Genomic DNA, 121896 nt, shown 5'->3' with positions numbered 1-121896 from the left:
GTAGTGATAAGTGCGAAAACAGACCCAGGTAGTTAAGACGCAGAAAGACAACTAACTGCTTTAGAGGAATGAGCATGGGTGGGAAAATATCTGTTAGACAAGTGATGGGGGTGGGCAGAAGGGACTTCCCAGGCAGAAGGCACATCTTGTACAAGGACAGGGGAATCCAGGAGAGTCCATCATGTTTGGGGTGCACAGTTCAGTCTGGTTAGGAGAATGCCTAGTGGGACTCATCTGTAGAAGGCGTCATAAACCTGGCTTATCCTATTGGTCTAGGTATTTGGAAGTATCTTAACTCCTTACTTAGATTATATCTCAATTTCTCTCACTTCGGGGCTTTGTTCTTTGTTCAACGTTCCCCTTAAACCCCTTACGCAGCTTATTAAACACTGGCCACTCAGCTCAGGGGAAATCACCTATGTCACCGTGTCCCATTCCCAGCCTGGTTCCCATCCTCTGGCGTCTTGAAGCTGCTGAGTCTTCCCTTTATCATGGCACATCACAGTGCACAGGGCTCCTGCCTCATCATCTTTATACCCTCCATGCTTCACCCATGGCAAATGCCGTCTGTTTCAGGAATGAGTAACCTTCCTTCTGATGAGGTCGCTCACCAGAAAGCTTCTCAAATGGGATAGACCTGTTTTCAGAAAAGGAACACATAATTTGTTTTTTTTTTTAAGGCGAAATTTTAAAATTATACTTCCAGTTTAGATAAGTCACAGGGTATGTAAAAATTAAATGTCATTCAGCATAATCAGTAATCCTAGCCAAGTAAGACTGCATGCAGAGGAAAGAAGATACAGACCTGCGTACTGGGATAAATTTCGACAGATCGGTTTTTTTGGGGTTTTTGTTTTTTTCTTTTTAGCCGGTGATTCAAAAGACCTCTCCAGAGACCACAAAGAAGAGCCTGCTTGAGAATGAAACTAAGCCAGAGGAAAACACAATCAAGAGATAGACAGATTCCTAATCATATCATTGAACACCTGGACTTTTCAGTTACATGAACCAATACACGTTCTATTGTAAGGGAGTTGGAGTAGGGTTTTTGTTACTTGAGCTGGGAATCCTGACAAATCTGCTTACATAGCTGGGGCTACAAGTCTGATGCCCAAGTTCTTACGGCCTTAGTTTCCTCACGGAGACAATGAGAGGATTTAGCCCACATTGATAGCCTTAAGCAGTACGGCGATGCCACTAGGGCTGGCATAGCCAGTTCACTATCCCAAAAGGGGTCAGAGACACTAAGAAACAATATTCAGTGCACATCATTCTGACATCTGTTGCTTTTATTCTCTGCATTAATACCAGAATTTTGACTCTACAGTGGTTTAGAAAACACATTTCCAGTCATGGAATATGGTTCAGAGTAGGGCTCGGCAAATTTTTCCTGTAAAGGGACTGATAGTATATATTTTAGGTTTTGTAGGCCACAGTCTTCATTGTAAGTATTCAACTCTTCTGTTATATAGGGAAAACAGTCACATGTAAATGCTTGGGCATGGCTGTGTTCTAATAGTTACTTTACATACACTGAGATATGAATTTCATGTCATTTTCATGTCACAATATAGTGTGTATATAGACATGTAACTTTTTTTCTCAACCACTTGAAAATGAAAACAAAACAAAACAAAACAACATTCTTAAATTGTAGGCATACGAAATGAGGTGGCAGAGGCGTTTGCTGAACACTGGACTAGATGTTTGCAGGCCTGGGTTCTACCTAAAGCTCCCCCATTAACCATGTGACCCTGGCCAAATCGCTTTGTCTCTCTGGGTTCTCGTTTTTCTCATCTGGACAATGAGGGGGCTATATGAGATAGTCTCTTTAAGGCCCTTCGGCTCTCAAATACCAGAATTCTTGTAGTTCATTCAACAAATATTTATTGAGCATGTATGATGTACAGCCATTGTTTTAAATGCTGAGGGTATAGCAGTGATATAGAGTTCCTGCTTACATGAAACTTACATTCCAATAAAAAGACACAAAAAAATTTAGATATAATGTTGGTTAGGGGTAAGTGCTTTTGAGAAAATGGTGAGGAAAGGATTGAAGAGCGACAGGGTTGTAATTTTAAAAGCGAGGCCAGGGACTGCCTCTTGATCATTAACATTTGAGCAGAGACGAGTCAGGTGAGGGAGTGGGCTCTGCGGCTATCTGGAGAAAGAGCATTCTAAGCTAAGGCAACAGCCAATGTAAATGCCTTCAAGTAGAAGCTCCCTTGTATTCAAAGAATAGCAAGAAGGCCAGTGTGGCTGGAGCACAGTGAGCAAGGGGAGAACAGCAGGCTATCCGGTCAGACACGTAGTGAGGGACATGTCATTAGGGCCTTACAGGTCTTTGAATTTTGGTGATGGAAAGCCACCAAGAAGAGAATCACATTCTTAAAATAACTGTTTAAAAATCGCTTTGGCTACTGTATGGAAAATGGACCCTAAAGAATCAATAGCAAAGGCAGGCAGATAATTAGGAAGGTATTGTAGTAATGCAGGGAAGAGATGATGGTGGCTTTAACAAAAATGTGATAGTGGCTTTAACAAAAATGGTGGTGGTGTTGGAGGTGGTGAGATGGCTGGATTCAAGACGCATTTGGAAGGTAGAGTTGACAGGATTTGTTGACAGACTAGATAAGAGCTGGAGAGAAAAAGAGAAAACAAGGATAAACATGCTGGGACTAAATCATATTTTAGGAACAAATGATTACATACAGGAAATCTTTAACATTTAATTTATAAGGCAAGAATTACTCCTATTCTTTTATATAGTAGTATAAAAGAATCACAGATATATTTGTTGATTCAGGAAACTGTGCATATCTTAATAAATAAGAGACAGAGCTACAGAATACTTGGTTTCATACTACTTGTGCTAATGATTTTTGACATGCTTTGTTTTTGTTTGAGATGGTGTTTCACTCTGTCGCCCAGGTTGGAGTGCAATGGCACAATCTCGGCTCACTGGAACCTCTGCCTCCTGGGTTCAAGCGATTCTTGTGCCTCAGCTGACATGCTTTGAAAAATCTTTCCTCATGTGATACTCCTCCCCAGTACTGAGATATAAATTATAGAAAATCAACTGGTTAGGATTACATTTTGCATTTGATAAAATAGGAATTGAGAAGAAAATAGTTCATACCTCTCTCCTCAATATTTCCTTCAATTCTTCACTCTTGTATATAAACCCAAATTATAAGTGACATAATTTTAGCAAACCAAAATAACTAACCAGTAAACCAAAGAAAAATTTTACCTTAAGTACAGATAACCTCCTAACAGAGTTGACCAAGTTAACACCTGAAATTTAAAAACCTTTCATCAGACTGCTTTCAGCATATTTATGATACATACATTTATTCTTTTGAAATCTCTACTATGAGAGACTAAACATAGTATGATACTTGCAGAAATTTCCATTAACAACTTCTTTTCAAATATTGACATTTGCAATGGAAACAGCTGGTCTCTCTTCTCATCTCTAACAACAGAGGTAGGCAGGCATAAAGGGTAAAGAGAGTTGCCTCTGAGTTTGACTCTAGCCAGAACCCTCTGCAGAGAAGGCACTTACAAGCAGCACCCGACCTGGACATGCTGGCCAGAGTCCTGAGTGGAAACAAGCCTGTCAGAGAACTGCAGTATATGCCATTAAGTGAATGAGAGAAGATATAACCACACAGACACCATCTTACATTTATTCACAGAGGGATAAGAATCAGTACAAATAATAAACAATGCTTTAAATACAAATAAATAGCTCTGGTTTCTAAAGGAAACAACTCTATATATTAAGTTTTTTCTAAGTTCCTATTAAAAATAGAAGACTATTTTGCATTATGTAATTTCTACTCCACCATTACCCTTTGAAGACTTATGGATAAAATGGTGAATTCTATACTCCAAGAAGTCACCAGAAAAATGGGAGATAATGCTCCTACCTCTCTGAACTATCCCCCAAATAGGAGGAGAGTTACTTGCATCATAGACAGACACAGCTAACACATACAGAAAGTATTTGATGTCTAGAGATATTTAAAAAGATTAACCTTGGGAAAAGTAAAAATAATTTCATTGAACCAGTTTTATGAATTCTGAAACCTCCCTCTACTGAAGCTTTGATTCAAATGTCTTAAATTCATTTATACTCATGGGAAGATGTTAAGTTCCTATAACGAAAGCTTCCTCTTGCTAACAATGATAGTGATAAACAGTCTGTAATCACCAAGGATGGCATCTGGAGTAACAAAGTGATACATACCTGGTAAAGGAGCAAAGGTGCTGCCCAATTAAACAGTATGTCAAACTTGGCACCAAAATGACCAAAATGTGCTGAAGAAACACATCCCCAAATCTGTTGGTTGACTTATCTTTCTCTATTGTTATATTTAGGATGCTTAGAGTGAAATATCTAGAGGCAAGTATGTTCTCCAAGTGAAGAATCATTTCCAAGGCATGCAGTCCTTTAAAACTACCTACCACACAAAGTCATCACAGTCTTGGTGCCAGAGTGGCGTCTGTTCCATTGACTTTCTGTACCCACTGCATGTCCTCTCCTCATCCTGCATAAGTTAATCCAATCTCTTCCACTTAGATCGCTACACAATTATTAGAAAATTGTATGTTTGATAGTGACCAATCCAGCAATGTTTAGGTTTTCAAAGAAATTTTGCTTTTTCTATTTAGACTGACCATGATATAATTCCAAACAGAACATTCTCATGCTATAAAAACAATCCCATGCAATAAATGTAATTTTAAAAGTCCCATGAAAATAGCAACATTTGTTATTATAGAAGGCATGGTTATCTAGATTTGAAAAAAATGATTGCTATAGAATAAAAGTTCAATTTCCAAATAGAACTTGTGTTGTGGTATAAAATATTAAATTTGATTCTAGTTTTAACACGAACAACTTTAAGATATACACCATGTTTTCCTAGCTGGGATTTTGAAACAATAAGCATAATTCTTAAACAGATTACCACAATATTTGCTCAAAGAATCAGCTCCTTTTTGCCAAGAACTTTCTCTTTTTCAGTCCAGTTGGAGGGATTGCCATAGTAAATTCTGGAACAACAGTTCTGAACATGATTTAAAATCTGTCTCTCACTTCCCTCCCTGTCTTTTACTTTTTCTTTGTGTTGTAAAGACACATAAGCGTAGAAAAATGCTCAATTTTTTAATAGATGCTAATATATTTAGTTTCCTGATTTAAGTAATAACATTTTGTGTATTTGCCTTTTGCTCTGGCACACTATAGAATGTTTCTGGAGTTACAAATCCAAACAAACCAGCCAATTAGAGCATCCCAGGGTTCCAATCACAATTTGGGATACAATCCTATTTATTCTGGATGATGCTCAATTCCATACATAGTGCAGGGAAGAAACATCCATAAGAACATCCAAAAACATTATGTTACCAAATGCTAACATGTGATTGTGCTCCGTTGAATAGTACCATTCACATCTACAAAGTACAAAGGCAGACGATTTTAGGTGTGGAGACCAATTTGCTTTTGCTGCTACAGTAATTCACAACCATCATCTTCGAGATTTCCACGCTGTTCTAGAATACGGAGTAGTCCTTTTTTTATCTGGTGGTTTAAAGTAGGAATAAACAGGCGCTGCTGGATACTCTGCATCAGGATTTTCCGCCATCATTTTCAGTTTTGCTTCAATGGCTTTTATCTTTGCAGTGACACTGGAAAAAGAACAGCAGAGGATCAGAGTGGGCCTAAATACCTGCAGAAAATACCTGTATAGTTCATCTCTTTGAGCCTCTTGGGAATATTAGAGAAGCAACAAGACACTAAATTACAAACATTTAAACATTTTACATATGTAACTAATTCTCTCATTCTAACAAAGACATCAAGTCTGAGCCATCTATTGGTTTTTTTTTTTTTTGAGATGGAGTCTTGCTCTGTCACCCAGGTTGGAGTGCAGTCGTGCGATCTCGGATCACTGCAAGCTCCACCTTCCGGGTTCACGCCATTCTCCTGCCTCAGCCTCCTGAGTAGCTGGGACTACAGGCGCCTGCCACCTTGCCCGGCTAATTTTTTGTATTTTTAGTAGAGACGGGGTATCACTGTGTTAGCCAGGATGGTCTCCATCTTCTGACCTTGTGATCCGCCAGCCTCGGCCTCCCGAAGTGCTGGGATTACAGGCGTGAGCCACCGCGCCTGGCCATCTATTAAATTTTTAACATAAACCCAGACACTGTTAGGAGTACTTCATATATTTTTACATTTAATCCTCAGACGCAGACACTGTTCAGCACCTTAATGCTTGGCAGAGAGTAGGCACTAAAAATAATTCTTGTAAAATTGAAAACAACATTATAAGACAGGTTATATTCCTTATTTTGCAGATGTTGTAACTGAGGCACAGAAAGGTTCATTTGCCCAATGTTACACAGCGAGTAAATGACAGAGCAGAGATTTGAATACAAACTGACTCAACAGCCCAGGTTTCGCCCGAATCACTGAATAAAAATGGAAAGAAACCATTCTGGAAATCCTATACAGTCTCTTTTTATTGATGAATGTGTGTTAATAAAAACTATCATTTACAAAGTGCTTACAATGAGCCAGGCACAGTGCCCAGCATTTTACTTATACTGTTTTTTGTTTTTGTTTTTGTTTTTTTTAGACAGGGTCTTGTTCTGCCACCAAGGCTGGAGTGCAGTGGTGCCATCACAGCTTACTAAAACCTTGAACTCCTGAGCTCAAACAACCCTACTGCCTCAGCCTCCCGAGTAGCTAGGACTACAGGCACACACCACCACATCCAGCTGATTTTCTAAAACTTTTTTTGTAGAGATGGAGTCTCGCTATGTTGTCCAGGCTGGTCTTGAACTCCTGGCTTCAAGTAATCCTCCTGCCTCAGCCTCCCCAAATGCTGGGATTACAGGCATGAGCCACTGCACTTGACCTACTTATTATGTTTTAATCCTTGCAATGGCTCTACATGGGTTATCATCCATGTTTTACAGATACAGAAACAAATGCAGAGGTAGTAATATGATCAAGGTTCACACAGTTAACAAATTGCAGTGAGAATTCAACTTATCACTAAAGCCCTCATTTTTTCTTCTCTATCAAGTTAAGAGCTGAATAGTCTTATATTACACAGGAAGGGAGAGGAGATCCTAGAGAAGTGGTGAGGAATTTGCTTTTGATTGAGATCATTGCCATCCCTGGACCTGAACGCAGAGCACTCAGGGAGTAGGTATTTTTTGGCCTATGGCTACCTTCATTTTCCATTCTTGATGCTGTTAACGGTCTATAGCCAGTGAGAAAAACTTGGAAGGAGTGTATACGTGGCCTTTTGGAGATCCTCAAAAGGTATACATGGGCAAGAAATTTAAAAACTAAGTTACAATAAAAAGAACACTGATGTATTACCGAGATGCATTCTGGCCCCTCTTCCATTAATGGCACAGCCGGTCACTGATTTTGTATGAGTCACAGGGAAGCAACCTTCTCTCATTAGGCATAGATGTTAATAGAGAGATGTAAGCTGCGGTCCTCTGGATAAAAAAATAGATGGAAAACCCTAGGCTATCTTGTAAACAAGTGGCATATACAAATCATAAGAAACTAAAGACATGTTCATTGTAACATGAAGACCATCCAGCACAAATGCAGTCATCTCTTTCCAATAGGAGTTAGATTTACGAAAACCTTCATGGAGATCAATCTGTGATCAAGGAGGTTCAAATCTCATGAGGAAAATAACACAGTGGATATATGTTCCCAGTGAATCTATAGAAGTCACTTAATTCCCTAGAGCAAAAATAAAAAAAATCATATTAAACTTAAATGAGTAACCATAAAATTAATTTAAATTTACCAATTTACCATTCCTGAAAACATTTCAGGAACACCTTCCCTTAGGTTTAATGAGATGCTTGTAAATCTGTTTTGCTTGGTGCAGGTAATATATAAGAAAGGCATTTATTCCCCCTGCTTGGTGCTCCACCCAAACAGGCATCACTTTCCTGACTTTAGGATTGTTGGTTACTGATCCTTATGTATCACTGATGCTCCTTCACATATTTTCTTCCCCAACCCCGGAAGAGGCTTTAGTCCTGCACTTATGGCCTGGGGCTTCTTTGAAATAGTAACCACAAGACTGAATTTTGAAGTCTAATAGACTTTGGCTTTGAATCCTGACTGTTATTTGCCATCTGTGTGATCTCAGCCATAAGTAAATGACATACTACATGTAACATGTTTAGCACAGTGCCTGCTTCAGAGTAAGCTCAATAAATCTTGGATATTGTTATTGCTAAAATGTCTCCCTAGGCTACAATGCAAAACAAAACAAACAAACAAAAAACCCACCTTCTACTTCTGCTCAACCATCCACTTAATTTCCCCTTCCTCTACCCAACCCTTAGTTCTCCTGTTTTAAACTTCAAAGAAATAACTAATAATTCGTACAAACTAGAACCAAAACTGTCATGGCTGTTGCAATGGTACACAGAATCAAATATCTGCAAACCAAAATTTTGTATAAGGGAACTTAAGATTGGGTAAAAATTAGTATATAATGACAAACGCCCAAGAGACCCAAGGCCTTATTAAAATGCTTGTTTTTAGGGTAATGACTGATCTGTCTTTGTATTTCCAGTGCCAAGCACAAGGGTTCGTGTGTAGTAGCTACACCCAGTCTTTTTCGAAGGAATGATTCTGTAAATGGGGACTACATGACCTTAGGTGGATGGAAGGACAGGAAATGTATACATTCTGGAGACTAACTGAACATATCTCTTGTCAAATTAATAAACTCTAAGAGTCTGAAGACTCACTATTTTATGAAGACATGGAATAATGATATGGCTGAAGCTCCTGAATTACCGTGTCTTTCTATAGTACATCATCTTACCTTAGGTTAGACTGAGTAGGCTCAGTGCTTGAGGATGGCTCAAGACTGATTGGAAGAATCTTATCATTCTTGTTATGATCGTATCTCTGAAAATGAGAAACAGAGAAATTACTTCACTTGGGCAAAAACCAGCCCTTTACTGTAGTGCGTGGGTTCAGAAACTAATACCGTCAGTGCATCATCTTACTTCTAGACAATTTTTGGACTACTTTACATTTAGAATTAATGAAAAACGTCACATAGTTTTGGCCTAAAAGCTGTAAGTTTAGAAAAAGATGCTTCCATCTTGTCATCAGTTCCTCCTTATTTGGTAGGAAAAAAATGTCAACTTTCAATTTCTCAGATGGTACAAACACACAGGAGGGTTGCCTTCTTATATTCTTATTTTAACTGTCACATATCGCCTCTTACAATATTTATTTTATTAAAAATACTTTAAACTGGCCAGGCACGGTGGCTCACGCCTCTAATCCCAGCACTTTGGGAGGCTCAGGTGGGCAGATTGCTTGAGCTCAGGAGTTTGAGACTAGGCTAGGCAACATGGCAAAAACCCTGTCTCTATTGTTAAAAAACCAAAAACCAAAAATTATCTGGGCATGCTGGCACATGCCTGTAGTCCCAACTACTCAGGAGTCTGAGGTGAGAGGATTGCTTGAGCCTGGGAGGCAGAGGTTGCAGTGAGCCAAGATCTTGCCACTGCACTCCAGCCTGGGTGACAGAGCCAGACCCTATCTCAAAAAACAAAAAAACCCTTTAAATTTTGCAAAGTACCAACCAAGCATAACATTCAACTCTTAACAGGCCTGAGTGAAGAATAAAAGTTGTAGCAGCTTTCAGTTGTTGATATAGAAAACATTCTACAGTAAAGTAGTAGTTTAATTTGATGTCAGATAATTACATACTTTTTTTTTTCTTTGAAAATTTTATTAGAAACAATAAAGACAGGGTCTCACTATATTGCACAGGCTGGCCTTGAACTCCTGGGCTGAAGCCATCCTCCTGCCTCAGCCTCCCAAAGTGCTGGGATTACAGGCATGAGCCACCATGCCCTAGTCAGATAACTACATACTTCTTGTAAAAAGTAAATATAATATTGAAGAGCAATCAGGAGCCTCTGGTCAAAAAAGATTTATAGGAGAAGAGAACCGTGAGGCAAAGAGATTTTCAAATGAAAGACAGGAATGGAGGATGATTTCTCTTGCATGCCTTTTCAATGAGATGCAGAACCAGAAAACCGGTTTGGTAAATGAGACTTGATTTTCCCTTGAGTAAAAAAGCATTTGGTAATTCTCCTTGTTGTTTCTATTTTTAAGGCAATGTGTCCTAGAAATTGAGAAGGCTCTGTGATTACCTGGAATACTCAGAAGGATCTAAAGTATATGAACTTAGTTTTTCAGCTTGGATATTGAGTTTAAATGTCTGTTTAGTCTCTGTGACTCTTTACTGGGAAGTTTGTTGGGGCAGGCGGTAGAGAGTCTCTGATCAAAAACCATGCTTAGAGCTAAAGATTTCAGTTCCAACTCAAAACTGTCACAAATCTTTGTGCACGCAGGTTTTTCAAGTCCCCAGTGCAGAAGGAGGCAGATCAACTCTTGGGAACGTTCCAGTCAACACACTTTACCACCTCTGTGCCAGCTGGAACAGAATGCCATTTGTTTTGTTTTTTTTTTAATGGCTGAAGCTCTTCTAGTGCATTCTCCCAAGAGACTAATTACAGAATGCACAGGGCAGCCTACTGCTTCTCGGGACTTAAACACAATACAGGCACTGCAAAGCCCCATGAACCCACACCCTGGTAACTCCCAAGATTTCTGGAGTAAGGAGATGCCAGTGCTTTAAGCACTCATACAAACTACCCATTTCTCAAGCATTTAGAATAAACAAATTCAAACTCTCCAGAGTCAGAGGCTGGGAAGAGTCTAATAATGCCTATGGCAACTGATTTTAAAAATAAATACATTTTTTTCCTCCAAAGAACCCTCCACCTGAAGAAATGACAGAGGTCTGAGCGTAGTAATTATTGGCCACATGAGAAAATCAAAACCAGGATCTGTGGGCATGTGGAGAGAAATAACCAAGGAACTTAATCCCTCCTGAGATGTTCTCAAAAGAAAATCATCTGGTAACACACATGGCAGATACAAGTAGGAGCCTGAAGTATGGCTGTTTCTGGCGTGAAGAGATTGGGACATAAACGGGTAAGTGGATAACTGTCTTTCAGAAGGCTTATTTAGGATGAGGCTTGATGCCTTTTTAGCCTCTCAGACATACCTTTACTTGAGCATGTGCCCATCGCACCACCAACTTCTTAGACAGGGCCAGCTTGCCATTGAGACACTGGATGGCTTGCTCTGCTTCCTGTCCAGGAAAGGGACAGATGTTAGTTAAAAACTGAAGTGCTTAACTAGCTATATGTATTCTCACAGGGCCTCACTAGCTTTGATGGCTCAGTTTCTAACAAATTGTTTTTGGTAAATAACTGGCAAGGGTTTACAATTTTACAAGGCAGAATTTTAAAAAGGGCATTTTTTTTCTTTTGAGACAGAGTCTTGCTCTGTCGCCAGGCTCTGGAGTGCAATGGTGCGATATCAGTTCACTGTAATCTCCGCCTCCAGGGTTCAAGCGATTCCCCTGCCTCAGCCTCCTGAGTAGCTGGGACTACAGGCGTGAACCACCATGCCTGGCTAATTTTTTTTGTATTTTTTAGTAAAGACGGGGTTTCACCATGTTGGCCAGGACTGTCGCAATCTCCCGACTTCACGATCTGCCCGCCTCAGCTTCCCAAAGTGCTGGGATTACAGGCGTGAGCTACTGTGCCTGGCTAAGGGCGTGAATTTTTAAGTCAGTCAGACAAAAATTCAAATCCTGGTCTGTCATTTGTTGGCAGTATGATATTTGGCAGCTCACTTAAGTGTCTCTAGCTTTGTCAACTGTAAAATATAGATAAATAATACATAATTTTTAATAGATAATATGGATACTTATTCCTCAGTGGTTGCTGTGAGGACTCAAAGAATATAAAGCATGAAGTATATGATATGCACCTAACATATGCTAGTAATAGTGCTGTTCCCATTAGGTGATAGCCATATACACACTTCCGTTAGCTAGGGTAGCACCTCCTATGTCAAGAAACTATACTCCCTGCAAGGGCCCTGGAACCATATCCTGGACTAGGGCGTACTCTCTGGATTCATAGTGAGGAATAATTGCTTTAAAGGGCATGGGAGTCAAGGAAACTAGGCCGGAAAAAGCAGGAGTGAGTCAAACAGACCGTTAGCAAGGTATCTGTGTGAGTCAATCTATGCACCTGGTTTTCAGAACCGAAAGTTCCTTGACCCTTTCCCCATCAGACACAGGAGTAATATGGTTGAAAGGAATTCCTGAAGCTGGCTAACAGTCACTCTGGGTCATTCCCAGGAAACCTGGCTGTACTTTCCATCCTGCCAAACCTTCTTTGCCCCATTTGCATCCATGAGACATTCGGCCAAGTGTAACCCATGTTTAGTGAGGGTGAAGAAATGCTTAAGGAACAGAGGAGGAATAGGATGTCCCAGGGAGCAGGGAGAGGCTATAGAAGCCAGTAGGCATTCCAGTCTGGTTTTACTGGTGATTCTCTTGTTCCTACAGAACTTACCAGTATGACATTTAACAAACATTTACTGAGTTCTCACTGTGTAGTAGGCATTGGATATTCACTAATCATCCTTGCCCCACTACAGCACACAAAGCTAGAGTGTCAGGTAAGAAACATTTTATTCTTTTAAGCTTCATTTGGTGAATAAGAACTTATAGGGCACTCTATTAGTTCCAAAGTAGCAGCAGTTGCCAGCAGGGGCATTTTATTTTTAAATATTTTATTTTTAAATGTTTTTAAAAATAATTTTCTACCTGTATACATTATTTCAAATATTTTCATATATTCGAAAATATTAAATGCCCACTATGTTTTCTTATACTTTCATCTATTCTCCCATCTTCCCATAAGTTACGAAGGATATGTATTTTTAATTTCCTTTCTTAGATGGAAAATCAAGGCCAAAAGAAGTTAAGAGACTTGCTCAAAGTTAATAAATAAAAGAGCCAGAAATATAAACTAGGCTTTGTATTCTACTCCAGTGTTTTTAAGCTAACATCTATGCCCAAACATGACCACTGATTTTAGTTGTCTGCAACAATTCCCAGACCGGGCACAGTGGTTCACGCCTGTAATTTCAGCACTTTGGGAGGCCGAAGCAGGCAGGTTGCTTGAGCTCAGGAGTTTGATCAGCCTGACAACATGATGAACCCCTGACTCTACAAAAAATACAAAAATTAGCCGGTGTGGTTGTGTGTGCCTGTGGTCCCAGCTACCTGGGAGGCTGAGATGGGAGGACTGCTTGAATCCAGGAAGTTGAGGTTGCACTAAGCTGTGATCGTGTCACTATACTCCAGCCTGGATGACAGAGAGAGACCGTGTCTCGGGGCAAAAAAAAAAAAAAAAAAAAAGGAATTCTCACCGCACTTCATTTTATCATTAAGAAAGAATAAAATATTTAAAAATGCTGGCCAGGTGTGGTGGCTCACACCTGGAATCCCAGTACTCTGGGAGGCAGAGAAGGGCAGTTTGCTTGAGCCCAGGAGTTTGAAGCCAGACGGGGCAACATGGTGAAATGCCATCTCTACAAAAAATGCAAAAATTAGCCAGGCATGCTGGCATGTGCCTGTAGTCCCAGCTATTGCAGCAGCTGAGGTGGGAGCATCACTTGAACCCAGAGGTCAAGGGTGTAGTGGGTAATGATTGTGTCACTGCACTCTAGCCTAGGTAACAGAGCAAGACCGTACTAAAAAAAAAAAAAAAAAAAGAATGCTAATTATATAGTGCATTATTTCACTTCACTCAAAATACTTGAACAATTAGAGTAACAATGTATTACTTATTGGCTATCATATTTTAAAAAATTAGAGGAAATAAAAAATACCCAGCACTGGCAAGGAGAAATGACACTACCATACAATCTCAGAACATACTGATATATCATTTCTTGAAGACAATCTGGCAGTTGTATTAAGAAAAACTATAGGCTGGGCACAGTGGCTCACACCTGTAATCCTAGCACTTTGGGAGGCTGTAGCGGGCAGATCACCTGAGGTCAGGAGTCTGAGACCAGCCTGATCAACACGGAGAAACCCTGACTCTACTAAAAATACAAAATTAGTGGGGTATGGTGGCACATGCCTGTAATCCCAGCTACTCGGGAGGCTGAGGCAGAAGAATCGCTTGAACTCGGGAGGCAGAGGGTGCGGTGGGCTGAGATCGTGCCATTGCACTCCAGCCTGGGCAACAAGAGTGAAACTCTGTCAAAACAAAAAACAAAAAACAAAAAAAACAAGAAAAGAAAAGAAAAACTATGCATGGACTTTGATGATGCCATTCCATCTCCACAAATGTGGCAAATATACATAATTAGAGCTGTAAAAATACTCACTTTTGTGATATTTATACTAGTGAATCAACCCAAATACCAGTGAAACAACCCAAATAGCTAACAACTGGGGACTAGTCAAATATTATATATTCACATTATGTAGTTATCAAAAATGATTAGTTTTTAAATGCAGTCTAAGTCACATACAATCACAAAATGCCCAAATCTCAGATACAGATCAATGATTTTACCTCCCCACACACACAGGTACATACAAACACCAGTGAAACCACAATATCAAGATACAAAATGGTATCTTGATGTGCTTAAATGGTAGAAAAGTTTTAGTATACTTTGAATGATAAACATGATAATATGATTCTGTTTGTGTGTTACAACACTGCATAATGTGTGTTTATGTGTGTGTGAATGTGAAGAAACAAAAAAAGACTGGAAAGATATATGACTAAATGTTAACAGTGATTATTTCTGTGTATTAGGCCAAGTGATTTACATTTTCTTTCTCAGTTATCTATATTTTCTTTTTTTTTTTTTTGAGATGGAGTCTCACTCTGTTGCCCAGGCTGGAGTGCAGTGGTGCAATCTCGGCTCACTGCAAGCTCCGCCTCCCGGGTTCACACCGTTCTCCTGCCTCAGCCTCCCGAGTATCGGGGACTACAGGCACCCGCCGCCAGGCCCAGCTCATTTGTTTTTATATTTTCAGTAGAGACGAGGTTTCACCATATTAGCCAGGATAGTCTCGATCTCCTGATCCCGTGATCCGCCCGCCTCGGCCTCCCACAGTGCAGGGATTACAGGAGTGAGCCACTGCACCCGGCCAGTTATCTATATTTTCTTTTTTTTTTTTTTTTTTGAGACGGAGTCTCGCTCTGTCGCCCAGGCTGGAGTGCAGTGGCGCGATCTCGGCTCACTGCAAGCTCCGCCTCCCGGGTTCACGCCATTCTCCTGCCTCAGCCTCCCGAGTAGCTGGGACTACAGGCGCCCACAACCGCGCCCGGCTAATTTTTTGTATTTTTAGTAGAGACAGGGTTTCACCGTGGTCTCGATCTCCTGACCTTGTGATCCGCCCGCCTCGGCCTCCCAAAGTGCTGGGATTACAGGCGTGAGCCACCGCGCCCGGCCTATATTTTCATCTATAATATTCACACATTAATTTCAGAATAAAGAAAAACACTCATACAAATTATTGTTATTATTATGAGATGGAGTCTTGCGCTGTTGCCCAGGCTGGATGGAGTATAGTGGTGTGATCATACCTTGCTGCAGCCTTGAATTCCTGGGCTCAAGTGATCCTCTTGCCTCAGTCTCCCAAGTAGCTAGGACTATAGGTGCACCATCATACATAATTAAAAAAATTTTTTTTAGAGACAGGGTCTCACTATGTTGCCCAGGCTGGTCTCAAACAATCTCCCTATCTCAGCCTCCTGGGTAGTTGTGATCACAGGTGTGAGCCAGGCCCAAATTATTAACATAACATTAACTATGCGATGTTCTTACATATGATGAATAAATTTATAAGTACTATGCAGCATCTCTACATTTAGTAACAATCAAATTCAATTTCTTTATCAATGTACTTCCACTTCAAGGACTAAATTTTAATACAAGGAGATCCATGTATATATCATGGTTGAAGGTGAATGCTCTCTTCTACATACATTAAAATTTATATGCATTTGTTCTGAGACCTTGAGAAGAAATAATAAAGAGTCTTTATGGGTGTCTCATCACAGGTAGGTTTCTGTACCACAGGGCAAAACTACTGAAAGAAAAGAAGGCTTTGTCAGTTGGCCAGCCAGTAAAGCAACAAACAAAAGAGAATCGAGAGGGGGATGTACATGTGCTCAATGTGGGCATCCCAATGCATTTGGTCAAAAATGTAGGTCAGTCAGTTGCCTTAAACCTTGGCCAAGGGAGAGTGAATTGTGAAAGTCACTAATTCATTTGTTTACTGAGGATCTCTTTTAGGACTCAATGTAAGGCACACAGATGAATCAGACATGGCTCTTGCCTACAGGGAACTGCTATTCTAGTAGGCAAGAGAGATGCACAAATAATTATGACAGAGTTTGATAAATACTATAAAATGGGGAGAAAGCTTAATTACCTGCTTAGTTTCAAAGTTAACAAAACAGTAGCCTCGAGGCTGTCCCTCCAAAGCACCTGACTTGTGGAAGAGGAAGTCAAACTGCTTTACTTTGCCAAACTTCTGGAGGAGCTTGAGGAGGTGGTATCTGCAGAGAAAGAAGAGTCCATGAGTATGCTCTGGGAATTCTGTTGGCCACTCAGCCTGAAGTGTGAGACAAAAGCAGGAGATAATTTACCCCAGGGATGAAATCTCTCACCCCAGCCCCCTGCCTTCCTCTAAACTGCTATGTTAGTTTATTTGGCAAACAGAGTTGTTTGCCTCTATTTGGAATGGGAACTAGAATTGTCATGGCTATGCATCTGTCCAACACAAAAATACCAAACAAAAAAACCACACCTTACAAACAGCTGTCTGGCCTACAAGCCCTATTAGTTTTTCTTTTGTTGAAAAGCTCAAAAATAGTGTTGATTTATTTATTTGTAATTCCTTGGCAATGAAATAGCATTTGTGAATAACTATAACTCCATTAGAAACACATACCCACCCTCCAAAAGCCAAAGCCTACCCTATCTCAAAAATAAACAAAGTAACAAACACACATGCATTCATGCAAACAAACAAACAAACAAACAAAAAACAGTCCTGGAAGATCTTCCTATTTGATTTTGTAGTTAATTCTTAGACCCAAATTGCACTTGTAAGCAACTCTACCATTAATCAAACCACAGCTAGTGATACTTCCATAGCACTTGAGAGTTTCAACGACTGATATGACTGAACATTAGGACAATGTGGAACAACTATGCGACTGAGGCCGGTTTCACAAAGGGCAGGGGAACCCGGCCAGTCCTACAAATCATCCAGCTATGGGTAACTAACCAACCTCAGTTGCTGTGAAACAGTTTATACTCTAGGGTATAGTCAAGTAAAGAATACAGATGGTCAAGGAAGAAATTTATTCCTGGCAGGATGTTCACTCCAAGCTATTGCTTACCACTCTGCCCCTCATCCTCTTCTTAAATTCCTTACTCCAAAACTTACTTGGTTTCTATAGAGCTTTTAAGTTATTCAAACAGATGTGGCCTTAACAGGTTGCTGTGGCCAATCTCAATTCCGACTTCCTGTCATCTGATGTGGGGGTGAGACAAACCAACAGCTCTCCCGTTTCCTTTCCCTTTGGCCTTCCTCCTGGCATCCTCTGTGCTATTCAAATGGAGTCAAGGTTTTCTCTAAACAATGCTGTCCCTGTGATACTAAAAAGGTATCAGCCCACATGCTAAATCTGTTATTACTGGGAATTCTACCCCACAGGGAGTCAGTAAAGTTGTCGTTATAGCCACATTTATATTCACATTGTTTTCTAAGAGAAACTCATCAAAATTTTATTCTTGAGCAAGAATCTCCTTTGGGAGGCAGAAAGATATGAAATGGACCATACACTACACTAAATTTGATACTAATGCACATCAACAAGCAAGTCCATTATCCTGGATCGAGTGTCTGACACAGTGAAATAAGAAAGACATAATACAGGTTTACTGCGACAAATGCAAGGATCCCAAGGCATATTGTGGATATTAATCTGGTCTATTTTGAAAGGTTAAACAACCATGATTTCCTACTTTCCAACTTCCCAACTCCCATCAGGACACCTCAACCACTAGAGAGAATGTAGGAAGTGACTTCAGGGGAAAGGAAGACACCTTAAGTGCAAATGTGTGGTTTTACTTGACTTTTAAATAGGCTTACAGCAAGGGTGAGTCTCTCACACACAAAGATGGGCGAGAAGAGTCTCCCCCAGGATATTTAATTCACAGCAGATCTTCCAATTACTAAACCCATCCAAATCTTAACGCAGTGCCAGTTGCCACAGAATGGGGAGTCAAACCTATTCTAAAAAATAAAAAAATAAAAAAAATAAATACATCTAGGCCAGGCGCAGTGGCTCACGCCTGTAATCTCAGCACTTTGGGAGGCCAAGGTGGATTGCCTGAGGTCAGGACTTCGAGACCAGTCTGGCTAACATGGGGTGAAACCCTGTCTTTACTAAAAATACAAAAAAATTAGCCGGGCGAGGTGGCACATGCCTGTAGTCCCAGCTACCCAGGAGGTTGAGGCAGGAGAATCGATTGAATCCGGGAGGCGGAGGTTGCAGTGAGCCGAGATAGCACCACTGCACTCCAGCCTGGATGACAGAGCAAGACTCCATCTCAAAAACAAAACAAAACAAAAAAACAACCAAAAAAACAATCTAAGGCTACTGTGGGCTGGTCATCTTTTCATTAGCTCCATTCTACTTAATAGCAGGAAGGTAACACGATTGGCATTTCCTAAGGAATGAATTTTAATTTACTCAGAAAAAAAAAAAAAAAACCACACACTGACAAAAGATTACTCTTTGTAAAGCTAACAAATACATTCTGCCCAAGAAGTGCGACCTTAAGATTCCAGGAACATCTGCTTAGGTCTGTGTCTTTCAACTTCTCCAGGATTTCTTTTCTTGTTTGATAATTTCTTAAAACTATCGGAACACCGAAACAAAAGAAATGAAATGTTTACTATTTTGCTTCCTGGAGATGGGAACTGCAGGCTCTGATAGTGAAAAAAGCCTGAAGGATCTTGCTTTCACATCTGCAAGCACTTTTATCTGCTGCTGAAGTGCGGGAGAGCACACTACTCAGCATAGGCTTGCTTCACTTAATGAAATGTGCGCCCTGCAGCCTTCAGGAGCTAGAAAATTAGCACACCAGCCCCACACGTATATCTGCAACTTAATCAGTGTTTTCTGTAATTGGTCTTTAAGACAGCTTTTCTGCCTAATGGCACAGAAGTAATTAATCTATACAAATGTTAAAATAGATACCTACAATGTGTCTAGAGCCAAGCAGGCATATGGGCTATGCAGATGAATAAAACTAGGTTCCTGCCTTCAAGGACCTCACATTCTAGTTAATAGAGAGAGAGACGTAATCAAACAATTACAAAACAATGTGATGCTTGTACACAGAGGGGATGAATATTGAGTACACAGAATGAAGACCAACGGTGCAGGGAAGGTGGTGGTTAAGGAGAGCTTCGTGAAAGGAATGATATCTGTGACTGGGTTGTGTCAGTGTGAGTGAGTACTAAGCAATGTGCAAAGACAAAGGTGAAAAAGGGTCTGATCCATTGGAATAGAGTGGGGGTAGCCAGTAAGATGGGGCTGAAAGGTAGGCAGAGGACAGGTTGTGAAGGATGTCAGGGGCTGAGGAAATTTTAATTTCATGTTGTAGGCAATTGGAAGCCCATGAAATGACATTTAAGATTATTTTTGGTGCACAATTTGTTGTAGAGAAAATTTTCTTTATAAATATATATAGAAATTACTATGAGATGGGTATTTATGTTTTATGCTAAGTACATTATTAAATGGTCTTGTTGTGTTTCCAATTTAAGTAACCAAACAGTGAAGGCCATTTCATGTAAACCAAGTCATAAAAAGAAGTATGGACAATGAGGAGACATAAGGAACAGGCTGAGAGAGAAACAGGTTTCTTCCGGGGTGAACACACTGTTCTCGCATGCTCATGCGTTTATTTTCCCTTGCATTCCAGCTTACCTAGTTTATCCCTGAAAGTCTGTATCAGGAGGACATTTCCACCTGGATGGCTCGCCACTGCTTTTAAGTTTACTTAACATACCACAAACTGAATTCCTCCCTGCCACAAACTGATGATCCTTCCAGCTATCCCTCGGGTCAGGGGGGACATGATCTTTTTATATTCCTCAGGTAAGAAATCTCAGGATCACCTCAACCTTCCACTCCACTTCAATCACTTTCCTCATCTCAGACTCACTCATCAGTCTCCAAGTTCACTGTCTCTATCTAGGTGATAACTGATGGCAAGACTAGTTCATGGCAATCTCTCTCAGTGAATCTTCATCTTCAGTTTCTGCCCTTCCAATACATCCTACATATTGATGTAAAATTTCTCTACTAACACATCATTGTCTAGCCTGGGCAATATAGTGAGACCTCATCTCTACAAAAAAAATTAGCTGAGTGTGGTGGCACACGCCTGTACAGCCAGCTACTTGGGAGGCTGAGGTGGGAGGATTGCCTGAGGCTGGGAGGTGGAGGTTGCAGTGTGCTAAGATTGAGCCACTGCACCCCAGCCTGGGCAACAGAGTGAGACTCTGTCTCTAAAACAAAACAACAACAACAACAACCAAACCCACATCACTTCATGATGTCAGTCTCCCACTAAATACCCACAATGAGTCTCTTTTTCATGAAATTCAGACTTGTCTGAATGAATTTTAAAGACCCTGTCTTAACCTGAGAGTATTCTATCAATGCAGCCACTATTTTCATTCCCATCCAGTATTCAAACTTTGCTTAAGTCAGAAAGATCTTCCTGATTATCTACTTACACATAACAATCTTTCTTACTCCTACTTATAGGCCTTTATTTACGATTTTCCCTCCACTCAGAATCCTCTTTCTATTAGCATTTCTATGGGCTTTGTTCTCTTTCATACTTCCATATGCATAATACAGTGGCTACAAATTTGGCATTTTACACAGCACATCTAATACTTGAAAAAGAAAGTCAGTATTATCCCTTTTAGAAAGAAAACCGGCCGGGCGCGGTGGCTCACGCCTGTAATCCCAGCACTTTGGGAGGCCGAGGTGGGCGGATCACAAGGTCAGGAGATCGAGACCACGGTGAAACCCCGTCTCTACTAAAAATACAAAAAATTAGCCGGGCGCGGTAGTGGGCCCCTGTAGTCCCAGCTACTCAGGAGGCTGAGGCAGGAGAATGGCATGAACCCAGGAGGCGAAGCTTGCAGTGAGCCGACGTCGCGCCACTGCACTCCAGCCTGGGGGACACAGTGAGACTCCGTCTCCAAAAAAAAAAAAAAAGAAAGAAAACCACAGTGTAGAAAATAGATAATGCCTTAGATCATTAAGTTTTTCAGCTTCTTTGTGGATGGCACTAATAATGATATTCAGAGGTACTGCTTACACTTATAGTTAGATTGGGTCTCATAACAATGAAAAAGAAAACCTTACATTTTAAGATTTAAAATAGGATACTTTTGATTATGACTGTTCAAAAATTAGAATATTTGTGCAAACAACACTAAATTAGGCGGTGGGAAATTATCATTAACTACTTCAGTATACTGAGCCAACTCACTTCACTCTTCATTTCCTATATAACAGGGAAAACAATATCTGTTCCACTTACCTCACAAAGTTTTAAGGGGTTACATAAGAGAGATTCATATGGTATTAGAGCTAGAAGTAATGCTCAGATCATTTAGTTGAACATTCTCATTCTGTAGGTAAGAAATTATTACATATAATATAGTTGACAGGAATCAGAATATAGTGGAAAGAACATAGGTTTGGAATGTACTACCTCCATAAACAAGAATGCATCATCACTCCCTCGAATCCTAATCTCCAAGATCTATTTAGTCATACAAATATTTCTGGCATCTAACATAGCCCTAAAATGGTCAGTAGTACAACCAGAGAGTGAACACAAACAAACAAGAAGAGTAATATTAGAGTGCTAGACAGTCAGAAACGCATATTCTGTTGGGAGGAGGCTGACAGACATCCTAGCGCAACTTGAGCAGGACTCAGATTAATGACCAACAGGCACACACACATAGAATGACTAGAAATAATCACAGAATAAACTAAAAAACTGGGTGGAAAAGTGGTTATTTTAAAAAATTGCCATTGTTTTACATATTCATTCATGACAGTAAGTTTATATTGTCTTCTAACAAGAGGTAAAAGAATATTTGAAAGGGAGAGGTATTCAAATCAGTTTATAAAAGAGATCAGGTAGAGAGTAGGGACACATACAGGAAAGAGACTGGGAAGAAGGGTCTGTTGAATGGGGAAATGGCAGGAACTGGCAGCAATATGTGGACAGAAGGTAGGTTTAAACAGGAAAGCTGGAGGATGCTCTGCAAATTTCTATTAAAGAGTCATTAGAAGTTTAGAGATTTGGATTCAAGCAATACTTTTTGAGACTGCACTCCAAGACAGGTACCATATATTCACATAACTTTCATTATGTAATCCTTCAATGTTTGGGAATGGCTGTATTTTATAGTTCATCCAGGCTCACCATTACATGCCCTGAGAGGAACAAGATCCAGAAGTTTCTGTATTTCAAAAACACGGAAGGAAATCATCTATTCCTACAAGGTAAGATTTACTTTACTAAAATGTCAGGTTCCTTTGCTGTAATTAAGTAAATTAAATGAGGTAATATTAACATTTTATGTTAACCATAAGCTATGACTGGTAGTTCTTTCTTTCTTTTTTTTTTTTTTTTTTTTTGAGATAAAGAGTCGCCAAGGCTGGAGTGCCGTGGCATGATCTCGGCTCACTGCAACCTCCTCCTCCTGGGTTCAAGTGATTCTCCTGCCTCAGCCTCCTGTGTAGTTAGGACTACAAGCACCCACCACCATGCCTGGATAATTTTTGTATTTTTAGTAGAGACAGGGTTTCACCACATTGGCTAGGATGGTCTGGATTTCCTGACCTTGTGATCCACCCACCTCAGCCTCCCAAAGTGCTGGGATTACAGGTGTGAGCCACCACGCTTGGTGGTAGTTTTATCTTTAAGCATAAATTTATTACAATTTAATAAACCAGTCTGTTTGACAGATAAAATGTTTTAAGGTAAAGAATCCATAGGATGGCCAGGCATAGTGGCTCATGCCTGTAATCCCAACACTTTGGGAGGCTGAGGTAGGAGGATCGCTTGAGCCCAGGAGTTTGAGACCAGCCTAAGAGACATACTGAGACCCCTATCTCTATAAAACAAAAGCAAAAAACAAAAAACTAGCCAGGCATGGTGGAGAGCACCTGTAGTCCCAGCTACCCAGGAGTTCCAGGCTGCCATGAGCTATGATTGTGCCACTGTACTCAAGCCTGGGTGACAGAGCTGTGAAACAAACAAACAAACAAACAAAACAAAAAAGAATCCATAGGAAAAAAAATAATAAAAATTGTCTTTGGTGATACAGAAGTGGAGAAACCAGCCACAGGGAAAGCCCAGCACTTCCAGCCAGCACGCTCTGATCTACAGTTTATTACTTGATGTCTACCTCTGGCCTGATGTAAAAAGAGCGGAGATATCAGTGGGAAAGTTCTGATTCAATGTTCCTGCCAGTGTTCTAATTGGAAAAAAACATCCACACACTCCAACTTATGACATAAACTGAGGTGGCAAATGCCCGTTTGAATCTTCCTGTCAAGCAGCAGAACACAATTAGAACAAAAGTCTCATTACAGAGAAGTGCGGCCAACACAACCAGCGTTGTTTCCACACTTTAGATTTCCATTTAGACAGGCAGAGGTGGGAATGGAAAGCACTATGAGCATTCCCTCATAGCTTGGGTTTTGGATGATGGAAAAAACTTCTTTGATGAAAAGACATTAGTTGAGAGGTTGTTCAGATTCATAAAGTCACCCTCAAAAGCCATGAACCATAAAAGAGAACCAAAATAAATGCAATCTACTCGAGGGTCCCTGTGACCAAGATAACATAATATATGGGCAACACATCTTAAATACCATCATAATTTCTAAGAGAATTAAATGTATTTACATTTGGCTGATATGAGCTTGAGTAGGTTTAAGGAACTTTTTGTTATAATCCTGATTTATAAGTTTATATCCTTTTTTTCCTCTTTCCTAATCCTAACTCTCATATATACCTTGTCTCATCTCACACTCAAAGAAGCAGGTTTCCTCATCTCCTCTCTTCACCTTTTTTTTTTTGACACAGGGTCTCCCTCTGTCACCCAGGCTGGAGTGCAGTGGCACAATCTCTGTGCACTGCAACCTCCGCCTCCCAGGTTCAAGCGATTCTTGTGCCTCAGCCTCCCAAGTAGCTGGGACTACAGGCATACACCACCATGCCTGGCTAATTTTTTTATTTTTAGTAGAGACAGGGTTTCACCATGTTGGCCAGACTGGTCTCAAATTCCTGACCTCAGGTGATTCACCTGCCTCGTTCTCCCAAAGTGCTGGGATTATAGGCGTGAGTCACTGTGCCCGGCCTCCCCTTGTCTTTAACACTGTTCCAAAGGGAGTAACTTCTAGGACTGATGATATGCTCAAAACTTGCTTTCGGCCTGGCACGGTGGCTCAAGTCTGTAATCCCAGCACTTTGGGAGGCCAAGGTGGGTGGATCATTTGACGTAAGAAGTTCGAGACCGGCCGGGCGCGGTGGCTCAAGCCTGTAATCCCAGCACTTTGGGAGGCCGAGGCGGGTGGATCACGAGGTCAGGAGATCGAGACTATCCTGGCTAACATGGTGAAACTCCGTCTCTACTAAAAATACAAAAAAAAAACTAGCCGGGCGTGGTGGCGGGCGCCTGTAGTCCCAGCTACTTGGGAGGCTGAGGCGGGAGAATGGCGTGAACCCGGGAGGCGGAGCTTGCAGTGAGCCGAGATCACGCCACTGCACTCCAGCCTGGGAGACACAGCGAGACTCCGTCTCAAAAAAAAAAAAAAAAAAAAAAAAAGAAGTTCGAGACCAGCCTGGTCAACATGGTGAAACCACCTTTCTACTAAAAACACAGAAATTAGCTGGCATGCTGGCGCTTGCCTGTAGTCCCAGCTATCTGGGTGGCTGAGGCACAAGAATCGCTTAAGCCCAGGAGATGGAGGTTGCAGTGAGCCAAGATTGTGCAATTGCACTCCAGCCTGGGCAACAGAGCAAAACTGTCTCAAAAAAAAGAGAAACAAACAAACAAACAAACTGGCTTTCAGCATTGACCTCATACAGGCCAATCCATTCATTCTACTCGGCCACCAACCACCACCCTCCCCCTATCAAACAACTGGCAGAAGGGAAAAACCTTTCAATTTTCTCAGCTAAGAAATTCCTTTTCATCTTAATGGCTGTGATGTAAAAGAGCAGGGAGTCAGGGCAATTCAATCAGTTTCGTGATCTTGGGCAAGGTACTTCTGTCTTTTGGGACTTGGTTTCCTCCACTGTAAGATAAAAAAGCTGGGTCCCATCAGAGGTTGTCAAGTGTGCTCTGTGGAGCCCTAGAAGTTCTACAGAGCCTAAACAGGGATGGCCAAAGAAAGGGTAGTAGTTGACAAAAGATTTTGGCTCCATCTCTTCTCCCTTTTAGTCAGAGCAACTCTGAGCTGTTATTTTATATACAGCTCTGATTATTACTTTTACTTTAAAACAGGGTTCTTCAGATTTAAGAAGTCTGAAAGCTACTTAGCATGGCACTTGGCACTCAAATCATTTAATGAATGAATGAAAACCAAAGGGACATGGATGATTTCTAAGGTTCCTTACAACTCTGACCTTCTATAGTTCTATGGCTGCTTAACATGAACTACAGTCAAGGGGTCTCCTCTGCCTGTTTGCAAAGGTACTGAGACTTCTGCTTGTTCCTTCATTCTGGGTACAAATGTATTCCCAAGGCTGATTCTAAAGAATAATTCCCTAGAGCTACTAGGTACAAGGATTCAAATAGTTGGAAATGGGAGAACGTCTTTGGCAGATAGGAAAAAACAGGTATATGGATTAAAGGATACCCAAGTCTGTGTCCTTGCAGTAGCAGAGTCCAAATGTAAAAAAAGTGACAAGATAACAGGCTAACGACAACATCTTATCTCTTCAAAGATAAGATGTAAGTAAAGGGGTCAAACTATATCCCACACCACTTGAAAATTCTTCTTGACATCACCACCACAAAACATTCCGATATTGTAGGTAAAGAACTAAGGTAATTTAGACTCACTCGGTAATTTTGGGGTCCAGGTTGCCAATCCATAATCGGTGTCCTTCCTGCAGAGAGCCCTCTGAAAGGATGGATGCATTCTCCAGGGGAAGAGTTTTGGTTTCTGCTTCCATCAATGTCTATGAAATACTAAAGGAAATGTGAACATTCAGGCAGGAGGGGAGTAACAAAGTGTGAACACAAGACTTCAAATTCAACTCAACAAACATTTACTCAAGGAGGGCATGCCCTCTGGGCAGTCCTTCAAAGGCCTCAGTGATTCCACAACCAGGGCTCCAGAACCAGTTCCCTTGGGACAACTGCTCTGGCAGCCAGAGCACATAAGCTGCCATTTAAGGTGAAAGGGGCGTGGTTCTGTGTGGAGAAACTAAAGTTTTCCTCCTCTGTAGCCAGAGGCTGACTGGGCAGGAGGCCAAAGTCTCTATTACTACATGATACTTTAGTTCAACAACTGTCACCCAAAATAAGCCTTGGAAACCACCAGGAAGAGTCTTAATGGCATTAAAAGGGATGGGCAGGGAGGAACAGCACTCCATCCCTTTTCCTCAAGGAAGAGACAATATAGCAAAGAGAAGAGGCCATATAAGAAATCTGTGCATAGACAGAACTGGGTTTGAAAGCAGGTTGTGTGACTTGATGAACTACCTGAACTTTCTAGGCCTCAGTTTCCTCATTATCTAAAGAGAGAACAGTGCTTATTCTATAGAGTTGTTGTGAAGATTAAAGACAGTAAAAAATCACTAAATACTGTATCTAACAACAGTAAGTAATCAATAAATACTAGCTATTATCATGTTTGTTCTTTTGGGACAGACCAGGAAGAAGAGACTAATTTCCTCCTTAGTTAGTCAAGTTCCACCATTTGCTAGCTATGTAGCTCTGTGCAAGTTACTTAACCACTGTTGGCCTCAGTTCCCTCATCCGTAAAACGGGAATAATGCCTCATGAAATTAGGGTGCAGATTCACTGGGTTAATATACCTAAAGCATTTAGAACCGTGCATGGCACCTAGGAAGCACTCAATTAATGTTAGCTTAAATTATTACTAGTCTTAGTTCCTGAAATGTCTCATCTCACAGTCAAGGAGAACACAGGATTATGATGGAGACAGCAGTAGAAAGAGCAGAAAGCTTGGCGTCAGAAGACATTGTTTCAAATTGTGGCATTTCTTTCTTTCTTTTGAGACAGACTCTCCTTTGTTGTCCAGGCTCGTGGGTGGTGGCACATTTCGGCTCACTGCAGCTTTCACTTCCCTGGTTAAAGCGATTCCCGTGCCCTAGCCTCCCGAGTAGCTGGGATTACAGGCGCATACCTGCCTGTAATCAAGCCTGGCTAATTTTTGTATTTTCTTGTAGAGACAGGGTTTCACCATGTTGGCCAGGCTGGTCTTGAAGTCCTGACCCCAAGTGATCCGCCCACGTCGGCCTCTCAAAGTGCCGGGATTACAGGTGTGAGCCACCATGCCCAGCACAAATTGTGGTATTTCCACTGGAAGTTACTTCTCTCTGAGCTTCAGTTTCCCCATCTTTAATAAATTTTGCCCTGTTTAAAACTTAAGGCTTCAAGGACCAAAAATGAGATGACAGATGTAAAATAAAGCTTTAGGGGCTGGTAAGAGAGCAGGCTGTGCCAAAATTCAGAAATCCCTGCTAGAGAACACGTGTCCTATACCCAGAAGTGCCTCGGAGGTCAGCACTACAGGAACCGTGAGGTCAGTCACAACAACTGGCATTACCTCTTATTCATCTCAGCACACCCTATAAAGTCTAGCACAGCAGTCCCTAGTTAATTGTTTATTGAATACCCTGCACATGAGGTATTGTTCTTCCTTTCCCATTCACATCTTTAATCTGTTCAGCAATGTAAGCCAAGCAACTAGGAACTGTTAAACTCTGGGCTATGTACTGAAATAGAGAAATGAAAAAGACACAGCTCTTGTTCTAACCTCCTGGGAGAAAGGCAAAATAGATATAAATTTAATCCCAGGGGAGACACATTTTGTCTTCTCTCTGCTTTCCTTTTTCCCTACTTTTTAAACAAATCATTCATTCAAAAAATAAATTCACTGTTTCTATTATCTAGGACTTATCTAGTTACTGGAGTCAGAGCAGTGAACAAGCAAGGTCCTTATCCTCCGGATGCCTATGTTTGGAAGGAGAGCAGGACAAAACAAAAGCAAAATAAATAAAGAAGATATAATTAGTGATACACGCCACAAACACAATTAAGCAGGGTGATGTGACAGGCACTGGACGACTTCAGATTGAGTGGAGGGAAGGCTTCTCTAAAGGAGATGACATTTGAGACTTGAATGACAGGACATTCTGATTTTCTCATGTCTAAAATCAGCAATAATACCAATAGCTATTAGTACTTATTACTACAAAAAGGTACCATGTTTTACTGCTAAGAGTGCAGGATATGTGGGTCTGGATTCAAATCCTGACTTTTGCACCTAGTAACTGTGCCTTTAGCAAGTCACATGATCTTTAAGTATCCTCTCCATAGAAAAGCCTTCCTTAACAGAGTCCCTTGTTATTCTATATCATAGCCACCTTTCCACATTTTTCCTCCTATATAATGCTAACTCAATGTATTATTTAACGTTTCCCTTTCTGTTTCCTTCACTAGAACATAAGCTCCCACAGGACAGGACCTTGCCAATCTTGATCATGGTTCTATTTCCAGCACTTAAGTACACTGCCTGGTTCACGGCTGGTGCTCAATATTTACTAAATGAAGCAAGTCATTTCTCCACTCGGAGCCTTAGTTTCTTTTTCCTTCCTAGAATGGGTACAATTATTTCTGTCTCATGAGGTCGTTGTGAGTCTTAAATGAGACAATTTTGGTGACAGCTCAGTATATGGCTTTTTGAGGAAAGGTAAAGGGTAATAAAAGATCAAGACGGCATGGGACTACCAAAATGCTTTGCTTTTGCAATAGCAACAAGCCTTTAGACTACCAGAGTTCACAAAACGCGGTTACATTCATCCTTCCAGCTGAGCTGCAAACAACCCTGGAAGCCAGAAATAGTCATCTGGGGAAAGTGCAATCCAGAGAAGAGGAGACATTTGATTCTAAAAGCAAGCGGTTGGCCAAGCCTGGAACCCTGGCTTCCCGATTTCTGGCTGCGAATTCACACAGGCGAGGGGTCATTGCTCGGATTGTTATTTCCGGGCCAGCGACAGGACAATCCGGGGCGGGGCCTGAGATGCAGTCCCGGGAGGGCGGCCTCCTGTAAGACCTCTTCGCGGGCCCAGCGCTGAGGTGCAGGGACATGTCGCGGCCGAACTCACCTCGTGGCCTCGGCGTGGTGCTCTCAGCTCATGCCCGGAAACCAAGTCCCGACGCCGCGGTCAGACGGACCTCTAGCCGCGTCTGCCTCAATGCCGCCAGCTGCCAGGCCGCCCGTGACGCGTTACGCCTGCGCCGCCTCCTCGCCTCGTGACGTCACGACGCCCGCGCAGCTGCGGTCGCCGCCGTCGCACGAGTCTTTCCTTAGTAACCTGGGCGATAGCTGGTGAGTGTCCTTGACAGGGCCTCGAGGTGCGCGTGTGGTCTGAGTGCCAGAGACCCTTACTCAGGGACCTCTGGGGGACCTCAGGGGACCAGACTACCGTGCCCGACCCGTTCGAGTCCAGCTTGACCTTTAAGGTTGAGGGCGGGACCTGTAGCATTGGAGCGAGTCTCATGGGGTGGGGGCGGGGTTCCTTTTACCCGCTAGGAATTTAGGGGCTGCCGGAGGAACTTACTAAAGAGTAGCCTCACACTTGACGGGAACGTTTGAGGTTCAGAACAATCCCGTAGGAGTAGATATTATTACCTCCCGAAACGGAAGCTCAAATAGGTAATTTTACCAGGGTCACGCGGTCAGAAAGTGAGGGCGCTTAAATTCAGACCTAGGTCTATCCGACTCTTAAGCCTGAACTTTTAACTACTACTCTGTGCCACCCAGTGGCAAAGCAACTGTCATTTCAGTAGCCCTTCTCCATTTACATAACCCTGACTAATAGTATGGTTATTTACGTTTTACAGATGAGACGGAGGTCCTGAGAGTTTGACCGATTTAAGGTCACGTGTCTAGGAAGTGCTGGAACCAAGACTTCTTTCAGAGTTTTCTCTAAGTTTAGTGCCTTTTTTTGTTTCAAACCACACTATTGCATTTCCCCCAATTTTGGAAAGCTTTATAGTTGGAAAGAATGAAAACCTGATCTGACCCCTTCATTTTATGGTTGAAACAAAATCTAGGAGAAATCACTTGGTACAAGTCACAAGTCACTGGTAGAGCTGCCGCAAATGCTTTTTGAATACGTGTGATTATGAATCTAAATGACAGATGGCAGGGAGTGATAAGGTAGGCATATTGGAATCCAGATGTCTTAACTCTTAGGCAAAAGCCCTTTCTGCACCTGTCTCATTCTTTGGCCGTGCCAGGTGCATGATGATTCTGTGTATAGTCAGGTACTACAAGTACCTTTCTTTACCTGGCACTGCATTTAGAGAAGAACATGCTCTACTATCTCTAAGCAAAAGTATGGCAAACCAAGAGACAGTGAAGGCAACGCTGGGAAGCCCAGAACCTACCATAGTAAGGGTAGATTCCAATCCTATTCTGGTTGACCCTAGACAAGGAATTAATCTTTCTGGACTTTCACTGATGTATTCATCACATTCACAGTGTCTTCTGTGTTCTGGCAATGTACTAGGTACTGGGGATACAGCAGTGAACAAGAAAATCATAGATTAGTCCTTGTAGTGCTTATAGTCATATGGAGGGAATTAATCAAGTAATTACATAAATACTGGCTTTTGGTTAAAAATTAAGTGCTATGATGAAGTTAAGGGTGTTGTGAAAGCAGACTACAGGACACTTGACCTAGTTGGGCTGTAGGAGATGGCCAAGGAAGCCGTCCTCTGAGGAAGTGATGGTTAAGCTGAAATCTGAAATAAAAGCGGAGACAAACAGTTAAAGAAGTGAGGGAAGATCGTCAAGGAGATTCAATGGCATGTTTGAAGACTCTGGAGCAGGGGGAGCGCTGGAGAAGTGAAAGATCACTTTTCTTATTTTGTAAAATACTGGTGGTGATTAACACTGTTTAGTTATTATGAGAACCAAATAAGATGATACATGTGAAAGTATTTTATATACAAGGGCTTGTGTATATGCACACTCATAAAAGTGCTTATGTTATAAGCTAGTATACAGCTGGATTGAAAGGAGTTGCTGGGACTGGATAAGCCACGACTTTGGGTTGGTCATCTAGCCAAAATTAAAATGAACCTTCTGTGAAGAACAGGGAAATCTTTTGAGATCCTCAACTTTGGAAAAAGAATGTGTGCTTCAAGTAGTTAACAGAAATGTTTCAGTCTGTAATCTCAGCACATTGGGAGGCCCAGGCAGGTGGGTCACGAGGTCAGGGGATCGAGACCATCCTGGCTAACATGGTGAATCCCCGTCTCCACTAAAAATACAAAAATTAGCTGGGTGTCGCGGCAGGCGGCTGTAATCCCAGCTGCTTGGGAGGCTGAGTCAGGAGAATCGCTTGAACCCTGGAGGCAGAGGTGGCAGTGAGCCGAGATCACACCACTGCACTCCAGCCTGGGCGACAGAGTGAGACTGTGTCTCAAAAAAAAAAAAAAAAAAAAAAAAAAAATTCAGGCCAGGCGTGGTGACTCATGCCTATAATCCCAGCACTTTTAGAGGCCGAGGCGGGCAGATCACCTGAGGTTGGAAGTTCGAGAGCATCCTGGCCAACAAGGTGAAACCGCATCTCTACTTAAAAAATACAAAAGTTAACTGGACGTGGTGGCGGGTGCCTGTAGTCCTACCTACTCAGGAGGTTGAGGCAGGAGAATTGCCTGAACCCGCAAGGCATAGGTTGCAGTGAGCAGAGATCGCACCACTGCTCTCCAGCCTGGGTGACAGAGCGCGAGACTCTGTCTCAAAAAAAAAAAAAAAAAAATTAATAGTCGGAATGCTGTTATAATAGCTACAATTTATTGTGTACCTACCGGATGCCAGGCATTGTACTGTGTGTATGTGTTTTGTTGCTGGTGTTTTTTGTTTGTTTTTTGTTTTCTCAGACGGAGTCTCGCTCTGTCACCCAGGCTGGAGTGCAGTGGCACGGTCTCGGCTCACTGCAAGCTCCACCTCCCGGGTTCACGCCATTCTCCTGCCTCAGCCCCCCAAGTAGCTGGGACTACAGGCACCCGTCACCATGCCTGGCTAATTTTTTTTTTTTTTTTTTTGTATTTTTAGTAGAGACGGGGTTTCACTGTGTCAGCCAGGATGGTCTTGATCCCCTGACCTCGTGATCTGCCCACCTCGGCCTCCCAAAGTGCTGGGATTACAGGTGTGAGCCACCGCGCCCGGCTTGTTGCTGTTTTTAAGGGATTAGGTCTCACTATGTTGCCAAGGCTGGCCTTGGACTCCTGGTCTCAAGTGATCTTCCTTAGCATCCCAAATAACTCGGACTATGGGCACCCACCACTGTTCCCAGCCATGCTGAGTGTTTTATATGCATAGTATAGCAGTTAACAACATAGACTCTGAAGCTGGATTGCCTGAATTCAAATCTTAGGCAGATTTTTGCTTCTGTTTTCTTATCTGTAAAGTGGGAATAATCATAGTACTTCAGGGTTATCATGAGGCTCAAATGAGTTAACGTGTGTAAGCCACTTAGAATAGTTTCTGTCACGTAGTCATTGTTATATAAATGTTAGGTATTGTTGTCATTATTGTTATCTTTTTAAAGCCTCATTAATATCACTATGATGATGATGTGGAAGCTGTAGCTCAGAGAGGCTAAATGACCTCCCCAAGGTCACACAGCTAGTAAGTGGAGGAATTGAGATTCCAGTTCCAGACTGCGTCCAAAGCTCAGACACTTCCCCACATTGCTTCTATGTATAGCTTAATTTTGTTGGCGAATACTTGGGATCTCAACAAATTTTTCTTCAACTTTAATTCTTTTATCTGTGCTGAACAGAATGTTAATTTGTACACCCTTAAGGTAAAGGACCTAAAGGACTGCCTTTATTGAACTTCCACTTTGAAATTTTCTGACTTCTGCGCAATTAAAATCTACGCCTTACGCGTTTCAGCAATGTGGTTTATTTATAGAGTTGTCTTCCGGTTCACGTGTACTGGGTCTGCTTTTGGGTGCTGCGTTTTCTGTCAAAGGTTGTTTATTTCTAACCCATTTTGATTTCCTGTTGCTTTGTGAGTTGGTATTATGACCTGCAACAGGAACACCAGGAAACCTATCTTAAATGGAGCAGCCAGATTGAGATCCTGTAGACTGAAATAAAAAACTACTCATTATTCTACAGCCATATTTGGTTGTAAGTATGAATTAGGCATTGGTTTTATTAGGGAAAAACCTAGATATAGAAACTTCACTCTGAGCCAAACCTCTGTGAACAGTTCTGCTAAAATAGAGCTTGGCTATTAGCTCCATGTCCTTGGACAGTGACTTAATCTCTCTGAACCTCAGTTTCAACGTCTGTAAAATGGGGATTATTATATGTTCTTTGTGGCATTATTGAGAGAATTAAATGAAATAATATGGGTAAAGCAAACAGTCCAAACTTGACCTCAATTAATAGTAGCTATTGATACTAATAAAGAAGAAAAATATTCCTTTTTTCATCAAATCTGTTTTTATAGACTTCATACACTGATCACTAACTTCTAGTATCCCTTACTATTAAAAATTCCATCAAGAGAAGTTATTTGTCTTTGTGCTACTCATTTGCTTTAAAAATAATAGCCATCATTTATTAAGCTGCTATATTCCTGGCACTATGTTAGTTGTTTACATGTATTCATTATTTCATTTTATTTTAAGTTCAAAGTTATTTTTATCATTGATGAGGAAAGTGATGCTCAGAAGAGTAAATTGCCTAAAGTTGAAATTTACATCCAGGTCTAATTGTAGGCTATTTTGTACATCATTATTAACATACAAGGTTTCTTTATTGTGTCTGACCCTGACATAATAGTTTTTGAGACCCGGCATAGTGGCTCACGCCTGTAATCCTAGCACTTTGGGAGGCCAAGGCGGGTGGATTTCCTGAGCTCAGGAGTTCACGACCAGCCTGGGTAACATGGTGAAACCCCGTCTCTACTAAAAATACAAAAAAATTAGCTGGGCATGGTGGTGTGTGCCTGTAATCCCAGCTACTTGGGAGGCTGAGGCATGAGAATTGCTTGAACCCGGGAGGTGGAGGTTGCTGGGAGCCAAGATTGCGCCACTGCACTCCATCCTGGGCAACAGAGTGAGACTCGGTCTCAAAAGATAATAAAGATAATATTTTTTAAAAAGTTTGAAAGAAAAGGTGATAGCTTTCAACAGGTATTATTTTGGGGGGCTTCTGCTGTTTGCTAGGTACTGTGTCAAGGGCTTTACTTGCATAACCTCATTAATTATTCCCAACCCTAAGAAATGAGTACAATTATTCCCATTTTACAGTTGAAGAAATCAACGATTAGAAATATTCAGGAGTATTTAGTCAGTAATGGAGCTAGGATTGGCTTCCAGGTCTTCCTGACAGCAAAGCCCATGTTATTCATTCCATTATGTTGGATCAAAATTTTAGGATGGGATTTTTTAAAAAACATAAGATGTGGGACTGTTACTCAAAGGAAGCAGCTTCCAGGTATTTGATACTAATTGTTCTTAATTTTTAGCTGAGCCATAGCAACATTACTGGCAGAAGCTATTAATGATATATTTGTCAGTTAGCTAGGGCTGTGTTATATCCTGAGGTAGTTGTAGGCAATGGCATCTTTCCATGGTCAAAGACCTCAGATGTAGAATGCGTAACTTGTGTTAACACAGTAGAGAGTGGCATTTTCCAGAGCTCTAGTTTTATACCATGGAAGACCTCAAACCTCAATCATGCTTTAGACTCACATTAAAGGGCATCCTAATTGGTAATCAGTGCGTAAGGAACCAAAGAAAATTTTAATTAAATGCTGTCGTGTGAATTTTTCCAGTCATTTTATGCCTGTTGAGATGGTTTTCTTATTTAAAGTCCTCTTCTAGTGCTCTGCCTTCTCTCTTTAAACTTTATCAAGATTTTGTGCTTTTCTCATATAAGGGTTTAATTAGAATCATTAAAATTTTAGTCTGCTGCATATTTGCTTAATTGGCATTTTGGTGCAGTGGAAAGAACTTGGGGTTTGGAGTCCAAAGTGGGGAAGTTACTTAAATCTCTGTAAGCCTTAGTTTCTTCATTCTGTAAAATGAGGCAAATAATACTTTCTTCTAGGGCAGTTGGGAAAAGGATTAGAGATAATGTATTTAAATTGTCTAGTACTTAGCTCAGTTTATAGGAATTGCTTGATAATTAGTACGAATTATCTGAAGTTGCAATACGGTCTCTTTTACTTAGATCTGCTTTTTGTCTTATTCTTTTTAGTGGATGTTTCCAAGGATCGTCTTCAGTCATGGCCTTGGGATTAAAGTGCTTCCGCATGTTCCACCCTGCCTTTCGCAATTATCTTGCAGCCTCTATCAAACCAGTTTCAGAAGTTACACTGAAGACAGTGCATGAAAGACAGCATGGCCATAGGCAGTACGTGGCCTATTCAGCTGTGCCAGTCCGCCATTTCGCTACCAAGAAAGCCAAAGGTAGAGACATGTGATGTTCTCTCCTACTTCGCCCCTTTCTTAAATTTGGCCCTTGAATTATAGCTGGCAGGTATCTCAGATGTACTGAATTTCTCCCCTTGCTAACATGAGGAAAGGGGCCTCAGCTATTTCATTTGATTAACTTAAAAGGTTACAGTGGCAGAGATGGTGTTACAACCCAGTGCCTGTTTTCTTATTACCATGCTGCCTCATTTGTTTTCTTAGTAGCTCAGAAAATGCCTAATTTCTTTCTTTTAGATTTAGAGTTAGAGGTATAAGTGCCAAGCGAGCCAGAATGCTTGTAGCAGGGATCAATATATTGTCTCCATATAGGAAGATACATGTTGGAAGTATAATTAAGACCAGAAGGTTGTTGGGTGAAGTGGGTATTAGAGTCATGGATTTAGATGGATGATCTTAATGGCTTGTGTCATCCAAGAATGAGACTTTGATGTACTGCAGGTCTCAGCTTAAATGCTACTTCCTCTGGGAAGCCTTCCCTGACCTCTAAGACTAGGTCAAGTCCCCTGTTAACTGCACTCGTGCATTCTGTTATTTTACCTTTGATGCACTTAAAACAGCAGTGATTAATTAATTAAATGTAAGATTGATTATCATTTTTCTGCCTTCTATGCTGGACCTGATGAAGGTAGGTTCTATATTGTTCTTATTTAACACCTAACAGGGCCTGGATATAGTATTTTTGACAAATTTTGTTGAATGAAAGAATGAGTGATAGAAAATTGTCAGTCACACCAGCAATTTGCAGTTGCGGATTAGGGAGTCCTCCCCCAAGAATGGCGCTAGATATATGCTGCTGAATATTTTCCCACTGACTCTTCTTTTCTGATTTCATGCAGATCTTCCCCTTTCTGTAATAGGAAAATTAACAAATTGCTGAAAGAACGGTAATGCTTAGAAGACTTATATTCTGTTAATAGTAATAACCTTTGATCTGGATGTTACATTATATTTTTTAAAGTTTCCATACATTTACTAATTTTATCCTTATAATTATCCATTGAAGAAGTAATTTTCCATTGAAGAAATCCTTATAATTATCTAGTTAATCCAGATCTCACCATTTTATAAACGAAGAAACTGAGATAATTAGTGAGAAATTTGCCCATGGTCCTATATAATTAATGGCAGAACCAGAAACTTTAGTTCTTGATGCCTACAGTATTGCAGTCTTCTAGTACACTAGACAGTGACTACAGTGCATAAGCAGCATTTTTTCATATTTTGTGGGCTATTCAGTTTTGTCTTCTTTGCTTGCCTCTATAAAAGTTGGTTAAACTAAGTGCTGTGGCTCACACCTGTAATCCCAGCTACTCAGGAGGCTGAGGCGTGGGAATTGCTTGAGGCCAGGAGTTTGAGATTAGTCTGGGCAACATAATGAGACCTTGCCTCTTAAAAAAAAAAAAAAAAAAAAAAGCTGGGCCTGGTGGCCTGTACCTGTAGTCCCAGCTACTCAGGAGGCTGCGGTGGAAGGATCGCTTGAGGTGAGGCGTTAGAGGCTGCAGAAGTTGGTTGTTTGACTTTTTCTTTTAGATTTATTCGATTCTTTCTTTTATATTAGGGATGTTCATTCTTTGTCAATAATATGTGTTACAAGTATCTTCTTTGCTTTTTACTTTGTTTATGATGTTTTTGTTGAAATGGGTTTTAATGTCATATTTTTCAGTCCTTTATTAATTGTGTCTTCTTTAAGAAATACCCCTCTGTTGCAAGGTAATTTATTTCTGAATATAATGTGAGGTAATTTTTGAAGTTTCCTTTTCAGATGGATAACAAGTTGTATCAAAATCATTTATTGATTAGCCTACTCTTTACTCCCAGATTTGTAATGTCCCCCCGTTGTGTGAGTTTCTTTATATATATGGTATTGTTTCTGAGCTCTTGATTTCATTGAACTGCTTATCTCTCCCTGCAATAAATTTCATACTGCCTGACTTACTGTCATAAAGTTCAATTTAGTGATACAAATCTTTCCCCTCACCACACATATGCTTTTTCTTCTTGACTTTCTCCTCTTCTATATGAAATTTATGATCATAGTGTCAAGTTTTCTCCAGACAGATCTTGCACAAGGCTAGGAGTGGTGGCCCACACCTATAATCCCAGCACTTTGGGAGGCCAAGGGGGTTGGATTACTTGAGCTCAGGAGTTCCGACCAGCCTGGGCAGCATGGGGAAACCCTGTCTCTACAAAAATTAGCCAGATGTGGTGGTGCATCCCTGTGGTCCCAGCTACTCGGGAGGCTGAAATGGGAGCATTGCTTGAGCCCAGTAGGTCAAGGCTGCAGTGAGCCATGATCATGCTGCTGCCACTCCAGCTTGGGGGACAGAATGAGACCCTGTCTCAAAAAAAAACAAAAAACAAAAAAAAATCTTGTGTAGTTCTTTAATCAGGTTTATTGCTGGGGGAATCCTATCTTTTTTTTTTTTTTTGGTCACTTTTATATATGTTAGTGTTTTGAGTTATATATAAAGAAAAATGTGTACATAAATCATAAGTTTGTGCTTCAGTGAATTTTCGCAAAGTGAAAACAATCATGTAGTCATCACCCAAATCAATAAATAGATTGTCACTTGTATTTTGGAAACTTACCACATGTCCCTTTAAGTTGTTACTCTCCCACTGTAAGGATACATAACCCACTATATTGACTTTAACACCACAGATTAGTTTTGTCCTTTGTTAAGTCAGTATGGATTTTGTGTCTGACTTCTATTGGTAGTAATCTATTTGTGACATATGTCTATGTTGTGCACATAATGGTTGTTTGTGCATTTTTATTTTTTTAATGATATTCTACTGAAAGTATATACCGCAATTTAATATCCATTCCACAGTTGACAGACTTTTGGGTTGCTTCCAGTTTTGAGCTAAAAAAAAAAAAAATGCTAGTATAAGCATTCTTGTACATGTGTTGTGTTGCACATATGTCCCTTTCCATTCTTCTCCCCTCCTGTCCTGTTGTCCTCCCTTCTCTCCCCCCCACTTTCATTGGATTGGCTAGGAACTTTAGTATAATTTGAATAAATGTGACTGGTGATAATAGGCATCTTTGTTTTATTCCTGACTTTATAGGAAATACTTCTTATATGTTAATGTTAAGAATTATGTTTGTGGAGAAATCATATTACCTGACTTCAAATTATACCACAGAGCTATAGTAACCAAAGCAGCATGATATGGGCATAAAAACAGATACGTAGACCGTGTTAGTCCATTCTCACGCTGCTATGAAGAAATACCCGAGACTGGGTAATTTATAAAGGAAAAAGGTTTAGGCCAGGCACGGTGGCTCATGTCTGTAATCCCAGCACTTTGGTAGGTCAAGGTGGGTGGATCACTTGAGGTCAGGAGTTTGAGACCAGCCTGGCTAATGTGGCAAAACCCTGTCTCTACTAAAAATACAAAAGTTAGCTGGGCATGGTGGCGCATGCCTGTCATCCCAGCTACTTGGGAGGCTGAGGCAGGAGAATTGCTTGAACCCAGGAGGCGGAGGTTGCATTGAGCTAAGATTGTGCCACTGCACTCCAGCCTGAGTGACAAAGCAAGACTCTCACAAAAAAAAAGAAAAAAAAAATTAAAAAAATAAAAAGGAAAGAAGTTTAATTGACTTGCAGTTCTGCATGGCTGGGGAGGCCTCAGGAACTTACAATCATGGCAGAAGGCACCTCTTCAGGGGGGCAGGAGAGAGAATAAGTGCCCACTGAAGGGATTAGCCCCTTATAAAACCATCAGATCTCTTGAGAACTAACTCACTATCAAAAAAACAGGATGGGGAAAACCGCCCTCATGATTCACTTATCTCCACCTCCCCCATGAGAGGTGGGGAACTATAATTCAGGATGAGATTTGGGTGGGGACACAGCCAAACCATATCATTCCACCCCTGGCCCCTCCCAAATCTCGTGTCCTTATAATTCAAAACATGATCATGCCCTTCCAGCAGTCTCCCAAAGTCTTAACTCATTCCAGCATTAACTCAAAAGTTAAAGTCCATAGTCTCATATGAGACAAGGCAAATCCCTTCTACCTAACCAGTAAAATCAAAAACAAGTTAGTTACATCCTAGCAACAATGGGGGTATAGACATTGGGTAAATACAACCATTCCAAATGGGAGACATTGGCCAAAACAAAGGGGCTACAGGCTCCATGCAAGTCTAAAATCCAGTAGGGCAGTCATTAAACCTTAAAGTTCCAAAATGATCTTCTTTGACTCCATGTCTCACATCCAGGTCATGCTGGTGCAAGAGGTGGGCTCCCATGGCCTTGGGCAGCTCTGCCCCTGCGACTTTGTAGGCTACAGTGCCCCTCCTGGCTGCTTTCACAGGCTAGCAATGAGTGTCTACGGCTTTTCCTGGCACACAGTGCAAGCTGTTGATAGACCTATCAAGTTCTGGGTTGGAGGATGGTTGCCCTCTTCTCACAGCTCCACTAGGCAGTGCCCCAGTGGGGACTCTGTGTGGGGGTTCCAACCTCACATTTCTCTTCTGCACTGCCTTAGCAGATGTTCTCCATGCAGCAGACTTCTGCCCAGACATGCAGGTGTTTCCATACATCCTCTGAAATCTAGGCGGAGGTTCCCAAACTTTGATTCTTGTCTTTTGCGCACCTGCAGGACCAACACCATGTGGAAGCTGCCAAGGCTGGGGGGCTTGTACCCTCTGAAGCAATGTCCTGAACTGTACCTTGGCCCCTTTTAGCCGTGGCTGGAGCAGCTGGCATGCAGTCCCAAGGCTGTACACAGCAGTGGGGGGCCCTGCACCTGGCCCAAGAAACCATTTTTCCCTCCTAGGCCTCCAGGCCTGTGATTGAAGGGACTGGTAGAAGGTGTCTGACATAACATTTGCCCCCATTGTCTTGGTGATTAACATTCAGCTCCTTGTTAAATTATGCAGATTTCTGCAGGCGGCTTGAATTTATCTCTAAAAAATGGGTTTTTCTTTTCTTTTGCATTGTCAGGCTGCAATTTTTCCAACTTTTATTTTTTTTTTTGAGACGCAGTCTCATTCTGTTGCCAAGCTGGAGTGCAGTGGCATGATCTCAGCTCACTGCAACCTCCGACTTCCTGGTTCAAGTGATTCTCCTGCCCCAGCCTCCTGAATGGTTGGGATTACAGGCATGTGCCACCACACCCAGCTAATTTTTGTATTTTTAGTCAAGATGGGATTTCACCATGTTGGTCAGGATGGTCTTGATCTCCTGACCTCGTGATCCATCCACTTCAGCCTCCCAAAGTGCTGGAATTATAGGGGTAAGCCAGCGTGCCTGGCCAAATTTTTCAAACTTTTATGCTCTCCTTCCTCTTGAATGCTTTGTCGCTTAGAAATTTATTCTGCCAGATACTCCAAATCATCTCTCTCAAGTTCAAAGTTCCACAGATCTCTAGGACATGGGCAAAAACCCACCAGTCTCTTTGCTAAAGCACAACAAGAGTCACCTTTGCTCCAGTTCCCAACAAATTCCTTATCTTCATCTGAGACTACCTCAGCCTGTACTTCATCGTTTATATCACTGTCAGCATTTTGATCAAAGCCATTCAACAAGTCTCTAGGAAGTTCCTAACTTTCCCACATCTTCCTGTCTTCTGAGCCCTCCAAGTCTCTAGGAAGTTCCAAGCTTTCCCACATTTTCCTGTCTTCTTCTGAGTCCTCTGAACTGTTCTAGCCTCTGCGTGTTACCCAGTTCCAAAGTTGCTTCCACATTTTCAGGTATCCTTACAGCAGCACACCACTCTTCCAGTAGTGTGTTAGTATTTACTGTATTAGTTTGTTCTCAAACACTGCTAATAAAAACGTACCTGAGACCGAGTAATTTAGAAAGGAAAGAAGTTTAATTGACTCACAGTTCTGCATGGCTGGTGAGGCCTCAGGAAACTTACAATCATGGTGGAAGGCACCTATTCACATGAGGGCGAGAGAGAATGAGTGCCCAGCGAAGGCGGAAGCTGCTTATAAAACCATCAGATCTCTTGAGAACTCACTGTCACAAGAACAGGATGGGGGAAACCACCCCATGATTCAATTATCTCTACCTGGTCCCTCCTACGACACGTGGAATTATGGAAACTACAATTCAAGATGAGATTTGGGTGAGGACACAGCCGAACCACATCAAAAACCAGTGGAACTGAATAGAGAACCCATAAACAAATTCATACACCTACAGTGAACTCTTTTTTTGACAAAGGTGCCAAGAACATACATTGGGGAAAGGACAATCTCTTCAATAAATGTTGCTGAGAAAACTGGATATCCATATGCAGAAGAATGAAACTTGATTTCTGTCTCTCGTCATATACAAAAATCAAAATGGATTAAAGACTTAAATCTAAGACCTCAAACTATCAAACTATTACAGGAAACCATTGGGGAAACTCTCCAGTACATTGTAGTGGGCAAGGATTTCTTGAGTAGTACCGCACAAGCACACGCAACCAAAGCAAAAATGGAGATTTTTTGTTTGAGATCTCATCAAGTGAGAGATCTTTTTAACAAGTGAGATCACATCAAGTTAAAAAGCTTCTGCACAGCAAAGGAAAAAATCAACAAAGTGAAAAAACAACCCACAGAATGGGAGAGAATATTTACAAACTACTCATCTGATAAAGGATTAATAACCACACTGTATATGTAAGGAGCTCAAACAACTCTAGGAAAAAAAATCTAATAATCTGATTTAAAAATGGGCAAAATATTTGAATAGACATTTCTCGAAATAAGACATACAAATGGCAAACACACACATAAAAAGGTGCCTGGCATCATTGATCATCAGAGAAATGCAAATCACAACTATAATGAGATATCATCTCACCCCAGTTAAAATGACTTTTATCCAAAAGTCAGTCAATAACAAATACTGGCGAGATGTGGAGAAAAGGAAACCCATGTACACTGTTGTTGGAAATGTAAATTAGTACAACCACTGTGGAGAACAGTTTGGAGGTTCCTCAAAAAACTAAGAATAGAGCTACTATATGATCCAGCAATCTTACTGCTGGGTATATACCCAAAAGAAAGGAAATCAGTATACTGAAGAAATATCTGTATTCTCGTGTTTGTTGCAGCACTGTTCAGAATAGCCAAGATTTGGAAGTAACCTAAGTTTCCATCAACAGATGACTGGATAAAGAAAATGTGGTACATATACATAATGGCATACTATGTAACCATAAAAAAAGAATGAGATCCTGTCATTTGCAACAACATGGATGGAACTGGAGGTCATTCCGTTAAGTGAAATGAGGCACAGAAAGACAAACTTTACTTGTTCTCTAAGTGAGAGCTAATAATCAAAACAATTCTGTGGATCTAAAAATCAAAACATTTGAACTCACGGAGATAGAGAGTAGAAGGATGGTTATCAGAGGCTGGGAATGGTAGTGGAGGGGTGGGAAGGAGTTGGGGGTTGTTAACGGATACAAAAATTATATACAGTTAGAAAGAATGGGCCGGGCGCGGTGGCTCAAGCCTGTAATCCCAGCACTTTGGGAGGCCGAGACGGGCGGATCACTAGGTCAGGAGATCGAGACCATCCTGGCTAACACGGTGAAACCCCGTCTCTACTAAAAAATACAAAAAACTAGCCGGGCGAGGTGGCGGGCGCCTGTAGTCCCAGCTACTCAGGAGGCTGAGACAGGAGAATGGCCCGAACCCGGGAGGCGGAGCTTGCAGTGAGCTGAGATCCGGCCACTGCACTCCAGCCTGGGCGACAGAGCGAGACTCCGTCTCAAAAAAAAAAAAAAAAAAAAAAAAAATGAAGAAGACCTAGTAATTAATAGCACAACAGGGTGAATAAAGTCAGTGATAATTTAATTGTACATTTAAAATTAACTAAAAGCGTATAATTGAATTGTCTGTTACACAAAGGATAAATACTTGAGGGGATGGATATTCTATTTTCTATGATGTGATTATTATTGCATGCATATATCAAAGTATCTCATGTAACCCATAAATATGTATACTATGTACCCACAAAAATTAAAAAATTTTTAAACAGAAAAACATTATGTTTGCTTTGCTGTTGGTATTCTCTTTTAAGCAAATATCTTTTATCCCTATTTTGCTAGGAGTTTGTTTCATATGGATATTAAACTTTAATCAAATGTTCTTACTGCATTTACTGAGATAATCATATTTTTCTCTGTTAATCTATTAATGTGACTCAATATCAGTAGGTTTTTATGATGTTAAACCACTTTTGCATTCTTGGTATGAGCCCTACTTGTTCTTGATACATAATCTGTGTTATACATTGTTGGATTTGGCTTGCTAGTATTAATTTAGGATTTTTTTAGATTATATTGGTATGTGACATTAGCCGTAATGTAACTTTCTAGTTTTCATGAGCATAGTTTTCTAGTATTATCCTTCTCTGGCTTTTGTATTAAGAATATCTGAGCCTCATGGTATAAGTTGGGGAATGCATCTCTTTTTCCTAATGGGATGGTCTGTAAAAAACCAGGATTATCAGTTCCTTGTGTGTTTGATAGAACTTGCCTGTAAAGTAATACGGATCTGGTATTTGTGTGTGTGTGTGCGTGCGTTTGTGTGTGTGTGTGTGTGTGTGTAGGTAGACTTTAAATCCTAGAATTGGTTTCTTTAATGATTATGAGACTACTTAGATTTTTCTCATTAAGATTTATACTGTTTTTATAATCATGTCCATTTTTTCTTTCTTAATATTATTTATCTGCATCTACTTTCTTCTTAATTGTTCTTGACAGTAGTTATAAACATTTTAAGAGTCTTTAATTTTTTGATCTCTCTTTTTTGCGATTTTATGATTTCCGTTCTTTGTTATTTACTTTCTCCTATGTACTTGTTCTCTTTCCATCCTCTGAGTTGGACAATTAGTTCATTAATTTTTAGCCTTTCCTGTTTTCTTTTTTTCTTTGAAAAATTCTATTATAAACACGATGCTTTCATATACATACAGTGATATGGTTACTTACATGCAAGTTAACATACCCATTATCTTACATAGTTACTCCCTTTTTTCTTTGCAAAAGCACATAAAATCTGTCTTAGCAAAAACTCCAGAGTATAATACAATATTTCTAACTATAGTCCTCATACTGTACATTAGATCTCCAGACTTGTTCATCCTACATATCTACTACTTTGTATCCTTTGACTTATATCTCTCCATTTGCTCACCACCACCACCACCCCACCCTGCCGATCCCTGGTAAGTATTATTTTATTCTCTGTGTGTATTCAGCTTTTTTGTAGATTCCACCTGTGGTTAGGCATGGTCGCTCACGCTCATAATTCCAGCACTTTGGGAGGCTGAGGCGGGCGGGTCACTTAAGCCCAGGAGTTCGAGACCAGTCTGGGCAATGTGGTGAAACCTCTTCTCTACAAAAGAAAAAAAATACAAAAATTAGCCAGGCATGGTGGCATGCGCCTGTAGTCCCAGCTATTCAGGATGCTGAAGTGAGAGAATCACCTGAGCCCAGGGAGGTTGAGGCCTGTAGTGAGCTGAGATCCCACTACTGCACTCCAGTCTGGGTGAGGCCCTGTCTGAAAAACAAACAAGCAAACCCCCACCCCGAGATTCCGCATACAAGTATAATCATGCAGTATTTTTCTGTGTGTGGCTTATTTTGCTTAGTGTAATGTCCTCTGGGTTCATCCATGGCAAATGGCAAGCTCTCCTTTTTTAAGGTTGAATAATATGCCACTTTATACACACACACCCCCACATACATGCACCCACATTATTTCTCTATCCACAGACACTTTGGTTGTTTTCATATCTTACCACTGTGAATAATACTTTCTTCTTTATTTTTATTTTTTATTGTTTTTTGAGTTGCAGTCTCCCTCTGTCACCCAGGCTGGAGTGCAATGGCATGATCTTGGCTCACTGCAGCCTCGTCCTCCTGGGTTCAAGCGATTCTCCTGCGTCAGCCTTCCGAGTAGCTGGGACTATAGGCACCCGCCACCACGCCCAGCTAATTTTTGAAATTTTCTTTTTTTTAGTAGAGATGGGGTTTCACCATGTTGGCCAGGCTGGTCTCAAACTTTTGACCTTGGGTGATCCGCTTGCTTTGGCTCCCAAAGTGCTTTAATTATAGGCATGAATCACCACGCCCAGCCTGTTTTGTTTTGTTTTGTTTTTCAAGTATTAAGGTTAGAAGTTTCTGTCTAAATACAACTTTAAATGCTTCCTATGATGTTATTTACTTATTTATTTTAGAGACAAGATCTTGCTTTGTTGCCTAGGCTGGAGTGCAGTGGCACAGTCATAGCTCACTGTAACCTTGAACTCCTGGGCTCAAGTGATCCTCTCGCCTTGGCCTTCCGGAGTGCTGGGATCACAGGTGTCAGCCATCGTGCCTGACTTGAGTTTTTGATATTCAGTATTTTTATTATGGTCATTTCTCAATATTTAAACATTTCCATTATGCATTTCTGTATAGTCCATGAGTGTTTATTAAGAAGTGTTTAAAATTGTTCAAACAAATGGTTGTTTTGGGGTTAGCTTAATTCTACTCTGTTGAGAGAACATATTCTATATGATATAGATTATTTTGTCTTTGTTGAGATTTGATTTGTGTGTAAAACATGGTTGTTTCATAGAAGGTCCAAGTGTGCTTGAGAATACTGTATATTCTCTTATTGTTGGGTGTATTGTATTAGATCAAATTGACTAATTTTGTTGATGAACTTTTCTGTTTTTTTATTTGCTCAATTATCAGTTATCAAGGAAGGTATATTGAACTCTCCTGGTATGCTTGTAGATTGATCATTTTCTCCTTTTTTGTTTTTTATTTTGAGACAGGGTCTTGCCCAGGCTGGAGTGCAGTGGTATAATCACAGCCCACTGCAACCTCAATCTTCTGGGCTCAACTGATTCTCCCACCTCAGCCTCCCAAGTAGCTGGGACTACAGGCACACACTGCCATGCCTGGGCAATTTTGGTATTTTTTGTAGGGACTGGATTTTGCAATGTTTCCCAGCCTGGTCTTGAACTGCTGGGATCAAGCAATCTGCCCACCTCAGCCCCACAAAGTGCTGGGATTACAAGTGTAAGCTACTGCACCCAGCCAGTTTCTTCTTTTAATTCTATTAATTTTGAGGCTATCTAATTGATATATTTAATCTTAGATATGTTATATATCTTTGGGGTGAATTTTTTCTGTTATCATTTTGAAGTTGTCCTCATGATTTCCAGTAGTGAATTTTGTCTTAAAATCTTTTTTGTTAGATGAAAATGTGGCTACACCAGCCTTCTTTTGCTTAATGTTTGCCAGGCTTAGAATTTTTCCATCCCTATCCATCAAACTTTCTGTGATCTTGTATAATTTTTTAAAACTGTCGTGTTATATTCAACTAGATTTTTAAAAATCTTACTGATCTCTCACTTTTAACTGGTCATTTTGATCCATTTATATTTATTGTCGTCACTGCATATTTGTGTTATTTTATTTTGTACTTTCTTTTTTTTTTGAGACAGTCTCACTCTGTCGCCCAGGCTGGAATGCAGTGGTGCAGTCTCGGCCCACCGCAACCTCTGCCTCTCAGTTGCAGGTGATGCTTGTGCCTCAGCCTCCCAAGTAGCTGAGACTACAGGCATGTGCCACCATGCCCAGCTAATTTTTTGTATTTTTAGTAGAGATGGTGTTTCACCTTGTTGGCTAGGCTGATCTCGAACTCCTGGCCTCAGGTGATCCTCCCACCTTGGCCTCCCAAAGTGCTAGGATTACAGGCATGAGCCACCATGCCCGGCCTTATTTTGTACTTTCCTTATATGTTTTTTCCTTTTTTTTCTTTTTTCTTTTTTTTTTTAAATGCATATTTAAACAATTTTTTATTGATACGTATTTGTATATACTTATGGGGTATATGTGATATTTTGTTACATGCATAAATGATTAAGTTAGCGTATATGGGGTATCCAGCATCTCAGGCTTTTATCATTTTTATGTATTGGGAACATTTAAGTTCTTTTAGCTATTTTGAAATACACCTTTTTAAATCATTTTTTCTTCTTTTCCTATTAGATTAAATTTCTCTATTCCTCTCTCTCTCTTTTTTAAATTCTGCTGATTTGGAAGATATACTTTTAATTCTTGTTTTGATGGGTACCCTTAACTGATTTCTTTTTTTTTTTTTTTGAGACAGAGTCTTGCTCTGTCACCCAGGCTGGAGTGCAGTGGCCGGATCTCAGCTCACTACAAGCTCTGCTTCCCAGGTTTACGCCATTGTCCTGCCTCAGCCTCCTGAGTAGCTGGGACTACAGGCGCCCGCCACCTCGCCCGGCTAGTTTTTTGTATTTTTAGTAGAGACGGGGTTTCACCGTGTTAGCCAGGCTGGTCTCGATCTCCTGACCTTGTGATCCGCCCGTCTCGGCCTCCCAAAGTGCTGGGATTACAGGCTTGAGCCACCGTGCCCGGCCAACTGATTTCTTTAACCTTTTTATGGAAATAAAAAAGCACTCTAGGAAAGTGCAGCTATCATAAATTTCACAAGCTGAAATTACTTATGTACCAGCATCCAGATCAAAAAACAGAACATTCCTAGCATGTCAGAAGTCCCCTTTGTGCTTCTTTCTAGTAAGTACTACCCTCGACCCTTTGCAGATAACTGTTATTCTGACTTCTAGTAGCATGAATTATTTTTCTCTGTTTTTTTACTGTTCAGTTTATATTCTCATATCTGGCCTTTGTACTGTACAGTTTTGTATTCTTGTGTCTGGCCTCTGTGTTCAACATCAGATTTGTGAGACTCATTTAAATTTTTGTGTGTAGTTCATTCTTTCTCATGGTTGCATAGTATTTCATTCATAAATATTACTATTCATTCCAATATTGACAGACATATATTTAAATTTTTAATGTACATATTTAGTTCTAAAAGTTTAAAGTTGGCTGGGCGTGGTGGCTCACACCTACAATCACAGGACTTTGGGAGGCCTAGGCGGGCGGATCACGAGGTCAGGAGATCGAGACTATCCTGGCTAACACAGTGAAACTCCTTCTCTACTAAAAAATTAGCCGGGTGTGGTGGCCATCGCCTGTAGTCCCACCTACTCCGGAAGCTGGGGGTGGGGGGAGAATGACGTGAACCCAGGAGGCGGAGCTTGCAGTGAGCCGAGATTGCGCCACTGCGCTCCAGCCTGGGGGACAGAGCGTGACTCCGTCTCAAAAAAAAAAAAAAAAAAAAGACTTTAAAGTTGAAGATATTATTTCCATTGTTTCTGGCTTCTGTTGTTGCTCTTGGAAAGTATTCTAAATTTTAATCCTTCATGGATAATTTGTCTTTTCTCTTGGGCTTTTATAAAGATCTCTTTGTCCTTTGTTTTCTGCAGTCACAACATGTCTAGGTGTGAATTTACTTTTATTGTCCCATTTGAAACTTGTGTTTCTCAATCTGAAGATCCACATCTTTTTTTTTTTTTTTTTTTTTTAATCTGCTGCCCAGGCCGAAGTACAGTGGTGCGATCTCGGCTCACTGCAACCTCTACCTCCCAAGTTCAAGCGATTCTCCTGCCTCAGCCTCCTGAGTAGCTGGGATTACAGGCACATGCCACCACGCCCGGCTAATTTTTGTATTTTTAGTAAAGATGGGGTTTCACCATGTTGGTCAGGCTTGTCTTGAACTCCTGACCTCGTGATCCGCCCGCCTCGGCCCCGCAAAGTGCTGGATTATAGGCGTGAGCCACCGTGCCAAGCCCCACATCTTCTATCAGTTCTGAAAAAAAAAAAAAAAAAAAAAACCTAAGCCATTGGTTTCAAATCATAATGGTAACATGGGCAAATAAATGTTTTAAAAAATCACTCTGTTGCTTACCAGTTGTTTACTTTGGGCAAAACATTCAAATGACTTGTGCCTCAGATTTCTCATCTGTGCAATGAGGGCAATACTAATCTCTATTCTTCCTACCTCAGAGAGCAATCTTGGATAGCAAGGAGGAGAATGTACTTGAAATTGCATTGCAAGTTATAATATGCTACACAAATAGTGCAGGATTGAGCTCACTGTAGATGTTCAACAGAATTTATTGAATGAATCTCAATAAATGTTTGTTGAATGTTTAATGAATAAACTGTAAATATTATTTAAAATTTTATGTTTCTCCTTCCCCATCCCCTATAAAAGAAATGCGAGAATATTTGCATCATTCACAGAAATTACCTATGTATACACATAGAATGTATATGAAAAATCACCATGATGATTTAGACATAAAATGAAATTATATTCAGCTCCCAATGCTGTTGATTTTCTAAAATATAAGCCATTGTCTCTACCATTGGTAGTGTTTAATGTCTGTAAACTACTGTTGTTCCTTTTGTCTGTACTCTGTACCAGCCATCAGATATGTGCGTATTCTTGTCTTAGTGTTCATTTTTTAATGAATTAATGTATTTCCTGCCTCTCTAATTAGATTTTGTGGAGATGGGCTAGTAGAAAGTTCATGGGTTTAAAATTAGGCAGATCTGGAACCAGATCTTGACTTTTCCATTTCATGACCTGTGACATTAGGCAAGTAGCTTTGGTTTTCTCATCTTCTGTTTACTTTTCTGAAAAGTAAGAGATTAATTTAGTTATGGATTCCCTGCCATGTGAATAGTGTTCTTTTAGGAGTTTGAATGACTTAATTTGTATCCTTGTAGCAACCTTGCAATATAGATGTTATTATTCTTTTATAGGTAGGGAACTTGATACTCAGAAAGGTAACTTGCCCAAGGTCATAAAGCTAGTATGCATTATAACCAGACTTTTAACCTGGGGTGTCTGATTATAAAGTCTGTCTCCTCACTAATATCTGAGAAGGTGTTTGGCACAGTTGACACTCAGTTAATATAGGCTCTTTTTTAGTGGAGTGATAATGTTTTATAATTTTCTAACACTTGACATTTTTCCCTGTACATAGGAGGCACTTCTTCACCAATTGCTTATTGGCTCTGTTTATGCTGCTGTTGTTTTATTCACTGAATGTTCACTTTTTAGCCAAAGGGAAAGGACACTCCCAAACCAGAGTGAATATTAATGCTGCCTTGGTTGAGGATATAATCAACTTGGAAGAGGTGAATGAAGAAATGAAGTCTGTGATAGAAGCACTCAAGGATAATTTCAATAAGACTCTCAATATAAGGACCTCACCAGGTTAGTGACTGAACCAGTGTTCTGGGGAGGGATGTAATGGAAAGAGCATGAGTTTGGCAGAGTTGAGTTTTAGTCCCAGCTTTACCACTTACTAACTGGTGGCCATGGGCAGTTACTTTAGTTTCCTGGTCCTCTGTTTTCTTGTTTGATTCTTAACTTACAGCTTTGGGGTGAGAGTTAAAATAAATGAGGTAACATATATTATGGTTCTAGCACAGTGCCTGGTGCGTAGTTAACACTACGTTTATTTATCCATGCAGCAAATTTTTGTCTACTGTGGAACTAGGCATTGTGCTAGTGCATAGTAGTGAACAAAAATAGGTATTGTCTTTGCTATCATGGAATTATACTCTCAAAAAAATGAGATTTTTATTTTGAATGTACTGTAAACACATCTAGGTAGTATCATAGTAACTGACGTTTTTGGTCCGATTTTTCCAATTTGTCCTGTTTGGCAGTTCTTATCCCTTACTGGGAACCAAATGGATACAGACCTGCCCACGTGAGGCATTTCTGTACCCCTGAGCTTGACCAGGAATATTCCGTTTGGGTTAATAACTTCCTGAAAGGGGCTTTTCTAAGTGGGAAATGTCAGAACTGTCTAGGCGAACTGTTTGCAGATGTGATGGAGAAGTGAGTTGTCAGCTGATGGTTCAAGCAGGCAGGAAAAATCCAATTGCTGTTAAATTAGCCTTTTGCAAATTGTCATCATCCTAAAGTCAAACCTGGGACCCCCCTCTGAAGGTACCTGTGGGAGCTTGGGCTGCTTGTACTCACGTCTTGATTAGGGTAGTTCATAAGAAAACTAGAAATAGTTCGCTCTTAAGAAAACCAAGTGAAAAATACAGCTCCACTTATAAACACTATCAGAAACATACCGAGTTCAGAGATGAGATCCAGTGTGAAACTAGAAGACCATTCCCGTCATTTGTCAACCTTTGGGCTGGGGCATTTCTGCCTTTGCTGACAGTAGAGCGTGCCATTCAATCTCTCTCAACTGTTTATTTTAAACTTGCTTATTATTTTAGGTATGAAACTGATAAAGTGCTCTGTCTCCCCTGTGCTTTCTGGCCTGTTAACATTCTGCAGCCGAAACCAGAGAGCGGTTTGAGAGGAGCTCAGGGAGAAATGTGATACTTAAAATTAGCCAGCAAGCTCCACTCTTGTTGAACTTAAAAAGATGATGGGCCTGGAAAGAGGTTGGGAGTGTAATTTGTTAAATGTTAACCTCTGAGAAAATGAGGGGCAGGAATGAGGCTGAGGGAGATTCTCGCTGGGGACAGATTGAGGGAAAAGGATTTGATGCATTATGTCGATATGGATTTAGGAATGGTAACCACCACAATTGCATTCTGAAAAGTCTGTGTGGGGACTTCTGTGGCAAAGGATCTTACGGCAAATCAGGAAGACTGAATTAAGATCCATTTCAAAAGGCCTCCTGTTGGTATTTCCTCTTTCCTTTCTCTTCAGGATTATGTTTGTATAATGTTCTATATAGAACTTTGGGCCATGAAGAGACTGGATGAAACAGACTAAATTTAGCTAGTCTCTTTTGCCAGATTCTTCCATTTTATCTTTCATTACTGTTTGAACCAACGGGTACCCCCCTACATTTTCCTCTTTCTCACAGCAATTTCTATCTCTCAGATAACTGACACCTTTTAACAGTTGTCCAGATACAGGTTTATTTGTTTATTCATTGTTGTCCTCTTCCCTTTCATCCATCCATGCATACATTCATTTATCATCAAAGCATTATTGAACACGTTTTCTGTGCTGATTAATATGTGCTGTTGATACAGAGAGAAAATATATTGTCCCCACCTTCCAGGAGCCTAGAACCGGATGTGAAGGGTCAAACAAGTAAACCAGTATGTATAAAACCATACAGCAAAGCTGAGTGGTGAAGACCAAATGACTTTGGAGTTGGTCAGACCCGGGTTTGAATTCAGGCTCCATTAAGAGCTGTTGTCATCTTGGGCAAGTTACTCTGTATGCCTCAAGTTTTCTTGTCTGTGAGATAGAAATAATAACTATCTCATAGAGTTAATATGATATTAACAGCAAATACATTATAGAAAGCATTTATCATGATGTCTTGCTCATAGGAAGTTTTCAGTAAATATAGAGAATTGTCATTATTATGGAAATGTGCTCGGATGCTGGGGGCTTATAAAAGGGGTTTGTAATCCAGCCTAGGAGGTGAGACAAGATTGCTGAGATTAGATGCCACTGTATCTGACTGTTAAGGAATGAGCAGAATTTATCTGAACAGAGAAGAGTGTTTGCAGTAGAAGGAAAAATATATGCAAGGGTCCTGAAGCAATTCAGAACAGAGTTTAATTAGAGAATATTAGAGTATATTAGAGAAATTAAAACACAGAATGTCAAGAAGTAATAATAGCATTTACTGGGACACAGTTTAAGTGCTTTTCCTACGTTCTGTCATTTAATCTTCATAAAAACCCTATGAAATGTAAGTACAGTTTTTTTTTTTTTTTGAATCAGAGTCTCGTACTGTCTCCTGGGCTGGAGTGCAATGGCGTGATCTCTGCTCACTGCAACCTTCTTCTCCCGGGTTCAAGTGATTCTCCTGCCTCATCCTCCCAACTAGCTGGGATTTCAGGCGCCTGCCACCATGCCCAGCTAATTTTTTGTATTTTTAGTAGAGACGGGGTTTCACTGAGTTGGCCAGGCTGGTCTCAAACTCCTGACCTCGTGATCCGCCCACCTCAGCCTCCCAAAGTGCTGGGATTATAGGCGTTAGCCACTGTGCCCGGCGTGATATAAGTACAGTTTTTATGTCCCATTTAGAAATCAGGAAACAGAGGCCAAGAAGGCTGAAGGAATCTACCCATGGTCACACAATCAGAAAGTGGCAGAGTTGGTATTTGAACTCAGGTCATTGGTCTTCAGAGTAACAAAGACTTTTACCATTATACCTCCTGGACTTTTCCAGGTTGAAGCCACTGGTGTCAGCAACCTTCTCTCTCATGATGACATTGAATCTGGTTGAGTATCTCAAATCAGATCTTTGGGCCACAGTATGGTACTGCATTATTCTAACAACATATTGCCAGGACAACTCCAATTTGTTTATAAGACTCCTTTTCCCCACTTTTCTCTTTGTGTCTCAGAATGAGCCATCCTTGAGTGGTTCCTACTGTGAATGGTAAGGTTTTTCTTCTAGTTCTCATTTGCATAGGAAATAAGGGAGTTTGAATAATGCCTCTTTTCCATCTGTAACTGTAGCTTTATTGCTTGCCTTCTTGCCATTTTTGAAAATTTTTCCCAGGGTTTTCCAGAATTTAAATGCAGACAAAGATTATATCCAGGATAACAGGAAAATGTTAATAGTTTTGTTGTTGTTGTTGTTTTGTTTAATGAGCTAGTTTCTAAAGGGGATCTAAGTACCACAGTGAAGGGTCGTATAAGCAAATGGTTCCAAATCTGGCTGTGTCAGAATCATGTGGTGAACCTAAAAAAAAAATTACAGGCTTCCCCAAATCACAGGCTCTGAAGCCTCTACAGAATCAGGATCTCTTTGGGGTGGGGCCCAGGAATCTTAATTTTCAAAGCTCCCTGGTGATTCTGATGTACAGCCGGGTTTGAGTTCCATTTGTAAGGGAAAGAGCCTTGATTGAAATCAGAATTAAGCATACCTGAGTTTGGGTCTTGGCGCTTGTTTTTCCTTTTGTCACCCCTGTGATCTTGGCTTGTTTATTCTTCCCAAGTCTTATTTTCTTATCTGTAAAGTGGGGGTAATAATGCAGTGTTACAGGGTCGTTGTAAGGACTAAAAGGGATAATAAGAGGTACCAACTTTAATGCATATTTTTTGGTGTTTATTGTATACTCCATTGTTTATATTTAGTTAGACTCCTTTAGCTGCAGTCCTCACTCGAATCCTCTAAGGTAGTTATTTTTTTTTTTTTTTTTTTTTTTTTTTTTTTTTTTTGAGACGGAGTCTCGCTCTGTCGCCGGGGCTGGAGCGCAGTGGCCGGATCTCAGCTCACTGCAAGCTCCGCCTCCCGGGTTTACGCCATTCTCCTGCCTCAGCCTCCTGTGTAGCTGGGACTACAGGCGCCCGCCACCTCGCCCGGCTAGTTTTTTGTATTTTTTTAGTAGAGACGGGGTTTCACCGTGTTCGCCAGGATGGTCTCGATCTCCTGACCTCGTGATCCGCCCGTCTCGGCCTCCCAAAGTGCTGGGATTACAGGCTTGAGCCACCGCGCCCGGCCAGGTAGTTATTTTTTGACTGAGTTGGAAACCAAGGCACAGAGAAGATAAGTAACTCACCCGAGGTTTCATAGCAAGTAAATGGCAGAGTTGCTTGTGAGGGTGATCAGCTGTTTCCAGTTTTAGTTCAAAAAGCCCTGTCACAGAAAATTCTTCAGCTCCAGGCAAACAGGATGGTTGGCCACCCTAGTTGCTGGTGAGGAATTCCAACCTAGTTCTGTCAACATTTCAAGCTTTTTCTATCACAGAATACTGCTGTTCCTGTGAAAGCCCCTTGTACACTCTTGTCACAATGGTAAGAATCCCTAAATGTTTGTTGAATCTGAATTATTATTATTGTTTTGAGACAAGATCTCACTCTGTTGCTCACGGTAGAGTGCAGTAGCCAGTACAGCTCACTGTAACCTCTACCTCTTGGGTTCAAGTAGTCCTCCCACCTCAGCCTCATTGCTGAGTAGCTCGTCTTCCAGGCACACGCCACCATGCCTGCTAATTAAAAAAATATTTTTGTAGAGATGTGGTCTTGCTGTTTTGCCCAGGTTGGTCTCAAACTACTGCCCTCAAGCATTCCTCCCACTTCACCCACCCAAAGCTCTGGGATAATAGGCATGAGCCACTGCATCCAGCCTGAATCTGAATTAGATAGAGACTTAGATTTGGGGCTACTAAGGTTCTTTGGAATTCTAAAACTGTATAATTTTTCTTCTAGGATCCCTTGACAAGATTGCTGTGGTAACTGCTGATGGGAAACTTGCTTTAAACCAGATTGGCCAGATCTCCATGAAGTCGCCACAGCTGATTTTGGTGAATATGGCCAGCTTCCCAGAGGTAAGGTGGCCTTGCTAAAATCTCTCTCCATGGTCTCTTTTGGAATGGAGGAGACTGGGTCATATCAGGAGGAAGTAAGTGTTCCTTCAGCTTAGAATGAAACAAGAGAGAAGACATAATAAAGAGAACTTAAGGATAAGGCAAAGCTCTTTTCCCGTTGCCAGATTCCTTTTCTGTTAAACATAAATGCTACAGAGGCTAGGTAAGTTGTTTGAATACCCAAACGGGTCCCATCTAAGAAAAACAATACTGGAGATGCAGTGATTGGTGTTTGGCCAGCGTGGAAAGGTTCTGGTGACCTGGAGAGCCTGTGCCTTGTCTGAGTGGAATGCCTCTGCCCAGCTCCTGCTGATCATTGCCAGGCAGAATGTAGGCCTGGTAATCAGTGTTACCTGATACTACGATTTTTGTTTCTAGAAGAAGCTAGTAACACACATTTTAATGTCACATCTTTATTCTTTAAATATTGATGACTAATTCCATTTTTTTTTAAGACTATGAGGCAAATAAAACCATATTTTAATGGGCCAAATGTGGCCTGAGGGCCACCAATTTGTGACTTCTGCATTAGTATTTGGAGTAGACCCTCCAGGAAGTCCTTTTATACTAGACTGACCATTGCAGAATATTGCATGGAACACTCTGCTTCCATAACTGGAAGGTGGGTTGTATTAGGTCATTGGATTGTTGAGGCTTTATGATTTTAAGTATAGTTGAGGAAGGTAATTGGCCTTTTTGTTATTGGTCCACTAGGAATTGGCCTGGATTAGGAGTCCTAGAGTACCTGGAATCGGGTGCCATCTCTACCACCAACTGGCTGTTTGACCTTGGGCAAGTTGCTTCACTCTCTGGGCCTCCATTTCCTCATCTGCTAATATGAGGTGAAGGAATCCTCCTGTTCTTATTGTCTGTTTCAGTAGTTGTATTCCAAAGTCATAGACCAACGTTGGACCTGTTGGATTTGACAAACTAGGCTAGAGGTAGGAGACAGGGAACGCCCTTACTGTGAACACACAGTTTCAAATCAAGGGGCTCTGATAGCTAATGGGCCAGGCACACCTGTGAGGGTGCTGTTACCACTCCCCTACTCCATTCTCCAATACTACAACCAGAATGAGTTTTTGAAAAATATATATTGTGCCAGGCATGGTGGCTCACACCTGTAATCCCAGCACTTCGGAAGGCTAAGGTTAGAGGATCACTTGAAGCCAGGAGTTCAAGACCAGCCTGGGCAACATAGTGAAACCCTGGCTCTACAAAAATTTCAAAAATAAAAAAATTAGTGAGGTGGGTTGGCCTGTAGTCCTAGCTACTCAGGAGGCTGCAGTTGGGGGATCACTTGAGTCCAGGAGTTTGAGGCTGCAGTGAGCTATGATCATGCCACTGCACTGCAGCCTGGGTGACAGAGCAAGATCTTGTATATTAAATAAATAAGTAAAAATATGTACATATAAAAGATTTTGTCATTTGTCATTCCCATGCTTTGCATTTATTGGTGGCTCCCAGCAATCTTTAAGAAAAAGTCCAGAATCCTCACTGTGGTCTAGATGGCTTTGCTTGATCTGGCCTCTGTCTTTTCAGTTTTGCCAGTCTTGTGCCACTGTCATCCTTGTGCAGTGCTTTAGCCACACTGGTCTTTCAGTTCCTCAAACACACCAAACCCTTTACATCCTTAGAGCCTTTGCATATCCTGTTCCCATTGCATGGAACGCTGTTGCATGACTAATTGCTACTTATATTTTGGATCATGGCTTAAATGTCACTTCTTAGAGAAGCCTTTCCTGACCTCTCCAATTGGAATTATTCTTCCACACTAGGTTCTCCTATACAGCACAATTCTTTTTCTTTATTGTACTTATTACTAGTATACATTTGTGTACGCATTTATTTGTCATCTCACTTTTACTAGAGTGTAAACTTGGAATGTAGGAATGTCTAATTTGCTCATGTGTCCAACACCAAGCACAGTGCCTGGCACATGGAATCATTTGGTAAATTTTCCTTGAATGGATGAATACCTGTTATTAGGTTGATAAAAGGGAGGCACTCATTCCTGGTGTTACTGAGGAACAGAGAAATTGATGAAAAGGGAGCTGTCAACTCTTTCTCTTTCTGGCCCCCTCTGAACCACTGAGGCCTCTCCTCCTTGTTCATCTAATCCCATAGGCACTGCGGGCCAATTTAGGGAATAGCCTCCTAATTACACAGCTTGAAGACCTCATCAGGCAGATTGCTTTTTCAGAGCCAGCCACTTCTTTTATTAAATAGAAAATGGCATTCACAGAAGAAGCACCTGATTGGCCACCAGAGAGCATCTTACGAAGCAGGAGGAGATATTAACAGCTTAATTTTTTCTTAGGAAGTTGGAGTATATCTTCATTTTTCAACTCAAGACATCTTTGCCATTTGTTCAAGTTAGAATTCCATGGGTTTTGGAAAAATCCTTACAAGTATATCAGTAGAGAGGTTCATTTACAGGGACAGAATGAGGAAGTGTGAGTTACATTGTCTTTTGAATTCCTTTATCTCATCTGTTGTACATACTAAACAAATAGCTCTAACTAAAAATTTCCTTCCTCCAGCTTAGAAGCTGACCATAGAGTACCCAGGTTCATGGCTTTAAAATGCTGAGCTAATCCTCTAAGTGTTTATGTAATTTCTTTCTGTTTCACATACAGTTGGCTTTCTTTCCAAACCCGAGCATTTCCGTGTCACGCTGTAGTGACACGATGCAGATTTACATGCATAATTGTTTTGAATGCATTAAAGACAGAAAACTGTGTTGCATTTGTTTAACATGTGTCCTGCTTGATAAATGATACACATAGTTGCTGCCTTCCATAAACTTGCCTGCAGCTAGAGTTAATGATGGGAAAGAAAAGAAGGGAATAAAAACCACAGCATGATTTGAATAAAACAAGGCAAATGAAAAAAATAAAAAATTTAAAAAAACCACACACAACTCTGCAGGCTCCATTATTGCTCTTGTGGAAGGAAGAAAATGAATGTGTATTGATTGTCTCCTTTGTCACTAGTCTCTTTCTCATATTTTGTTCCATATGATCAGTACAGGTACTCTGTAAAATTAGGCATTATTTATTCATTTTATCGATGAGGAAACTGAGACTCAAAGAAGTAAAATATCTCCACTAGATTCACACTGTTGTGACAGAGCCAGGATTTGAACATATCTCTGTTGGACATGAAAAAGCCTATGCTCCTTTCACCATTCATTCATTAATTCAGCACATATTTTTTGAGTCCTTACAAGTGATTGGTTTCTATTTGAGGTGCTGGGAATTCACTGATTATTAAGACAGACTATGTGTCTACTTTCATAGACTTGACTTTACATTGGGATAGGAAGAAAATGGAAGGTCAGTAATTGATACGGCACTAGCAGAGTTGACTTGAATCCAAATTCTCAAGGACTTGTTCACCTGTCTACAAAAGTCCTATTTTGTTGTTGTTGTTGTTGTTACTTAGCACAGATTAGCTTAGAATAACAAAGGCAGACACTACTGATTGATCACGTCACTCTTCTCTGCCTGACCCCAGATGAGATTTGTGATCTTTCTCAATACACTACTGCAAGCAGCCACAACCAGTTTGTTATGTCATCATTTGAGAGCAACCTGTTTGCCCTATGATACTGTGGAGCATCCTTTCCTTGAAGGGATGACACATAAGAGATGGAAAGTCTATAGGAACGTATGCCTCTTAGTCTGAACTAAAGAGTTTTTCAGATGTCATAGGAGAACATGACTAATTCCCTGAGGTTCTGTGTCGTACCATGTCAAAGGAAAAAATATGTAGAATTCAATAGTTTTCTTTGTAAAATAAAACTTTGAATCACGATTTTTCTGAATATGAAAAGACACAGAAAAGTTGAAGTATAAAATAAGATTTTGAGCCGTTATATAGATGAGGTAAAGGAAATGAGTTTTTCTAATAGATCTGAACCAAATCACTAATATATTCAATCAACAAGCTTTTACTGAGCACTTACCATGTACTTGGCACTCTAACTTTTACTGGGAAGATGTAAATATTGAGGCATAATTCCTGCCCAGCTTGGTGTCAGTAGTCGGTGCCCTCGTGCCTATAGGGGAAGGTTGTATGGAAATACTTGGGTCAGCTTGTGCAAGGCAGGTAGTGGTGATGGGGTATTATAGTAATGATTATCAGTCATTCATGAGAAGCTATAGTAGAGGATTGAAAGACTTGAGATTGGATTACCCCTTCATAGTGGAGATTCTCTCTTTATTGTTAGCTTTAGACTGTGTGGTTTTTTTTGTTTTTTCTTTTTTAAGGAAGATGGCATTTATTTTGCAGAGAAAAATTAATTTTATTTCTTTATTCAGCTCTTTTATTACCTTGATTATAACCTTTATACCGCAAACGTAATTCCAAATTAAATTTGGCTGTTTAAGAAAAAATCAGGCCAGGCATGGTGGGTCATGCTTATAATGCCAGCACTCTGGGAGGCTGAGGTGGGCAGATCGCTTGAGCCCAGGAGTTTGAGACCAGCTTGGGCAACATGGTGAGACCCCATCTCTATAAAAAATACAAAAACTAGCCAGGTGTGGTGGTGTGGACCTGTAGTCCCAGCTCTTCTTTCTTTTTTCCCTCCTGCAGCTACTTGGGAGGCTGAGGTGGAGGGTCACCTGAGCCTGGGAGGTCAAGGCTGCAGTGAGCCGTGATTATGCCACTGCACTCCAGCCTGAGTGCCAGTGTGAGACCCTGTCTCAAAAAAAAAAAAAGAAAAAAAAGAGAAGAAAAATCACATCCTTAATGTTATAATTATTGAATGCGTTGAACTTGGGATCTAGAAAAAAGTAAAGGCAGAGCAGCATCATTGGATTAAATCCCTATTCAATCTCCTCTTAAGTCTGCCAGTAACTGGAAGTTTGATGGATGGGGGTCCTCAAACCATCTCTCTTGGGCTGTCAGGGAAGACCATGTCTACTCTTGGGGGTATGACCCTATTCTACAAGTTCCTGTTCACATAATGAAGAGACTTGGTTACGTCAGAGATCCCTTCCAGCTCTGATAATCTGTGGCCAGAGGTACTATTTTAAGAATGTACTGCCGGGCGCGGTGGCTCACGCCTGTAATCCCGGCACTTTGGGAGGCCAAGGCGGGTGGATCACGAGGTCAGGAGATCGAGACCATCCTGGCTAACACGGTGAAACCCCGTCTCTACTAAAAATAAAAAAAATTAGCCAGGCGTGGTGGTGTGCACCTGTAGTCCCAGCTACTCGGGGGCTGAGGCAGGAGAATGGCGTGAACCTGGGAGGTGGAGCTTGCAGTGAGCCGAGATCGCGCCACTGCACTCCAGCCTGGGCAACAAAGCGAGACTCCGTCTCAGAAAAAAAAAAAAAAAAAGAATGTACTATTTTAGGTAGTGGCCACAATATGTTACATTCTGTGTACAGCCTCCCAAGAGGATTCTGCATGTGTATGTGGAAGTTCTGGTTTGTCTTTGTGACCTTATAGTAATACCTCAGGTAGCTGTAGCAATAAGGTTATATAAAAATGAAATGAATGAGTTTTATGGGCAGAGAACCTAGAAAAGTAAAATAGGTGTGTATCAACCCCCATTCATTTAAATTAGAAAGTCTAGGAGGAGCTCAAGTGCAGGAATTGGCCTTTGAATCCAAGTGATGTGGATTGGCTCTGGTCAAGCCTAAAATTCTTTTGAAAATATCAGAGGCTTTATTTTCATGAATTCCACATTGTCATGCCAATGAAAGGATCTCTCTTACACACTGCTTTCTTGTTATTCTTTAGGATTACATACCAGGTGTAGTTATAATGTTGCTTGAGTGTGAGGTGAGGCACTTTGGGAAATGAGTGTGCCAGTGTGCCAGTTGGCCCATTAGTGAGCAAACTTTCAGAGAAGCCCCTGAAGGATGTTGGGCAGGATAGCAGTACCTCAGCTACATGAGGACATCAACTCCACCTTGTTTGGGGGTTTTATGCATTCTTACCTTTGTATAATAAATGTATATAATATGTTTATATAACTGCTCTTGCCTGAGTATTACTATGTGCCAGGCACAGAGCAAGATGCATCGCTCATGTTATTTCACTACCTCTCTGAGGTTTAGGTGCTACATGGTCTCAGATGACAAAATATAGGTACAGAGAGGTTAACCATGTGCCCAGGGTCACATGGTTACCAGCACTGGGATTTGAACTGAGATCTTTCTGACTCCAAAGCCCACGCTTTAAGCTAGTATATCACACTACCTTTGCGGGAGCATATACCAGCAGAGATTCATTTTGCATTCCAAAATATGAGTGAGTTTGGTGTGAGTGCAGATGTGAATGAGTTAAATTTATTTACTCATTCCAAATCGGCACTGGTATATTTTGAGTGTAAAATGTCAACTGGATTTTTTTACGTATGAAATCTTTCATCTGTCTTTACACCAATCTTTGCAGAGACCAGCCCCCCTCCCTTGAGGATTTATTGTGGTTTTGATCTGTGTTGCCTCAAACCATTGAAATCTTTTCAAAGAAGCAGAGCTGTTTTCTTTTTATTTTTTCTTCTTTCTTTTTGTTCCTCCTGCAGTACAGTGGTACCAGGAGTGGACATAGTTTGCTATTCAGCTTGATCAAAGCACTCTACACCAATGTAACTTCCTGATCTTGCTGGTAACAGAACTAAATGTTTCCATGTTCTGCCAAGATGGGTTGCCAGTTATCGACAGAGGGCTTGCATCTGGTAATAATTATTTACTAATTCTGTTTACCTTTTGATCTGGTTTTCAGTGTACAGCTGCAGCTATCAAGGCTATAAGAGAAAGTGGAATGAATCTGAACCCAGAAGTGGAAGGGATGCTAATTCGGGTGCCCATTCCTCAGTAAGTTTGGCTGAAATTCACATATTTTAATGAAATGGAGTGGTTGTCCTTGGAAGGAAACCAGCAAACACCCTACTATACCATTAGGCCAATAACATACCTTGCCTGCACCTTTCACCCTGGCAAACATCTTTTGAGATCACTTTACTAATTCAGAAATACTTATTGAGTGTCTGTTATGTACTAGATGTGAGGTTTGCAACAGTAAGCTTGAGAATTTGTTGTCCTTACATACTTTACATTCTGGTTGGGAAGGTAGGACAAATAAATAAAGTCATTCCAGATAATAACATGCCATGAGGCAAGAAAAGGCAGTGGGAGCCAATAGGGAGTGACTTGGTAAGGATGATGGTGGCAGGGGCACCTTTAGCCTGAGAAGACTGTTTATAGAGGTAACATTTTTGCTGAGAGCTAAATGATGAGAAAGAACCAGCCTAGGGGAGAGCATTTTGGGCAGAGTGAACAGCAAGCACAAAGGCCGCAAGTCTGAAAAGACCTTGACACTGGTAGTCTCTAACTTATATTCTTTGAAGAGCTATTTTTTTTACATTAGTCCTTGCTAGTTGAAGAATTTTAGGCATGAGAACAGAATATTGTTAGTTATATAAATATATAGAACTTAAAGTTTTTTTTTTTTTGAGACGGAGTCTCACTCTGTCACCCAGGCTGGAGTGCAGTGGCGTGATCTTGGCTTACTGCAAGCTCCACCTCCCAGATTCACACCATTCTCCTGCCTCAGCCTCCTGAGTAGCTGGTACTACAGGCGCCTGCCACCACACCCGGCTAATTTTTTTAGAATTTAAAAGTTTTAGGTGAATAAAAATAAAATGTTCATTTTTAAATTAAAAAAAGAAGAGAAAATACAAGACCTTGGCCTTTTTGAGAAAGAAAAAAGTCAGTGTGTGCGAAATGCAGGGAGAGGGTGGTAGGAGAGGAGGTTGGACTAGTCACTAGAGGCTGATGGTTTAGTCTTTGTAAGTCCTGGTGAGTGTTTGGGCTTTATTCTCATTGTGATGCGAAGTCAGTGGAGGGATTTAAGCAGGGGAGTGACCTGATCTGATGTTGACTATGTGAGGGTCTCTCTGGCTGCTGATTTAACAAATGGACTGTAGGGGGACAAAGTGGACACAAGGAAAACAGTCAGGAGGCTCCTGCAGCAGTCCAAGTGAGACACATCTTCTCAGATTCCATAGCAAAATATTTAAATCCCTATTCCTACACAGTGCCTCATATATAACAAGGCCCAAATAAGTGTTGAATTAACTTGTTCAGTCTTTCAGCAAGTATTTATTAAGCACTAATGGCATACCAGATACTTTCTTAGCTGTTGGAATATAGCAGTAAACAAAAGAAACAACAAAAAGTCCCTCTCTTCCTTGGGCTTCCCTAATAGTTGCATAGGCACAGTAAATAAGTACGTAATGGAATGTCAAGTGATAGTAAGGACAATGAAGTAAAAAAAGCAAAGTAAGGGGATAGAGAGATTTGGGGCTTTTATTATGGGTAGGGAGGGTCATGAAGAAAGGGACATTTGAACAAAGACCTAATGAATGAAGCTTCCAGATAACTAAAAGGGAAATGGAGTTGAACACTAGTTGAGTGTCTTTTTGTGCCACGCATTATCCTGTATTCCTTTACGTATATTGCCTCATTTGTCTTTAATCCCTGTAAAGTAGGTTTTTTCCTAGGCATGGAAGTTTAGGCTCGGAGAGGTAAAGTCATACCTTTGAGGCCACACAGCTTGTGTGGAAGCCACACAACTTATGCCGCAGCTTGGACCCAAACCCAGTTTTGGATGATTCCAAAGCCTCATGATGTACCTATACCCATTCAAACAACAAGAATCAATCCCAACATGGAGAGTTCAGAAACTTCCCACACTGAACTTTTTCCTGCCTCATGGCCAGAAAATAGCTGTCTTGTTCCGTTGTGCTCTCAGTACTCTGTGAGGCTGAATTAACACTCTGCTTTGAAATCATGTGAATTGGGAACAATATAACTTAATGTTTAAGAAGCAGATGGACCTGGGTTCAAGTCTTCCTGCTTGAACCGGATAGTTCGAGTTTGTTTGGCAAGTTCATTGATTTGCTCAGTGAATGTTCCGAGAATGTATATGTGCCAGGCTCTGTGCTGGGGATGTATAGACGTGATGTATGCCTTCATGGAGCTCACAGGCTGTGTGCCAGGTCTCTTGTTTGTATTGCATCAAGCTTGTGGAAATTACTAGGACCCACATTTATAGATGAAAAACGTGAAGTTCAGAGAAATTAAGGGACTTGCCTGAGATCATCTGACAAGTAAATGGCAGTCAGGATTTGAAGCCTGAGTTTTTCTGTTAACTTTCTCCTGTATTTTCTGTATAGATGCGTAATTCTGGAAAGTGCTAAAGGTACGCATGGACATTAGAAGCAAGATTTACAAGGGTAATAGGTAGTAGTACTCAGTGGGTTTATTTTCTAGTTTTTGCTGTCCTGTTTGTGAAACCTCGGACAGCCACTTAACTGCCCTGAGCCTTGGTTTCCTCACATATCAGATGAAGGGATTATTCTTAGTGGCCTGCCAGGTCCTTTCTGAAGCTCCAAAATTCTGTGGGGCTATGAATTTGTGCTACTAAATGCTCATTGCTGATTTAGATTCTTCTTAAGGTGACCCAGTTGTGTATCACATTTTTCTTTCAAAGATCTGGTTGACAACATGCATTTCTGCAGCCCCACAGGAGTAAATGATCACTGTTGGTGCATTGTATGTAAGTTTGAAAGATCAGTGAGTTTAACTCGAATTTCCAAAGATATGAGGATCTGTTACATTTTTTTTTACATTATTTTATTTTGGTTAATGGGTGTAATCCAAGAGAAAGTTGATGGACCAAAACCGTCTGCTCCTGCAAACCTCATTTTTTATATACTTTCTTCCCTTTGACAAGGTAGTGGGGTCATGAGGCCCCTTACTGAATTATAACGTTTGGTAGTTTTCCAGATAAAAAAAATGAATGATCTGTTCTTTATTATGGAGGCTGTGTCATGTGAGAGGATAAAGGTTGATTTATAAGTAAGAGGATCAAGGTTTTTATTTGGTTTTAGCAGTGACTTCCATATGACTCTGGGCACATTGCCCTAGCTGTTTGCTGCCTTCTAGTTCCTTATTTGTAAAATAGGTTAGTGCATAATGATAAGCAGAGATGTGGTGAGGTTAATAGAGAAAATAAATTAAGTGGTATGATTTCCTTAAACTATATAAACATACTTCAGTACACTTTTAATTTTCTACATGTTATATAATTTTAGGAGAAAAGGAAGGAGGGAGGAAGGGAACTAATAGGTTGAGCACCTACTATGTGCCAGGAATGGTTAGGTGCCTTACATATTCGGGAAAGCAGAAAAGTTTAATGGTTAAATTTTGCGTTTAAATTTTGCATTGGTGTCACATAAGCATGAAATTGAGTTCCAGCACTTCCTGCTCTTTGGCTGTGTGACAGTGGCACCTGTCTCTGCCTCTCTGAATCTCGGGCAGCTTGTCTGTGAAATGATAATTTGCAGGACTTGCCATATATGCTTATTGGGAGATTTCAGTGAGATAATGTACATGAAGCTTTTGATGCTTAGTAAGCACTCAATTAATGCTAGCAAATATGCTATTTCCATCATCCCCTTTCACAAATAGGAGCATCTTTCCTTTTTAGGGATGAAGAAAATGAGATTCAGAGAGGTGAGGCATTGGTTCTGGGTCACACAGCTGGTAGTTGACAAAGCTGTGAGGAGGAAAACAACACATCAAATCTTAAGTTGGAACTTTGATGGGTAGGGGAAATAGGAAGCATACATTCTTAGGATCAGTTTCTTTTTTCTTTTTTTTTTGAGATGGAGTCTCACTCTGTCGCCCAGGCTGGAGTGTAGTGGTGCGATCCTGGCTCACTGCAGCCTCTGCCTGCTGGGTTCAAGCATTTCTCCTGCCTCAGCCTCCCAAGTAGCTGCAATTACAGGCACCCGCCACCATGCCTGGCTAATTTTTATATTTTTAGTAGAAACGGGGTTTCACCATGTTAGCCAGGCTGGTCTTGAACTTCTGACCTCAAGTGACCCACCCACTTTGGCCACCCAAAGTGCTGGGATTACAGGTGTGAGCCACCGTGCCCAGCCTCTAAGATCAGTTTCTGATGATGAAAGTTTGAGTTTAGTTCTAGGAAAATTTGCCTCCTCTGATTGATCCTGATTCTTCCACTGCCTAATGATAGTCTGTAGGTTTGCTTTTTTGACTTAACTCTGGATACCCAGAACTAAATTTTATTTTCAATGGAAACAGATCTCACCTATTACCTCACCCTCATTACATTCCTCTGATTCTCATATTCTTATTTAAATGAGTCTACTGAGTATGTGACTCTTAACTATAATCTGCCTCTGATCTTTTGGGGAAGTAGGTAGAAGATAAGTCCTAAATCAGTAACAGTCAGGCTTGGAGCCTGAGTGGTCCTTATCACCAAGTCCTCTTTTTACAGCCTCTGAGACTCAGCTCTACGTGGCTGTATGTGAGGTTTTTTTTTTGTTTTTGTTTTTGTTTTTTTTTTTAATCATGGCTATCTCCTCAGGTAAAGAACCATTGAGTCTTAGGGGCTCTGGATTATATCTTTTCCCACTGACAATGTGGATAGCTTTTGTTTGCTTCTCTGGCAGTGATTTTTATGTAGATAAGTTAGTCAACTGGATTGGTTTTTTTTGAAACATTCCTGTTAATGGAGATATACTGAAATAGTTTCTTCTATTTTTCCAATTCAGGCAATTACATTTTAGGTACAATTTATCAACCACCTAAACTAGAGGTATAATGCCTAGAAGTGCTGAGCTGAACACGTCACAATTTCTCCCCAAATTCTTATAACATTATGTGGTGAAGAGACTATTTTAGGCTCATTTGACTGATGAGAGTCCTGAAGCTCACAGAAGTTGATGCCCAATATCAGATAGCTAGTAGGTGGCAGAAGTAGGATTAGAATTGGGGTCTTTGTTACTGCCTTTCTTACTGTTCCTGTCTCCTGATAGAAGATTTATCTGGAATATCCATCTTTTCACTCCTTAATCAGGGGCCCTGAAAAGTTTTGATCAGGGGTTCATTTTGTTCAGGCCAAGTTTCTGCCTCCACCTTATTCACATCATCATTATGCCCCTAAACAAATAAACAAATAAGAATACACTCCCTTACTCATTGTTTTACCAAATATCTATGGGAAAACCACACTAAGTAGAATAGTGGTTCTTTGGTTTGAGATTGCTGAGTTCATGCCTGGCTTTAAATAAATGCTATAAGGAAACTATGAATTCAGCCAGGAAACAAAACTACATATGATTGACTCATTCCTCACCAAGGTTACGTCTTTCCTTGATTGTCTTCCAGTTCCTTCATCAGTGTCTCTGTTGGTTTTATTTTAAATAAAATTACATAAAATATTTAAATGAGGCTAAGCACGGTGACTCACACCTGTAATCCAAGGACTTTGGGAGGCTGAGGCAGGCAGATCACAAGGTCAAAAGTTCGAGACCAGCCTGACCAACACGATGAATCTGCATGTCTACTAAAAATACAAAAATTAGCTGGGCGTGGTAGGGCGCGCCTGTAATCCCAGCTACTCAGGAGGCTGAGGCAAATCACTTGAACCTGGGAGGTGGAGGTTGCAGTGAGCTGAGATCGTGCCTTTGCACTCCAACCTGGGCGACTGAGCGAGGCTCCGTCTCAAAAAAAAAAAAAAGAGAAAATGTCTCCATCCTTTTCTCCTTCGGGAACCACTTTTAGTACCTTGATTTTCTAGATTTTTTTCCAATGCAAAGTCAAGCATATGTCTGGTATCTCCTTCATTTTTCTTCTAATGATATGGGATTGTACTATACATAGTGTTCTGTACCTAAAAAAAAACAAAAACTTAAGCCGGGCGCGGTGGCTCACGCCTGTAATCCCAGCACTTTGGGAGGCCGAGGCGGGCGGATCATGAGGTCAGGAGATCGAGACCACGGTGAAACCCCATCTCTACTAAAAATACAAAAAATTAGCCGGGCGCGGTGGTGGGTGCCTGTAGTCCCAGCTACTCAGGAGGCTGAGGCAGGAGAACGGCGTGAACCCGGAAGGAGGAGCTTACAGTGAGCTGGAGATCGCGCCACTGAGATCGCGCCACTGCACTCCAGCCTGGGGGACAGAGTGAGACTCCATCTCAAAAAACAAAACAAAACAAAAAAAACAGTGTACCATTGCTCTCCGTTGTGAGACTTCTTCCTCACTCTTTTTCTAAAGGTGTACTGTTGGCATTTTACACTTAACCAGTTCCCAAATGTCAAGTATCTTAGTTTAAACTTTTTCTCTTTTACTATTTCTGAATGATTTTCTAAGGCCTACTTCCTGTTCTTCTGCTGGGAGTGGGAAGTGGTGGCGTGGAGACTGTGCTTGGGAAAGAAGTGAATGCAGAATGTGGGGGATGCTGTGGCTGTTGCCCTTGATTGAGTGCTTATTTGCAACATCACTGCATAGTACTGTGCTTCTTAGAGACATGAACATTTCAGGGCCAGAAAACCATCTGCAACACACCCAAGTGACCCCTCTGTTGGTACTTAGACCCAGACTTGATGTGGCTCTTTTAGGAAACCCGATTGGTATTTTAATGCCTTCCCTGGCTCACTGTAGGGCAATAATAATATTAAGGAAAGTGACTGTTTACTGAGTGCATACTGCATTCTAGGCTCTATACTCTATTATTGAACTCATTCTGTTCCCTATTTTTTATGCATGAGCGAAGTCAACCTGAGTTGTTAGATAACTTGCTTGGGTTCATTTAGCTAGTAAAGGTAGAGTTGAGCAGGATTCAAACTTGGGTTTGTTTTACTTGTAAGTCTGTATTCTTGCATCCGTGGACTTCTGAGAGTACTTTCTGTTTTTATTTTGCGTTTGCTCCTTCGTTTTTGTAGCAAAGGATAGCAATTGATGTTTTTAAATTTAATTATATAATAACCCAAACTATGTGGAACATAATTTACAAAACTCACATCAGGATGCCTAATCTCACAGTGAACTTGTCTGTACTTTTTGGTTCAAGGGGCAGTCTGGGATATAGTGTATTTATTTAGTTTTATTCAACTTTATCAAAGTATAACTTACATACAATAAAATGAGTCCATTTCAAGTATATGTGATGATGGCTTTTGACAGATATATGTGTCCCTGTAACTACTACCCCAATCAACATACAGAGCAGTTCAGTCACCCCAAAAAGTTATCCTCTGCCCCTTTGCATGTCAGTCTTCAGTCCTCTTCCTCTGTCCCAGATAACCACTTGTCTGCTTTTATGAAGAGTTTTTATGCTGAAATGTAAAACTTGTAGGACATTCATAAATTTACTCAACAGACATTTATTGAGTACCTATTATATGCCAAGCATAGTGTTAGACACTGATGATAAAGTAGTTGAATAAGCCAGACAAAGCCTTTGTCCTTAATGGAGCATCTACTGGGAAGATGGTTAACAACACACACATATAGTTTGTGTGTGTCAGATGGTCATATTTTTCTCTCTGTAGAGAAAAATAAGGCAGTAAAAGGAAATAAAGGATGCTGTGAAGGTGGGGATGGTGGTGGTTCAATATTAAGTAGATGTTCATGAAGTGTTCAGAGGAAGGTGATACTTGCAGAGAATTGAAGGATGTACAAGAACAAACCATGCCTGTATCCAGCACTGAGGCAGAGGAAGCAGAAAGTGCAAAGGCCCTGAGGTAGGAGTCTACCTGGGATGTTCAAGGAACAGCAAGAGGGCTCATGTGCCTGTAGCAGAGTGAGTGAGGAAAAAGAAATAGAAGATGAGGGCCAGGTGCGAGCTCACACCCGTAATCCCAGCACTTTGAGAGGCCAAAGTGGGTGGATTACTGAAGGTCAAGAGTTTGAGACCAGCCTGGCCAACATGGTGAAACCCTGTCTCTACTAAAAATACAAAAGTTACCCAGGCGTGGTGGCACGCGCCTGTAATCCCAGCTACTCGGAAGGCTGGGATTTTTAGTAGAGATGAGGTTTCACCATGTTGGCCAGACTGGTCTCGAACTCCTGACCTCAAGTGATCCGCCCACTTCGGCCTCCCAAAGTGCTGGGATTACAGGCATGAGCACTGCACCTGGCGGAAGAGAAGATTTTGTCCATATTTATTTTCAGGTGCTACTGGACATCTAATTGGAGAGGTCAAGTAGGCTGTTGAATATATGGACCTGAAGTTCAGAGGACAGATGTGGGCTAGAGAGATAAATTTGGGAATCATGAACTTGTAAAGGAGGCCACGAAATTAGATGAGATTACTTTAGAGAGTAAATGTAGGTAATGAAAAGAAGAGGTTTGGGGACTAAGCCTTGGACACTTCACTTCAAGGTTTGGGGGTCAGGGAGATGAGGAGGAACCAGCAAAGAAGACTGAGAACAGGTGTCCAGTGAGGTAGGAGGAGAACTAGGAAAGTGTAGGGTCCTGGAAACCAAGTGAAGAAAGTATCTCAAAGAGGGGAGGGAGTGATGGGGTCACAGAAGGTAAGATCTGAGATTGTTGGACTTAGCAACATAATTTATTGATCAATTAATCTGTCTCTGTGGTTAGACAGAGATTGATGGGCTTTGGGGTTAGACAGACCTGGGTTCAAATCCCTATTCTGTCACTGTGGGTATGTCAGTTTGGGTCCTCTGAGAAGCAGATGCCAGGATGGAATTAGATGTGCAGGAAATGTCTGTGAAGGACAAAGGGGAGAGGGAGCAGGAGTAGACCTAGTGCAGGTGTGATACTGGTGGAGAAGGGGAAGGAAGAGGGTTGTGGGGAGGGAGACTCACACTGCAGTGCAGCCAGGCTGATGGGGCATTCCTGAGCAAAGATTGCCCCTACAGCAGCCCCATTTAGGCATAAGAACCTGGCTCTGGTACCTCTGCCATGCATGGTCATTGACTGGGAGAAGCACAGTGGATGTGGCCTTGATGTGATCTCAGCAGGAATGTCACAGTGGATCTGAAGGTGTGGGGCCTGGAAGTTGTCAGGCATCTGTGCCCCTCACAGCAGGTTCTACTGGAGGGTGATCTGAGCAGCATACCTTCATGCCCACTGCAGTGAACTTGGGCAAGTTGCTCAATTTTTTGAAGCTTCAGCCTCCTTATCTGTAAAATGGGAATGGTATCTATGGTTTTGAAGAGTAATAGGATATTTTATATGAAGCTCATAGTGTGAGGCTTGGCATATCATAGGTACTTAAATTTTAATTCCTTTATCTTAGAGTATTTGTTATTATATAATCCTTCTGGTTAAGGAGTTCTTGGAAATGTCCTTTTCCTGATTTTTTTGGGAGTAAAACCAATAAGTAATAATTTATTTCTGTTTGCTGATTTCTCTTTTAGTCCTTAATGCCCTCCTTTCTTCTCTTCCTCACTAACCACCTTCCTGAAGCCCCATGTTCTTTTTTCCCCCTGTCTTTTCCTCCATTTTTACAGACGGGAGGAGTTGAGTCATTATGTTGGAAGTATCTTGGAATTTAAGTTGCTCGGACATACTGTAGTTTGATTGTTAATAAGCACTTGGTTTGTTCTTTGAATATGAGTTATGTGTGAGCAAGACCTCCTGGAAGGTATATCCCAAATAAGAAAATCTAGTGACTAGTCCTGCTTATGGCATGAGAATTTCTTCATGTTCCTGATAAAGGCAAGAAGCCTTGACTCTCCTTGGCACTCTCAGACCACTGAACTGCTTCCTAAAGCTTCAAGATCATTAGATAATTGCCATTGTCATTTTCCTCTGGGCATTGTTGGGGATGATAAACTTTATGGCTAGACTAGGCTCTTTCCCCTAGACTTTGTTCCAAGTTGATAGGAAGGAGAATGCCACTGAGACCAGGGAGTGTCCTAGATAACAGTAAAAAAACCCTGAGTTATAGTTCCTCAGCCTAAATTCTTTCTCAGGTGTTTATTCCCCCCCCCCTCCCGCCCCTCATACGCTGATGTGCAGTTTCTCATGAATGATGACCAGGTTTTTCCAGGGAGAGCAAGCTGGGTGAGGCAGGGCAGAATGGTCCCTAGGTGGAGGTAAATGCAGAGGGGAAGCTGTGTAGCTAGGAAGAGGTGCAGTTGACAGCTACAAGAGCCAAGGTGACAGTCACTAAAACTCTAAAAAGAAAACCAGGAGAAAGAGCTTTGTGCTTTTAGGATACTTATTTCAACTCTCTGATCCTTGGTTTCCTCACCTGAAAATGGGATCATAGAATATTTACTTTTGTGAAGATTTGTTGGGAGAAACTCCTGTGAAGGATAGAGGGGAGAAGAGAACAGGAGTAGACAGGGAGAACCTTTAGACAGCAGTATAGATTTGATGCCAGTGAAGAAAGGAAAGAAATTCAATAAATCAGAGTTAATATTATTTTTTAAATTGTCATGATCAGGCTAGCCATTGTTACTGAGTATTCTATGACTTCTCTGCATGGTGATTTTTTTTTTTTCTTTTTGAGATACAGTCTCTGTCTGTTGCCCAGGCTAGAGTGCAGTGGCATGATCTCGTCTCACTGCAGCCTCCACCTCCCAGGTTCAAGCGATCCTCTTGCCTCAGCCTCCTGAGTAGCTGGGAGTACAGACATGCGCCACCTCACCCGGCTAATTTTTTTTTTTTTTGTATTTTTAGTAGAGACGTGGTTTCGCCATGTTGCCCAGGCTGCTCTTGATCTCCTGGCCTCATGTGATCCACCCGCTTCGGCCTCCCAAAATGTTGGGATTACAGGCATAAGACTACGTCTGGCCTGCATGGTGATTATTAACTGTTGTGGGGGAGTATTGTCTGTCTCTACTGCCATGAGGCGTGCTGCCTGTCATCAGGCTTTCTACCTAGGATACAAGTATTGTTCAATGGTGAGAACTAGATAGGCATATGGCATTTTTGTCACCTTCACTGAAATATAATTCACCCATTGAAAGTGTACAACTTAATGGTTTTTAGTAGTATATATTCATAGAGGTGTGCAACCAGTTGTAACCACAATCGGTTTTAGGAAATTTTCATCATCACTCCAAAAAGACGCTCTACCCATCAGCAGGCACTCCTTACTTTCCCCCCAGAACCTTCTCCTAGGGATTGCTCTGGGCTATTAATAATCCACTTTTCTATCACTGTGGGTTTCCTAGTTCTAAACATTTTATGTAAATGAAGTCACACAATATGTGGTCTTTTGTGACTGGCTTCTTTCTATTTGCATAATGTTTTCAAGGTTCTTCCACGTGTCAGTACTTCATTCTTTTTTATTGCCAAATAGTATTCTATTGTATGGCTATACCACATTTTATATATTAGTTCCTCAGTTGATGGACATTTGAGTTTTCTCTACTTTGGGGCTGTTAAGTGAATACCACCGCTATGGACATTTGTGTGAACATGCTTTTAATTCTCTTGGATATAAACCTAGGAGTGGTTTATGACCAGTTAATTGCTGGGTCTTATGGCAACTCCATGTTTAACTTTTTGAGGAACTTCCAAACTTTTCCACAAGGACTGCACATTTTAAATTCCCACCAGCAATATACGAGGATTTCAGTTTCTCCATTCCTTTGCCAACACTTGTTATGATTATCATCCTAGAGGCTGTGGAGTGGTATCTTATTATGGTTTTGATTTGCATTTTCCTGATGACTGATGGTGCTAAGCATCTTTTCATGTGCTTTTGGCCATTTGTATGTCTTCTTTAGAAAAATGTCTATTCAAGTCCTTTGCCCATTTTATAATTGGATTGTTTGTTCTTGTGTTACAAGATTTCTTTATATATTCTGGATATTAGACTCTTATCAGATATATGGCTTTCATCTTTTTTAATTGCAAAAATAACATACGTTTATCATAAAAATTCAAATCCTACAGAAGTATAATGAAAAGTTCATTTATTGTTCCCCAGTTGTTCTTCCCAGAAGTAACCATTGTTAGTGTATCCTTCCAGATTTCAAAGGATGAATATGCAAACCTATATATATATATATTTAGTTTACATAAGTGGGATAAAATGTCTACAATACCACAACTTGCTTTGTTTCCCCCTTTGACTTAATATCTTGTATACTTTTTAATTTGTTTTTTTTGAGACAGGCTTTTTGCCACTCAGGCTCGAGTACAGTGGCACAGTCACAATCAGTGGCCCTGACCTCCTGGGCTCAAGCGATCCTCCCACTCGGCCTCCTAAGTAGCTGGGACTACAGGCACAAGCCAAGTCTGGCTAATTTTAAAATTTTTTGTAGAGAGGAGGTCCCACAGTGTATCCCAGGCTCCTCTTGAGCCCCTGGTCTCAAGCAATCCTCACCTCGGCCTCCGAAAGTTGTGTACGTATTTTCATGGTGATCGCATTGCTGCCCAGAAATGCCCTTTTGAGATGGATTTAATACAGAGGAGGAAACTAGGGATCAGAAAGTTTAAGTAACTTGCTCATGGTCACAGATTAGTAATTGAAGGAGCCATTATTCAAACTTGAATCTGTCTGTTTCCAAAGCCTGGGCTGTTACCATGTTATCACATTTGCTCCTTGGGCTGCCGACGTGAAACCTACTTCCTTTCAGTTCTGTGGCCTGCCTGTGCTAGCTGCTATATTGCCTTGTGGATCTTGTTACAGAGTAGTGTCTATAGTTTGCACATTCCAGGAAATACTGGTAATACCCTTTTCTACATCACACACACACACACACACACACACCCCTTTAGGGATATTGAAAGAACCCCCCCCACACACACACACACAGCCCTTTAGGGATATTGAAAGAAAAACACACACACACACACACATACACACACACACCCCTTTAGGGATATTGAAAGAAAAAAACCCTCAAAGATTAATGCCTCATGACCTGAATTGGGCTGGGGCAGACACAAACTGCATTTGAGCAACTGCAGCTGCTGCTTTAGCCCTTTTATTCCCACTGCCTGCTTGCCATTGCTGCGTTTGCAGGGCCATTCATTCTCTTGGTTTGTTCCAGTACACTGTTTCTTTCTACTTTCCAGGCCTGGGTAAGCCTTCATGCAGTTTTTGAACACCTGTCTTGTGTTCAGTGTTGCTTCTCACCTGGCCTGTGGCTTTTTAGTAGTGCATCTTGCTGTTGCAGGTCCCAAGTGTGTGGAATGGGGCTCCTTCCCAGCGTAGATATACCAATTGAAGCACACAAGGACGTTCAGTCAAGAATCAAAAGTGGAGGATAGGCTGAAGAGCAAGTTGCCACCAACACTTATGCAAAAATTGCAAACAAAAGGACAGGTTTCTCTTGTCCCTGCCTGTCCTCTCTTCTCCATGCCTTGTATCATGCACCTATTTATGGTACCTAGCGGTTGACTACCGTAGATCAGATCACTATTCCATTTCTTTCCTCCATAAATTCCCTCTCTTCTTTCTCCCCACTACTCTTGGACGTGTCGGGGAGTAGCATGAACTATATATCTAAGCCGGTCTTAATGTGAGAATAGTACTATTATTACCACCACTGGTAAGAATAGTTGCTAGATTTGTCTAGCACCAACAAGAGAGGAACAGAGCAGAAGGCCTGGAATTCAGGAGTCAGGCTATACTGGGCCCAAATCCCATGTCTGCCAAGAACTTTTTGTGTGACCTTGAGCAGGTTACTTGATCTGTCTGAACCCCTACTTCCCACTTTTTTTTTCCCCGCAGGCAGGGTCTTTCTTTGTTACCCAGGCTGGGGTGCGGTGGCATGATCATAGCTCACTGCCACCTCAAATTCCTGAGCTTAAGGATCTTCTGGTCTCAGCCTTTCAAGTAGTTGAGAATACAGGCATGCCCCACCATGCCCAGCTAATTTAAAAAAAAAAAAAAATTGTAGCTGGGCACTGTCTCACGCCTGTAATCCCAGCATCTTGGGATGCTAAGGCAGGTAGATCACCAGAGGTCAGGAGTTCGAGACCAGTCTGGCCAGCATGGCGAAACCCCATCTCTACTAAAAATGCAAAAATTAACCTTATGTGGTGGCACGTGCCTGTAGTCCCAGCTACTCAGGAGGCTGAGGCAGGAGAATCGCTTGAACCTGGGAGGCAGAGGTTGCAGTGAGCCGAGATTATGCCACTGTACGCCAGCCTGGGAGACAGAGCAAGACTCCATCTCAAAAAAAAAAAAAAAAAAAAACTGTAGAGATGGGGTCTCACCATGTTGCCCAGTCTGTCCACTTTCTAATCTGTAAAACCCAGGTACTCATGCCACTAATGTCACAGGAATGTTATGAAGATTAACTGAGCTAATGCATGGAGAATGCATCAGCTCAGAACTTGACACAGGGAAATGGCTCTGCAACAGTTTTCGTTATTATTAGTATTGAAGGGGAGCAGATGACATTGGGGTCAGGTGGCTGGGCAAATATAAGTGGGCCTTACCATGATAATAATGTGGTCTCTCCTTATGTCCTTCTCTTGCTTTATTTTCTTCATATACTTTGTGTCATTTTATCTGCTTAATTGTTTACTGTGTCTGTCTCGCTTTCACTAGAATGTGAGTGCTTTGAGAGGAGAGAGGAAGAACTTTGTCAATTTTGTTCATTGCTGTATTCCTAGGCCCTCAAACAGAGCCTAGCCTGTAGTAAGTATGCAATAATGTAATCATTGTTTCTGGAACACTGTGCCAACTGTTGTTCCGGCCGCCATTTATGTATTAGCTAATATACTTGTAACATCCTTTTGAGATCAGTATATTATCTCTATCTTACAGATGAAGTAACTAAGTCACAGAGGAATGGGATTTTTTGTGCCCAGTGTCACACAGTTAATAAGTGAAAGAACAGGCTATCTTTCTCCAGAGCCTGGACTTGTAGCCACTATGCTATGTTCTCCCCTAGTAGGAAACATTACAATTACTTTTATTAATAATATTATTGAGAACTTAAAATAGTTTATTACCTATATATGCAAAGTCATTTAGCTATCTTCTCTCATTTGCTCATAACACTGGAAAAATCCTGTACGGCCTCCCTCATCCCTCTGCACTTGACGGTTGAGGAAATAACAGATAATGTTTATTGAGTACATCACATGTACCAGCACATTTATTAACTTGTTTAATTCTCACAATAATTGAGTTGTTGTAAGAGGGACTGAATGGGGACAGAGGAGAACCGTTAAGTAAATAGTATTATACACATTTGACAGATGGAAAAACTGATGCAGAGGTAAAATAACTTGCCCAGGGCCACAAAGCTGAAAAATGATAGATCTGGACCTCAAGCCCCAACAGTCTGACTTCAGAGACTGTTCTCTTAAGTGCTTCACCTGACAACCTTGCATTCAGAGAGGAAAAATTAAAGTCCACAGGTACTCAACTTGTAAGTGGCAGAGCTGGATTTGGAAATCAAGTTTGCTTTGACCACCAAATTGTGCTTTTTTGCATGTATGATGGAGCTGAGGCAAGAGTTATGTCCACTTACCCCAAAACTGGGGTTTCCATCCTTCTGTGGCGACAGGGAAAGAGAAGACAAGTGACTTAAGACCACTCAGCTGGGAATGTGGAGCTGTGACCCCTGACCGCAACCTCCTTTCTCATTCAGTCAGGCTGGGCTGGGCTGTGTTTCGGGATGGTATGTCTGGTTTAACCAGGCATCAGTCACAGAATAGTCCTTTGAAAGCAGGTGCCCAGTTGTGTCCCCAGAGAGAACTAAAATTACTACTGGTGTTAGAAGTCCTTCCAAAATGTATGATTTCCTTGGGCTAAAAGGATACCTACAGAAGATCTAATGTCTTTATGATACATTAATGTATGTAAAACAGGCTAGTGGGATGAGGCGAAGGGTGGTGTCCTTAGAAGCATAGGAAATCTGGCTAGGCTACACAAACAAAAACATTTCCTTCAGGACCCGCAGCCCCAAGGCATAGGGCAGCTCCCACCAGCAAACAGTGAAGCAGGCACGTGATGCCCCTGATTTCAGGCCCATGCTCCCGTAGAGGGAGTCCCGAAAGCCCAGGGAGGAAGTGGCAAAGTTTCTGTCAGTGGCAGTGTCAGGAATGTATCTTGATATGCCATTCCTTGAAAGTGCAGCTTCCTTCTCCCTTAACCTGCTACCTACAGCTGCTAGAGCAGAATTCATGTCCCCCGCTTTCCCCATTGCCTACTGCTCTCCTCTGTTCACGTTCTGTTTCTGTCTGCTCACTATCCCCTCAGTTGCCTAAGCTCCAAGTGGCAAAATCCTTTGTGACCATTTTCTCTCTCACTGCTCACATTCTATTCTCCCCAAGTCCCAGAGATTCTGTAGTAAGAATAATAACTCAGCTGTCCTTTGTTGAGTTTTTACAGTGCATACATATTGACAGCACGCCAAGTACTTGCCCCCCATTATTTCATTTAATCCTCACTTCCACCCTCTTTGTAATATTCTTACTCCCATTTTGTATAGGAGAAAACTGAGTTTGGAGAGGTTGAATAGCATACTCAAAGTTCTGAAGCTAACAAGTAGCAGAGCTGGAATTTCAGCCTAGGTCTTTTTGGCCCTAAACCATGTCCTTTCTACATTTTAAAGCCCCCTTTAAGTGTCCAAAGAGCCTTCTGAAGTTGCGTGTCTGTTGCATTACAACTTTTTTGCTGTCATTACCTGAGCTGAGCGTGACTTCCTCTGATATACACCTGGTGTATAGCTTTGTACATGTGTCACATTCTCATTGAAACAATAGGAAGTATCATTTCAGTCAGTGGGATTCTCTGTTGTGTGAGTTAGCAGTGGGGCATGCCCTCTGCTTATTGTTCATAGGAACATGCTCAAGGAATTTTTCAGGAAGGCCCCCATCCAGGATGTTACTGGAAGATCTGCCTGGTGGAGCTTGTACAAACAAAGTATGACCCTGCCAGCTCGGCCAAAACCCCTGCCTTGTGCTAGAGGCTCTCTGACCCTAGCGGAAAAGGCTTCCTCACCCAGCCAAGAAACTGCAAAAGGGTGGGTCCTGAGCTCCCCGTCTACCTACCTAGAGGCTCCTGGTCAGACTCTTACATGTATTTAGATCTGGTTTGTATATTGCTGTCTACACAAACTAAAAATCTGATCAAGTTTCTTCTTATTTTAATGTAAAATATAAATTTTTAAAATGTACTGCTTTAGTCTTTTTTTTCTTTTTTTTTTTTAAGATAGGGTCAGGCCAGACATGGTGGCTGACGCCTGTAATCCCAGCACTTTGGGAGGCCTGGACAGGCGGATCACTTAAGATCAGGAGTTCATGACTAGCCTGGCTAACATGGTGAAACCCCGTCTCTACTAAAAATACAAAAATTATCCAGGCATGGTGGCTTGCGACTAATTCCAGCTACTCACGAGGCTGAGGCAGGCGAATCACTTGAACCCAGGAAGCGGGGGTTGCGGTGAGCCGAGATCGCACCACTATACTCCAGCCTGGGTGACAGAGCAAGACTCTATCTCCAGAAAAAAAAAAAAAAAAGATGGGGTCATGCTGTCTCATCCAGGCTAAAGTGCAGTGGCATAATCATGGCTCACTGCAGCCTCAGACTCCTGGGCTCAAGTGATCCTTTTGCCTCAGCCTCTCAAGTAGGTGAGACTTCAGGCACATATGATGATGCCTGGCTAATTTTATTGTGTATCGTAGGGATGGGGTCTTGCTGAGTTGTCCAGGCTTGTATTTTAGTCATTTTTTAAGTGTACAATTCAGTGGCATTAAGTGTATTCACATTGTTGTATAAACAATCTCTAGAATGCTCTTCATCCTGCAAAGCTCTTTACCTATTAAACAACTCCCCACTTCCCTCTTTCCCCAGCCCCTGGTAACCACTATTCTACTTTCCGTCTCTATGAATTTGACAACTCTTAAGAACTTCATGTAAGTGGAATCATACAATATGTGTCTCTGTGAGTCTGGCATATTTCACTTAGCATAATGTTTTTTATGCTAAGTGTTTTTTATGCTAAGGTTCATCCATGTGATAACACATATCACATTCTCATTTCTTTTTAAGGCTGAATAACATTATATGCTTATACCATATTTTGTTGAGCTGTCAGTGGATTTACTAAGACCCACTGTGACATTGAAGGGCTTACAAAGCCTTTCTCTTGCCGGCCTCTCCAGCCTTCTCTTTTGGGATAGTCTTTGCCGCCTTCTTTCAATACTATCACTTTTTTTCATCCTATAAGAGCTATATTCTTTACACATGCCATTCCCTCTGGTGAGAATGATCTTTCACTATCCCCCCAACTCTTACGCAACTTAAATATCACTTAGCCTCAGTATCTCCACATTTAGTTCCTGGGGTCCCACAAAGAAAGGTTGGTCAGACTCCTTTCCCCACTTAATTATTTTTGTAGAACTCTATATGACTTTATGGTGCATATTACCACTGTAATTTATTCATTAATTTGTATGTGTTTGTGTAATGACTGCCTTCCTTGTCAGATGGTAAACTCCTGTGTATTTAATGCTGTCTCCCTTTTTTCTGTCATAGTGAGTAACTTATAGTAGGTACCTAGTAAGTAGTTATTGAATGAAGCTATAGATTGAATGAATGAATATTGAAAAGAGAAAATTTCAGGGCTACATTCTGAGAGCATTTGGATTTTGAAATGTCTGTGAGATATGAAATTACCAGTGAGATCTCAAAAAGTCATCTCGCCAGAGCATAGATCTTTGCTCTGTCATTTCTCTGTTGACTAAAAACTTTCATGAATAGATTCTTCATTATTTGAAGATGCTTCACGGCTTCCAAAACTGTAACCAACAACAACAGCAGAGACAGTTTCCATTTCCTGAGTGTTTATTCTCTATCAGGCTTTGTACTGGATGCTTTCCATGTATTACCTCATCTAAATCTCACAATAACTCTGAAAGGGAGGTTCTGTTTCATTTGTTTGTTTTTGATTTCTGTTTCCAAATGAGAAGATCAAGGCTCAGAGAGTTTAAATAACTTGCATAGGGTCACTCAGCCTGTAAGTGGCAGGTCCAGAAGTGGAGGCGGAGCTGAGTTTTGTGGCCTGGGATAGAGCCCACCCCTCCTCCTCTTCAACTGAAGTAGTCTCTTTTTATCTGCTTTACAAATGGGGTCTCTGCCTCAGTTTTCTTTGGAGCCAAGGTTTGTGGCTAAAGAAGAATTTGAAAACTCCAGGCCTGTAGAATATATTTGACTGGGATGTACCCTTTTCAGCTTCATGCTCTCCCTTCGCTACATCTCCCACTGTGCTTCCCAAAATGCACTTTGCTTTCTTCTGCAGCTAACAAGTTACTGTGCATCCATAAGGCAGTTTCCAGATCTCAAGATAGAAGTGTTGTGTTTTCTGCATGCTCCTCCCACAGGAGATCCATCCTTCCATCCTAGCAGCAGTCATCCTCTTTCTAAGTAGTGGCTGACAAGTTTGTCTCCACCACTAGTCTGAGCCTCTGGAAAAGATGGGCCAGGTCTGCCTCTTCTGAAGCTCCTTGGTCTGGCCCAAGATCTGGCACAGAGCGTAGGAGGCTCAGCCAGTGCTTGATGAGTGAATGCATATCAACTTAAAGTGGGTACTCAGAACTAACCAGCTGAGTTCAGAAGCCTGGAACACAAACTCTAATGTATACTCACAGAACCCCAGGAATGCAAGGTGGAGATGATCAGATATATTAATCACATTCGGAAAAGAATGAAAATATTTCCATAATAAAATATGTTTCTTTTCTAAAACAGATGTGCTGTGATTGTTTCATGAGGAAGTAATTAAACATGTTTGATTAAAACATTCATAAACACTACCATTTATTCAAGGCTACTATATATGCTGCTCTCTTTATTGACACTTTATCTGTTGTGTCTGCTTCTCTTAATCCTCCGGTAAGGTGTCTTTTTAAATCTTCATTTTAGAGATAAGGAAACTGAGGCTCACAGAGATGAAGTAGCTTGCCCAAGGATAGTCAACTTCTGAGCAATAGATAGAGGTATGAACCTAGTCTGTCTGACTTCAGAACCAGTGCCTTGCCATCACCCTAACTGCTTCTGATCTTGTATTTTAGATTCTTTTCAGCTCCGAGCACACACATGCCCTTGTCCCTCTCAGCCCTCCCTGTGCCTAGCATGGTTTGTCTTCCTCCCTCCCTTTCCCCCTTCTCACTGCACTCCTCTCTCCATTTCCTTGTAGTATCTCTTTGATTATTGCCTCTTTGCATCCTGAAATGGAAATATTTTTGATAATGTCAATGATTGGACACTATTACATGTGGAAACTGGTGTTAATAGTGTGGTAATGTCACATTTGCATTAATAAATACAAAATGATACATTTTATTAAGGCCAAATTACCTATATTATGATTTTGTTTTCTTTATGTAGCCTTTAATTCTTAAGGATTTTTTAGTCTCATTTTATATTTTTTAAATGTATGTTTTTTCCTCCATTTAAAATATAACAGTGTAGTGAAAAGAAAAGTTGATCAGATAATTTTTTTTCTTTTATTAAGCATTGTCTAACCAGTGAGATACCTATTTGAAATTATATGAAATACAATACTCAAATACTTCAGTATGTTCTTTCTGGAGAAGTTTATGAGGTTTCTTAAAGGCTTAGATTCATTTATTTTCTGCCTCTCTTAGTATTTCAGCAGGATTAAGTTTTTTGAATCAGTGGATCAAGTTTTAATTTTCCTGTTCCTTCCTTATACTGACATATGCTTTGGCAGAACAAAAAAGAGACCTAAACATGTCAGCATGATTTTTGTTCAATGAATTAAAAACCATAAAAGTAACAAGATCTGATCCAAATCCCTAAACTCCTGACATGGTGGTTTTGTCCTTTTCAGTCCCAAGCTTCATATTACTGACTTTGAAGAGCTTTCTGCCTGGAAGCAGAAGTAATGGCAGCAGTGCATGATTTACTTGAAATAGATTACAAGAGTAAAAAGAATATAGGCCAGAAAGATCAGGATTTGAATCCCAGTTCTCTCACTCATGCTCACGGGCCAGTCACTTAACGTCTGTGAGCCTGTTTCCTCATTTGAAGAGTTGTGAGGATCAATGAAGTAACATACTTAAAGTACTCACGTGGCCCGGGGGGTTTAATAATAGTAGTAATTAGACTCATTGTTATTTTGAGAATACCTTCAAATAGCTGAATCCAAACGGATTCACATAAATATAACTGTTCCCTTCAGAGCTTATTCTTTCTCAAAATTTTTTTTTTCTCAGCAGAGAAAATATAAGGTAGATGTTACTAAATCTTTAACAGCTGCTCATCACTATTCCACACTGAACATGTACCCAGAACTTGGGATTGTCCTTTCTTGAGCAAGAACCGTGTTGATTTGAGGGTCAGGAAGCATAAGCATGTCCATTTTAGGACCCGGGGGGAGCAGAGGAATGTTGTCATACTAAGACCATTGGCTTTTGTGACAGGCCAGCTTGGGTTTGACTGGGTTTGACTTTGTATAAGGTACCAAATTTCTTTGGGCCTCATTTTCTTCATCTGTAAAATGTGGTTTGTGATCTTACAAGACTCTCTGTGATATGGCTTCCCAGCCTCTTTTCTTGTCACTCCTTTCTTTGTTATCAGTGCTTCAGCCAATTCCTTAAATGAAACATGGGCTCTTGGTGGTTTTGTCCTTTTCAGTCCCAAGCTTCATATTACTGACTATGAAGAGCTTTGTGCCTGGAAGCAGAAGTAATGGCAGCAGTGCATGATTCACTTGAAACAGATTACAAGAGTAGCAGAAGGAATACAGGCCAGAAATATTGGGATCTGAATCCCAGTTCTCTCACTGGGAAGTTTGATACCTTATACAAAGTCAAACCCTGTGTGCCCATGTTTGGGCAACTTAAAGCCTTTTTACATGTGTTTTCCTCCTCCTGGAAATTCCAGGAGTTCAGCCCACAGAGAGGAAAGTTACAAACTGCTGAACTGGTTGACAGAGTGATGTTAAATTCTTGGCCAGCAGTTAATGTATAGAATGATTTTGTTGAATGTTTTTTGTTTTTTATCAGAGTAACCAGAGAGCACAGAGAAACGCTGGTGAAACTGGCCAAACAGAACACCAACAAGGCCAAAGACTCTTTACGGAAGGTTCGCACCAACGCAATGAACAAGCTGAAGAAATCCAAGGATACAGTCTCGGAGGACACCATTAGGCTAGTAGAGAAACAGGTACTATTGCCAACAGATGTAGTAGTATCTGTGTATTCAACGCAAGGAATCATTTGTTCATGTTTGAGGTGAGGACAGTTAAAACAGAATACCTCTCATCATTCATTCACATTATCAACATTGACTTGAGTCTCTGTTCTGGGCTTAGCCTAAGGCCAGATTCAGAGGGATCCATAGAGGAGGATAAGACACTTGTATTGTGTGCCAGGTTTTGTGTGGAACACTTTATATTACTTCATTTACCCTCATCACTACAAAACTATGAGGTAGGTAGTAAGGAAACTGAGGTTCCAGTAAGTTTTTTTTTTTTTTTTTTTTTTTTGAGTCGGAGTCTAGCTCTGTCGCCCAGGCTGGAGTGCAGTGGCCAGATCTCAGCTCACTGCAAGCTCCGCCTCCTGGGTTTACGCCATTCTCCTGGCTCAGCCTCCCGAGTAGCTGGGACTACAGGCGCCTGCCACCTCGCCCGGCTAGTTTTTTGTATTTTTTAGTAGAGATGGGGTTTCACCGTGTTAACCAGGATGGTCTCGATCTGCTGACCTTGTGATCCGCCCGTCTCGGCCTCCCAAAGTGCTAGGATTACAGGCTTGAGCCACCGCGACCGGCCACAAGTAAGTTAAATAGCTTGCCCAAAATCACGCTGCTGGAAATTGGTAGAAATCGGATCCATACTCAGGCAGACTGATTTCAGAGCCTTTACACTAATGTTCTCCTGTCTGGTTTTCTGGTTGCTGAGAAGTGAGCACTTAATGTTCTCAGTGTGCTGAGTAGTGGCACTTGAATAAATCTTAAGCTATTGGAGTAAAATAGTGAGTGACGAGGGGGAAAAGTAAAACCATATGTACAAAGGTATGGTGATATAAAAACAATATTCAGTTAGATCATGCGGGTTTGAACATAGGATAAGACTAGGGAATGAATAAAGAAAACAGAGTGGCTAGATAATAGAAGGAAGGTCTTGTACACCAGGTTTAGGGGTTTGAACGTTAACATGTACAGACTTTCTCACATTGTGCGACTATATAAGTCATATGTGGCCATAGTAATGGTACATAACTACCCCAAAACTCAGTGATCGACAATATCAAAGCATTATTTCTTATTCTTATTTCCATGGGCCAGCTGGGGTGTAGCTATTCTAGCCTGGGCTCACTGGGCTTGACTCCAGATCTTGGATTGGGTTCAAATCTGCTTTATATATCTCTTAATCTTCCGGAGCCAACAGGTTTCCTAGGGCCTCTTTTCGTGGTAACAGCAGATGCCACGATCATAAGCCCAACCACTCAAGTACATTTTAAACACCTACTCTTCTCACATTTGATTGGCCAAAGCAAGTCACTTGGGCCAAGCTCAATATCTTTGGTACAAGGAAATACATATATTTATGGAGGTCTGGGGAAAGAAGTGAATATTTGCTGAACAACATCTAATCTACCAAAGTACCATAATCACTTGGGTAGCTTATAAAAATCCAGGTATCTGGGGCCCCATTTCCAGAGATTGAGTCAGTGAATCTGGGATAGAGCCTAGGAATCTGTATTTTAAATCCTTCTCAGGTGATTCTCATACAGAGACACGCTTAAAAGGTTTTTTTTAGATGATGGAGAGAGCACATCTATGTTTATGAAAGATGACTGTAGTGGCCAGGTAAAAAACAGATTGTAGGGGGCAAGACTGAAGGCAGGGAGACCAGGGAAGCTGCTGCAGAAATCCAACCAGGAAGTGATGGTGACTTGAACCTGAGTGGCACCTGTAGAAAGATGTAGAGATAGAATTAGTAATGTTCAATGTAATATAAAGGGTTTGATAGGCCTTAAAGCCTCCTCATCCACGATAAAGCAGCATTTTAGGGAGATTGAACAGGCGTGTGGGCTGGATAGGGAGTGAAGAGAGAAGCGAGAAACAAGGAGAAACCTTAGTGGGACCCCTGAAGAAGTCCATAAATTGACTAGCTGCTCCCCTTCTCCTCCATCAGCAGGTAAAATGCTAGTTTTACTAGCAATTTACTAGTAGGAGAGCCATAACAATCACCTGGCGGGGGGAATTTTAGGTGGCTTCCTGGGCCCTACTCCTGCATTTTCTGATATGTTTTCTGATACAGTAGCTCTGCCTAGAAATGTATATTTTTATTTTACTTAATTTTATTTATTTATTTTTCTTGAGATGGGGGTCTCACTATGTTGCCCAGGCTGGTCTTGTCATCCTGGGCTCAAGTAGTCCTCCTGTAGCTGGGATAACAGGTGCGCCCAGCTAGAATGTATAGTTTTAAAAAGCTCTCAGGTAATTCTGTAAAAGCACGTGTAGAAGATAATGACCTAGAAGATTGTTCTACACTTGTTGTCCTGTGACCTTGGGGAAGTTGCTTGACTCTTTGGAGTCTGTTTTCTGTAAAAAGGGATTGGTCATTTCTGCCTTGAATGGTTTCCTTGGTATGCTAGAAAGCACCATTAGTGTACCTGACACCCACACACTCAGAGCTCCTCTCTTGCCATCTCTCTGCCCTCCTCTTTCCCTATATCAGCTAAAAGAGGAGGTTCAGAGATTAGGCTGGCCTTTCCTGAGCACTGACCAGGCCTCATTAATAGTCTGGGCCCTGGCTCCAGCTGGGCCAGCTCCTGGTCTTTCTCCCAGGGGATTTCTTCACTGCTTTGCCTTGTCATTGCTTCTTGGTGGTAAGCCTATGGACCTCCAGGGCCTGCCAGGCACTCCTCACTCAGCAAGCCAGGACATCTGCCTCAGGGACTAGAGCCCACAGCTCCTTGAAAGAGGAAGAATGATCAGATAGCAAGCATTCTTGATAAAACCCTCTTGACAAAGACCTTGCTGGAAGTCTTCACTCATTAGCACTGGCTTTTTGCCATCCTCTTCAGATAAGAATTTTTCTTTAGTGCTTCTTACTGTTGATTTTTTTTTTTTTTTTTTTTTTTGAGACGAAGTCTCCCTCTATCGCCCAGGCTGGAGTGCAGTGGCTGGATCTCAGCTCAATGCAAGCTCCGCCTCCTGGGTTCACGCCATTCTCCTGCCTCAGCCTCCCCAGTAGCTAGGACTACAGGCGCCCACCACCTTGTCGGGCTAGCTTTTTGTATTTTTTTTTAGTAGAGACGGGGTTTCACTGTGTTAGCCAGGATGGTCTTGATCTCCTGACCTCGTGATCCACCCGTCTCGGCCTCCCAAAGTGCTGGAATTACAGGCTTGAGCCACTGCGCCCAGCCAATTACTGTTGATTTTTGTTAAAGTGAAAATAGCAGTTTTAGTTTTGCTGTTAAAACAATGAAGAAAATAATTGAAATCTCATCACTCAGATGACTATTGTTAACATTTTAGTGTAGAACTTCAAGTTCTCTCTCGAAACAAGAAAAAGAAAAAGTATCATACTATTTATATGACACAATATATCATAGACATCTTTCAAAAAATAATATTATTTAAATGTTTATTCTTTTTTTTTTTTTTCTCACCCAGACTGGAGTGCAGTGGTGCAATCTCGACTCACTGCAACCTCCACCTTCTGGGTTCAAGGGATTCTCCTGCCTCAGCCTCCCGAGTAGCTGGGATTACAGGCATGTGCCACCATGCCCTGCTAATTTTTGTATTTTTGGTAGAGACGGGGTTTCACCATGTTTGCCAGGCTGGTCTTGAACTCTGACCTCAGATGATCCTCCCGCCTCAACCCCCCAAAGTGCTGGGATTATGGGTGTGAGCCCAGCTAAATGTTTATTCTTAACCGGGATAGTTAATAACTTAATTTACTGTCATAGAGTTAAAAGTTTGGAATAAGAGAGAGCCTTATATACACTTCATGGTATTCTTTCTGCTGTCAGAAGGCCCCAAACTGGAATTTTTGGGGTGTGTGCGTGTGTGTGTGTATGCACGCATGCATGTTTTAAAGATATAAAACAAGGCTATGGCTGATTGTTGCTTCATCAGACAGCTTTAAAATTTTGTTTACTTTTGTTCCTTATTATTAAAGTAACATATGTTCATTGGAGAAAATTTAGAGTACAGAAGACTGTTTAAAACAATGGGGGAAAATTCATCCTACCATCCCACATTGGAGGGCAACCGTTCTTAACATTTTGGAATATTTCTTTTTTCCTTTTTTTTCTTAAAAAAAAAAACTACATAATGGTTGAGAAAATATAGTATATATGCAATTTTGTATTCAGCTTTTTATTTTCTGTTTGACCTCAAAGGCATTAGCATTTTTCATGTCTTGAAAAACTCTTTGTAAAACACTTTCTGATGCCTGTTAAATAGTTGGTGTTGTGGTGTTCACTTTCATAAGCCCTCTTTTTGGACATTTTAGTTTGTTTAAACTTTTTTCTTGTAAGGTTGCAGTGAGTATATATATATCTCTGTATCTTTGTTGAGATTTCCTTAGAATAGACTGGAACATCCCAAGTGTGGAATTACTGTACAGAGGGATTGCATATTTTTAATAAGATTCTTGGTACATACTACTGTGTTTTTAAAATATATATGTATTTAGTTTGCCTTTTTAACCCCTAACACTTGAACCTAGAATTTTTTATCTGAGCTGAAAATGTTGCTTATCTGGGAAGTGTTGCTTTTATTTTCACACTCTATAGAAAAGATTGTTATTCTTTGTATAAATCCATATGACCTTTCTAGAGGATAATATACACTAAAATCTATACAATTCTGATTTAGCGACTTAGGAATTTGCCCAAAATAAATAATCAAGAGCCTTATTTATAGAAATGTTCATTGATATATATAATAGTAGAAAACTGGAAACTCTATAAATTTTTGACTGTGGGAAGTAAATTGTTTTACATTCATTAAAATCTACATAGAAAGTTATAAAAATATTTTATAGACGTGGTAAATTTTTTTGGAATTTGTTTTTAAAAGGTACATTATACTGCAGTTTGATTTTATTTTTATAAAGGAAAGTCACATGTACATAGGGTTGGCAGCTTATACATGTCAAAATATTAAAGGTGGTCATTTCAGACGATGGGATTATAAACAATTTGGATTTTATTTTGTGTGAGATTATCTTTTTTAATTTTTCAAAAATCTTTTGAGGTCAGATTTTTTAAAGCTTTATTATAAAAATGCTTCTTTAATCTTTGGTGTATAGGAATGAAATGATAGGCCAGGCGCAGTGGCTCACGCCTATAATCCCAGCACTTTGGGAGGCCCAGGCAGGTGGATCACGAATTCACGAGATTGAGACCATTCTGGTTAACACGGTGAAACTCTGTCTCTACTAAAAATATAAAAAATTAGCCGGGCATGGTGGTGGGCGCCCGTAGTCCCAGCTACTCGGGAGGCTGAGGCAGGAGAATCGCTTGAACCCGAGAGGCAGAGCTTGCAGTGAGCCAGATCGTGCCACTGCATTCCAGCCTGGGCGACAGAGCAAGACTCCATCTCAAAAAAATAAATAAATAAAAATAAGAATGAAATGATTCATTTGTAGGTTCTATCCCTGTAGTCATGTTTGACCCCCAAATTTCCTCAACTGTTCCCCCACCCCCGCTACTTCCCAAGCCCGCTTCCAGGCAAGCTTTGCTGAAGAAGGACCGGGGTCTTCCCGCTCAGGACTCTGACATCTGCCAGCCTGCTGTTTCACCTTGGCTTTGGTTTGCTATAAATGCGCCTGCTGAACATTAAAGTACTTGGCAGAAACCACCAGTAACTCTGGCCAAGATCCTTTCACTGCTGCCTTTCCCTGAGAAACAGTGCTGCTCTGAAATGAGCAAAGCTGGGTGCTAGCAGAGCTAAAGGAGGGAAAGGCTCCTGGCAGACGGGTGGCAGGCAGGGAGCTGGTCCAGGCAAGGCAGTGGGTGTTTTGAGCTAGGCCTCAGGAAGGATGGCTGATAGGCAGGCCTGCCACAGGAGTGTACTCCATGCTCCTGCCATTCCCCTTTTCTGTCCCTGCCTTTCATTTTCCTGAATTTGTAAGTAGCAAATGTGATGATGATAACGATGATGACGATGTTATAATCTCTATGAGGCAGTGCATTATATTGGCAAGGGTTCTTGCTTTGGAGTGGGACAGGCCTAGATTAAAATCCTGGCTGTTTTACTTCTTAGCTGTTAACGTCAGCAAATGGTGTCATCTTTCTGAACCTCTGTTTCTTCATCCACAAAGTGGGAGCACAGGATTGATACGAGGACCAAATGATGCTACATACTTAAAAGTGGCTAGTATGGCGGCTGGTCCTCAGTAATTTTTCGCCCTATTTCTTTATCCTTCTCTTCTCCCCAGTCTTGCGACTTTAAATGTAGAACTTGGATTGACTCTTAATGTCCCTAACACAGCCTGTCTGGAATGAAGAAGGACTCGGCCAGGTGCTATGGGACCCCTCCAAAGGGGAATAAGAGCCTCAAACTGGCCATTAAGATGGGTGAGTTCCCGGCTCAGCCACACCACTGACTTTTTTTTTTTTTTTTTTTTTGAGACAGAGTCTGGCTCTATCCCCCAGGCTGGAGTGCAGTGGCGCAATCTTGGCTCACTGCAAGCTCCGCCTCCCGGGTTCATCCCATTCTCCTGCTTCAGCCTCCCACAATGCCCAGCTAATTTTTTGTATTTTTAGTAGAGACGGGGTTTCACTGTGTTAGCCAGGATGGTCATTGTCAATCTCCTGACCTCATGATCCTCCTGCCTCGGCCTCCCAAAATGCTGGGATTACAACCACTGACTTTTTATATGATCTTGGACTGATCAGTTAACATTCTGTGCCTTGATTTACTCCTCTGTAAAATGGGGATAATACCTATTATACCTACTTTATAGAGGCTATGTGAGGTTGTTGGATTTGAATGAAGTAATAGAAGATAAAACACTTTTGCATTCCTACTATGCAACTGTCAAGTTAAATAATGTTTATTATATGGTAAAGAGAGATAACAGTCTTTCGTATGTTATAGGGATTGTGTGCAATAATGCTCGTAAAGTTTTAACCAAGTGTCTGACATGTGGTAAGTACTCAGTAAGTGGAAGCTGTTTTGGCCTTGTTGCTATTAATCATCATTATTTTAAGACGTCTGATAAAGGTAGAAAAGATGAACTTATAGGCAGGCTGTCCCCAAGAACACCTTATGCTTGTACTGTGGTAAAATGTTAGTAAATATTTTCACTAATTTTTTTTTTTTTTTTTGAGAGAGTCTCTGTTGCCCAGGTTGGAGTGCAGTGGCACCATCTCTACTCAGTGCATCCTCCACCTCCTGGGCTCAAGCTATCCTCCCATCTCAGTTTCCTGAGTAGCTGGGACTACAGACGTATGCCACCATGCCTGGCTAATTTTTTGTGTTTTTTTAAGAGATGGGATTTCCCCATGTTGCCAGGCTGGTCTCAAACTCCTGGGCTCAAGTGATCCTCCCACCTCAGCCTCCCAAAGTGCTGGGATTACACGTGTGAGCCACCAACCACACCTGCCCTATTTTCATTAATTGATTAATTGGAAAGAAGTTAGGAAGTGATAGTAAAAGTTATAGTAACACGAAATAGCAAATAACCAGTTTAAAATGTGCTTTGCATATTCATTTGATAGATGAGGAAACTGAGAGTCAAAGTGGGAAAATGTGACTATACATTTTCACCCCACTAATTTCACCCAGAACCCATGTTATCAAATTGTTACCCTAAGTACTCTCCCTCCTCCCAGTCCCCATCCTTGTCCCCAAACTACCCTCAAAGCCATTTTTCCAGAGGAGGCTTTCAGCCATCATTCCTGGCTGTCCCAGGCTTCCAGCCTGCAGGTGTTGGAGTACTGCTGGGCACCATGCCACACCGCATGCAATGCAGCCACAGGAGGGCAAAAGCATCTCAAGGCTTTGTGGCTAGCTGAGTGAGGAGGGACCAAACTGTCATTCTGAGTCCAGCCACTCTTGCAGTATCTGGCAGCCCCCAGGTGCTTTGCTTTTCCAGCTGAAAAAATGTACAACTGTTGCTATGGTGAGAGCCTGGCCACCTCCCTGCCCGGGACCAATTGCTCTAAATCCTTTTTAGTTTCTACCCTTTTTAGTGCATTTAGTTCTCAATTCCTAGCCAAGGCCTGTGGTCTGCAAATAAAGATATCCAACAGCCGCTATGCTGCTGAGCATGCAGATCCTTGGCACCATGCTGCAGCCCTCAAAGCCTCCTGCCTAAGGCTTCCTGCTTTCAGTCTCTTTTAGACATAGGAAGGAGGCTGCAGCAGCTACTATATTGTATTGCGTTTTGTTTTTCATTCTTGGAGTACATGTTTATTGCAGAAAATTTGGAAAATATAGAAAAGCACAGAAAACTTTAATAATTATTCACTTAGTGTGTTTTTCCTGAGAACTTGATATGTGTTAAGTCCTTGGCTGGATGTGACAGAGATGGACATGAACGATACATTACCTATCTTCCCATCACTAAAATATAACCACTATTAATATTTTGACAAGTTTCCTTGCAGCTTTTAAAAATACACGATTTTTTGTTTATATATTTTAGAGATCATTTCTACTATGTATATACACAATTTTGTGTCCTGCTTTTCTTCAGTTCAAGGATAATGTGAGCATGTTTCCATGATATGTACTGGAATGTTATTCATATTAACACCCTATCCTTAAGAAGTAGAAAATCTTAACCATTTTTAATGACTATATGTATTCAACTACTTCCCCATTCTATAACTTTAGATTTTCTAATTTTTGTATTATTAAATATAAAGCTGGGATAAATATCTTTGTGTATAGAACTTCAGAAAATTTTTTCAGATCCTGTTCATGTGATAATTTCCCAGTTGAGAGATTTTGGGGTTAAATGGTATGAACATTTGCATCAATCTGAATTTCTATCAGTGATATATGAGCTTATCCATTTCATCATAGCTTGCTGGCATTGAATATTGTAATTAAAAACCACAGCATCAAATTTTGCTATGATAGCTGAATTGTATCTTGTTTTAATTTGCATTTCTTTGATGTCTGTTTTCCATGTTTGTTAACCAGATGTACCTCATTTTTTTTTTCAAGGCTTTTTTTTTTTTGCCTAACTATTGGGATCTTAATATTCTTCTTATCAATTTGTATGAGGGCTTTATATACAAAGTATTTGAGGTGTAGGAAATTCTAGAGGCTCATTAGGGAACAGATAAGACTAGCTTCTCTATATTGTAGATTACTAGTTAAGAATTTTGGGCTGTGGAATCTGAATACTGTGGATTAAATTTTGTCATTCTAGCTTTCTAGCTATGTGTCCTGAATAAGTAATCTAAATGCCTCAGTTTTCCTGTCTGCAAAATGGGGATAATAATAGTATCTATCTTACAGGTTTGCTGTTAGGAGTTAAAAAGAATATATATATATATAAAGTTCTGAGTACAGTGCCTGGCTGGTACTTAATGTGAACTTTTGTCACTATTATTATTTCTCACATAACCTTTTCATGTTTCTGGAATATTCATCCCCTACCCTTTTCCAGCCCCATTAATCAGGCTGTCTCATTTTGTGTTCTTGCAGATCAGCCAAATGGCCGATGACACAGTGGCAGAACTGGACAGGCATCTGGCAGTGAAGACCAAAGAACTCCTTGGATGAAAGTCCACTGGGGACCAGCAGTACTCCAGAGCCCAGTTTCTGCTGGATCCCATGGGTGGCACATTGGGACCTCTCTCCCTCCCCCATCCACACAGAAGACTGTCACCACTCTGACAGAAGGCTGTCCTTGTGAGGCCCAGACTTCCAGTGGAACACTCAGACTTGTTCATTCTCTTCCTCCTCCTTCTGCTCTCGGCCTTCTGACATGGGTGACTCTCAGAAAATACTTGCTGCTGGCAAAGGGCCTTTACTCAGGCTTTTGCTTTGACTTGATGTCGCCAAGGGACTGAGGCCATTGGCAGGCTTAGTACCACCTGCTCCTCATCTTAGGAGCCTCCTTTTCAAGTAATTAGGCTCTGTTCCCATTTGAAAATTCTGCTTGGGCTGATATTGGCCTTCACCTGTGACTGGACACTTTACTAGAGGCCCATTTTCACTAAACAATAAAATCTAAATAAATTGGAAGGAATAACAACCACAAAGGAAAGAATAGAGTTGGTCTGGATTGATGATCACTGAGGATCTGTATGTGAAGCACCCAGAACAGTAGTTTTGCTTCGGAGTCATCTTCACACATGCTCTTTTCTCTGCCTGGATCTCTCTTCCCCTCCTTACCTGGCCAGTCCTGTTTATTATCAGGCCTTGTCTTGGATATCACATCCTCTGGGAAGTCTTCCTTTCCCCTCTAACCTAGGCCCTCATTACTGGCTCTCATAGCATAGTCTACTGCTTTGTACGCACTCTTAAGTATCCTTTTTGCATTTAATTAGCCTGTATATCCTCAGAACTTTGTGTAATGCTTGGAGCATAGTAGGCAGCCGTATGTTGTATTGTGAATAAATTGCACATAGTAGCTACCCAGAAAATGCTGACTTCTTTTCTTTCTGGTCTTAACACTGTCCTTCTATCATTTTCCACTCTTGTACTTGTTCTCAACATTTACTTGGCAGTGAGACACCTTTCCCCCAGGGCCTGCCCATTGTTGACAGACAAGTGGTTTATTGTGGCCTATCTTCGGATGCTGGGTTATTAGGTTTTTCCCTCCAATTATTTTTTATTCATTCATTCATTCCTAATATAGCCATTATGAGTTGGGCATTATTTATAATCTTGACAGTAAACTTAAGAGATGTGTATTATCTCCATTTTACAAATAGGAAAACTAAGTCTTGACAGTATTAGGTAACTTGCCCAAAGTAACAAAGCAAAGCTGATAAGTGGTAGAAGGTTTTCATGATTCATTATCAGTGTCATTTACATAGAAGTGAAGTTTCTTGTCCAGGGTTACATAGCTAGCAAGTAGCAGAGCTGGCATTCAAATGGAGGCCTAATGTGCTAATGTAAAAGGAAAAAATCAAACTTTTTTTCCTTTTATACTTTCACACTCAACATGGAACACTTCTGTGACCAGGTGTGTGAGTTTGTTTCCCCCGCACACCAAGCAGTTCTCCAGCAGTCACCAACTGGGTATCCTATAATTCAGTTCATTTCTTTTTTTTTCTTTTTTTTTTTTAATTTATTTTTTATTATTGATTCAGTTCATTTCTGACATTACCTGGAAATAGTGTCAGATCCCATGGGTTGAGGGCTCCATCTCCCAAGACTGCCAACGCTTTCAATGCCAGTCACGAGTCTGGGCCACCCATACTCCTGACTGACCAAATACAAACTAGAGTCCTTGACTTCCTTGGGTTCAGTTAATTTCCTAGGACAGCTCACAGAACTCAGGGAAACACATTCACTGGTTTATTATAAGAGATACAGCTGAACAACCCAATGAAGGAGGTACACAGGGCAAGGTTTAGGGAGAAGGACAGGGTGTGGAGCTTCCATGCCCTCTCTGGGCTCACACTGTCTCACCAATCTAGAAGGAACCACTGTCCTGCTGTCTTCATTAGCATTTAGTGAGCACCAACTGTCAGGTACTGTACTACGTACTGGCAATACAAAAATGGGTAAGATATGGCCCCTGTTTTGAGGGAGTACATAGTGCACTGAACTAAATTGCTATCTATAATAATCTCTCAGGTGGAAAAGTAGGAAGTTCATTCCAATTCTGCAAGGTGTCTGCTTTCAGAATGGAGCCCACTTTGGTGGTGGCAAGGCCTGGCTGAGTTCTTTCGAAGCAGCATCCAACTTCTCATTGCTCTTTGAGTTCCTCCATATTCTGTCCTGTGCTGGAGGCAATAAGGGTTGCACTTTCCCCTTTACTTACACTGGTGAAACATGCAGTGAGGATTCAAGGTCAAAATTGGGTCAAAGTTAAACTAACACAGTCTCCTGCCCCACTTACCTGTTCTCTAACCCCATTCACCAGCCGTAAGTGGTCATCACACGATTAGAAGTCAGCTGGGGGAAGAGCAGGGATAGATACAGCAATTAAGAAGCCTTTATTGGGGTAAGTCACATGACAGGGGCTTTGCAACAGTCTTTCATGAGTGGCCGAAATCCCCCACTTACTGCAAATGTGCTTCTCAAAGATGCAGGATTTTTTAATAAACAGAGGAAATGATAAATTATGTTGTAACTCCACTCCAAAGGCATTTGGTTCTTAACAGCCAAATCCTCTGTAGTCTTTAAATAAACAAAAACTTATTTGGTGAACAGACAGGGAGGAAAATGAAAGATTTTCTGTACTTGGGTTCCACATGTCAACAGTTTCTCTCCTGTGTGTATGTTGGCCAAAGCTGTATCATGATAAATGAATAAAGGAAAACCTCGAGCCCAGGGCAGTCAGACAGCTCAGCAAATGGCTTTCAGCTGATTACTCAATTTCAGTTGACATTTATCAAAGAGTTTCTCTGTTACTCTGTGTGTCAGGGCTGCAGTGGTGACAGGGACAAGAATGAGACTACCTGTTTGGATGTAATGAGTAATGCTGGAGCAATTCATTCTCCATCTCTTGTCTCCTACAGCCTCTCTCAAAAAGAAACGCTGAGTGGAAATTCTCACACTTGCCGGAAGAATTAACTACCTCTTCTATTCAGTTTAATGACTTTCAAAGTCCCATGAAATATTCAGGCTGAAGAGAATTTGATAATTTTTATCCTGTTTATTTTTTTCGTGTGTGTGTTGGAAATTACAAAATAAGTTGGAATGTAGAAAGTTAATACATCTCACCAGTCCCTAATCCTACTCCTTTAAAATTAGGTATATATCCTTCCAGACCTTTCTCTGTGCATATGTGTGTGTGTGTTCGTTTCATTTTGTTTTGCTTTTTGAGGCAGTGTCTCACTCTGTCGCCTGTGGTGAAGTGGCGCAATCAGCTCACTGCAACCTCAAAGTCCTTGGCTCAAGCAATTCTCCCACCTCAGCCTCCTGAGTAGCTGGGACTGCAGCTATGCACCACCACACCTGGCTTTTTCTTTTTCTTTTTTTTTTTTTTTTTTTTTACTTTGTTGCCTAGGCTGGTCTCAAACACCTGGCCTCAAGTGGTCCTTCTGCCTCAGCCTCCCAAAGCGCTGGGATTACAAGTGTGAGCCACTCTGCCTGGCCATAGATCATTTTTTTTTTTTTTTGACACGGAGTCTTGCTGTGTCGCCCAGGCTGAAGTGCAGTGGCGCAGTCTCGGCTTACTGCAACCTCTGCCTCCCTGGTTCAAGCAGTTTTCCCTGCCTCAGCCTCCTGAGTAGCTGGGATTACAGGTGCCCGCCACCATGCCCAGCTAATTTTTGTATTTTATTTTATTTTATTTTTTAATAGAGATGGGGTTTCACAATGTTGGCCAGGCTGGTCTTGAACTCCTGACTTAGGTAATCTGCCTGCCTCAGCCTCCCAAATTGCTGGGATTATAGGTGTGAACCACCGTGCCCAGCCATATAATTTTTTAGAAGGAGAGAGGGGAACTATTCATATTCTGATGTTTGCCTTTTTTTCTTACCCCGTAACAATCATGGTCATCTGTCCATGTTTGTACATGTAGATACAATTTATTCTTTCATTGTGATACAATATTCCGTAATATGGATCTACCATGACTTATTTCACTATTACCCCATGACACTACTTAAAAAATAAATTATTTCACATGCATTGGAGGATATTTGTATTTAAAGATTTTTTTTTTTTTTTTTTTTTTAAGAAAAAAGGCCCCTATTCTAAGATTATCTGATAAGGTCTGTTCTTTCTCCCTCAACCTCAGACCAACATTTATTGAATGCCTACAGTGGACCAGGTTCCATGTGAGACCCTTTACACATGTTACTACATTGAAACTTCTGATCAGTCCTTGTTAATGTAGCTGTTATGATTATCTGTTTTTCTGTGAAAAAAACTGAGGTTCAGAAAGGGTATTTAACTTGCCCAAGGTCACACATGTAGTAAGTGCTAGAATGAAATTTCAAACCACGTCTGACTGAAGTAGGTCCTTAATCAGTGCACTTTGGTTCCCAAGTCTTCGCTGAACACTTACTCAAAGGAGACCTCATGCTGTTCTGGACCTGGACAGTGATATGAGAGAAGCAGAAGTCTTGCTTTCATAAAACAAATAGCAAGTTGTTCCTAATTAATGACTGCGTGTAAAACAGCATAATACCTGGCACATTGTAAACACCAAAGAAATGGTAGCTCTTATGAAGACAGTAAAGATTACATATTATTCCCCCGTCTGTTTGACCATCTGCCCTAGAATATATCAGAGAGGAAACAAAGTGTTCACCAAGCAGTGAATAATGATGATAATAGCAATAACAGTATTGACAGTATCAGTAACTAATATTTGCTTGGTGCTTTTTAGTTTTCAAACTGCTTCTACATTCTTTGTTGCATTGAAACCACTCAGTGAAACTTGGCGGTTAGAAAAAGAGTGATCATAAAAACTTGTATCCTCAAAAGCCAATTTGAGGCTTTCTTTTGCTCAAATAGATGGTCATTTTTCATGATGTGCATTTGAAATGGTATGTTCCCTATTTTAGGGGTACAAATTTTGATATGTATGCAGGAGATGTAGCTTATAGATTATGTTGCTAAGGTTTTCCATTATTTTTTGACCCTTTGATGAGTCTTGGACTGAAAGTGGTGTGTTTCAGACCCCTGCTATTAACACTTCTCTTTCTTCTTGCATTTTCTGCTTTATGAAAATGGATTCTGCTTTGTGAAAGTCCTGCTGTGTTGTTTTATACATAGCGCTCCAGACGCTTACATCTTCTTTATTTCATTCAGTGCTCTTAGTCTGAATTTTGTCTTGTTGTATATCAGGATTATAGCTCTTGCTTGCTTTTTGTTTACATTTGCTTTCCCCATTTCTTGATTTTTAGGCTTTCAGAATCACTATTTTAGGTGTGTTTCTTTTTTTTTGGAATTGGGTTTTGTTTGATGAACCATTCTGAAAATCTTTTTCTTATTTTTATTTTTAATTGTGGTAAAATATACATAACAAAATTTACTCAAGCATTTTTTTTTAGACAGGGTCTTGCTCCGGCACTCAGGCTGGAGTTCAGTGCCATGATCTCGGCTCACTGTAGCCTTGACCACCTGGGCTGAAGCAGTCCTCCCACCTCAGCCTCACGAGTAGCTGGGACTACAGCACCACCACACCTGGCTAATTTTTAAAATTATTATTAGTTGTAGAGACAAGGTCTTGCTATGTTTCCCAGGCTGGTCTTGAACTCCTGAGCTCAGGTGATCCTCCTACCTTGGCCTCCCAGAGTGCTGGGATTACAGGCTTGAGCTTCCATGCCCAACCTTAACCAGTACAGTAGCATTTAGTACATTTACATTGTTGTACAACCATCCTCCAGAACTCTTTACCATGCAGAACTGACTTTCTATACCCATTAAACAACCCCAGTTTCCCCTTCTCAGCACCCAGCAACCACCATTTATGAATTTATAAATTTGATTAGGAACATCATGTAAGTGGAATCATACAGTATTTGTCTTTTTGTGACGAGTTTTTTTCACTCAAGCATGATGTCCTTAAAGTATATGCATATTGTAGCATGTATCAGAATTTCGTTTTTAAGGCTGAGTAATCTATTGTATATATGTATAAGTATATATAAAGCTCCTTTTAACAGACACTTAAATTCATTTACATTTATTTATAATAGTGATATGTTTAGTAGAACCCATTTACTTTTTCTTTATATTCAGTATTAACATAAGTGATTTGGTTTTCTAGCCCTAAGCAGATTAAGGATTAGAGATTAGAATGAGGAAAAGGGTTGCTTCACATAGATGAAGTTCAGTTTTTGTGGAATAAAAATAAGTGATTATCTCTGTCTCTGTCTCTCTCTTTCTCTCTCTCTCTTCTTTCTTTCTCTTTCTTTCTTTCTTTCTTTCTTTCTTTCTTTCTTTCTTTCTTTCTTTCTTTCTTTCTGTCTGTCTGTTTGTCTGTCTGTCTCTCTCTCTCTCTTTCTTTCTTTTTTTTTTTAAGAAATGAGGGGTCTCCCTATGTTGCCCAGGCTGGACTTGAACTCCTGGGCTCAAGTGATATTGGGAGAGCAGATATGCCCGATGAGCATATACAGCTGTGACTGATGAGCCCTTTCTCTTACATTTCTTTCTTCTGATCTGTGTTTCAGTCCATCCTACGCTGTTAAGTTAGAACAACCTGAAACATAGATTTTATCATGTCACTCTTCTCTCAGAAACCTTCAGTGGTTCCCTGTTGCCTGCTGAATTATGTAAACTCTTCACCCTGGCATTCAGTAACTTCTGCAATCTGGATCTGATGTATTCCTTTAATTGTGATGCATCTCTTACAACTACTCTGATACAACCAGTGCTTAAGCTAAACGGAATTCTTACCTTGTCTGAAAGCTAATAATTTTGTGCTGCTTTCTCTCACCTTCAAGCCTTTTAGGCTATTTTCTTTGCCTAGTATGTGCTCCCTTAAACCCCTTCCCCACCAGAAGGCAAAGTCTTATAAGGCCTTCTTGGTCCATGTTCTTCCTTACACTAACTCATTCATTCATTATCCCTCCCGATACTTGCGATTCATTCATTCATTATCCATACCGATGCCTCTCGTGATCCCTAGACCTGCCTATGCCTATTAAGCTCTTGGATTTGCCTCAAGCATCTGACGTTCAGCCACCCACCTGCACTTCCTCTCTCAAGAAAAGCCTCACCATCCACCCAGGTGCCAAGCCAGGACACTGGGAGCCACTTTTGCCTCCCTGTCCCTCACCCAATAAGTCACCAAGTCCTGTTGATTCTTACCTTCAGCATACCTTTCCTTTCCTTGCTGAGTGGTGCTCACCAGGGAAGAGAGGTGGCAAATGTTCCAGGCTGGCCTCACCTGGGTCTCTGGACACTTGACTCAGAGGCAGAACATGGGTAACCCTAGATAAGCCTTGTGTGAGTTCCTGGCAAGAAAGTCCCCTGCTCTCTTAGTCTGTGCATTCTCTGACTAGCACAGTGCTTGGCAAGAGCAGGTGTTGAGGAAATGTTTGTCTGATTCTAAGGGGCCTGCCAGGCCTTGATGCAAGTGGTGTCACATTTGTATTAATAACCCAGAGTTTCTCTAATTACCCTCACCTGCCTGCCCAGGACCTTCAACCTCATCTGCTAAGTCGGCCTCAGGCGTTTCTAGACATCTTAAGGGACCACATGGCATCCAAGGCCACTGGCATCTACTGTACTCCTTTCCCACTGGTGCTTCCCTTTGCTGGCATCTGCAGCCACAAATGCCACTTGAGGGAGCTTTCCCTCCACTCCTGGGAGTGTCAGTGTCTGTGACAAAAGTACTGGTTCCTGGGCTGAGGGCGTCTGAGCATGCTGAGTGGAAGCCCTGAAGAGGAAGGGAGAAGGTCTCTGCCCACATCCCACATTTTCCATGCATCCCTGAGTTCCAAAGCAGCCTCACTGGGCTTCAGAGCCCCTAAATCTCCCTAGACAACAGCTCCACCGCAGGCTGGCTGCTGCCCCTGACAGAGGCTCACAGCTTGCCTAGGGGAGAGCAGGGCAGAAGTCCGTGCTATTCTCTTCCTTTCCTGGCTCAGGCCTGGATCCAGGTAACTCCCTTCTTTCAAGACACCACTCCCCAGGCCCCCTCTTCCTGATAATAATAGTGGCTAACAAGTTTTACTACATTTTAGGCAACTCAAGGAGCTAGCTGTTATTTCGCTCATTCTACAAGTGAGGAAGGAAGCACAGACAGTGGTTAACTTACATGTCCAGAGACACACAGAGGGCCTGGTGCGGTAGCTCATGCCTGGAATCTCAGCACTTTGGGTGGCTGAGGTGGGCGGGTCACTTGAGGTCAGGAGTTCGAGACCAGCCTAGCCAACATGGTGAAACCCCGTCTCTACTAAAAATATAAAATTTAGCCAGGTGTAGTGGCGGGTGCCTGTAGTCCCAGCTACTCAGGAGGCTGAAGCAGGAGAATCACTTGAACCCAGGAGGCAGAGGCTGCAGTGAGCCAAGATTGCACCACTGCACTCCAGCCTAGGCAACAGAGCAGGACTCTGTCTCCACACAGAGGAACACTTGGCATCAGGGAGTCTGCTGTCTGACCCCCAGCTAGGCAGCCTCATATATTATTTTCACGAAGAGACCAGTGGGGCTGGAAAGGGACTTGTGAAGTACTGAGTAGCCAGTGAGAGCTTCTGGGTTCTGTTCCAGTTTTGCCCTTTCTTCCCGCAAAAAAAAAGGTCTCTCCATTTTTCTGTGGGAAAGGCTTGGGCAAGATCTCTGGTTTCCAATGAGGCCAGAGAGCCTGTGCCAATCCCTAACATCTTCACCCATCTAGGGCAAAATAAGTAAAATAAAGGTAATGTAGCAAATGTTTTTATAAAATTGCTTATTTAAGTTAATGGACTATTACCTATTCTTAGAGCTTTCTCTCTTGTTTTTGGCATTAAAATATCCTTTCTAATATAAAATGATAAGTTGGTGATTCTTTAGAAATCCTTATTTAGAAAAAATAATTGGTCACATTCTGTGGGTTCCTTTCATTCTGTTTTTTAACTTCACAGATGTATGAATCCCAAAGTCTCGGAGCTATGGGACATCACGCCTACTCCTAGTTCTGATGTCCTCATGGCTGTCATCAAAGGGAAGCTGGAGCTGTAACTAGGGAGAGAAGTAAGGGAGGGAGGCGGTTTGACCTGTGTGGGTGTTGGGGACCCATGGGTGAGTGAGCAGTGGCAGTGAGGCAGAGGTTGGAAACAGGACAATAGTCAATCAGAAGGGTTCAGAGACCCACAAGAGAGGAAGGACAGGTTGGGGGAGGTGAGTCAGAGAGAGGCGAGAGACAGAGACAGAGAGATGCAGGGACAGAGGGAGGGAGACAGAGGCAGAATCAGAGACAAAAATAGGAACACACACACATGCACACATACAAGCACAGAGATCAGCAGAGGAGACAAAGATACAGAGAGACACCCAGGAAGAGAGATGGAGACAGTCCCAGAGACAGAAAACAGACAGGGACAGTGAGAGAGAGACATTATCATCTGTAGAGATACTCTGAAAGAGATACCCACGAAGACGGAGACTGAGATAGAGACAGACACAGAGGAGGACAGAGAAGTACACAGAGAAGGCAACAGAAACCAGGAAGAGAAACAGTTTAGAAAGAAGGGAGGGGAGGGGATTTCTCTTTGTTCGAATCTGACCACCCCCCCTCCACCCGCCTCTATGCAGGGGAGCTGTTTTCTTCTTCCTTCCTTCTTTCTTGCCTATTAAACTTTTCGCTCCTTAAAACAAAAACAGAAAGAAGGGAGGGGAGCAGAGAGAAGAGAGACGCATATATAGGTGGAGACGGAGTGAGGCAGTTGGAGATGTAGGGGAGAGGGAGGGTGAGCCAGGCCCGGTGGCTTTGGGCAGCCCGAGGTTCTGGCTCAGGGTGTGGGTAAAGGAAGTGTCACATCAGCCCGGCCGGGGCTGCAGGGACTAGATAAGGATGCCTGCCAAAGGAAAGCAGGGGAAGGAAAGACGTTTACAAATGCCTCTAGGGGCAAAGCCAGGGAGGCTGCCCCAGGCCCAGAGAACAATGGGTACTTGACTTCAGTGGGTCATTAATGAGACAATTAATGGAAAGAGTAACATAGGCCTCCCTGGGGAGGACTTGGAAAATGGTTAAGTGGAATTATTGAGGGCTTGCGGTGGCTCTGAGTGGGGGGCCTTTTCCCCCACAACCCAGATGTCCAGTGTGGCAACTGCACCTCCCCTGCTCCTCCAAATATGCCCGGTGCTCCCTCCGCCCTGGACCCGTGCTTTTCTATCCCTATGCATTTGCTTCTGCCACATCCTCTACCTGGAATGTCTTCCCCTGATTACATCCATCTATGGAAACCCCACCCTTCAGCGGGTAAGTAAGCATCCATACGGTGCAGTGGTCAGCCAGGGTCATATGTTTCAACAAGAATAGGGCCCTTAACACATGATGGGCAGTGGAAGAAGCAAGCAGAGTCCTATTACAGCATGATGCTATTTATACGAATTGGAATTACATAGACACAAAGCAATTCCTTTAAAAAATGATGCCTACTTTGCATTATAAAATGTTTAAAAGGGCAGGGGGAATTGTGAGGGATACTTGCTAAATTCGTAATGGTGATTGACACTGGGGAGTGGGGGGAAGACTTAAAGAATACGCTAAAGTCATCGTGTGTGTGTGTGTGTGTGTGTGTGTGTGTGTGTGTGTGTGTGTGGACATGTACTTGAAAACTTGACATAATGTTAATTTGGAGCTGTGAAAATAGGTGTGGTTGTTAACCTCGTTTTCTGTTTTTATTTCCCCTGTACTTTTAATATTTTTTTTTCCCAGGGAGAGAAAGAGAGATTCTAGCTATCCTCCACACCCATCCCAAATACCTCCGACTGCAGGAAGTCTTCCAGGAATGCGTCCGCCAATCAGACACGGTCTCCCTTTTTCACTTGTACCAAACTCTCAGGGCTCTAAGCACTTTCTCCCTCACCTTTCCCCTTGTGATGTTCATGAGCCGCCCCTCAAGGGCAGGGACTCCCAGTACAGGGGTATCTGAGACTGAGCCTAGGTCTTCCACCCTCTTACTGCAGGAAGAAAGCCAAGAAGGTGCTGACTATTTCTCAGCTCCAACATCCACAATCCATTACGGTGTGGGGAGGTGGGAGGGTGGGGCTCCTGAAATTCCAAGCAGGGCTTCTAGAATGAGGATCTACCTCTAGTGGGGAGCTGCTATTCAAAAATGTTCAGGGAGGAAGGAGGAAGTCTTGTTTACTGTGGCCAAGGAATCCTTTGTTGCTTGTTAGCTGGTTGTTTATGGCCACATTGTTAACAAGGCCTCTAGCTAGCAGTGTTCCCCAACCCATCCTAGTGGGCTAGAGATGCATTTAACCCCTTCCACCCAAAGCTACAGATTAAAAAAGAAAACAAACCCAAATTCTAGCAGCCCACAGCGAATCCCAGTTGCTGGTTTAAATGGAGCCATTGTTGGCCAGGCATGGTGGCTCACACCTGTAATCCCAGCACTTTGAGAGGCAGAGGCGGGCAGATCACCTGAGGTCAAGAGTTTGAGACCAGCCTGGCCAACATGGCAAAACCCTGTCTCTACTAAAAATAGAAATCCCTCAGAATTCCTCCTGCCCTTTTAAACATTTTAGGCATTGTTTTTAAAGGAATTGCTTTGTGTCTATGTAATTCCAGTTTGTATAAATAGCATCGTGCTGTAATAGGACTCTGCTTGCTTCTTCCACTGCCCATCATGTGTTGAGGGCCCTATTCTTGTTGAAACATATGGCCCCGGCTGACCACTGCACCGTATAGATGTACCATGTTTATTTACCTGCTGAAGGGTGGGGTTTCCATGGATGGATGTAAAATACGGGCATGGTGGCGGGTGCCTGTAATCCCAGCTACTCGCGAGACTGAGGCAGGAGAGTTGCTTGAACCTGGGAGGTGGAGGTTGCATGCCAGCGCACTTCACCCTGGTCAACAGAGTAAGACTCCATCTCCAAATAAAAAAGAAACAAAAAACAAAAAACGATTCCCCAGCCCCCAGCGAATCCCAGTTGCTGGTTAAAATGGAGCCATTGTAGAGAAGGAAGGAGAAAGGACATCAGCCCCATCTCTCCCATCCAGGCAGCCACTACTTATGGAGCATTTACGTGATGCTCAGCCCCTAAGCCACATTATCTAACTTCATTCCCACAACAGCCCTTTGGGCTTAGATTTTTTTACAGATGAGAAAATGGGTTTAGAAAGGCCAAGTGCCTTGCTCAAGTCACAGGTGGCAGTGAGTGTTGGAACTGGGACCCCCATCTGACCTGTTGGGGGGGTCTCGAGTCTGCTATAGTTCTCCCCACTTCTAGACAGCTCTCTGTTTTACAGGTGGGATACTGAAGCACAGAGAAGGGAAGAACTCATCCACTGGCGACAGTCAGTAAATCGCAGAGCTGGGACTTGAACTCAGATTTCCTGATTCCTCCCTGCTGCTTTGGCTGCTGAGTGGAGTCTAACAGACAGCAGGTCAGACCACACCTTGGGATTTTTGAGCCACCGGGCTTTGAGGCGTCTTTAAGCCTTCATGGGGCAAAAAACTGCAGAGTTTGGGGAGCAGAGAAGGGTATTAGAGATAATCTAGTTTGGCACCCTCTTTGTAATGATGAGGAATTTAAGGCCTAAACAGGGCAAATGACTCACAAGAACACTGATGTCAGAAAGTCCATGCCAAAATAAGCAGCCTCATGATCCACAGAGTCGCTTGGAGTCTCAGAACTGACTGATGCCAGCTTTAGAACCTGTGTTAATAACAGGTAACTTGGTATCAAAACCCAGAGCAGATTGGAAACTATAAATTACAATGCAGAGAAGGGCAGCTTTCACACAGAGATGTCTGTTGAATGAGGAATACACAAATGAATGAATGAATGGACTGCCAGGCTGATTTCTGGCTTCTACCTCACTTCTCTTCCTCCCATCTATCTCTCGCCGTCAGATTAATAACCTTAAAACACAGCCTAGGCCGGGCGTCTGGAATCCCAGCACTTTGGGAGGACGAGGCGGGCCGATCACCTGAGGTCGGGAGTTGGAGACCAGCCTGACCAACATGGAAAAACCCTGTCTCTTCTAAAAATACAAAATTAGCCATGCGTGGTGGCGCATGCCTATAATCCCAGCTACTCAGGAGACTGAGGCATGAGAATCACTTGAACCTGGGAGGCAGAGGTAGCGGTGAGCCGAGATCGCGTCATTGCGCTCCAGCCTGGCAACAAGTGCAAAACTCTGTCTCAAAAAACAAAACAAACAACAGCAAAAAAACACAGCCTTTGCTATAATGTCCTGCTCAAAAACATTCAGTGGCTCCCCCTTGCCTGGATGACTGAATAGCCTCCTAACCAGTCTCTCTGTTCTTCATGCCTGGCCCTCTGATCGGTTTTCTCCAGAGGATAAACTCTTCAAATGCAAATCATGCCACTAGCCTTCAGAGGCTCTCTATTACCCCCAGGAAAAAATCCAAAATTCTTAACCCAAGGTCTTAACTACAAGGTTTGACTATCTCTCTGACCCCATCTCACCCCAGCCTCTCCTTGCCCTGGCTTCTCTCAGCTCCCCACCGGTAAGTGTCACTTCAGGGACTTTGCACATGCTGTTCTCTCTGCCTGGGTCATTCCAGGCCCTACTGGCCTTGCTAACTTTTATACATCCTTTAGCTCTCAACCCAATGTCACTCCCTCCGGGCAGCCTTCCCTGACCTCCCCAGATTGGGTTCAGCAGGTCTGAAAGCCTCTGGTCTTCTCCCACACCGCACTATCCCGTCTGACTATATGTAATGACTTTCATGTCTGTCTCCTGCCCCGACTGTGAGCTCTGAAAAGGCAAGAACTGTCTCATTCACACTGCATGCTCAGTCCCCAGGAGGAAGCCTGACACACACTGTATACTCAACAAGTATTTGCTGAATGCACAAATAAATACATGTGACTGCTTAGTGAAACTGATTTAGCCATTCAACAAATATTTAAGCATCTTGGTAGATGCTTGTTGAGCACCTACTAAGTGCCAGGCATGGTTCTCCACACTCCACAGGGCAAACCAACCATCACAAAGTCCCTGCCTTTGTGGAGCTCACGGTCTACTTGGGAGAGACGGGCATTAAATCCATAGAGAAATGACATAGTGCCAGGCATAGCTGAGTGCTGTGAAGGAAAACAAAGCAGGAGTCAAAAGAATTGGGAGGGCGGTGTCGGGGGTGGGGGTAGGGGGTTGTCACTTTAGATGGGGCAGTCAGGGAATGCCTCACAGAGGAGATGACATTTCAGTGACGAGCCAGGGCTTCTGCGAGACACAGACCCTCCCCTGCCTGGGGCTGGCTGGGCCACAGGTGTGTCTAGGTACGGCAGGCCCAGGTCCCCAAACTCTTCCTGCCTCTTGGTTGGAGGAAGGAACCCAGAAGAGGCCTTAGGTGAGGCTTTGAGGCCGGTGCAGAAGCCTCAAGCTGCTCTTCACAACAGCTGTGATTGGGCTCTTTCTGCATGGCGAGAGGCAGCGATTGCTTTGTGCACCGAGGACTCGGCTGATTGTGGTGGGTGCCGGGCGATTGGCACCCACAGACCGCGGCCACCAGGGTTTACCATACACCCCCAGCGCCATGGCGGGCCGTGCGCAACGCGCCAGCCCAATCTCGCCTCCTATATTCAGAGTTGATTAGACGCTATTTCTGCCTGGATTTTCAGAAGGCTCAAGAGCTTTTTTAATCACTACAGTGGCTCATTACGGTTTTGCAGTGACACTCATGTCCTTCAGTTCTCTTCTCAGATTAGATTCTATAGTCAGATGAATATTGGATGATTTCATTACATACAAATGCAATCAACAGTTTTGCATAAATTTCTTCTCTTTTCTTGAGTTTCAATTGACCCCAGCACCCATGGTGGCAGGCGCGATCCACATGCAAATGAGCTGGGTTTGCAGTGAGGAGAGGGGCCGGGAGGAGGCGGGCACTTGTACCAGCCCAGGGAGGCAGCAGCCTTGATTGCTCAGGCTTTGGGAGAGGGGCCTTGGAGGAGGGGGCACCTGCAGTGGGCAGCCTCTGTGGCCAAGATTGGGCACCCCATTCAGGATAATGTTTTCCAGGTGAACTGAGGCACAGGGATGCTCCGAGTAGGACAGGCTCTCTCTCTGGGCGGAGACTGGAATGTGAAGTTAAGGCCTGGCAGCTGGGCTGGCAGGGGTGGGTGTGCTCAAGATGCTTGGAGCAGTGGCTATTTAACAACTGGTGTGGACATGTTTCAATCTTTTAACAACTGGTGGGGCTATAACAGTGCATTCCTGCTGTGTATTTGCTGCTGTTGTTATGATCATAATCACTGTCATTACTCCCTTTGGAGGGCTTGAGCTGTGACCCTGTGGGCAACCAGTAAGAGACAAAACCCAGCCCGAGGCAGGTGGGAAATTTTGGAGCCTGAGGCAGTTGTCTCCGGCATCATTTTCTGGATTTCTCTATTGCTTTATTGGGTGGAGGGCCAGGATATTCTCAGAATTGGGCCTCAGAAGTATCTTAATCCATCCATTATCTGATGCTTGAATCCTCTCTATAACACCCTTGTCCAATTGTTTGGAAACTTATCCTCCCCAGGAATGAGAAGCTCCTTCCCTGTAAAGACCCTCTTCCGCCTCACATAATTCCACAGTGAGAAGGTGCTTTCTGTGACTCCTGAAGCCACCCTCCCCAGCCCTGACTGTGCGCTCTGGGCCCAGCCCACCTCTGCTCCTTTGCCCTGTTAGAGCCCCTGAGGTCAGCCGCTGGTGACTGCTCTCCTGGGTCACCTTCCTAGGGCTGGTCGTCTCGATTCCTGCAGCTTCCATTCCCAGAAGGCAGCCTCCAGCCTCCTATCTTGGTCTGCCCTCCAAATGCTTCTGGTGGCTGTCACGATTCATAGTCCAGGCCTGGACTTGACACCAGGCCCAAGGCTGGAGGGTGGGTGTGGGGAGGAAGAGGACCCAGGGCTAACAGCTGTATATCCCACACGCTAAGCATTAGAGCTAAGACAGGGGTCTGCACTTTGCAAACCTCACTTCCTTTGTGCAGCTTCTTTATAAAATCTTCAGACATAAACACAGACCTGATGGGACCCAGAGAGAGACATGTGGATGCACAAAAAGTCAGGGACCCAAGCTACTGCCATCACGGACACGATGGAAGCTGGAAGTGGCTAGCCAACCATGGGCAGGAACGAGACACACCTGTGCAGCCGCCGCTCCAGGCTCAGGTTCTTTCCCGTCACTGCCCTCAGCTCCCTAGATTGGGGTTGTAGAGGTGCAGGAATCTGAATTGAGCAGAGGGCTCCCGTGTGGCTGGCAGGACTACTGAAGTCTGGAGCGGGGAGGTCTGGGTAAAAAGTCACACAGCATTGAAGCGAGAGCCTCCTGATGCAGGCTGAGGGCCACTTTCTTGTTCCTCTGGCTGCCCCTGGGGACCATTCCCTCATCATTCTGTCCTTCTGTGTGTAGTCAGGAAGGTGTCTTCTTTCCTGGTTGAATGGACGCCCCCCTCATCCACTCATTGCCTACACCTCTGCCTCTGCTTCTGCTTTCGCTCAGCCTCCCTAGGCTCTTTCTGCTTGCATCTCTGTGTGCATTTCTCTCCTATCTCTCCTTGTCTCCATCTCCCTGTGTGTCTCCTTGTCCCTTCCTCCCCCAGCCCTTCCCTTGCCTCCCTGTCCATCTCCCCATCTCCCTGGGTCTGGCTGTGTGTTCCCTTTCCCAGGCCACATCTGCTCCTTTGCTCTCAGATCACATGTTGCCCAGAGCTGGCCTCTGCCTGGGATTGGCAGAGTTGAGATCCTCAGGACTGCTCCCTCTTAGAGCTGTGGCCCTGGAAGGAGGAGGCAGGGGAGGGGCTCATTTCTGAACTCTGGAGCCTTCCTACAGTGACCTGCACTGGGTCATCTGTCCTTCCCTCCCAGGACAAGGGAAGGACGGCGGGGAAGCAGCCAGCTCTCTTTCATCACAGACCCATTCTCACTCAGGCTGGAAGAGGGGGCTGGAGTTGGGTGGGGAGGGTTCAAGAGGACTCCCACTGATTCTTCAAGCCGACTGGGATCATCCTAGACTAACCTGCTGCTGTCTGTGGCAGACTGCCCCCAAAGAAGCTCCCTTCCTGCCTCCCCTCCCCCAGGTTCTCCTGGCAGAATGAACCTAGCTGGCCTCTCCTTTCCCTACTCCCCTCTCTCCCACCCAGGCACAGAGGGCTGCCTTCCCCTACCATGCCTGCTTTCCAGCCTGCGCATTAGCACATGCAGGATGGAGAGGAAATAGCTGAGCTCTGGAGGCTGATAGGACCATGCCAAATCCCAGCTCTGCCACTTGCTAGCTGTGTCATCTCAGGCAAGTGACTGAACCTCTCTGAGCCCAGTTTCTTCCTCTATAAAATGCAGACAATACTCTTTCCTCTGCAAGGCTGTCATGAAGATTAGCTTATGTGAAAGTAGCTAGTACAGAGCTGGGCGCAAAGTAGACATTCAATAAAACATTTGTTATGAATAAATGGATGAGTAAATAATGAGTGAATCATAGAATTGAGACATGCATAAATGGGGCATGGAGACGGAGTGCCAGGTGTCAAAATGGTACAAGCAGAGGCAGGAGGTAAGAAACCCTGGAGAGGGGACAGGGAACCATGAACATGCGAAGTACAAATGCAGAGTCAGGGGTCGCAAAAGGAAGTCTTAGGACATGAGGAAGAAGTGGCAAGGGCCACATCCTGGCAGTGTGAAGGGCCAGGCTCAGGGGCTTTTTTTCCTTTTCCTTTTTAAAATTGAGCATCCCTTGTAGCAGGGAAAGGAATGATCAGAACTTACTGAGGGTCAAAAATGAATCAGGCAGCTAAGAGTGATTATGGCAGCAGCTACCGCAAGTAGAGGCCTCGTGCTGGAGCATCTGACAAGCATTGCCTCATTTAATCTTCACAACAGCCGGTGAGGGAGATGCTATTACTATTGTTTTCACTTTACAGTTCAGGAAATTGAGATCTAGAGAAGTAAAGTGATATTCCCGAATCACGCTGCTAACAATGATCCCAGCTAGGATTTGAATCCTGGTCTATTCTGGCTCCAGAGCTGGTGCTCAGTCCCTTGGCACCACTTGGCCTTCTGAAGGGAGGACCCCCACATCCCTGGGCAGGTGAGGCCATGTGAGTAAAATGGCTTAAAAACACTTTGAGTTAGTGAAGGGGAGTACGAAGGGCATAAGCAGAGTGCCTGAATATGAGGAAGATAGAAGCTTGGCTTGGAGGAATCAGGGCAGGCTTTCTGGAGGGAGCTGGGCACAGAGGCAGAGGGGCAGCCCAGGAGTGAGGCTGAGGCAGCCCTGATGGGGGTGGAGGTGGGGTGGGGGCTGTCACCTAGGGCCTGGAGTACAGTAGCTGTGCTGCCTGCAGCCTGGGGCTGGGGCTCTTGGCCAAGATCTGCTTTTGACTGGGGTCTACATCCTTAACCCCACCAGGCCCAGCTTGTGTCTCATCTGCTGGTCCCCAGAAAAGCAAGAAGATCAGGGTTCTGGTGACTCCAGACCTGGGCCCCATTCCCAATTCTGCTACCGTACCCTCTTTTTTTTTTTTTTTGAGACAGAGTCTTGCTCTGTCACCCAGGCTGGAGTGCAGTGGCACGCTCTCGGCTCACTGCAACCTCCGCCCCACCGGGTTCAAGCGATTTTCCTGCCTCAGCCTCTGGAGTAGCTGGGATTACAGACATGCACCACCACACCCAGCTAATTTTTGTATTTTTAGAAGAGATGGGGTTTCACCATGTTGGCCAGGCTGGTCTCGAACTCCTGACCTCAAGTGTTCCGCCCACCTCAGCATCCCAAAGTGCTGGGATTACAGGTGTGAGCCACCACGCCTGGCCTGCTACCCTCTTGCTGCAGAACTTTGGCCAAGCTGATGCCCCTTTCTGATCCTTGCTTTCCCCACCTCTGAAATGGGGTAGATATGCCCACAGCTGGGTGCAGAAAGGGCCAGCAGGGTCCATACAGGGCCAGGTTCACAGCAAGTGCTGAGCAGTGCTAGCTCCTTCTCCCATCTCCAGGGGCCTCTGAAACTCTGAGCCGGGCCTGGACACCATCAGAGAGGGTGCGCGCTGCAGAGGTCAGACTCCGAAGCCAGTACAGTCTGGATCTATATTGCCTGAATCTGTATTGCTGTGTGGTCTGGAGTAGGGTACTTAACCCAGCTCTATGACAGTCTCCTCATCTGTAACATAAAGATTCTAAGTCCAGAGTCCCTTCTCTAAAACCTGTAAAGTTTGAGTTTCAGAGTTTTTCTTATTCTAAAGTCTAATGCAAAACATATCCTGTGTGCTGCGTGACCTCCCAGTGGGGTCTACGGCATTTCTTATAATTAAACTCACTCATTTTTTTTCCCCAAAAACTTATAAATATTCATATCGGGTAGTGAAATGAAGACCTAAAATAGCCTCTCCTTAGTCCAGGTCAGATTTGGCGTCAGACCTACGGAAAACCTTTTTGGTCACTGAAGCTTTTTGAATTTCGGTCTCGTGGTTAAGGGATTATGAGCCTGGAGTATTTGCTTGTGGGGCTGATGAGAGGATAAGATGAGTTCCCATACACAAGGCATTCAGAACCATGCCTGGCACATAGTGAGCACTTGAGACAGAAATGGCAGACAATGGGTTCCTCCCTTGCTCAAAGCCTTCCCATGGCTTCCGTGTCCTCGGGATAAAGTACAAACAATTTAGCATGGCATTTGAGACCCTTTATGGTTGGTGTCCTGCAAAGCTTGATTCTCAGGTGTTACCACTGCCCCTCATGCCCTAAACTTTAGATTCATTCTTTTGTCAATTCCTCAGTCACATCAGACCCTCTTTCTTTGGAGGCTGTTTCACTTGCTGTATTTTCTGCCTGAAATGCTTCCCCTCTTCCTAAACTTCCTTTATTCACTCTGTATCATCCTGCAAATCTCACCACCCTCATTTAAGCAAAAGTCACCTGCAATGACTATTGCCTACCTCCCCCTCTAGACTGTGGTCTCCAGGAAGGCAGGGGCCACGTGCATATTCTTCTGTGGCACACAGTTGGTGCTGAATGAATGAACATTCTCACCCATCAGTGGTGTTGCGTTTAGCTCTCGGACTGAATAGCATTCGTTGGATGAATAAATGAAACATAGCTTTGGAAGGAAGATCCCTAAAGGAATCTTCCATCCCTACCTCCACATGCACCCCAGGAGAAAATTCCTGGAATGCTTTCCTCCTGCCCTTTCTAACTCTCATCCCCCTCAGATTCCTTAAGTGATTTTAAAACAGGGGACCCAGTCCATGCAGGGGGCCATTGGGGCCTCCAGAATTGCAGGGCCTGGAGGAGGCAGAATCAGTACATTAGGCAGAAACTACTTGTCCGGGGTTGGTAGAGGCCTCTGGGGCCCGGGGAGCAGTGGGTAGGGCAAAGCGGGCCTCCAACACTCTGCAGCAATTGATATAAAATAAACTCCATAATCAGGTAAATGCATTCGTGCGGGGGATGGTTCCCGTGCAGCTGTGGGCGTCCCCCAGCCGGAGGGGACCTGTCTAATCTCAGGGTAATGAAAACGTGGGTCTAATTACCGCAGAGGGCCGAGGCCTGGGCCGCGGCCGGAGTTGGCGAGTGGGGGCCCTGGCAGCGGAATTAGAACATTTAAGCTGTCACACCAAATCCGGGAGAGGCCTGATTACCTGGCCCTCGAAGAGGCTGCTTTGGTTTGGTGTCGACTATAATTTCCTGGCCACCAGCCGTGAAGCCAAGGGCCACCTTCTCTCCCCTGTGATGGGGGTCCAGGTTCTGCCTCTTTGACCCCCCACCCTCACATCAGACCCACCCGGGGGAGCCCGCCTGGGCCTCCCAAGCTGCCTGTGTGGGGTAGATAGGGGAACAGGTACACCAGTCACACATACTGGCTATGTGTATGCACACAGGTTATAGGTAAATGCCTTAAGGAAAGCGTGTATACTGGCAGAGGGTGAATGAACATGCGCAGATGTGTATATGGTACATATACATTTGTTGTGTGCACACTCTACTTTGGAGTGTATGTGTGGGGTGCAGGTACAAGTGGTATGAATATACTGGGTGTGGGTAAATGATAGGAGATGTGTCTACGTGGATTATGTGCAGGTGATCCAGCTTTTTTTTTTTTTTTTTTTTTTGACTTTTTTCTGAGACAGGGTCTTAGTGTCACCCAGGCTGAAGTGCAGTGGTGCAATCATGGCTCACTGCAGCCTGGACCTCCTGGGCTTAGGCGATCCTCCCATCTCAGCCTCCTGAGTAGCTGGGACTACAGGTGGGCACCACTGTGCCCAGCTAATTCTTTTTATTTTTGTAAAGATGAGGTCTTCCTATGTTGTCCAGGCTGGGCTGATCCATCAAGGGGGCAAGGGAGTGGTTCGTGCAAATGGGCTGTATGTTTATGATGCTACATATGGGAAACGTGCACACAGCAGGGCCACATGTATGCAGGTTACATGTAGTATGTATTCACAGTGGTGTGTGCTGGTAAGTGTCATGAAAGCAAGGAGGAAGTCTATTTTGCTGACTGCTATACCCCAGCACCTAGCCTGGCACATGGTAGATAGCTGTTGATTGTATAGATGCTCAATGACTAGAAGCCGTTATCTTCATCAAACAAACGCAGGAACAGAAAACTAAATACTGCATGTTCTCACTTACAGTGGGAGCTGAATGATGAGAACACATGGACAGATGGGGAGGAACAACATACATTGGGGCCTGTCGGAGGGTGGGAGGAGGGAGAGCATCAGGAAGAATAGCTAATGGATGCTGGGCTTAATACCTAGGTGATGGGATGATCTGTGCAGTAAACCACCATAGAACACGTTTACTTATGTAACAAACCTGCACATCCTGTACATATGCCTCTGAACTTAAAATAAAGGTTGGAAGTCGGGCTGGGCACACTGGCTCATGCCTGTAATTCTAGCACTTTGGGAGGCCGATGTGCGTGGATCACCTTAGGTCAGAAGTTCAAGACCAGCCTGGCCAACATGGCGAAACCCTGTCTCTACTAAAAATACAAAAATTAGCTGAGTGTGGTGGCGGGCACCTGTAGTTTCAGCTACTCGGGAAGCTGAGGCAGGAGAATCACTTGAACCTGGGAGGCAGAGGTTGGAAGTCAAATAAATAAATAAACAAATAAAACTATAGATGCTCAATGAGTTTATGTCTGTGTGATAGGTACAGGGGAACTATGTGAGGCATGGGTTAATGATGTGAGCATTTGCAGTCTACACGGAATGTGCCTGATGTGTGTGTGTGTGTGTGTGTGTGTATTTGTCCCCATTGTGTGATTGGGGTCACGAGCTCGAGACAGTACTATGGAATGCTGAACTGCCTCCTCCACTTACAGGTTGTCTGACCTTAGGCAAGTCATTTAACCCCTCTGAGCCTGACTTCTCATCTGTAACACGGATACTAATAATCAGAGCTAACGTTTACTGAGCACTTAGTCTACGTGTGGCACTGTACTATACGTTTCTCATGCATGATGATCTCATTGATTTCCCAACAACTCGAAAAAGGAGGTACTACTACCTCCTTACAGATGGGGAAACAGAAGCTTGCCACAGGTTAGATAATGGTGAAGCCAGGATTCAAACTCAGGTGATCTGACTGGTGTGAACTTTTGGCTGCCAGGCTAAATGAATAGAACCTGTTGCATAGGCCTGTCCGAAGGATTGAAGGAGGTCATCCACCCAGCACTGCATATGGCATGTAGTAATCACTTGGTAAATGTTATTGCTATTATTTGCATGTAGATATGGGACACATAGAACAGCTACAAGAATGTTTGGGAAATGGGTATGTAGTATATTTGTGAGAGACAGATGTGTAGGTGTGTTTGTGTGGTGTGTATAGACATACATTTACACAAGGTTTATGACACATGTATTTGGGTATATGAATATATGATATATTTTACATGATGAACACAAGGCATGTAAATCCATGTCTTATGATGTCTTTGGATGTACTGTATCGATATGTGGCTTATGAAATTAGACAAGCACATACTTGAGGGGTGTGATACACATATGGTCTACCTGGGGTCTGCATATGTATACATCTAAGCTGCAGGCATGGGCATAAATGTGCACATGGCACACAGTAGGACACCTGTGTGCATAGAAGTGATACATATTATAGATACAGATGCCATAGAGAGAGATCAGATGTAGGCCAGGTGGTGGCTTATGCCTGTAATCCCAGCACTTTGGAAGACTGAGGCAGGTGGATCACTTGAGCCCAGGAGTTCAAGACCAGCCTGGGCAACATGGCGAAACCCTTCTCTACAAAAAATAGAAAAATTAGCTAGGTGCGGTGGTGTGCACCTGTAGTCCCAGCTACTCAGGAGGCTAAGGCAAGAGAATTGCTTGAGCCTGGGAGGTGGAGGTTGCAGTGAGCTGAGATTGTGCCACTGCACTTCAGCCTGGGTGATGGGAGTGAAACCCTGTCTCAAAAAAAAAAAAAAAAAAAAATGCATGTAGCAGATATAGTATGCATGTAACATATTAGACTATGTACATACTGTATACCATGCATTTATATGGTCTAGTATGTGCAGATGTATGTGAGGTGCTTATGCATGGGGTATTTATAGGCATGTGGATGTAAGCAGAGTGTGTTTGTGTAATACATATTCTTGGAGGTATATATTGTATATACTTTTGAGATATATCTGTTTGTGATACGTATTTTGTGCATCTTTGCTCCAGTGTCACCTTAAGTTAAAATATCCATAGCCACCCTGTTTAAAACAGTCCCAATTTCCCACCACAGTCCCTTCTTCCCTTTTCTCCATGAAAGTGTCGATTTTTAATATACCATATAATGCAGTAATTTAGTATGTTCTGTTGTTTCCTCCCTCACTAGAGCATAAACTTCAGAAGTCCAAAGCTCTTAGTTTTTGTTGTATTGGCCACCATCAATTACAGCCCACTGCAGCTTGTAACTCATGGGCTCAAGCGCTCCTCCCTCCTCACCTTCCCGAGTAGCTGGGATTACAGGCGCGCGCTACCACGCCTGGCCAGCTTTTCTGTTTGTTCACGCTGGACCCCCAGTGCCTGGCACAGGGCCTGGCCCCTGGTAGATGCCCACCCACTCAGCCACCACGTGTGGAAGCAACACATGGATGTCGGCGCAGGCAATGCGGCTGTGTGGGGCACGTGAAGCGTGCAGTGGAGACTTAGGTGCATGGCACAGACACGCATGTCACAAGGGGTGCGACCAGCAGAAGGCGTGTGCGCGCGCCTGAGTACATGACGGTCGCCTGCCCGCTGCCGCCTGGCTATCGCTAGGTCACCTCGCACCCTCGCCCGGCAGCCCTCGGTGGGCTGCCCCGGCAATCTCCCGGGGCGCGACCCCCTGTACCCCGGGCTGCCGTCATTTTCCGGCGGCCGCAGGGCGGGGAGTGAGCTGGCCGCGGCCCGGCTGGGCCGGCAGGAAGCGCGCATTGTTTGCGGGCCGCGGCCCAGCAGGGAGTTCCCGGCCCCGCGAAGACATAAAAGGAGAAAGAGCGCCCGCGGTGCGGCCCGGGCGGCCGGGGGAAGCGCGGCCCCGCGCTCCGCTGACCCTGGTGTCCATTCCCGGCTCCGCCCCTTGGCTTCGATGCACGGGTTCGAATCCCGGCTCGCCGCATCCCTGAACCTGGGAAATAAACGTTGTCTGCTGGAAGCCTATCTCAGGGAAGACCCACGTGCTCGCCCCCTCCACTCTCCGCGTCCAGTTTCCTGCCCTGCTAAAAACCCAACAGTCTCCTGAAAAGAGAAGGTGCACAGTGAAACCCAGGATTTCGGAGAACGGTTTCACCAGCTAGGAAACCTACCACTGTAGCTTGAGCCATGCCCCACATCTCTGGCCTAAAACACCCTCTTCTGAGGGGAACGTTATCTGCAGGCACTTTTATGGATGGGAAACTGAGGCCTGGAAGAGGAAAAACTTGCTCAAGGCCTTCAATCACAAAAACCCTATTGTGCAAAATTTTTACCAACTCAGGGACTTTCTCCCATGCTTAGAGGCGTAGCCACTTTCATGGTGGTTGTTGATTGAAAAACTGATGGAAGGATCACTTACTGGGTGAACCGGCGTCACACCTGATGCTTACTGAATCCTCACACCCCTTTTAGAGGTGGACATGAGTAAACTGAGGCCCAGAGAGATAAAGTGTCTTGCCCAAGCTGGTTAAGGAACGGGGCTCGTTGGCCTTGCTCTGGTTTGGGAGATATTACTCCTGACAATGCTGGCACCATAATCTTGGGCGGGGACATATTTGCATAAGGGTTAAGATCTAAACAAGTCAGGAAAAAGTAAGGAGTTAGCAACCCCACCCATTGCAGCCCAGCCCAGCCCATAGTATTAAGCCTGGATTGTCCTCTTGCCTCTTTGGGGGGAAAAGGTAGGAAAGGAAAAGGTTGAATCTTCACAGTTCCCACAGGGGCCCAGAGAGGTTAAGTGAGTGGCACCAGGTCACACAGCAAAATGGCTGTGAAACAGAGGCTCCACCCACACACAGCCAGACCTCTGTTTTTGGGGAGAACCCTCTTCTGCATTCTGAAATTCTGGGGACCTGTCCTGAGGTGTCTTCACCCACTGGGCCAGGAGATTCTGATTATGGAGAAACGGCCTACCCTCCACCCCTGTCCCTGCCCAGTCGGGGAACCCTACACCCGGGGGTAATTGAGATCAGATGCAGCTGTGGCTCACAGAATGCTCCCTAGGAACCTGGAAGCATTTATTGTCTGGAAGAGAATCCAGGGCCGTCCTCCCTCCCTTGCTGTCCCCTCCCCAGGCGGCCCAGCAGAAAGTGGATCGGGCCTGAGGAGCCTCTGGTGCTGCCCCGGGTTAGAGCAGCGGCCTTGATGAATACGACTGCTGAAAGCGTCTTCCTGGCTTCCTCCTTCCTGGGGATATGGTTACAGGGGGTCAGACTTCCTGCCCAGCCTGCCTTCGCCTATGCCTTTCTGGCAAAGTGTGGATCTGCAGGCTCTTCTCCTGCAGGCAGCTCCACACGCCCACCCCCATGCCTTGCAACTGGGGCACCGGCTGGCCCCATTTCATTCAGAGCCCAGCTTGAATGTCACCTCCTCAGGGAGACTCTCCCTGGCCACCCTATATGAACCACCCACCTACCAGCAGTCCTTCCCTCTCACCCTGTTTAATTCTCTTCATATCACTTATCTTTAGTTGGGTGGTTCATTTATTTTCTTTTAATAATGTTTATTTCCTCTCCCCACCGCAAGAATGTGAACCCTGGGAGGAAGGGGACTTTGTCCTGCTCACTGCTGTATCATAAGGCCTGGAACTGTGCTTGGCACACCTGCTCAGTAAATACTGATTGAAAGAACAAGGCAAGGACTGAGCGCCTACTTTTGGCCTCTGAACTTGGAAGTTGACCTTGAATCACATTGCTCTGAGGTGAGGTTTACTGTTTCTGATCTCCACCCTCTGGCTTGTCCTGATTGCATGTCTCTGGTATAAAACCCCACTTTCTTTTTCTTTTTCTTTTTCTTTTTCTTTTCTTTTCTTTTCTTTTCTTTTCTTTTCTTTTCTTTTCTTTTCTTTTCTTTTCTTTTCTTTCTTTCTTTCTTTCTTTCTTTCTTTCTCTCTCTCTCTCTCTCTCTCTCTCTCTCTCTCTCTCTCTCTCTCTCTCCTTCCTTCCTTCCTTCTTTCTTTTCTTTTCTTTTCTTTTCTTTTTTTTTTGAGAAGGAGTCTCACTTTGTCACCCAGGCTGGAATGTGGTGGCATGATCTCGGCTCACTGCAACCTCTGCCTCCCAGGTTCAAGTGATTCTCCTGCCTCAGCCTCCAGAGTAGCTGGGATTATGGGTGCCCGCCACTACATCTGGTCCCTGGTCTCCAATTTCTTGTGTCTGGATTTTGGTTCCCTCTCCTCACTCAGCAAGCCCATTTTACATGGTAGTGCTATGAAGTCTCGGGTGGGGTGACTGCTGGCCAATACCATACCTTTGTCTGACTTGAGAAAAGGTGCTCCCTAATGGGAGGATGCAGTCCTGCTGGTCCCCAGCTTGATCAACAGAAAGTGAACTCACATGAAGAAAACGGACCATCTTTTTTGGCTGACGCAGCCCCACACTTGGGCACAGGTTGGCTGATTTCAGACTCCACAGGTGTGTGACTTGTGCTTGGTTTAATGCTCTACTGCTATTGTCTTGAAAATTTTAATATTTGAACAAGGGATTGCATATTTTTATTTTGCACAGGGCCCCTCAAATTACGTAGGTAGTCCTGATTCTACACACAGTCTTGATTAAATGTTAGCTGTCCCCCTTATACAGATGGGGGAAGGTGAAGCCCAGAAAAGGTGACCATTAATGTGGCTCAGTGAAGCCTGGTGGGGCAGAGGCTGGTCTGCCAGCTCCCAGCTGGGTGAGGCTGGGCACACTCTGTTATGGGGGAAC

The 121896-nt window shown here is 42.5% G+C and overlaps 2 protein-coding genes across 16 annotated transcripts; one reads left to right on the top strand and one right to left on the bottom strand.

Annotated features, from left to right (window-relative positions):
* Positions 1-3666: 3666 nt before the first annotated feature.
* Positions 3667-29620, bottom strand: RBM18 (RNA binding motif protein 18). Of its 5 annotated transcripts, none has more exons than XR_001439891.3 (7): positions 29495-29620; positions 26199-26327; positions 16428-16554; positions 11163-11249; positions 8892-8977; positions 7406-7786; positions 3667-5700 (listed from the first exon to the last, which is right to left on the bottom strand). XR_001439891.3 is itself a non-coding variant. In XM_077965047.1 (6 exons), the coding sequence occupies exons 2-6, from the start codon at positions 26309-26311 to the stop codon at positions 5541-5543; spliced, it is 573 nt and encodes a 190-aa protein (XP_077821173.1). In that variant the 5' UTR covers positions 26312-26317; positions 29495-29620; the 3' UTR covers positions 3667-5540.
* A 41-nt stretch (positions 29621-29661) lies between these two features.
* MRRF (mitochondrial ribosome recycling factor) lies at positions 29662-95412 on the top strand. Of its 11 annotated transcripts, none has more exons than XM_001089220.5 (7): positions 29662-29718; positions 35625-35836; positions 50826-50981; positions 55929-56047; positions 62828-62919; positions 84847-85006; positions 94469-95412. In XM_001089220.5, the coding sequence occupies exons 2-7, from the start codon at positions 35653-35655 to the stop codon at positions 94544-94546; spliced, it is 789 nt and encodes a 262-aa protein (XP_001089220.3). In that variant the 5' UTR covers positions 29662-29718; positions 35625-35652; the 3' UTR covers positions 94547-95412. The 11 variants fall into 11 exon arrangements, with proteins under 11 accessions (XP_001089220.3, XP_014972391.2, XP_077824196.1 ...); XM_015116905.3 differs by having other exon boundaries at positions 29662-30045; XM_077968067.1 differs by lacking the exon at positions 29662-29718 and adding an exon at positions 30229-30552.
* Positions 95413-121896: the final 26484 nt, after the last annotated feature.

Source organism: Macaca mulatta, chromosome 15 (assembly GCF_049350105.2).
Source record: "Macaca mulatta isolate MMU2019108-1 chromosome 15, T2T-MMU8v2.0, whole genome shotgun sequence".
Lineage (NCBI taxonomy): Eukaryota > Metazoa > Chordata > Mammalia > Primates > Cercopithecidae > Macaca > Macaca mulatta.
This window is presented reverse-complemented; position numbering and strand designations above follow the sequence as displayed.

What these genes read in the sequence shown, in the direction of transcription:
- RBM18 (XM_077965047.1), bottom strand. Translation starts at nt 26,311, where the DNA reads ATGGAAGCAGAAACCAAAACTCTTCCCCTGGAGAATGCATCCATCCTT. An exon ending in CTGGACCCCAAAATTACCGA is followed by an intron (nt 16,555 to 26,198) that starts GTGAGTCTAAAT and finishes CTTTCTCTGCAG; the next exon opens with ATACCACCTCCTCAAGCTCC. An exon ending in TTAACTTTGAAACTAAGCAG is followed by an intron (nt 11,250 to 16,427) that starts GTAATTAAGCTT and finishes TTTCCTGGACAG; the next exon opens with GAAGCAGAGCAAGCCATCCA.
- MRRF (XM_077968067.1), top strand. Translation starts at nt 30,518, where the DNA reads ATGAATCTAAATGACAGATGGCAGGGAGTGATAAG. An exon ending in CAATATAAGGACCTCACCAG is followed by an intron (nt 50,982 to 55,928) that starts GTTAGTGACTGA and finishes TTTTTCTTCTAG; the next exon opens with GATCCCTTGACAAGATTGCT. An exon ending in ATATGGCCAGCTTCCCAGAG is followed by an intron (nt 56,048 to 62,827) that starts GTAAGGTGGCCT and finishes TCTGGTTTTCAG; the next exon opens with TGTACAGCTGCAGCTATCAA.